Consider the following 144,179-nt stretch of genomic DNA (forward strand, 5'->3'; position numbering starts at 1 on the left):
CGGGCGTAGAAGTCGTTCAGCGCATCTGGAAGGGAGGCGTCACGGTCACAAGCAGGTGATGTGGTCTTGTAATCGCCTGGATGCCATGCCACATGCGCCGGGTGTCTCCGCTGTCCTGGAAGTGGCCATGGATTCTCTTGGCGTGTGCGCCCTTCGCCTCTCTGATGGCACGGGACAGTTTGGCCCTTGCTGTTTTTAAGGCCGTCTTGTCCCCTGCTCTGAAGGCAGAGTCTCTTGTTTTTAGCAGTGCACGCACCTTGGCGGTCATCCATGGCTTCTGGTTGGAGCGTATAGTGATGGTCTTGGAGATAGTCACGTCATCAATGCACTTGCCGATGTAGCTGGTCACTGTTGACGTGTACTCCTCCAGGTTGATGAAATCGCCATTGGTTGCAGCTTCCCTGAACATGTCCCAGTCAGTGCATTCAAAACAGTCCTGGAGAGCAGACATGGATCCTGCTGGCCAGGTTCTCATTTGTTTTTGAGCTGGTCTTGAACGCCTGCTGAGCATACAGACCACTCAGCAGGCGTTCAAGACCAGCTCAAAAACAAATGAGAACCTGGCCAGCAGGACAAAATGGGACATGGGGTATATCGGTAGGAGAATGCTGAGGATGGAACCACCAGGAAGGAAAAAAAGAGGAAGGCCAAGAAGGAGGTTTATGAATGTGGTGAGGGAAGACATGCAGGTAGTTTAAACAAATTCTACACCAACAGCTTTTAAGACAAAAATTTAACTTTTTAGCCATAATTAAGAAGGTAAATAAAAGTTAACCAAACTAAACAGTATGTTTGAGGCAAATCAAATACAGAGCATCTTTCAAAGAACACCATACTGACAGTGAAGCATGGTGCGGTAGCATTGTAAAGATAAAAAAAAAAAACTATTTTGGTTTTGCCCTCTGTCAAAAAGCTGAAAATGAAGGTGAATTTCATATTTAACTTGGTAATGACCCAAAGCAGACATCACAATTAACAAAGACATGGCTTTGGTACAGATCCCAGACCTCAATCCTACTGAAAACCCATGGAATGACCTAAAAAGAGCTGTACACAAGAGATCACCCTCACAATCTGAAGGAAATTATACTTTATTGAAAAGAATAGTGGAATAAAATTCCAAAGTTGTAAAACAGGCAAAAGGTGCTTCCACAGAGTATTAATTGGGAGGGGCATGCAGACTTTTACAACCAGGCGTTTGTTGTTTTTTGTATTTAAAATATTTCCAATTATTATATTATTTTTTTTCTCTGGATTTCTGATTGTTGGAAAATCACATTAAAGATGCAACATCAGACACTGATGTTATTTTGTCTTTATATTTTTAAAAACTGCAGTTTCATAAGATTGTGTAGACTTTTTGTATTTATTGTATGACTGAGAGAGAGAGAGAGAGAGAGAGAGAGAGAGATTTACATTAGGCACTAACCAGATCCAGATAACACACACTACACAACTACTACCTGGGTTTGAAAATTACTTCTACAGGAAATTTTAACCATGTTGTGAATGAAGTGAGAGATAAAAACACGCAGCGCCTTCTATGCCATAAAAAGTCATTGTCCTATAGTGATCCCAATTAGAATTTGTATTATTGCCCTCTATAGCAGTGAGTTTTGGGGTCCACTGACAAATCCAAATCAAGAATTCACCAAATGGGAGCACGCAACAAATAATGCATGCAGGTCAGAATCAGGCCAATATCCATAAAGATACAAAAAGAGGCAATCAAATTCTGGAAACATCTCAAACTCAGTCATACTCTCAATCATGTCATACTAAAGCATTGAAATACCAAGAGATGAGAAAGAAACCAATCCCGTTCTCTTATCTGAACCAGAGCTTCAGTCCTGATGTTTTACTACCATCTACTTACATTCATCCCACTAATGCTCTGAATCACAACACTAACAAAATCAATCAATTCAATCAAATTACAATACAAATCAAACAAAATGACATCACTCACTGCCAAACTGAAGCAAAACAACAAAGAACAATGCAATGCTATGTGGCCCTAAAGAGAGAATACAGTACAGTAGATTATCTGTACACAGTTTCAGATAAAAAAAAAACTGAGAGCCACATCGTGCAGCTACAGACTCATTGCACACAAGCTGACTGTAGAGATGAAGACACTGCAGGCTGCTGCAGGACAAGATCATGTCCACACTGTGAGTTGAACCAGATAGAGACAGAACTGCACTTCCTAACAAAATGCACTAAATACACTGATATGGGGACTGTGTTTTTATGGAAAAATCAAGTGCATCCACCACACGGTGAAGCTCTAACAAACTATGAGAAACTGCCTTATCTGTTAGAACACAAGGACTCCTGTGTGATAGCAGCACAATATTTATTTTCTTAAAGAGAAAACATTGAATCTGGCCTGAATTGATGTTTTTAATAAATGTAGATAAACTCATATAACTATATATTACAGTGTAATACTACATTATTCTCATAGTACAAGTACAAAGTACAAGTATATTTAGTTTGATTTTTTTTTGTTATTTAATTCTCAACTAAATGCATTTTACTTTTTCTTTTTAATTTGTAAACATTTTTTGTGATATTTGCATGCAGTTTTGCTTTGCCAAAACAAGTGTACAATTTTTGTCATGCCAATAAAGCACAATTAAATTGAAATTAAAAAATTCAGTGTGTGTGCGTGCGTGCGTGTGTTTATGTGAAAGAGAGAGTGCGCGTGTGTGTATATGTAAAAGAGAGAGACTGTGCGTGCGTATGTGAAAGAGAGAGAGAGAGAGCGTGCGTGCGTGCGTGCGCGCGTGCTCATGGGCGTAAATCCCAGGGAAAATTATTTAAAAAATATCGCACTCTCTATTGTGAAAAATATGTATGTATGCCTAAATAATTGTGTAAGTAAAAAAAACCCGCATTTAGAAAAAATTCATTTAGAAACAGTCCCCCCTCCTTCCTCACAGTGGTTTGACCCACTGCCTGCGTTCCCAGTTCATCTCACCTTCTCTACACACGTGTGTGTCTGCGGCTCAATAAACGTTCCATTAACTAGGGTATTTTATTCACTTTAAATAAAGCGATTCTCTTTAATGTAATTGATGCAGACTCATTCATAAATTAGTTGCGGCAAAAATGCTGATTAATGATGTAATTTTCCATGAATCTGCTCTATTAGTGATTAAAATATCACTTATCTAGTGAACGTTAGCTTGTTTACAATAGCTTGTAGCATAGTGCACTGACACTAACACACCAAAGCCGTTTCCCATGCAATGTTTTATTTAGGACGACTTGGTATAATGTTAATTTAACATTAACACACAATTGTTTATAGCATATAGTTTATCTGTGCATTTAATAAATGATCACTGTGCTACATCCGAACTGACCCCACTGTATTTGTATAATCAGTTTCTATTCTGTTCTTAAGTGTCTTAATTAATTTTGAATAAAATGTTAAACCTTTTTTAAATTCCTTGTTTTGCTTTGTCATTGAACCTGAGAAAAACTTTGAAAATAACCATAATGATGCAGTCTCCATGCTACAATAATAATAATAAAAGCAAAGTTGTTCACTGTGGGGACACTTTGTCTTTATAAGTACAATTTGACTGTATTATTTGTGTCCCCTTCAAAAATTGCTCATGAGAAATTTTATATTTATTGTCCCCCCTACTGTTAAATAAAAAATGCGTGCGTGTGTATGTGAGAGAGAGAGAGATAGTGTGTGTGTGTGTGTGTGTGTGTGTGTGTGTGAGAGAGAGAGAGAGAGAGAGAGAGAAATAGTGTGTGTGTGTGTGTGTGTGTGTGAGAAAGAGAGAGAGATTGCAAAATCTTAAATGAAAGGTTGGATTTTTCTCTTTTTTTGCATTTGGGTTCTATGTTGTTTTAAAAAAAAGGAGAATTTTTAGAAGTCCACGACCACATCTTAAAGAGGGGTGCAAATAAATGATCTTGGGGTCAGTCACAGAGTCTCCAAAACAAACATCAGACGCTCTCTACATGCCAACAAGCTGTTTGGGAGGCATGCAAGGAAAAAGCCTTTTCTCACTAACACTCGCAAACGTAAACGTCTGGAGTTTGCTAAGCGGTACTGGGACTTCAACTGGGATCGTGTGCTTTGGTCAGATGAGACTAAGATTGAGTTTTTTGGCAACAAACACTCTAAGTGGGTCTGGCGTAAAACAAAAGATGACTATGCCGAAAAGCACCTCATGCCCACCGTGAAGTATGGTGGAGGATCTGTGATGCTGTGGGCCTGTTTCTCTTCCAAAGGCCCTGGGAACCTTGTTAGGGTGCATGGCATTATGAACGCTTTGAAGTACCAGGATATTTTAAATAAAAACCTGATGGCCTCTGCCAGAAAGCTGAAGATGGGTCGTCATTGGGTCTTTCAGCAGGATAATGATCCAAAACATGTGGCAAAATCTACACAAAAGTGGTTCAGCAGTCACAAACTCAAGGTCCTCCCATGGCCATCTCAGTCCCCAGACCTCAACCCAATCGAAAACCTGTGGGGCGAGCTAAAGAGAAGAGTGCATAAGAGAGGACCCAGGACACTGGATGATCTAGAAAGATTGTGCAAAGAAGAATGGTCAAAATCCTCTCTCTGTGTTCTCCAATCTTGTGAAATGTTATAGGAGGAGATTAAGTGCTGTCTTGTTGGCAAAAGGAGGTTGTACAAAGTATTAACATCAGGGTGCCAATAATTGTGGCACACATGATTTCAAGTTTTTTTCTATAAATGTGTGATTTTTACCACCAAAGTAATGTACTTAAATAAAAGGTTGGATTTTCTCTTTTTGCATTTGGGTTCTATGTTGTTTTTAAAAAAAGGAGAATTTTTTGAAGTCCACGACCACTTCTTAACAGGGGTGCCAATAATTGTGGAGGGCACTGTATATATATATATATATATATATATATATATATATATATATATATATATATATATATATATACAGTGAGGAAAATAAGTATTTGAACACCCTGCTATTTTGCAAGTTCTTCAACTTAGAAATCATGGAGGGGTCTGAAATTGTCATAGTAGGTGCATGTCCACTGTGAGAGACATAATCTAAAAAAAAATCCAGAAATCACAATATATGATTTTTAAACTATTTATTTGTATGATACAGCTGCAAATAAGTATTTGAACACCTGTCTATCAGGTAGAATTTTGACCCTCAAAGACCTGTTAGTCTGCCTTTAAAATGTCCACCTCCACTACATTTATTATCCTAAATTAGATGCACCTGTTTGAGGTCGTTAGCTGCATAAAGACACCTGTCCACCCCATACAATCAGTAAGAATCCAACTACTAACATGGCCAATACCAAAGAGCTGTCCAAAGACACTAGAGACAAAATTGTACACCTCCACAAGGCTGGAAAGGGCTACGGGGAAATTGCCAAGCAGCTTGGTGAAAAAAGGTCCACTGTTGGAGCAATCATTAGAAAATGGAAGAAGCTAAACATGATTGTCAATCTCCTCGGACTGGGGCTCCATGCAAGATCTCACCTCGTGGGGTCTCAATGATCCTAAGAAAGAATCAGCCCAGAACTACACAGGAGGAGCTGTTCAATGACCTGAAAAGTGCTGGGACCACCGTTTCCAAGGTTACTGTTGGTAATACACTAAGACGTCATGGTTTGAAATCATGCATGGCACGGAAGGTTCCCCTGCTTAAACCAGCTTGTCTTAAGTTTGCCAATGACCATTTGGATGATCCAGAGGAGTCATGGGAGAAAGTCATGTGGTCAGATGAGACCAAAATAGAACTTTTGGGTCATAATTTCATTAAACGTGTTTGGAGAAGAAGAATGATGAGTACCATCCCAAGAACACCATCCCTACTGTGAAGCATGGGGTGGTAGCATCATGCTTTGGGGTGTTTTTCTGCACATGGGACAGGCGACTGCACTGTATTAAGGAGAGGATGACCGGGGCCATGTATTGTGAGATTTTGGGGAACAACCTCCTTCCCTCAGTTAGAGCATTTAAGATGGGTCGAGGCTGGGTCTTCCAACATGACAATGACCCGAAGCACACAGCCAGGATAACCAAGGAGTGGGTCTGTAAGAAGCATATCAAGGTTCTGGCGTGGCCTAGCCAGTCTCCAGACCTAAACCCAATAGAGAATCTTTGGAGGGAGCTCAAACTCCGTGTTTCTCAGCGACAGGCCAGAAACCTGACTGATTTAGAGAAGATCTGTGTGGAGGAGTGGGCCAAAATCCCTCCTGCAGTGTGTGCAAACCTGGTGAAAAACTACAGGAAATGTTTAACCTCTGTAATTACAAACAAAGGCTACTGTACCAAATATTAATATTGACTTTCTCAGGTGTTCAAATACTTATTTGCAGCTGTATCATACAAATAAATAGTTAAAAAATCATACATTGTGATTTCTGGATATTTTTTTTAGATTATGTCTCTCACAGTGGACATGCACCTACGATGACAATTTCAGACCCCTCCATGATTTCTAAGTGGGAGAATTTGCAAAATAGCAGGGTGTTCAAATACTTATTTTCCTCACTGTATATATATATATATATATATATATATATATATATATATATATATATATATATATATATATATATATAAAAGAGGCTAAATAAAAACTTTCAGCACAACATTTACAATTCATGTTTATTCACGTCGTCCTTACTTTACTCAGATATTTAAAAAAACTCCACCGAAAGATCAATAAACTCAGTAAAATCAGTAAACATTTGTTTTACTAATGCGCAAAAAGTCTCAAATCAGTACCAAAATCCGCCATGTTGCATAATTAATCCTCTGGGATCGATGCACACACCAGCACGTTTTATGGCATTTTTTTCCTCATAAACCGAAAGGAACTTAAATTACTCTGTCTTTTTAAATTGTACAGATAATAGAAATACATCATTCGAATCTGTAAAGGGTCTATTTTTTATTTGTATACACTTATAATAACAAAACACTGTGCTTTTGTAAAGAAAAAAGTTCTGCTGTTTCTATCTGTCATCACTCTTCACAGACACATAATTTAAACTAAATTAATTTCAGTAAATATTTGCCTCACAGACATAATAAATATATGAATAGAAAGCTTGTAATGTCTATTATCAATAAACCATTTCACACTTCGAAAACAAAGCTTCTGATTATGTAATCTGTATAAAAGTTAGAAGAGGTAAGGTTTCTTCACTTCATCACTTCATTAACCGTCCGTGTGGAAACAGCAATAGCAAAGGTTCTGTTTGTTGTCCTGATGATTTACATAATTTAAAACACCATCATTATTTAAAAACATTTACAAGAATACTTTGTTTTCATGCTCCATGTTGAGTTTGGTTTTACTAATAATAAACATACATTTCCATAGAGCATTCATATTTGTCCATGTCTATTTTGATTACAGTATTAAAAAGTGAAAAGTATTCATTTAAGGTACATTTAGAACAGAAAATGTGCGATTATGTTACGATTAATCGTGAGTTAACTCACTACAACCATTAATCACAATTAAATATTTTAAATCGAGTCCCAGCCTGAATATTAATATGACGTGATGTTCAATAAAACAGGTGTAGTAACACCTTTACCTGAGTATTTTAAAACATAATTATCTTCTACTTAAGTAAAGAATGTGTGTACTTTTAAAAGCTCTTGTCAGAAGTATGTGCACATCTAACCGTAACATTCACACTTCTCCCCTTTCCAATTACCCTGCTCTATACATTAGCTATGATACTTTATATGATGAAACCCAACAGTGTCCTGATTAGCCTTGCTTCGATAAAATAATTCATTTATTTATCCTGAATTAGAGACATAATAAAAATTATACTGTGACTTACACTAAACCTCCCTCCTCAGTCAGAAAAATGCTGCTGATATATAAACTGTGTTGTATTGGTTTTGCTGCACTCTTCTCCACCGTGCAAATGAATCCTACTGCCTCGACTACCGCATCAGTACAATCATAGAATTCACAAAATAAACAGTAATCAATGTTGGGCTATATCAAACATTGTACTGACTAGTAAATTTTAAGTTGAGATAATAATAAACAGTTAAGACTTGACAACATCCAGCACACAAGTTACAAGAGGTGGAAAGTATTACATTTACTCGTGTTACTGTAATTTAGTGGTTTATTTGTGTACTTCTACTTTTTAAAGTAGTTTTTTTATTTGTAGTTTTACTTTTAATTAAGTATATTTTGTTTGTAGTATTGTACTTGTACATTTTAAATCATGTCTGTTCTGAGTAAATAAACAAAGAAGTAGGGCATATAATGCAAGGAGGGCAAAAATCGCGCCACAGAAACTACTGCACGATGCTGTACAGACCGGCTCAAAAGTCTGAAGGTCTGTACAGCATTAACGGTCGCTCATCAGGTAGATGGGAAACACAAGAATGGCGCAGAGAAAATCAGGATGTCAAATGGGGAGATGAAAAACTTGGGGAAAAAAATTGGAAAAGAGGAGAGAGCAACACGGGGAAGCTAGTCACCTGGTTTTATTTGAAAGGTTTTGTGTTAGATTTTTATCATGCTCGAACAAAAACTTAATTCTTGGGAGAGGTTTCCCATGTGATCTAAGTAGTGTCTTTTCTGATCAGTGAAGAATCACACAGACAGTTTAATGCAGATAACAGAAAAGTATTTATACACATTTGGAAAAAACCTGAGCTAAAACTGTTGTAAAGAGACATAACGTGAACAGTAGCCAAAATGTAAACAAAATGTTGTGCAAAAGAGCAATAGCAGCAATCCAGAAAAGATGTGCAAAAACGGCATGTAAACAGTTCATGGTAATTAAGTGATGTAATGTGAGTGGTACTGAAGACAGGGGTGTGTGAAGTGAGTATGAGTGTGTGTTGAGTCCAGGTTGTACAGATCAGTCTCACAGTGTGTGTGTGTGTGTGTGTGTGTGTGTGTGTGTGTGTGTGTGAGTTCAGTTCAGTTCAGTTCTGTGTTGAGGAGCCTGATGGGTTGAGGGAAGAAACTGTTACACAGTCTGGATGTTAGGCCTGAATGCTTCAGAACCGCTTCCTTAAGGCAGGAGGGTGAAAAGGGTGTGTGAGGGGTGTGTGGGGTCGTCCACAATGCTGTTGGCTTTGCAGATGCAGTGTGTGGTGTAAATGTCCATGAAAGAGGGGAGAGAGACTCCGATGATCTTCTCAGCTGTCCTCAATATTCTCTGTTGGGTCTTGCGATCCGAGATGGTGTAGTTCCCAAACCAGGCAGTGATATGCAGCTGCTCAAGATGCTCTCAGTGGTCCCTCTGTAGAACGTGGTCAGGATGGTGGGAGGGAAATGATCTTCCCTCACCCTTCTCAGGATGTAGAGACGCTGCTGGGCTTTCTTGGTGATGGAGCTGGTGTTGATGGAGCTGGTGTTGAGTGACCAGGTGAGGTTATCCGCCAAATGAACACCAAGGAATTTGGTGCTCTTGACGAGCTCCACGGAGGATCCATCGATGATCAGTGGAGAATGGTCACTCTCCTGAAGTCAACAAACATTTCTTTAGTTTTGTCAACTTTAAGAGACAGGTTGTTGGCTCCACACCAGGCTGTTAACCGTTGCCCTTCCTCTCTGTATGCTGACTCGTCGTTCTTGCTGAACACATAACATTCTGTTTCTGTTACTCAAGTTGAAACAGTATTTCCAAGAATCTATCAAGCCTTGGAACAGCTTTCTGTATGAAATCAATCAAAACATATGCTGCAGGATTATGAATAAGTGTTGTAGTAAAACTAATTAGATTGTTGTAACAATTAATCATTCAAGTCGGTCAATTTCAAATAATTGGAGAAACTCGCCGCTAAAACCAGCCTGAATGATTCACTATGTAACGGATTCAGTTCTAAAGTTCAAATCACTGATTAATTGATTGTCACTGTTTAGAATATTCTCAGGTCTGATAATGATAATCCACACAGCGTTTCAGTTTCTGTGTATGAGAGACCATACAATGGTGTCAATTGTAAACAATATATATTACAGTTAATTTAATAAACTGTTCACATTAATTATTTATTCTCTTACTGAATACACAATAATTGTTATGCTTCTTAACAATGATTGTTGTTGCATGCAGCAAAAAGATCAGATAATTGGGGGCCTTGGGGCTCAGTGTACAAATTAGACAGGTATCAGACACCCTAGCGGCACCCCTGGACACCAGTGATGCAGACCCAGCTGAAAGTGACATGCCATTTAATTCTTATGAAACAAAATTTGACTTCAAGTGTAAGAAAGGCAACAGCTTAATTATGCAGTGTAAGATGTGTTTGTCTGAGGCGACTAAATTTCTAGTTATTTTTTGTGTTTTCTTTCAAACACCCTTATGTACACATAATCTGCAGGAACTTCCTCTTGGTTCTGCTCTGTCTGCTTCTGTCCTGTGTGTAGCATCACATACATGCGAACACAAGGTTCTATATATTTGGGTTAGATGTTTTACATAACTTGACATTTCACTTTCAAGTTGCTCTAGTGCATCTCATCTGCTAGCACATTCCCCTTTGTAACCCTGGAACCTGTTTTGTGCACTCTACATTTGAAAATGGCTAATTTGGTTGTTAGCTTTATTGCTCCCAACAGATATTGCTGGCCTGTGATTAATAGTTGATTCATCTGCTATTTGAAAACCTAAAGAGCTAAAAAAAAAAGAAAAAGAAAAAGAAAAGTTATTTAAAAAAAACATTCAGGTGTACTGTTTTCCACCATACATGAATGCAAATAATGCAATAATTGAGATTCTGGATGCAAAGGCACACAGAAGAAGGCTGAGCAGAGGGCTATTAAAGTATACCATTTGGTATTTTCGAGAATGTTGGAAAGTAGAGTGTAACACACGCACATACTTACTCAACTGTGTTACTGAACTGTACAACCTGAACTCAACACACACTCATTACTCATCTCAATCCATTCCAACATCCATATCATATTTATATTTAATCATATTATACTGTAACATACTGTTTTTCACCTCTTAACTGCTGCTTCTGCTGTTTTTGCACTACATTGTGTTTGTTTACAAATACACTCTTTTTATAGTCCTCTTTTGCACATTAATGTATAATCACATTATACAGTAGGTTTACTAGTTGGCGCTATTATGTGTTTTGTGTATCTGCCCCACACTGTCTTGTGTTGTCTGTCTGCACTGTTTGCACTCAGTTGCACACAATGCACTTTATGTAACGAGAACACTTACTTTAGCCCCTGCTCTGCGTTCTGTTATGTAACTTTATGTTGTGTGATGTATCTCTATGTTGTTGCACCAGGGTTCTGGAAGACTGTGTACTTCAGCTTTAAATGTTAGAAATGACAATAAAAGCTTCTGGACTTGACGTAAAATTTTAGTTTAAACGGGTACTGTTTTTATCTTTCTCTATGCTGGTAAATGTAGCACCTGTGTCAATCAGAAACGGTGATTTTAACTCATTCCCAATTGCCACTTGGATTGTCGGTTCTTGTGCAGGGTGCAGTGAGGTGGTACACTGCACCAACTGGAGCCTTGGGTGTGCCCTGGAAATAGGCCACATCCACATCCAACCTTAACCCTAACCCAGACCCCGGGAAGAATTATTTCTTAAAAGGAATAATGGGTATCACAACCAGTTATGAATGAAGACTTTATGAAGATGAAGCAGACTTTATGAAGATGAAGCAGAAACAGTAGTGGGCAATATTTAGCTCTGTTTTTTAAATGCAGTATTTTACTTAGATTAGACTATCGGTAGGAGAATGCTGAGGATGGAGCCACCAGGAAGGAGGAAAAGAGAAAGGCAAAGGAGGAGGTTTATGGATGTGGTGAGGGAAGACATTCAGGTAGTTGGTTTGAAAAAGGCAGATGTAGAGGACAGGGGGGTTGTCAGGCAAAAGAACATGCCGGGAAACCGAAGTGCAATCCACAAAGGTTTTTAATGGAAGAAATATAGAGCAAGGCAGAAAACGGCAAAACCACAACGAAACTGCAGGTTCAACAATCCTGGTGAAAACTATGGCCAAACAAAACACACAGAGTCCTGTAACCAATAATTATCAGCAACACAGTTTTAGGATAGTCCGACAGTGTTCTTAAGCCTAAGCTGTGGAACGGACAAAGAACTGGTGGGAGATGGGGTTTTAATAGAGTGCAAACTGATAAGGGCCAGGTGTAGCTGATTAGTATGTGGGAAAGCTGCTTGGAGTGATAGGTGGAGGTGTGGCTGGTGGATCCCTGACAGGGGTATGGAGATGAATGATCTGCTGTGGCAACCCCTAATGGGAACAGCTAAAAGAAGAAGAAAAAGAAGAAGATTTTACCTAGATTGCACTACTGTAACACTTTACTGTCTGGAAGTTCTAGTAAGTGCATAAGCTTCAGTTTGTCCAGAATGCAGCAGCAAGAGTTCTTACTAGATGTAGAAAATATGACCACATCACTCCAGTTGTAATCAGTCAACGCTAAACTTTCTTTCGGCTTCTCCCATTAGGGGTCGCCACAGCGGATCATCCGCATGTTTGATTTGGCATGTTTTTACGCTGGATGCCCTTCCTAACGCAACCCTCCCCATTTATCCGGGCTTGGGATCAGCACTAAGGCTTGTGCAACCCTAATGGCTGGGGTTGGTTACCTGACTGGGGATTGAACCCGGGCCGCAGCGGTGAGAGCGCCGCATCCTAACCACTAGACCACCATGGAATTTAATCAAATCTTGCATTAATTATAAAATTACTACTGACATATAAAGCACTTAAAACAGTCTCGTGCCGCAGTATTTAAGTGAAATTCTATACCATTATGATCCCCTACGACTACTTAGATCAAAGGTTGCAGGCTATTTGTTGGTACCTCGAATAATGAAGACTACAGCAGGGGGCAGATCTTTCTCTTATGAAGCCCCACATTTATGGAACAGCCTTCCAATCAGTGTTCGGGACTCAGTGTTCAAGTTGAGGCAAAAAAAATATTTATTTAGTCAAGTCTTTGATCGGTAGGTTTTTCTTAGTTAAAGGAGCAGATCTCGAGGGATCATGGATATAGAGTGTTTGTTGAACTGGGATATTTGCATGCTGTTGTCTCCTCACTCTCACATGTTCACTTAGGTTTGTTGACAGTGGTGTGGCTGTAGTTAATGTCAACAGTCTGCTACACTCAGGACTCAGGACTACAGTTTGCATCTTATCACCATCACTGCACACCTCACCTCAACGTTGTTTAACTGTACTAAATAGATATTTGGTGCCACTCGGTGAGGATGGGTTCCTCTTGTGTTTGGTTCTTCTCAATGTTTCTTCTTTATGCCTTCTCAGGGAGTTTTTCCTTCACCACAGTTGCTACTACTTGCTCATTAGGGAGAAACGTACACTTATAAAGAACAATCTTATTCATTCTTTATTGACGCATTATCAGTGCATTATGTAAAGCTGCTTTAACACAATGTCTATTGTTAAAAGCACTATACAAATAAAAATGTATTGAATTTAATTATTATTCATGCTTGCCATCTTATCAATTTTACAGCATGTATTTGTATATATGGATGTTGTGATTGGAGGCGAGGCAATCGGGCAAATGCTGTTTGAGGTGAGGGGACTTTTATTTATTTCTTGAAATATCTAAACAGTGCTTCATAAGAAGACGTTTATGTTTTTCCCCTTCTCAGCTCTTCTCAGATCTGTGTCCAAAGACATGTGAAAACTTTAAAGCCCTGTGTACTGGGGAGGCAGGCACCTCTCAAAGCCAAGTCATGCTTTGCTATAAAAACACCCTATTTAGCAGAGTAGTGCCTAATGTCTGGGTGCAGGGAGGAGGTACTATACCACACACACATACATATAGGTTGGTGAACCCAGCCTACATATTATTCATAACCACATTACCCTTTTCTTCAGTGGCAAAACAACCAACAAAAATAGTAGGTCAGTTGGATGTAATGTTTTTGTCTGTATTACAGAAATTACAAAACAAAGCAAAGGGAATCGTGGAGAGTCCATTTATGGTCCAACATTTGCAGGTACATGATTATGGACCGTGCCGCATTTGGCCACAAATATTTAAAAAAAAATAACCAGTCCCTATATTAACTTGGGTTGCATATAAGAAAACACAAATAATAACGCATATGTTTGTAGACTTGTAAATATATGTAGATTTGTATAAAAACTTGCAGATCATATAATCAGCACTGATGTCCTGTTCCCAGATGAGAATTTCTCTGTGTCTCACAACAAGCGAGGAATCCTGGGCATGGCCAACCAGGGTCCCCACACTAACAGCTCTCAGTTCTACATTACACTACAGCCAGCCCTGTGGATGGACAGAAAATATGTGGCCTTTGGGTAGGTGTAATAGCAGCAATGCTATCTTAGACATACGTCATCTTATAGACCACAGATGAACTCTGAGTGCTATTTGTTTTAGATTTCAAGGCTTAAAAAACATACAATGGTTATGCATATATGCGTATAATCTGTCAGCATTTTTAATGAGAACATAACTCGCCACAATTATTACTATCTAATTAACATGATTGGCTCATCTTGAAAGTGTCGTTTGATCTTAGATATACAAACCCGATTCCAAAAAAGTTGGGACACTGTACAAATTGTGAATAAAAAAGGAATGCAATAATTCACAAATCTCATAAACATATTTTATTCACAATAGAATATAGATAACATATGAAATGTTGAAAGTGAGACATTTTGAAATGTCATGCCAAATATTGGCTCATTTTGGATTTCATGAGAGCTACACATGCCAAAAAAGTTTGGACAGGTAGCAATAAGAGGCCGCAAAAAAAGTTAAATGTACATATAAGTAACAGCTGGAGGACCAATTTGCAACTTATTAGGTCAATTGGCGACATGATTGGGTATATAAAGAGCCTCTCAGAGTGGCAGTGTCTCTCAGAAGTCAAGATGGGCAGAGGATCACCAATTCCCCCAATGCTGTGGCCAAAAATAGTGGAGCAATATCGGAAAGGAGTTTCTCAGAGAAAAATTGCAAGAGTTTGAAGTTATCATCATCTACAGTGCACAATATCATCCAAAATTTGAAGTTCTTTTTGGAAAACTGGGACGCCATGTCATCCGGATTAAAGAGGATGAGGACAACCCAAGTTGTTATCAGCGCTCAGTTCAGAAGCCTGCATCTCTGATGGTATGGGGTTGCATGAGTGCGTGTGGCATGGGCAGCTTACACATCTGGAAAGGCACCATCAATGCTGAAAGGTATATCCAATTTCTAGAACAACATATGCTCCCATCCAGACATCGTCTCTTTCAGGGAAGACCTTGCATTTGCAGACCACATACTGCATCAATTACAACATCATGGCTGTGTAGAAGAAGGATCCGGGTACTGAAATGGCCAGTCTGCAGTCCAGATCTTTCACCCATAGGAAACATTTGCCGCATCATAAAGAGGAAGATGTGACAAAGAAGACCTAAGACAGTTGAGCAACTAGAAGCCTGTATGAGACAAGAATGGGACAACATTCCTATTCCTAAACTTGAGCAACTTGTCTCCAGATGTTTGCAGACTGTTATAAAAAGAAGAGGGAATGCCACACAGTGGTAAACATGGCCTTGTCCCAACTTTTTTGAGATGTATTAATGTCATGAAATTTTACATCAACTTATTTTCCCCTTAAAATTATACATTTTCTCTGTTTAAATATTTGATATGTCATCTATGTTGTATTCTGAATAAAATATTAAAATTTGAAACTTCCACATCATTGCATTCTGTTTTTATTCACAATTAGTACAGTGTCCCAACTTTTTTGGAATAGGGTTTGTACTTAGCGATGTATAAAGATTGGGCCCCGGGTGGGGAACAAATAGGAACACCCTTTGTATTTCCGAATAAAAAGGAATGCAATAATTCACAAATCTCATAAACATATTTTATTCACAATAGAATATAGATAACATATGAAATGTTGAAAGTGAGACATTTTGAAATGTCATGCCAAATATTGGCTCATTTTGGATTTCATGAGAGCTACACATGCCAAAAAAGTTTGGACACTGTACAAATTGTGAATAAAAAAGGAATGCAATAATTCACAAATCTCATAAACATATTTTATTCACAATAGAATATAGATAACATATGAAATGTTGAAAGTGAGACATTTTGAAATGTCATGCCAAATATTGGCTCATTTTGATTTCATGAGAGCTACACATTCCAAAAAGTTGGGACACTGTACAAATTGTGAATAAAAAGGAATGCAATAATTCACAAATCTCATAAACATATTTTATTCACAATAGAATATAGATAACATATGAAATGTTGAAAGTGAGACATTTTGAAATGTCATGCCAAATATTGGCTCATTTTGGATTTCATGAGAGCTACACATGCCAAAAAGTTTGGACAGGTAGCAATAAGAGGCCGCAAAAAAAGTTAAATGTACATATAAGTAACAGCTGGAGGACCAATTTGCAACTTATTAGGTCAATTGGCGACATGATTGGGTATATAAAGAGCCTCTCAGAGTGGCAGTGTCTCTCAGAAGTCAAGATGGGCAGAGGATCACCAATTCCCCCAATGCTGTGGCCAAAAATAGTGGAGCAATATCGGAAAGGAGTTTCTCAGAGAAAAATTGCAAGAGTTTGAAGTTATCATCATCTACAGTGCACAATATCATCCAAAATTTGAAGTTCTTTTTGGAAAACTGGGACGCCATGTCATCCGGATTAAAGAGGATGAGGACAACCCAAGTTGTTATCAGCGCTCAGTTCAGAAGCCTGCATCTCTGATGGTATGGGGTTGCTATTTATCTGTTGTTGTTGGCATTTGCATTTTCCAACATGACAATGCCAGACCACATACTGCATCAATTACAACATCATGGCTGTGTAGAAGAAGGATCCGGGTACTGAAATGGCCAGTCTGCAGTCCAGATCTTTCACCCATAGGAAACATTTGCCGCATCATAAAGAGGAAGATGTGACAAAGAAGACCTAAGACAGTTGAGCAACTAGAAGCCTGTATGAGACAAGAATGGGACAACATTCCTATTCCTAAACTTGAGCAACTTGTCTCCAGACGTTTGCAGACTGTTATAAAAAGAAGAGGGAATGCCACACAGTGGTAAACATGGCCTTGTCCCAACTTTTTGAGATGTGTTGATGCCATGAAATTTTAAATCAACTTATTTTCCCCTTAAAATTATACATTTTCTCTGTTTAAATATTTGATATGTCATCTATGTTGTATTCTGAATAAAATATTAAAATTTGAAACTTCCACATCATTGCATTCTGTTTTTATTCACAATTAGTACAGTGTCCCAACTTTTTTGGAATAGGGTTTGTACTTAGCGATGTATAAAGATTGGGCCCCGGGTGGGGAACAAATAGGAACACCCTTTGTATTTCCCGAATCATTAGCAGTCGGGTTTCTAATAAATAACATATTATATATAGAAGATACAAGTTCTTAATATTTGCATCTAAAGTAGTCACATTTAGACAAAATTTACTGAATTGCAACAACACTCTATAGTTCAGTTTTATTCATATCTCTCAGAAAAATATGGAAATTACAGAAAGCAAAAGCACCTGTGCTTTTTTCAGTGGTTAAAATGTATGGTTTTCAACACTATTTATACACTAAGTGTAGGCCATGTCTTAGATGTAACATTAATGAACTGTGGAGATTCAAAACCAGGGAATTAAAATATATTTAATACCAACTTCTTTAAAAAAATAGAAATTAAATACAGCCTTCATATTTTTCTTCATGTTGCATTTCCCACTTTTTCTTTCTTTCTCTCTCTCTTTCCAAGGCAAGTGGTTGAAGGCACCGATGTTCTCAGGAGACTAGAAGAGGTGCCCACTTATAATGAAAGGCCTAAGGAAGACTGCAAGATAGTCACATGTGGATTGTTTAATCCTTGATTGACTGCGATGGTCTAAGACTAAAAAATGTTTCACCTGTGTCATCTGTAGTCCACACTCCATTTTTAGCGGTTTCCTGTACTCATAACCTTTTGATCAGAAACTTTTAGCCATATCATTGCACATAACCGTATCATTGGCATGCACATACTTTTCAACACTCAACATGAGGTTTGATGTTTGGTTCTGTTGTGTTCCAAGTTCAGACATTTTTCCTGGACCTCTTTCATCAACAAGGTGTTTTCGCTGACCTGTCCTTTATGCAACATTTTTTGTTTTCTGCGCCAAACTTATATTTGATGTGAACGTTAAACAGAGATCTTTACTAGTACATGCATTTGATTGGCAACATTTGCAGCATTTGGTAGACACCCTTATCCAGAGCGATTTACAATGATCTTATTCATACAGTTGACCAGTTGAGGATTAAGGGCCCAGCAGTGGCATTTTAGCGATGGTGGGATTTGAACTCATGACCTTTTGATCAGAAGTCCGTCATAACTTCTTTAACCACTGAGCTACCCCTTATCACAAGTGACTGAGTCAATATACTAATAGTCAATATTCCTTTTGAATAATAACTAATCAAGTAATAAGAAACTGTCCACACTGTGGCGTCCGAACAACAGCACTTTCTGCTCACTTGTATTCTAGGATTTGGTGGGCGTGGTTAGTGCTTCGGTGCGTCTCCTACGTATTGTACGTAGCACCGCCCCAATCCCCTTTCTCCAAAAAAAAAGCCTTGCGTCAGGACCGGAGGCGCGCGAGGGGGCAGTCCAGCGGCGTCTCGCCGCCGCTTTTCGTGGCATTGATCCTTACAATAAAAGCAACATTAAACCCCACTCCCACGTTATCGGAGTTAATACACTCGGGCTGCTCTGATATTCATTTATATGTCATGTAGATCGGTGTGGGGTTTTGATGAGTTTTCTTTAATTTTTTGGTTGCACTCTCGCGTCTCATTGATTCTCTCGGACCAGTCCAAGTGCGAACTTCTCCCAAACTCGCGACGGAAAAATCACGCCGCGACTCTGACTTGGTGAACATCTACAGGATCAGCAGAGGAGACCATCAGCATGAGGTAAGGAGAAAGCACGTGCAGCTGAGCGGCTGTCAGTCCCCAAGTGTGGGATTTAACGGAGGCAGGAACGGAGTGTGATTCAGCTTTGCGCGTTTACTTACTTACTTACTTACTTACTTACTTACTTACTTACTTACACACACACACACACACGTATTGACGCGCTGAGCTGTTATCTGCTGCTGTAGTGGTGGTGGTTCTGATATGGTGTTGGTTAGATGATGGTGGAGATTGTGTTAATGGTGGAGATGTTGGTGGAGATGGTGGTGGTGATCTGCTGATGATGGTGTCGCTACAGTAATCATGCACTGAAATTTCACACTTAACCTACCCGTTCACTTCATCCTAGCGTTACGTTGTGACCTGAGTGTGTGTGCTGTGAAAGTGCCAGTGTGTTGGTTTGTATGAGACTGTAGTGGTCTGTTTGGATTTTTTTACTACACAAACATGTTCCAGGTCACACACAGTGGAACAATGGGCTAACACAAAGAGCAGAGTGTGTAGAGGAACACACACACACACACCATCACATTTATGTAGAGTTTCAGGATATAAGTTGTTGTTGAGCCTTTTGTCAGCATTGCCAAATGGTGTGGCCCTGACCCAGTGGGAAAGCTTACACACAAAAGGAGGAGTTCAACAGATACATTAAAACACACACACACACACACACACACACACACACACACACACACACACACACAGCTAGCACAGCTGTTACTCAGCAATACTCAAGCAGACCAGTCCGACCCGAGATTAAAGATGAGGCAAGTGTGTCCCATTTTAATGTCTTGATAATGCTGTATGTCTGTGTGAAGTGTAACAGATGTAATGTTTGTGACTGTATATGTTTGTGCTGGAATTAGTACACACAGAAACACCAGCTCACCTGCTGTAACACCAGAGATACAGTTTGCCATTTTGTTGAGTTGAATGTTAAGTCTGACTCATGATTCAGACTTGAGGACAGAGTTTCACAGAGAAGTGTTTAGGAGTAAAGTGTAACACGTAGCAGTGTTGGGTAACATCATAAACCCCATTTATGAGTGAAAAGTTTTGAGTTCAGCATATTTTGTTCTCCTGGTAATGCAGTGTAATTATTTGATGTTAGCGTATGTTTCTCGCTTCCTGTTGTGATGTTGCTGTTACTGGTCATAAAGAAATGGACAGAAGTCTCCATGTTGTTTAGATTTTCAGTGTTTTCACACTTTGACAATGGAAACAAATGCTTATTTTAAAGATGGGCCAGATTACAGTTAATAAGACACCCTTTGTTGGGCAAACATTATAAACAGAAAAAGGTTAACGAGTGCAAAATGCAGTCAGACTGGTTCAGCAAAAACCCGTTCTCATTATCTTACATTCTCAACAAATCCTCTGAAGACCGATCGCATGGCGCTCGCTTTGATCAGTTAGAATACATGCGTGTGTTGACTGTTGGTGAGAAATAGTTGTGTTTTGAGAAACCTACCCAAAGACATGTTAATTCTCAGTGTTCACTGGGTTAAATCTGCATCAGTGTGTTTTAATGATAAATAAAAAAACTTTATATGAAGACTATTTTGGCAGCAACAAGACTTTTTTCTTTTGTCGTCCAGTAGGATACGACTTGGTTATTGAAGCGGTCTGTGGTGTTCCTTATTGCTTTGTGGCAGCATTTTTCAAGATACAACTCCAATTCCAAAAAAAGTTTTAAATGTAAACAATAGAGAATGAAATGATTTGCAAACCCATCTAAACCCATTAAGTATTAACAGGAGAATATATAAAATGTTTAAACTGAGGAAATGTAGAATTTGTTAAGGAAAAATGAGAGAATTTGGATTTGAAGGCTACAAGACATCTTAAAAGTGGGGACGGAGCAACAAAGGGCTGGAAAAGAAAGTGTTACTAAAAAGAAACAGCTCAAAGGACATTTTGCAGCTGATGAGGTTAATTGGCAACAATCAATAACATGATTGGATATAAAAAGAGTATTTTAGAGAGTCTCTCAGAAGTAAACACAGGTGGAGATTCACCAATCTGCATCTACAAATTGTCAAACTATTTCAGAATAATGTTTCTCAACATTAAATTGTAAAGACTTCGAATGTCATTTACAGTACATAATATCATCAGAAGGTTCTGGAAATCTGGAGAAATCCAGTGCCCATCCAATACTGGATGCTTTGTGATCCTCATGCCCTTTTACTGAACTGTTAAAAACAGGCATGATTATATGATGGAAAATCCTGCATGGGTTTAATCACCTCCAGAAATCATCGTCTGTGAACACAGTTTGTCGTGTCAATCACAAATTAAATTAAATGTTAAATCTCTATTATTCAATGAAGCAGCCATGTAAACATGATCTACAAACGCTGCCGTCTTCTTTGGACCAAAGCTCATTTAAAATGGAATGAGGCAACGTGGAAAACTGTTCTATTGCCCATATTTTCTGGCTTTGACAGGCAGAGACACCGACTGACTGACTGAAGTTCGGAATCACTGACTGGTTCATTGACTCACTGACTGACTTACTGACCAAACTGTAGGTTCAGTGCTATTGACCTGTTTGCCTGTTGTGCTTTGAATGTTTTCGTCTGAAGGTTGTTACTGCTTTCTAAATAAGGTAAATATTGGATTCTGCTTTCTGATTGGTTTATTTTTTTTGGCTTGGTTTATAATAAATGCTTTATAATTGAGAAAAGTAGGTCAGAAGTATACCTCAATATTTTCTTCCTATTCATATTTGTGTCTTCTCTTTGTAATAGTATATTCAATGATCACTCCACCCTTCCACCTACACACAATCCACTGTACACAAGAGGCAACTGAACACTAAATGATTTGTAAAGCATGACTGGATGCAGCCCAGACACCACTGACCTGAATGATAAGAAAACACCAGAGAGTCATGAAAGTTCGACCCCCTCACCGTCATCGCCAAAAGTGCGTAATAACGGACTTTCCTGTGTCGTGGTTCTTATATCTTCAAAGCTATTGACTCCTACATACAATTATATAATTGTACATACACATACCACTAGCAATAAAGTGACTTTTTAGTTAAAATGTTCATAAGCTGTTAAGAAGTGACAAAAAAAAAGTAAAGTCACTCCTCAATGTTATAATCAAGGTAAAATTAATCGATAGCAAGACAGTGTTGTATACAAGTGTGTTTGTAAATCGACAGAAAATCTAAGCGTAGTGTTCTAGAGGCTATAAGATTAAACACAATAGGGTTAATAACTTCTATGGGATTCTTGAACGTCCTCACACTTCACACCAGGAAGATTTTCCTCAGCCATGCTTTCATCACATTGTACAATGTGGGTCATGTCTTTTAAGTTTCATCACCTATTAAAATTTGATCATATTCGTTTTCAGTTTGAAACTCTGACCCCAGGCTTCTTGTGCAAGTGTTAAATGGTGAGGATTTGTTTGCAGCATTTTGATTTTCAGCAGATATGAAATATATTTTTTTTCTCCTTTTAATGTTTGTTTCTAGCTGCTGTTTGTGTAAAAGACTGGATAAATACTGCATGGAACATTTCTTCAGCTCTGTGGTTAGCTGTTGGGGCCAGATTATTTTCCGATGGCCAGCCAATGTTTCTTAAACTCTGAGACTCCTTTATGAAAGTCATGGTGAGAAAGATGCCTTTATGTAAGAAGGAATTGAATGTCTGTGAAGCGAAAAAGGTGATTACCTTACAGTGTTGTTACAGCTTGACTGACAACCAGGTCTGTGCTGGCCGAGTCTAATTTTCTTTATAGCTGTTAGTGTCTTCTGATAACATCACTCTCTATTTCTCTCTCTTGCTGCAGTTTAGCTCCTCATTTCTGATGACATAGACACACAAACATTTTTTTTTTTTTTAACTATTTCAGTAGTTTCTAAATACACAGTGCATTCGAAAAGTATTCACGCCCCTCCATTTCTTTTCATGTTCTGTTATGCTGCAGCTTTGTTATATGCTATATATTAATTAATTTAAATGTTATATATTAATTTTCCCAAATTAGTCTACACTCCATACCTGACACTCCATCATGATAAAGCAAAACAATTACATTCACACCCTTGGATGTGAATTTTGAGTGATCGTTGAAATTTTAAAATCGTTGCAAAATTCCCCATTTGACAAATTAAACTAACGTCTTCCAATGAGGAATTTTGGAAGCCACTAAGCCTTTTAGGAGAAAAATTTATATTTTTGTTCCATTGATTTAATTGTTTGATTTTCAGCTTTTTGACCTCCTATAGACAGCTAAACCAGTTTGCATATAAAATGCAAATTTAAAAGCAGAAAGTGTTAAAAAGACTAAGGATTAATGTACTGTTAAATATGAACCTGCTGATGATGTTGGTCTTTATTCTTAATTTTCTTTTGTGCAGCTCCATTCTGCTAGTGAGAAATGGTAACATTTTAACTGTAACTGACCGAAGGTTCTAAAAGACGTGTGAGGTCACCTTAAATTCACTAAACACCCATCTGACGACATCACAACGGCTTTAAGGCATACAGAAGATAAGATAAAATAAGATTTCTGGATGAAGCTTTATTGGAATTCTGTTGCTATGTTCTGTGAGAAGTAAATGCTTCACTTCAGAAACAGAGCACATGTACCTGCCCTGTGTTGAGTTAATTCCACTTCCAGACCACTGTCTTGAGCAAAAGTGTATAGGCTTTAAGGAAAGTGCAGCTGATTGCTGTGAGTCCACAGAGGGATTTATTTATTCAGTATATCAGGAGTTGATTAGGCAAGAACATAGTACTGTTTATTACAAACTTTATTATAGGAAAATCGTTTAACCGTGTCCTTGTTCAGTTCCCTTAATCTCTATTATTGCTTTAAAATAGCAAACTAGCTCACCATATGTTGGGTCACGTTACTACCACTCTGTGCTGGAACATAGAAACATGGGAACAGAGAGCACACAAGTGAATTTATTCATCTGTTTATTAGCAAGCCCAAGGTCAGCATCCGCAACCCTGTAAAAGAAACCACCTCAACCTGGGATCCTGCCGAGTCAGCTAGTGAGCTTCCTCTAGCCATGATTCATCAGATCATCAGTTCTCTTTAGCTCAGCTTCTTGCAGCTGATGCCGTGTGGGCCATCATTACAGAACTTGTTCTGGAGTCATTACGGGTTATTGTTGTGTTTCACCTGCCATGGCTGAGAGAAAGTTTAGTGGAATCATCTCTAAATATATACTGTATAACGTGCGTCAGTGAAGCTCTGGTCTTCTTTCTCTAGGTGGGGTACACAGCAGCGGATGTGAAAGCGGTGCATATGTCACTGTCACCCTGCATCTTTTCCTGCAAGTGCGCAGAGCTGCTCGTGCTTCCTTATACATCACCCAACCTCCTTTCACGCTGTACAGGAATACGCTTTCTTTTCTCACGTGCACGTTGCTAGGGAGCTGAAGGGCAGTGCGTGGGGTTGCATGAAGGAGGATATGGATCGTTATGCCCCCATGTGCCAATATGGCTCTGTGTATACCGTTACAAAAGATTGCCTTTCAACAATTTTTAATAGGCAGAGACAAGAATTCTTTGCAGAGTTAGAGGAAAGGAACATTCTTCAGTTTTCTAATTCCATGGAATGATTGAAGGATGAAGCCACCGAGGCCCATGGCTTATTTGTTTCTCTGGGCTAGTTTGCGGTGGCAACACAGTATTTTTTTGTTTGTTTGTTTGTTTGTTTGTTTATTTGATGCTATAGATTTTTGTTTCCCTCTCCATAATGATATATAAAAGTGTATCTAACAGTCCAAATCTGAGGTCGGGAAGCCATCAAGGTCACATTAGTTCATCACAGATCAAGTCTAGGAAAAGGTCACAGAAATCGTGGAAACTAGAACAGATGCTCGAAATGGTGTGAAAGGGTTACGAGTGAATAAATTAACGCTGGTCAGGACTTATCTGTCACATCTATGCACTGGAGCAAGTGTTGGACTTTAAAATTGAGATGAAGACTAAGAGATACCGGAAAAATCCATAAAGACAGGAAGATTTATTGTAGGTGCTGCATTTGTCACACAGACGAATACTTTTTGCAGCTTGTGTAACATGGCAGGTTTTATTGAAGTCACAGTGAGCATGGAGAGAGCTTTGTTTTTGTTGCATATGCGTGATGTTAACATAAATGCAGCATGCCACCTAAAGCATGTATTACACTAATGTGTTTCTCTATGAGAAGATAACAAAGGCTCATGGAAACAATTCTCTGTTGCTCGTCATGCCACACTGCCTGTGATCTAAAACAAGCCTCAAAAGGTTTCAGCTGTGGAAACTTGCCTTTTGTCTCTGCTGGTGTTTTTCACCATTTTTTTTCTTTCATGCAGCTTATTCAGGAGAACCAAGCAGCTGTTTGTCTTCATGGAGTGTACAAGATGCCTTAGAAAGGACCCTTTTACCACACTACATTGATTTTTATACCTGAAACGTTCAGTGACCTTTGTGGCAGTTCAGATAATCTCCCTGTTGGAATGTATGGAATGGGCTTTCTGGAAACATCACCGGCCACCAGATTGTGCGCCACTTTTGGGCTAGAGTGTCTGTTAATGCCTTGTTGATGCCTCGCAGAGCTGCACGTCTCTGAGTTTATGCCCTGGTTTAGAATCTCAGCCAAGACCCTGATCTGCCTTCACCAGTGTCTAAAACAGCATTGGGCCTTTTCAGTCTTTTTCAGATTTTCACTTGTGTTCCTTTCTCGTACTTTTCTTCTGCCTGCCAAACACCCCGGTCTCCTCCCCCTCTTTTATTTCTGCTCCCTTTTGGCTCATCCAGCTCCATCTCTTACCAGTGCAAGTCTAGAACAGGTGGTCTCTGTGATCCCATCTGTGATGAACAGCTGCCCTGCGTTCACGGCCCCCAACACACACACACACACACACACACACACGTCTTTATTCTACACTCTGGTTTATGTTTTGTTTCGGTTAAACACGGCTTTCTGGCCCTTCTCTAGAAGTGTGTTGGTTAGTGCACTATAAAAAAAATAGTAGTGGGGCTTTTGTTATGCACCAGTCATCTGGTTAAACCTTTACAAGTCTATACACTATATAGACAAAAGTATTGGGACACCTGGCTTTTCCAGCCATATGTGTTTTTCCCTGAACCGTTGTTTTTGTATGTGCTAGCATTACAGATTTTCTTCACTTGATCTTAAGTAGCCTGCTGCAGAGCTAAACCCTACTGAACCCTACTAAACCCTCTGAATGAGCACAAATCTCTACAAAATACATTGGAAATACAGTGGAACATTTTCCCAGAAGAGTGGAGGTTATTATAATAGCAAATAGGGACTAAATGTGGAATGGGATGTGCCAAAAGCACATACCAATCTCACGCTTAGGTGTCCACAAACATTTGTATATATTATGTATCTGAACTATAGGTAGAATATAATTTATAGAATAGATTTTGTTCTATTCTAGTTCTTTAGACTGCTTAAATGCTGGGTGGAGAACTCTTATCTTCAGATTTAATTGAATTAGATTGTAATTGGATTTTAATGGTTGAGGAAGTGATGTAACAAATCGTACATAAAATTGATTTGATTGTTGACCTTTATCTTAAGACATCAGCAAAGGAGTGTAATGTACCATATGTTGGTTACTTTTCAGTACGGACCTGAAACAAACGGTCATTTGATATTTCAGCTGTCCTTGTCCTGTCAAGCCTAAATGCACACTTGTTCATTTTAGGTGTGTGTGTGTGTGGGGGGGGGGTGAGTGTTGAACCGGTGAGTGTCAGTAAACACTATCAGCGTCTCCAGTGTCCAAACAAGGACACACACACACTTGTTCACACCTAGCAGCAATTTTGTGAGCCCTGTCTATCTACTAGCACGGTTTTTGGGAGGTGAAAGAACCCAGACACACTAACAGGGAGAAACACTAAATATTAATATATAAATAGAGTCAATACACTGGTTATGTGATCACATTCTTTTGTGATATCTTTGGAAACAACATCCTAATGTTTTTATTTAATCAAAATATTAATCTAATTGCTGTGATATTGGGTTTTAATAATTTTTTTTAATGTGTAAAATGTAAATGAAAACAATACACTGATTTGCAAATCTAAACACATTTTATTTGTAATACAACATAGAAAACATAATTGTTGAATCTGAGGACATTTTTAAGGGAAAAAATATGGTAATTTTCTATTTGATGGCTGCAACAGGTCTCAAAAAAATGTGGAACATGACAATGTTTACCACTGTGTAGCATCTCCTCTAGTTTTAACTACAGTCTGTATGTGTCTGGGGGACTAAAGAGGTTTGGGATAACATCCCTATTGTCTGGACTGCAGGCAGGACCTAGACTCTTTAAAGACTAGACCTAGACTACAAAGCCATGCTGTTGTAATAGATGAGGTATGTGGTATTTGCAAAATGTTGTTGTTTCAATGGAGGTACATGTTGCTTTAAAACATGAATAAACTTTTATATATACTGATTATGCTGAAAATACTTTACAGCATTGATGGGGCTTTTCCAGATGTGCAAGCGGGACATTTCATAGACACTAATGCACCCCATCAGAGGTGTAGGATATTGATGGTCCCTCACTTCTTTAGACAGGACGATGTGGTGTTCATGGTTTCCAAAATTATTTAAAAATTTTCCGCTTTGGCCCAGGAAAGGAGATGGTGTTTTTAGATCATTTTCTCATATGGCTTCTTTGCATGTTGGAGATTAAACTAGCATTTGTGGATGAAACGGTGAATTATGTTTACAGACAATGATTTCTAAGCCCATGCAGTGATTCCATCACAGAATCATGGTTTTAATGCACTACAATCTGAGAGGCTGATGATCACAAGCATCCAGTATTGTTTTTTACCTTGTCCCTTGCACACAGCGATTTCTCCAGATTCCCAGAACCTTTTTGATGATATTATGTACTGTAGATGATGAGATATTCAAAGACTTTACAATATGATGTTGAGGAACATTATTCTAAAATTGTTCTACAATTTGTAGGTGCAGATTGGTGAAGCTCTGGCCATCTGACTCTGCATCTCTAAGATTCTCTTTTTATACCCAATCATGTTACTAACTTTTGCCAATTTACCTCACCAGCTGCAAAATGTTCCTCCAGCTTCTTTTTTTTGTTGACTCATCCATACTTGACCTGTTGCAACCAATGAATAGGAAATGACCTTATTCTTTCTCAAAATTTCCTCAATTTAAACATATGATATGTTTTCTATGTTCTATTATGAAAAAAATATTGATTTATGAAATGTGCAATTCATTGCATTGTTTTATTTACAATTTACACAGTGTCCCAACTTTTTAGGAATACAGGTTCTGTTGTGCACATGCAGCAGTGCAGTAAACTCCTTTTCACCTCCCTGCTCAGTTGATTGCATACTAAACACTTCTGCTCACCACATACTGCATGATTCCTGCACCTTCAGAATGTCAACAAAGCTCCTGCTCCTCCTGTGTGTGTGTGTGTGTGTGTGTGTGTGTGTGTGTGAGTGTCTCTCTCTCTCTCTAAGTAGTTTTCTTTATATATGAGAGTACAAAAGCTTTACAAAACCTATTTTGCAACTGCCTCAAAAGTGCCATAATAATAAAAAATCTACCTTTATAAACCACTGTACACCAAGCGATCATTGGAAAATCAGGGACTCTGACAGTCTCTGATCATATCTTGTTTTTTTTTTGTTAGCTGTCATTGTTAAGTAGAAAAATCCAAAGACATTCAAAACATTTTTAAAAAATCCTGTTCCTTCCCAATCAGGGCCATAAAAATACCAGGAATAGGCATCATGATCATTCTGTGCATTCTACACACTGACAGATTCTTAGAATTGTTCTTTTTTTTTGCATAAAACACCACAGTGTTTGGAAGCCGTTTGGTGAGTGCTACCAGGCACTGGTTTTGTGGCACTGTTGTGTGATAATGTTTAGAATCCACAATACTGCCAGGGAATCCAAAAAAAGGAGCACAGTGTTTGTTGGTTTATCTGAAATACCCGTGCAGAGATTATAGCCCTACGATTAAGGGACTTACCGTGGTGACCTACATTGATGGCTGTAGCAGAGCCAAAGTGTAAAATCTCCTTTCATAAATACTGAGCTCTTTACTCCAGGAACTTATTAAAATGAACCAGAACTACTTAAGGTAAATGCCCCTCAGGTTTAGCCTTTTTGGTGGCTTTGTGTGTTAAAGACGTGCCCAATACTGTTTGTCCTGCAGAACCTGACTAACATCACTAGGTCATACTGCAGGTCTCCTTTAGAGTGCATTGAGTTATGTAGAGCTGATCTGCTTCCAATGAACCTATTACACCATTATATTTTAAGTTTATTTGCTGTCAGGCGACTTTGGTTCTTCACTTTGATTGCGGCTCTGCCTCCTTGCCCCTCAAGACCTATAGGATGCCCTTAATGCTGCATGCACCTTCTGTCCCTCAAGCCCTTAAACCAATGTGAAACTAGAACTGATGCAAGCTGCCCCATTTTTTTATTCTTAAAGGTGGTCTTCCGTCTACTTTTGGCAATATCCAAATTTCCCCAGTCTCCATTTCATCTTTGACATCTCCAACACAATCAAAACTCCGCTGCTAGAGTCTTCTTTCACACAATGCTTTCAGCTCCCACTATACCTCAGCTTGAACTTTTGGGTCCGGTTTTATGCGAGTTCCTGGGACGAGGCGGAAATCCATTTCATTTCCAAGGCCTCAGACTCAGATTTAGAATGTTTTTCATACTTCTAACATTTTCAGAGGCAGTGTTGATAATAACAGGTTCACACCTGGATTTTACATGTGTCCTGGGAGATCTGATTGCAGGTGTAATAAAATGGAGCAGTTGAGAAGTTTGTCCCTTACCCCCTCTAACTCCGGGGAATACTGCAGTGTGTTCCAGACACAGTCGCTCTCAGGCCACATGGCCTCTGCTGGCTACTGTTTTGTAACAAAGGCTCCATGGCTGCCAGCTGGGTCAGTGGTGCTGTATCCCTGAGCTGATGGCACTTTGCCTCCTTGTGGTCATCTCTAATGGTGCATTTTAACCTTAAACGGAGCAGGTTGGAGTGAAGCGCGTCTAACATACCACTCCATGTTTTCCAGGGGCGGTTTAAAAATGTGTGTTCCAGAGAGTTAAGAGGTGCTGATTTAAACCCAAATCCACCTTGGGAAGTAGACTAGCCGTGTGTGTGTGTGTGTGTGTGTGTGTGTGTGTGTTTATTGTACAAGTCTTCCTGGATGGTAATCTTTCCTGCATGCTTGTATGTTGTTCAATCAGTGAAACTTTTAAATGCCAGAACTCCACCACATTGGTGTCATTGTTTCTTCAGTTACAGGGTCTATGTAAGAACTTACAGTTGATCAAAAAATGCATGTGAATCAAATGACATTTTTTAATGACCAGCTTAAAACTACAGTGATCTACACTATACGGACAAAAGATTGAGGTCACATGAGCAGAAGACTGGCATGTGCTTTTTGAAAATATTCAATTCAAATGTGCTGTTATGATAACCTTCACTCATCTGGGAAGATGTTCCACTAGATTTTGAAGTGTGCTTGTGAAAAGTTTATTCCTTTGGACGCAAAAGTGTTTTCAGATATCGATGCACTTTGAGGGGGACTAAGGTGCATTGAGCTTTCCAGTTCATCATAAGGGTGTTCAAGGCTATATAGCAGGCCACTCAAGATCTTCCACTCCAACCCATGTAAAACATATCTTCATTGTGCACAGGGGACCTGTCATGCTGGAACAGGTTTGGGTCTCCTAGTTTAAGTATGGGGAAAATGTAATAATCCAAAGATGCCTTATACAATTGTGTGCCTCCAACTTTGTGCTTTGAGGAAAAACCACATATGTCCCCCAATACTTTCGGCCATATATATAGTATGTTCTTCTTCTTTGTGTGTTATTGTATGTTGAATAATATTTGTATGCCTGGTTTTGAGACCAATAAGTAAAAGAAATAATATATTTAAAAAAAAAAACCTGGTTCTCACTGAGGCTGATGAAGGGTGAAAGAATGCAGCTTTTCCTGAGCTCTAATATGGAAAGCGGCTTGTTCAATTCATGGCTGCGGTGAACCGAAGTCTCTCCTCAGGAGGGGCTGCGATGGAATGTGGAGACATGAGAACATCCACGATTGTGCATAGAGTGAGAGTCTGCAGTGCCAAGTTACTTAAAACACTGAGGGGGAAAAGGGGAGAGAGAAAGAGATAGAGTGAGAAAGACAGACAGGGGAGAAAAAGAGAAGGGAATAGAGAAAGGGAGTAAGAAAGGGGGAGAGAGAGAGGAGAAGATGATTATAGAAAATAGAGAAAAGGAAGAGAGAAAGGGTGAGAAAGATGAAAGAAGGAGAGAGTGATGAAATGGGTAGATAGAGAGAAGGAGAGCAAGAGAAGAGTATATAGACAGAATGGGATATATATATATATGAGAGAGAGAGAGAGAGAGAGAGAGAGAGAGAGAGAGAGAAAGAAAATAAAAGGGAAGGAAAAGAATATAGAGAGAGGAATATAGAAATACAGATAGGGGATAAGGAAAAAAGAAGGGGATATGGAGAGAAAAAGAAGGGGGGAGAGAGAGTGAAGGGAAAAGGGAAAGTGGGAACATCTGAGGGGTTGAAGCAGCTTAACTTGGGAGCATGACTCATCACACTGTTATTGCCATGTTTGGTACTAAAGCTTCATTTCACCTCCATGTGGACCTGATTAGTTTAGAAAAGAGAATGGGACCATCACTGGAGTTTGAAATGGAGGTGTAAGAATGTGCAAAAGTATCCCTCTGTTTTTTTTTTTTTGGCTAGCTTGAGTGTAACAGTGAAATCACTGTCATTAAAATGCACACGTGTTAATGAGCTACTGTGATCTATAGAATGAAAAAGTGATTAATGTTCTAGTGCTGCTGCATTTGTCTATTATGAACTTCCAGCTGTGTTTCAGTCTTCCCTCCCATCTGCGTTTCATTGCACATGTGATCAGGAGAGCTAACACGATGTGAATGGGCGTGACGTCGCTCAGGCAGTGCCATAAAACACGCTGGCTTTATTTAAATCCACACAAAAGAAGGAATTTGAATAATAAAGCACATGTTTTACGTCTTTGGCCCATGTTCGTTGGAATGAAGTTAATTACGTTCCTAAAAAGATGTCCAAAACAATCCTGCCCTGGAATTCTCCATCAGATCCGATCTGACCTTTTCTAGACTGACGTTTTTTATATGCGCTATAAATACATACAGTGTTCATGTCCCTAAACAATGCTAACTGCATACTGCATTTATGACAATAGCATGACTTTGTAGTAGAAGAAGGTGCTGAACTGGCCTGCCTGCAGTCTAGACATTCCACCTTTTTGAAAAAAGTTTGCCGCATCATGAAACCAAAAACACAACAAAAGACACTCAGAACTGTTAAGCAGCTACAATCCAGTACATATAGGACAACATTCTTATCCCTAAACTTCAGCAACTGGTCTCTTCAGTTCCCAGATGTATACGGACAGAAGGCATGATGCTACACAGTCGTAAACATGGCCCTGTCTCAACTTTTTAAAAACCTGTTACAGTCATCAAATTTAAAATTCCTTTTTGAAATGGTATATTTAGGATAAATGAATCCTAAATAAGGGGAGCCCAAGAGGGGGAGGGGGATGAGATCCCCAACAGGATGGCCTCGATTAATGCTAATGGAAATTCGAAGAAGAGAGAAAAATGCATCTGTGGAAAAGTATGTAAGAATCAGCATGGCCTAAAGATACATAAAGTGAGGATGAAATGCACGTACTGCAGCGTACAAGTCTTGATTCTGGTGAGACACAGGAGGGGACCTGCCAGGTTTTACCCCACAGAGCTCAATCCCTCCATGCAGTTGAGTCCCACAATCCCTGCAGAATAGTCCTAAAGAAGCAGATCGAATGGCCTTTAGGCAAAAGCCTAACCTTGTGTTTGCAGTTCGACACTGATGTGAGTGAGATCCTTAAACATACAGCTAAAGGTTGACTGGACAGCCGGCCTGAGGCCATGATGGTGGAAATTGTTAGCTATGCAGCCGAGAGTTTTGGCAATATTAGGTATAATATTGAGGTAATATTGAGAGTGGAAACATCAAGCCCATTCACACTAGTAAGATTTCTGAGCTTCGCAACATAAGGAAAAAGCTCTTGTCCATGGGTATGGCAGAGGGGCACTGGAGGCGGGATAAGGAAAGAGCATGCTCAGTTTATTTCTAACCCATTCTCCTTGACTAAGAAGCTATTAGGTGACAAGCGCAGTGGTAAACGTTTGTGCTCATATGAGGAAGTAAACACGTTTTTTCTGCAACACTTTAGGCAATGCAAATAGAAACCTGGGACTGGAGCCACACACAGCCCTCATAAGCCCAGAATCACTTACATTTGAGTTTACTATGAGGGAGTTTCCTATGATACACAGCTGGACAGAGGTTTAGGAGGTGGTGAAAAGAGCCAGTTCACCCTCTACTCAAGGGCCTAGTGGAGTTCCATACATTGTGTATAAGCGATGCCAGCAACTCCGATGCCAACAACCTCCGAGCGATCGGGTCACAATGACTAATCGAGTTCCTTCTAAAGAACAACTATACTGATACCTCTGTGCAGAAGGGTGGTATTCCTGGGAGTTCCTGGCTGTTTGGAGCACACAGTAGTGATTACACAACTCGTAGGGATGCTTGTAAAGGTAGAGGAGCCCTTACTGTGTTATGGTTGGACCGTTCTATTGCGTATGGAGCCATACCTCCAGTGTTGGGGGTAACGCGTTACAAGTAACGTGCGTTACGTAATAATAATACTTTTCTGGAGTAACGAGTAAAGTAGCGCGTTACTTTATAAATTTACACATTAATATCTGAGTTACTTTTTTAAAAAAGTAATGAGTTAATTTCCAGTTAAATTATTTTGCATAAAAAAATAAATACTGAATTAAAATGAACGAAGTCACGTAGAATCGCGCACTCATACGTGCGAGCAGTGGGAACAGAAGCTGGTCAGATGCGGAGATGGCAAACCAGGGAGCGGAGATGGCAAACATTACTGTGATGGAAGTATTCTTATTATTTTGAAATAGTCGAGGAAAAGGAGAAAGGACCGCATCACCGGTGTGCAGCCCACACCCTTAACCTTATATACACGAACGATAGTTACATTCCTGACGGCGAAGGCAGATTGAAAAGCAGTGTACAGAAGTGCGACTGGAAATTGTTCAGCCATGTGGTCAAAATTTAGTCGATCATCTTATTGTTCTCAGAAGTTATTAATCATTTTAAATGTTTAAGACATGTCTTTTGCCCTAATATAACTGATTTCTTAATGGCAGTTATCTATATTACACCTGTTACACCTGTAAGGCGAAAGTAAAAGTAATATAACGCATTACTTTCCATAAAAAGTAACTAAGTAACGTAATTAGTTACTTTTTTGGGGAGTAACTCTATATTGTAATGCAACACTTTTAAAAGTAATGTTGCCCAACACTGCATACCTCACAATCTCATTGTGCTCACCCTCATGACATCATGTTCCCAGCAAAATCGTGGACCTCATCCTGGACTTATACAGCAACTTAAGGATAAGAGATTTTTATTTTAGATTTTGGTTGTCTGGCTGCACATTATCAACATGCCATTAAAGGATTAGGATTATGGAGTTGGATTATGGAGGAGGTAACAGATTGGTGTTTATTTATTTATTTATTTATTTTATTCATTTATTTTTCCTGGCCCTGGTTCTGGCCTCAAGCCATGCATACATATCCCATGTACTAACCCCAAATCGAACTGGGGCAAGCTGTATGACCTGTGGATTGGTTGATTTGTCAAAACATATACAAGCTCACCAATGACTCCTGAGCTTCAGTCCTGTTGGAAGAAAAGCCGATTGTTGCTTAAATGTTGCTCTTGGTGCTAGAACAATTCTGGTTTGAGTCCATCGAATTGTCATTTTTTGCTCACTCTTATGTAATTCTTTCTGATCGTAGTGTAGCTTTTCAGAGGATGCTTTGTGAGTGTTTCGGTGTTTCTTTGAGGGCCGTAAATTTGAGTGTCGTGTCATTTTAATGGAAGAGTTGAACTGGTTTAGCTGCATGCACAAAATGCCAGTTTCTTTATTTCAATTTATTTTTAAATGCTGCATTATTGTAGCAACACTGCGTAACTAACAAATGCAAACTTTGGAAAATCAGACACTTTGTGTTGAACTATATGCCGTAAAGCATATGAGGGGATTTATTTCTTGAGTCAGTGTCACTGCTTTGTTACCTTGTGGTTCATCCCAGATGGCTTAATCCCACAGTGATACAAAGTAAATCCTTCAGACAGCATGTGTTTTCTGGAGTAAAGCACTGCCCAGTGAAAACACGGGTAAAAAGCAGAGTTTAATGTGTAACGGTGTGTGTGTGTGTGTGTGTGTGTGTGTGTGTGTGTGTGTGTGTGTGTGTGTGTGTGTGAACTGCATGACTCTTCCCCATTTGGGAAGTGGACGAGCTACACTGACAGGCTTTCTGAGAGCCATGAAACATGAAGTGAGCTCATGAAGCTTTTTGGTCAGCAGGTTTATTCTGGGGATGAGAGGACATACTTTAGGGGCTGGACAAGTGGTCAGATTTAGCTTGGAAGGGTGGGGTTAACCCAGGAAGCCTAGAGACCGCTGTAGGAGCCTCACAGAGCATTTTGACTGTTGAGGAACACAGCTCGCTTACAGACTCAAGAAGACTTTCAGGAGCCAGGAAGACGTTCTCTCCACAGGTGGAGGTTCAGAGGAATGCAGTGATGACACGTGATGCGTAAGTCGACAGCAGTCAAAGAACCAGCTGTTCTGTTACATGATCAGTCTGTCAATCAATTAATCTGAAGGGATTAATAGCATGATGAAACAGAAAACTCTGACTTTAAATAAAGTTGGCTACATGAAATTGAGGACCTCCTGTGAGCACACTTTCAGCAGAAGTTTTATTGTTAAATCAAATGATAAAGCTGATTTCATGAAAAGTCTAAATGTAATTTATTCATTCTGTATGGATGCATCGTTTCTGCTTGGACTGGATTAGTTTCTCATGAGTAGCTCTGAAAATTAACTTTTTTCCCAATCCTTTGCATCAGTCATTTTTTTCAGACAGTTTTTTTTTTCCTTCATGTCTAACAAGATGCTGTCTTAAAAAACCTGCTGAACCCCAAAGTAATAACTTACTGGGGACTATTAGGGAAGTGCCTAGCACATGAATAGCCTCCACATCTACATGCTACAATCATGTGACCTACTAATGATGATGAGCAACTTGCACATGACCACAAGTCCTACAAAATAATTATCTTTAGATAACTTTCTGCGCTGCATAGTGACGAGGTCATGCATACATTTTCACTTAAACTAATGTGTGGTGTCTAATGTCAGTTTCTTTAAAAAAAAGAAAAGAATTCTTAAGTATTAAATGTTCACAGTTCTGCAATTCCAGGCTGAAAGTTAACAAGAAAACGTTTGTGATAGTCTAATAAAACCGTAGCACCGTGTTTTAAACTCTACTGCTACGTTCAGCTGCTAGAGCCTATTTGTAGCACACAGTACTATATGAAGCACTTTAAAAATATCCCAATCTCTGAAGAGAAACACATCTGTTCGGTGTAGCAGTTCGCCACTGCCACAGCCGAATTTGCCAAAACACTAAATACTTATGCTTGGTAGCAAATCAGGTTTTTCTCTCTGTCTCGCATCCTGTTACATATCACATACTGACAGACCAAAAGCTTAGGAGGAATAGATAAAACACACACACACACACACACCTGCAGGACAGTATTCTTCTATACATCTTTAGTTTTTTGCCTCGCTTTGTAGAGTTAAGTTTTCACCTGATAAAAAAAAATAATAATGCTTTCTAATGTATTTGTTTTTTAAATTGACCCATTTGTATAACATTTTAACAATGGAAAATGTACTAAAGCAGCTTTACAGAAATAAATAATTATAAATATACATTTTAAATTTATAAAATAGTTTCTTTAAGTTTATTTTATTATATTAATCAAGCAAAACAATGGTGAAATTGGCCCTGAAAAACTCCCTGAAATGGTATGAGGAAGAAACCTTAAAGTTGAACCAGACTTAAGTGTGACTGTGTCTGAGTCTCGAACACTGATTAGAAGTCTGTTCCATAACTGTGAGGCTTTATAAGAGGAAAACCTGCCCCCTGCTGTAGTTTTCATTATTTGAGGTACCAACAAATAACCTGCACTTTTGTAAAGTGAAAGTGTAATGTGAAAAAAACTCGCGACTGGGTCATAGAACATATCGAGGTTGCTGTGTGTGTGTTTTAAATAAATACATATATATATATATATATATATATATATATATATATATATATATATATATATATATATATATATATTACACACACAGTGAGGAAAATAAGTATTTGAACACTCTGCTATTTTGCAAATTCTCCCACTTAGAAATCATGGAGGGGTCTGAAATTGTCATCATAGGTGCATGTCCACTGTGAGAGACATAATCTAAAATAAAATATCCAGAAATCACAATGTATGATTTTTTTAACTATTTATTTGTATGATACAGCTGCAAATAAGTATTTGAACACCTGAGAAAGTCAATGTTCATATTTGGTAGAGTAGCCTTTGTTTGCAATTACAGAGGTCAAAGCGTTTCCTGTAGTTTTTCACCAGGTTTGCACACACTGCAGGAGGGATTTTGGCCCACTCCTCCACACAGATCTTCTCTAGATCAATCAGGTTTCTGGCCTGTCGCTGAGAAACACGGAGTTTGAGCTCCCTCCAAAGATTCTCTATTGGGTTTAGGTCTGGAGACTGGCTAGGCCACGCCAGAACCTTGATATGCTTCTTACAGAGCCACTCCTTGGTTATCCTGGCTGTGTGCTTCAGGTCATTGTCATGTTGGAAGACCCAGCCTCGACCCATCTTCAATGCTCTAACTGAGGGAAGGAGGTTGTTCCCCAAAATCTCGCAATACATGGCCCCGGTCATCCTCTCCTTAATACAGTGCAGTCGCCCTGTCCCATGTGCAGAAAAACACCCCAAAGCATGATGCTACCACCCCATGCTTCACAGTAGGGATGGTGTTCTTGGGATGGTACTCATCATTCTTCTTCCTCCAAACACGTTTAGTGGAATTATGACCCAAAAGTTCTATTTTGGTCTCATCTGACCACATGACTTTCTCCCATGACTCCTCTGGATCATCCAAATGGTCATTGGCAAACTTAAGACGTGCCTGGACATGTGCTGGTTTAAGCAGGGGAACCTTCCGTGCCATGCATGATTTCAAACCATGGCGTCTTAGTGTATTACCAACAGTAACCTTGGAAGCGGTGGTCCCAGCTCTTTTCAGGTCATTGACCAGCTCCTCCCGTGTAGTTCTGGGCTGATTTCTCACCTTCCTTAGGATCATTGAGACCCAACGAGGTGAGATCTTGCATGGAGCCCCAGTCCGAGGGAGATTGACAGTCATGTTTAGCTTCTTCCATTTTCTAATGATTGCTCCAACAGTGGACCTTTTTTCACCAAGCTGCTTGGCAATTTCCCGTAGCCCTTTCCAGCCTTGTGGAGGTGTACAATTTTGTCTCTAGTGTCTTTGGACAGCTCTTTGGTCTTGGCCATGTTAGTAGTTGGATTCTTACTGATTGTATGGGGTGGACAGGTGTCTTTATGCAGCTAACGACCTCAAACAGGTGCATCTAATTTAGGATAATAAATGTAGTGGAGGTGGACATTTTAAAGGCAGACTAACAGGTCTTAGAGGGTCAGAATTCTAGCTGATAGACAAGTGTTTAAATACTTATTTGCAGCTGTATCATACAAATAAATAGTTTAAAAATCATATATTGTGATTTTTTAGATTATGTCTCTCACAGTGGACATGCACCTACGATGACAATTTCAGACCCCTCCATGATTTTTAAGTGGGAGAACTTGCAAAAAAGCAGGGTGTTCAAATACTTATTTTCCTCACTGTGTATGTATATATACAGTGGAACCCACTTATCTCGACCTCGGTTTACTCAACATTTTTAAGGTCGACGTTTTTAAAGTGGAACCGCCAAATTCTCGCTTTGTCTAAGCATTTTTTATCGGTTATGTCGACTTTTTTATGTCGCCGAACCCTAATATCTCGAGCACAAGGGGAGCAAATTTGCCATTTTAACATCAGTTATCTTGATCGGCACTGTGCAGCCGCAGAAGAACTCGCGAAAGTGGCGGAAAAATCAAGCCTTACAGATGCTACAAGTGTTGTATTGTATACTGGTGAATCTCTGCTGTTAGTTAGTGCACATATGCCTTTTGTTGTTAAATGTCATTCGATGAACGGGAGGCGAAAGCCGCGCTTGGTAGGAGTGCGGCGCGGAACGTGGGATGAGCAGCAAAAGCATAAAATTAACACCGGCAGGATCGTGGGGGAATCTGCGATGCGCTTTGGGAAGAAAAGCGCAGCCGTTGAGAGAGTGCCGGTGAGAAGGCACGTACCGGGATACACATGAGCGATAACAACGACCGCCGTGAACCAACATATACCAACAATAACGGACAGTGAGAGTGTGGAAGTTTAAATAGGAGCTGGTGATGATGCTAAACGAGCACCATATGTGCGCTATTGAAGCCGGGAGCTTCAGAGAAAGCGGCCGAGAAAGCACCTGACACGCTGAAGGGGGCCGAAGGGGGCGTGGCAGGTGGATTCCTGACAGATAAACATGTACTGTATGTATTTTTATAGCATGCCTTCATCAAACAAATCGCGGCAACGCTGTTGTGTAAAAACCCTTCAAAACACGCATGCACATTCTCATTTATTAACGCACATCATGTACATAAAGAAATTTCAAGCACGTTAATATATTGCCGCCATTTTGATTTTCGTTTATCTCGATCATCGGTTATCTTGATGCTTTTTGGCAACCCCCTAGGACATTGACATACCGGGTTCCACTGTGTGTGTGTGTGTGTATGTGTGTGTGTATATATATATTTATATTATATATATTTATATATATTTATTAGAATATCATTAAAAGGTTGATTTATTTTAGTAATTAAATACATTTGCATTTACATTTGTGGCATTTAGCAGATACCCTTTTCCATTATTTAAATCAGCACTGCTGGTTTCTGTCTATTCACCTTACTTGTCCTCATGGATAAAAAACCCATAGTTATGTTTGACTTTTTACTATTAGTTAGCATGTACTTGGTGCTGCTCCTTACTTTCTTTGTGCCAAGACCTTAATTTATAAGGGAGGAAACCTGAGCTGGTCATGATGCCACTGCGATTTAGAGTTTGGAGTAGAGGAGATACTGCCATCATCCACCTTTGTACCATGTGGGCTGCTCACCATGATCTCCCACACTTCCTATTATCTGCCTATCATTAAGCAATAGGTTCTTTAAGGATCACTAGCAAGGTCTGTCAGAGCTTGGTTTGGACCAGTCTGCAGATGGCTCTTATGTTGGGTCCTTTATAATTTGTTTGTCTACAACTTAGTGATGTTACTGTAAATCTTCTCTTGTGGTTCACCCATTGCTACATTTGGTTTTAGTCATATTTAGGGCTGTCCACATTATGTAATACTGTACAGCATGCTCAATAACCTAACCCTGGAGCGCATCAATCACCGGAAGAATGTAAATATGCAGGTCAGCCAAAGGCAGTTTTTCACTCTGGAGCTTAAACTAACCAGCAGGGAAATCCACTGATCACTGCACAGGTGTAGGTGAAAGCAAAACGGCAGTGTGCAGTTTGTCTCTGCTCATTCTCTCATTCTCTCAGCTATGCTGTTTAGAGGCTGCTGATGAGTAGCTCCCGGTCTAAGGCACTTCATAACTCATAAGCTCAAATGTTTATAGATTTATCATTATTATTATTATTATTATTATTATTATTTGAGTGATCAGTATATTCCTGATGGACTGGATGCTGTACTCCAGTGACTGTAAAGGAGAATGCATTGCTGTGGAGATCATTCACTGCTCATGCAAGAGGGACTGCTGAGGAGAGCGGGGGTGGAGGAAAAACAGCAACGGAAGGAGAAAGAGAGGGAGGCGGGGAGGGGTGGAGATTTGTTTTATTTGCATTTTTTTCTAGATTAAAATGCAACCTGCTTAGTTGAGTAGCTCTAACAAGGTGTAACGTTTTTTCATCTCTCCCGACGTGATCGTCCTTAACAACTGCGAGCGCTCAAATGCCTGTTGCCAGGTTACCATCCGACACACTGAAATGTGGCACTGTGTACGCGAGCGGCATGGAGAAGCACCATTGACTCGCGCCTGTCTCTAAATAATGAATCAGCGAGGCGTTGTGAGCAGGCGAAGGCGATGAATAGGCGAGTGTGATTAGGACTGAATCCGCATCGCTGGGGCTTCTGAGGGGGGGTGAGACCATGCAGCTCCAACCTCCGACACACTGCAAGTTGTCTGGCTTCATCCTGAATGAAAGATGCACCGCATCTTCAAAAATGGAAGTGCACCGGTACGTAGGTGTTGGCTTTTTCTCTGCTTGGCCTTTTTTTTGCCTGTGGGTGTGTGAGCGGTGCAAAACAGTTGTCGATTTTATTCTGAACAGGATCATCTGGTTTTTTTTACGCTCGAAGATTTAACATGGCATAACGCGCTCGTAAAGAAAAACGTAAAACGTGAGCACTGAGGAGCAACAGCATTAGCAGCGTTCTTACTCATGTTATCGTTGTAGAGATTCCGTGCAACAGATTTGATGACAGAATGAAGAGAAGGTTCCTGCTCTTCTCAGGAAGATTGCTGTTACATTTCTTTTTTCCCTGATGAGCGATTTGTCTCTAAAGCAGAAGGTCCAGGAAGTGGCACGGATCGTTTGCATATTGGACGATTCAGTCACCAGATTTCAAGCAGGAACCTCCATCTGCTAACATCTGCACACTGCAGTCACATCATTGTGTTTCATATAGATTTTGAATCTCCTCTGTATACCATCTCGCTTTATTCTCTTCACTGTAATTGAAGCACCTGCATGTTCATTCATGTACTTATCACATCTGTTTGCAGCAGTGCAATGGCTAATCGTACAGATGCAGGCCAAGAGCTTCATTAAATGGTGGTTTTCGATATTTTAGGCACTTCTGATTTCACAGAATAGTGAGGGGGAAAAACAAAAAACATTCAGTGAGCAGCAGAACAGGCAATGGAAACTTAACCACTCTTTGCAACTGTGGTGAGCAGAAAAGCAGCTCTGAACTCACAACACACTGAATTGTGGGTTTTTATAGTGTGTGTGTTTGTGTGTGTGTGTGTGTGTGTGTGTGATGATGCTTCTGAGCCGTGTGCTTCCTCTGTGTTTGCTGGAGTTTTACTAGTCAAACATGCACATGATCAGCACAACTTTCATGTGTGTACTTTAGCTTTTATAAACTACAGCCGGCTGAGAAAGCTGTGTAATCAACCCACAAAAAACTGTGCAACCACATAATCTAAATAAAGATGAAGTGGTGTAGAGAAGCTTGGGATCTGAATCGGAATGTTGCTCTGTAGTTTTATTTTATCTGCAGGAAACTTCTCTGAAACTAATCCTTATGTTTCCCTGTGATACTATGATCTGCTATGATTTCCAGATGTATGTGGTTCTTCAAACTGTTACTGAAATGTGCACCTGAAGATATGCTTCGCTTGAAGTGGAAGATCTCTTGCTATAGAGCTCTGAATCTTAACTCTACATCTCTGACTGCACCCCAGGCCTCCTCACCTCACCTACAACAGTAGCTGATTTTACTAACACTCATGTGACTGAATGAATCTCACACAAATCTCCACAAGCGAATGCTAAACTCTAGTGGAACATCTTCTCAGAAGAGTGGAGGTTATTATAACCACAAATGGGGACTAAATCTGGAATGTGATGTTCAAAAAAGCATTATTATTATTATTATTATTATTATTATTATTATTTGTTTTTCTGCTTGTGTTGGAGAATGGAAGGTGTGTGTGTGTGTGTGTGTGTGTGTGTGTGTGTGTGTGTGTGTGTTTGAACTGAATGTTGCTCCACTGCTTCACTCAACACTGAAGAATCAGATTAATGGAAGGACAGGAAGCACTTGGTTTTACACTCACAGTGCTGAGTTCAGCCTCAGCTTATATTACACACACTTATTTATCTCTGTTATATTAGCCTCTGCAGGGTCGTCTCAGTCATGCTTATTGTCACCAATTCCATTACAAAAACTTCATACTGTTTAAAATAAATGTCACAGATCAGATGTTTATGGGTGACTCCAACAAAATATCTATACACTTGGATCTGACTAGGGGCATCACTCTAAGAACACAATGTTCAGGTCATAGCCTGTCTGTGTGTGTAAATAATTCAGGGATTTTCCTGAAATGCTGAGAGTAGTGCTGGAGAATGTCTCGCCTTTTTTCCCTAGCTTGTAATACATCTTGCAAATTTTAAATTTCGAAATGGGATCGATTTATTCAGTAAAAAACAAGAGGAAATTCCTTAGTGCTTTGATGTGCATGTTTTTGCGTTCGTTCGAAGTTACAGAGACCAATTAATGAGACCAAATTAACATTATGTAACATTGTCGCGTGCGCGCGCACACTATCAGGAGTGTGTGTAATTCTGTAATTACTGAAGTATGAAGGGTATAAAACAGTCAGGAAAGTCTTAAGATAAAAAAATTTTATTCTCTCAAATAAACATGTCTCTGAGCACTTTATAATCAGCATTAAAAGGCCGATATGCTGCATGATGTCCACCGATGCTTTGTGTGTTTTACTATCTAGCAGTGTGTGTGTGTGTGTGTGTGTAGAAGATGGATGGATAGTGATTTTAGTTTCTTCTTCTTCTTCTTCCTCTTCTTCCTCTTCTTCCTACTCTTGCTCTTCCACAAGATCTTTCTCGCAGTATCACGGATTGAACTACACACAAAACCCGCCCACGTGTGCATTGTTGCTAAGGTGATGGCTGTAATTCCTCAGCCTATAAAAAGCACAGAGGAGTGAGCGGGAAGTCGCTGGAGAAGAGTCGCGCGAAGGGACGTCTCGTGGCATCCACACTGCGCTCACGCTCGAATCCTTCTGGTGTGATTAGAGTGCGCTTTTAAAACCTGCCATTGATTTGAAAATCTAAAAAAAATATCAGAAGCCCGTTTTTGCGTACGTGATGCTGCTGCTGCAGTCTTATGCAATATTGACCATGAGAGACTCTCTCTCTCTCTCTCTCTCTCTCTCTCTCTTTCTCTCTGTCTCTCAGGAATGCTTACATGTTCAGTTTTTTAAATGCCTCTGCTGGAATCAGCCCCCCCTTCCTCTGCAGAGCTGCGAGTGGTAGATTGGCGTGTAGAATGGGTGAGGATCGGTAGTGTAGGTCGGTTCCTTTGAATTTTTTATATATATTTATATGTACTGTATATATAGAGAGTAAGCTGGCAGTTGTACATTCGCTTCCCGGTGGGAGTCGGAGCCTATTTCCAGCTCCCTGTAACACCTACACCACAGCCTGGACCCTCCCTGTGAGCACTATTCCTCCTGCTACAGCCAGCTCTGTGCCACTGTGTGTGTGTGTGTGTGTGTGTGTGTGTGTGTGTGTGTGTGTGCGAGTGTGCCTTTTAAATAGCTGCCGTGTTTCTCACGCTCCTGTAGCTTGTAGAGTAGGTGAAAAACTCTCATTCAGGAGCTTCGAATCTTCATTTGAAGCAGCTACTGAGTCCCCATTGAGGATGGAGAGGTTTTAACTCCATCTAGCAATTGTTTATGAAAATGCTGTTGTGCTATCTGTCAGTACACACACAAACACACACACTGATATAATGGTGATTGTATACACAAACTTATAAGGTTGAGGTGCTCCACTTTTCTGGGAAGGTGTTCTACTAGATTTTGTGGAGATTTCTGTGAGATTAATTCAGACTCAAGGATGTTAAAGTCTGGTACTGATGTAGGTGAGTTGAGGAGGCCTGGGGTGCAGTCAGTGTTCACATTCACCCCACAGTCCACTCAATAGCTTTCACTCCAAACCATGTAAAGTATATCTTTATAGATCTGGCTTTGTGCACAGGGGCTTTGTCATGCTGGAACAGGTTTGGGAAAATGTTCATGCCAAAACATCCAAAGACGTCCCATTGTGTGCCTCCAACTTTGTGCTAACAGTTTGGGGACGAACCACACAAGACTGTAAAAGTTTTATTAAACCACCACAGTATTATAAAACCACTGTATACCCAAAGAATTTAGTTTGCAATGCTTTCTTTTAAAACTGCATCACACAGGAAATCCGGTACGGAGCAGAACAGTTTGCTTAAACATTCGAAAAACTTCTTACCCTACAACAGTACCTGATTTTACACCCTTGTGGCTGAATGAGCACAAATCTCCACAAACACAATCCAAATTTTAGAGGAAAATCTACCCAGAAGAGTGGAGGTTATTATAACAGCAAGTGGGGGACTAACTGGTCATATATATAAGATAAATATTGTATTAGACATGTAGAAATGGAAATTGAGAAAGAAGTATACATATATAATCATTATATTTAGTTGTGAAGTGGGAGAGGAGATTTGGAGGAAAGCAGAACACAGTTATATTGTGAAATCCTCAATCATGTCTGGTCCTGTAGCCTGGACCTCGCCTGTGTGTAGCGACACTGGGCGATGACGTGTAATCGCTTCACTGTGTCACTCTAAATCAGACGACAGATGGTTGAGATTTTTCAGTGTGCTCGAGTCTGACTCACTCTTTGTATTAGACAGCAGCGAGACACCAAACAGTAATTATATTATGACAGATTTGTCAGAATGGGTCAAGGTGAAACACAACTGTAAATCCTTTTTATTTTACCCCTTTTCTTAATTAATGATATTCACCTCTTTACTTCTTTGTTTTTCTTAACCCTGTGGTCAAGAATTTTGTAAGTCAAGTTCTCTTTATGAACTGATGAAATCGGTGTTAGTGCCAATCAGCAGGACGCGAATCGGGGACGCTGTTCAGATCACGTTCTTTAATGTTGCTCTGTTTGTTCTTGTTGTGCAGTGAGCAGAGTATCTGTCAGGCCCGGGCCGCTGTCATGGTGTATGACGACACCAACAAGAAGTGGGTCCCAGCCGGAGGTTCCACGGGTTTCAGCAGAGTCCACATTTATCACCACACGGGGAACAATGCCTTTCGGGTGGTGGGCCGCAAAATCCAGGACCACCAAGTAAGCAAGTATTACATTCATTCACTAACTAACAATGAAACGAAATATGAGTATTGGCATCTTTTCTTTAAAGACGTGTGTTGAGCAGGAAGTGGAATTGGACATGCTGCAGATAAGCAAATTATAAGCACACGTGGAACAATCAGATTAGTGCACCAAAGCTACCTGTAGTACAAGATTATATATTGCTCCACCTGACTAATTCATATGAACTTTCATATGAAGTACACTTCAAATACAAATACGATGACGGTCACAGGAGACACACAGGAAGCTTTCGGATTAGTATTATGTTCTAACCCAGGGGTGGCCAACCCACGGCTCAGGAGCTGCATGCGGCTCTTACGCTCATATCGAAGTTTGTGTTTTTGTTTTTTAATGTGCGTGTTCGCTTCGCTTGAGTTCAATACGGTATTTTTAAGACTTAAATGAGCTTGCCCCTACTGGGAAACTTTGCAGTATATCAGACCTGGGCAAACTACGGCCCGCAGGCCACATCCGGCCCTTTGTACATCCCTGTCCAGCCTGCGTTAGGCCAATCATAAATTACAGGGATGCACCAAAAATCTTCGGCTGAAATACCTAAATCACCGAAACAACACGGCAGAAACACAATTGTAATGACGCAATAAAAAAGCGCAGCAGCACACGGTTATCTGGATAAGAGCAACATGTCTGCGGTGTGTGGATAGTGATGTGCAAAACATGCAATGCTGAAATTTCAAGAGGGGGTGTATCTGCAAAGAGTTTCTCCAAGTCGGGTTTAATTTATCACCTGAAATCCAAACATCCCGATTGCCATTCTAAATATGAGAAAAATGCGGCGCAGAAAAGTAAAGTCAATCCGAGCATGCGCACTCAGTCTGTAGAGGACGTTTTTGAAATGGCAGGAAAGTTTTCCAGTGATGGTGCCAAGGCAAAAGGCATAATATGGATTTTATTGCCTTTTGAATTGAATTTTCATTTCGGTGCATCCTTAAAATATTATCGTTGGTGTGGCCCTCTGACACAAATCAGGTTTCTCATGTGGCCCCTTGTAAAAATTAATTGCCCACCCCTGCGGTATATTCATCTCACGCACATGTGCATTTGACGAAAATACCGTATTGAACTCAAGCGAAGTGAACACGCACATAAAAAAAACACAAACAAAGTCCTTGTTTTCTACCCTGAAACACATAAAATCAAAGCATCGATCTGTTCTGACTGACACCCATGTAAAAGAATTACAATAAATCTGGCTGAGAAGAGGTGTGTGTGTGTGTGTGTGTGTGTGTGTGTGTGAGGAAGGGATGGGTGATGTTCATGTGTGCCCATGTGTATGATGTGGCTCTTTGCGTTAACACAGTAAAAAATGTGGCTCTCGGTCTCTGACTGGTTGGTCACCCCTGTTCTAACCTCTTCAACCCTGGTGTCCTCTTCAGTGCAAAACTCCAGGAAAAAAGACCCGTTTCAGTGTCCCATACACACAGGTGAATCATCATGTACCATCATGTAACATCATGCGTGTGAGAGTGAGTGTAGAATGATCTTTGTGTTGCGTTGCTTCGGCCGGTCTTGTGTGTTGAGGAGAGACGCAGATAAACTTTGCACCTATGTGAGATCCTCTGGTTTGTTTGCTGCTCCTGGCTGGATGTACATGTATGTGTAGTTTGTAAGATTTCTTGACGCTGAGAAAGACAGAAGAAGCTCAGTTTTAGTTTGTGTAGCAATTTTTAACAATAGCTCTTGTCTTAAAGCAGCATTACAGACATGAACAGCTTCATTGAGAGATTTGGGATAAAAGTAAGGGCTTCAGGGGATTTTATAAATAAAGCCATGAAAATGCGTCCACTTGTCTGCTGCTTTAGTGTCTCAACAGTGTTTTGGAAGAGACGCATGAAGGAATTTGCATGGCTTGTATGATTTGACTAGTCGTTAACTGTCCTACCTGCCCAGTCTCTGCCTTTTACACATGTTCAGGAAATGACAGTATTGCAAGAAACAAACAAAAGTATACATTGTGAGAAAAGAAAAAAATATTCTGAAACCGAAACAATGAGCTGTTTAAGTTTTAGTTGTGGGGCAGGGTTTAGTGGTACTTTAATCTTATTGGATACAGAGGTTTAGACGGACAGGTCCAAAGATGCAAAGACGTAAGTGATTTTTTTAGACCGAGTTCTGGATGCCCATCTCTATAGATTTCTAGCTTTTGTAATGATTTAATTTCTACACTATTTGGCCTAAAGTATTGGGACACCCAACTTCTATGTGGTTTTGCACCAAATAAAGTTGGAGGCACACAATTGTGTATGATGAAATTTTCTCTTTACTTGAACTAGAAGACCCAAACCTGTTCCAGCATGATGATGCCCCTGTGCACAAAGCCAGCTCCATGAAGATCTGATTTTCATGGGTTGGAGTGGAAGACCTTGATTGTCAGCTTGAACAGCTTTGGGATGAATGTGGGTGCTGACTGTACCCCAGGCCTCCTCACCTCACCTACAGTAAATCATTGTCGTTTGTTACGGATTATAAGCCGCTAATTTTTTCCCACGTTTTGAACCCCGCGGCTTAAACAATGAAAAATTTATGAATTTTTTCTGGGTTTTTCCCGGTTTCACAAACTTCAAGCCAAAAAACTGAGCGACATAACATTAGACCAATGAAATTTCCGAACAGAAACGAAAAAACGCACCTCACCTGTGTTCTGAGCTGCACGGCATCAGGAGAAAAAAAGTTTTTTTAAACACACGACGATGCCAAAAGATAAACTCCCGAGAGAAATAGTTGTGAAAGAAATGAGGAAGACAGTGAACAATGACTTTCTTGGTCGGCTACTGTTTAGATACAAGCCGTTGTAACACGTTGAGTCTGGGTCATGGGAGAGCTCGCTAACTCCTGTTGCAACAGAAATCATATAAGCACAGACAGATTTCCAAAACTCGTGCTTTTTTATTTTTCTTGGCAACAGCGTTAAGGGGTTAGTCAAAGAAACTTAGAAATGAGCATCAGAAAATATCATATTCCTCGGTCTTGCACACATGCAGTAATACCGGAAATGCAGTGGCATGCTATTCCCAAAATGCCGCTTTGCTCTTAAAGGAGCCACAGCATATTTCACTCGTTACATCGTGTAACAGACACTGTCTTTCGTTAAAGCCTGCGGCTTATAGACAGGTGCGGCTTATTTATGTTTAAAATAAAAATCTTTGTCAAATTCAGTGGGTGCAGCTTATATGTGGGTGCGCTTAATAGTCCGGAAATTATGGTACCTGACTTTACTAACACTCTTGTAGCTGAATGAATCTCAAACTAATCTCCACAAAATCTAGTGAAACATCTTCCCAGAAGAGTGGAGCAGTTGGGGTGTAAATGTGGAATAGGATGTTCAAAAAGCACGTTCCAATCATATGCTTTGGTGTCCACAATTCTTTATCTATATAATAGGGTTTTGTTCATCCAGTAATGGGTAATGGGTAAATTATTAATTACTAGCTAATATACTAACTTGCTAAGTGAGTCCTTTCTATTTCAAGTTCCATTCAATACTGTTGGCACAAATGTGATTCCACAGAAGTGGAACAGCTGCAGTGTGAAGGTCAGGGTTGAGTTCTGGACACAGATGCTTTATGCTCTGAGTTTGTGCTTTTTCTGGAGAATAAAGGCCCAGTGTTGATTTAAATGAGCCGTAAAACAGCAGGAGGTATATGTAGTGGAGATGTTAATATAGCTCTCGACGCAATGCGTTAATTGAGTTAGTTGAACGGTGGTGGTGATTAGCGTGTTGGACTCCTGTCATGTGTTGGAGTGAGAAGATTGTACTTGCCACTGGCAGAATAGTGAATGTGTGAGGGAGTGAGGAAGTGATGAGCAGCAGTGCGTAGCATGCACTTTATCTGCTGTTGTCCGGTTCTCTCGGTTGTTTATACACACACTCCTTTTTGTAGAGGAGGTGAATTCATGAGTGCATCCCATTTTTTTTTTTTTTTTGCACCTCGTAACACATTCGTGAACCTACAGTCAGCTGTAGGTCCTACAGTCAGGAGTTTAGTGCAATGATCAAATAATTTCCCAGCAGCACTTTGTGTGTGTGTGTGTTTCCAGCTAGTCAAGCTTTCTGAGACCTAAACTCAAACTAGTTTCAGTTTGTGAAATAAAAGTTGAAGGATGAGTGGTTCAGTACAGACCACGCTCACTCTAAATGCTAAAACACACCAATAGGACAATCTAACGTCTCCTGTTTATTCAATGTATCTTCGTGTAATCCCACTGGTTTGCTCAAATGCCCATTGTAAAGCCATTTTAGATGTAGTGTAGTAGTCTTCTATTAGCTGATGCTCTACTTTTTCTTTTTAAAACTGTCAGGTGATCCTCGCAAAACAATACAGTGATTGATGACATCAAATAGTGATAATAGAATTAGGGTTCATTTCCCATCAGTCATATAGACATAGTGTTTGATAGAAGGTCTGTAAGCTGTCAGAAAACAGAAATGTTATTGAAGGTGCTGATTGTATTTACAGTGAATGCTAATGATATCTTTAGGGAGTTTCTCCCTCACCACCATCACCTCTGGCTTACTCATTAAGAATAAGCTTCTATTTTTAAAAATGAATATCCTGAATCCAAGTATTTCTGTGAAGCTGCTTTGCGTCTATATTCATTGTCATTCATTGAGTTGAACTGAGGAATGTTGGTGGTGGTGGTGGAAAAGAATTTCAGCCATGTTGATGATGGCTATCTGCTCAACCAGGTAATATATCACAGTATCATCCAAGCATGTTCAGTATGCACTTGTTTTCCCATTAGAAGCGCCTTTGACTCTGCCTTTGAGCTGGTTTTGACCCTACATCAGAAAACAGCTTGGGGTGCCATGTATCCTTCTCTCTATCTAATCTGGCATTCCAGATCAGTGACACCTTTTAATGCAATTAGATGAAATAAGGCCAAATAATTGTGGGCACCGGGGCTCATTTGTTGTTATAATAACCTTCACTCTTCTGGGAAGCTGTTCCACTAGATTTAGAGTGTGTTAGTAAAATCTTGTCCTTGGGTGTAGCCAACATTCGCTTTCATGCCAAAGGTGTTCAATAAAGTTGGAGCTCTATAGCAGATGACGTTCCACTCCATCCCATGTAAAAGATATGTTCATGGTGAACAAGTGCATTGTCATACTGGAATACCATACTTAATGGTAACAATATAGGTTAAGAACCGCACATCTCTGGAATAATGTTGTCCATATAGTTTATGAAAAGAAAGTCACTATGAATATCACTGAAATAGTTTTGTTGTTATAAAGAAACATTCATTACATGTTAGACAATAAATTGGGACGACTTGGTTAACATTGAGAAGCACAAACCTGGTAGGCTTAATCAAGTCATTATAAATAGGCTGTATGGCATATTTTACACCATTCAGTGATTGAAGCTGCTTTACAACATTAATACATACATTGATGATCTATATGCTGCCTGCTATGTCCAGAGCCAGAAGCGAATTTATTGCTGTAACATTGTTGTAATGAAAAGAATACAACAGCAGGGTGATTAGGAAAAAAAATGACAAATATTTGTAAAACAGTTTGATCAAATTATAGAGAAGCTGGAAAAGAACTGCTGAGTCGATAGCTTGACCGGCTCACACTGTGTTCTGGCCAGCTGCTCAGTTCGGACTGGACGCTGCTGCTTTTGAGAACAGATTTTCTTTGAAAACCATGAATATTTAATGATAGTGGCTCGAGTTAATAATAATAATCAAGTCAGTGCATTTTGTCTGCATTGCACACACACATACGTAACCATGTAAATGTTTAACACCTATATATCATAGTCTCAAGACTGACATTATTACTGCTCTGTGTGCTATAAGGTTTATTGTAGGACCGCAGTAGTTTTACAGCTGTATGTGCAGATTTTTGTGTAATGTAGTACAAGAAAAAAAATGCATTCATAACCATATATTACCAATTAGTGGTCTTTAGGGAGTGCTTCTGAGGAGAGGTGTATAGAAAGTTTCTCTCGATGAAATGCAGAGTCACCGTTCATTTGCTCGACTTTCTACAGTTACAATCACAAATGTGCACTTCCCCTCCAGTACCCCGTTTGTTCTTACAGCACTGTCAGCAGATAGCAGAGCTTTGATGAAAGCAGAGGAGTTTTCTTGCCCGGTTTGACCACCACTAAGCACAGGCCTGTCAAGAATCTTACAGTTGTACAAAATATGTAGAGGGGGCAGGGAACGTCAGATTCACCCAAACCAAATTTCTTATGTTTATTTGAGTGTTTGTTTGTTTGCACAAATTCCAGCCAATACACTGCAGCAAGTTAGCAATGCAGCGAGTATATTCCTGCAGCTATCTGTTGGCCCTTTAAGATCAAATACATGCTTTTCACAACGATGTTCATGTCACTCGTGTTTCTTAAAGTCTTTTGGATTCTCTTTTGGAGTTTCTTGACTGATGGTTCAGAACAAGCTGAAATCTCCCACATATACACACCTTTTGTGCTTGTGGTCAATGAGGATTTTGTCCCAGAATGCCTCTGGATAGTCTAGATGGCATTTTGCAAATGTATCTGACTCTTCCATGCAGATCATGTGCATGCAGCACTGCACAGTAGGATGGTGCACTGGTTTTCCAATACATTTTATTTCTAAAATGGTTTTAACAGTGGAGACTGTTACAAAGCATATTTAAAGAAATCTGAACATAAATTGTAAGTTAATACCCCCAGTCCTGTAGGTTCTTGCTGTCATTTGGCAATGTGCTCGGTCTTCCAGATCTTGCTATGATTTCCCCAGCACGCCCTAACTATCATCTCTTAATAACATTTTTAACAGGGGAAATTGTGAGCTAGAGGCTTTTTTCCCCCATCTTTTTATAGTCGTCCTCTGCTTTTTAGGCATCACATATTTTCATTTTCGGATCTGCAGCCAGCTGCTTAGATGAATCCATTGGTGTCTAGTGCTAGCAAAAGTGAAGTGTGTGTGTATTACGCTCTGGAATTGTTTTACCCTTTATGATTTTTGACCTGAGTAACAAGTCCGAAGTCATTTTAAGGACTTTACACCTCCATACTTTTGCACATGCAATTTCTTTATATTTAATCAAATATAAAGTAACTATGCAGCAACATTTGTTATTTTTTTCACACTGATGCTCCACAAAGGTGCATGTTTAACTGCATAGCTTCTTATGAACCAGTCATTTTTATTTCATTTAGTGTAGAAACCCTCTCTTCAGTCTAATGTGTTTCTCGTGTTGTTCCCAGGTGGTGATAAACTGCGCCATTCCCAAGGGACTGAAATATAACCAGGCGACTTTGACGTTCCATCAGTGGCGTGACGCACGCCAGGTGTATGGCCTTAACTTTGGCAGCAAAGAGGATGCTAACGTGTTTGCCAGTGCCATGATGCATGCTCTGGAGGTGCTCAACTCTCAGGATGCGGGTGAGTCGGACATTATTGTTGTGTACAGTGTTTTCACAGTAATGATTCCGCTAATGGCCGAGTAAAGAAAAAAATAATCCCAGAATTATGGTGTTGTGTTATCGCTGGATCAGAAACATGGGCCTCTTTATTCTTTGATATTTGAGCGTTCACACAAAAGGGAACTGGTATACATACCTTTTCTTTTTTTCTCCTCTTCTCCTTCATCTTTTGTTGGATGTGAATGTGCCATTGTTCACTTTGTGAGCCTGTGTGTCCGACCCGTATCTTGTTTTTTTTTAAATATAAATTTCATGTAGTTCTGTACCATTTAGGCTGTATTCAAATCTCTATCTATCCAACCGTGCTGATATTTACAGTATGTAGGTTTGCAGAATGCATCTGCAGACCATTGTGTTCTGTGTGTAGAGTGAGTGGTGCTGGACTCCTGTTATCACCCCAGGAAGCTGTGCATTCACACTCTTTATCGCCATCTATTAATTACCTTATAGTCATGCGCTTAATTATGCAAAGTGATGTTAATTATGCCTTCCTCACTGACACGCCAGTTAGCACGCTATCAAGGCCCGGAGAAATACGACATCTCGGCTGCTGTATGAATAAAACCAGGTGCTTGATTACGCTTTTTAACTTTATAGTGTTTTCAACCTCGCTTTTTACATCACGTATCTCTCTTTTTCTTCTTTGGTCTACTTCTCTCTGCTTAGCTCATGCTTTCATTATAAAAACATATATTCCAGTATATCCACAATGTTTTCTCCTGGAGCCGAGTGCGATCCATTCTCAGAAGGAACGTCTGTACAATGGAGCATTGATGACAAAATAAATAAAGATGCAAATAACAACAATAAGTCTCACCTGGTTGATGGGGACAGGAAGAGCTTGTGATCCCTGAGGTGAAACTCCCAAATAGTTTGATGACACACAGGTTACCACCCAAACCTTTTCTGCCTTTGTTTACGGCTTCTGTTTGATAGCTTGCGCTATTTTAGTCGCCAGCTCGTGGTCATTTGCTGGCTAACTGCACGCTCCAGCACTTCAGCACTGGGATTTAATGTAGAGGTGAAAGAGTGCCATGTTTACTTATTGAACTTATCAATTTGTTTGACACCCGAAACTGGCAGTACGCTGGGGGTTTTAATGGGATTTGATATTTATTTTTAAAAGTATAGTATTTGAAGCAAGACAAACAAGGAGATTGGGCTGTCAGTCATGTGCAGGGATGATGATGATGAACTTTAAAAAAAAATAAATAAATAAAAAAAATTATATTGAAAGTTATTTGCAAAAAAAGAGCACTCTGTCCATAAGGAGTGTCTCTAAATCGTCTCTAGCTCTCTTTACCACCAAGCTAAAGACTAGCTAGCTTTACTCATACCCTGTTACTTCTAAATTCACCAGTAGTATCTTGCAGGAGATCATGTAGATAGCGGTGGACGTGTGAAGTTCCTGCAGACATATAATAATGATGACCTGCTGATGCCTAAACTTTTTTAGTACTTTAGAATATCTGAAATATCTCCTACTCCTCTCAACACATACACATGCTTAGGAGATATGCAGAAAGAAAATTCTTTATCTCCACTCTCTTTGCTAGTCACACTCGGACTCTAGAGCTGCCAGGAGAAGACCTGATGATCTCCTCCTCAGATCTCAGTACCAGACATCCGGCTGGTCACTGGGCTCCTCACGGAGACTTTTATTTTAGGATCTCGTCACTGGCTTGCTTATAGCTTTCTGCCTCAAGCGGTGGAGAGTATCATGTGTCACGTCAGATGTTAGTTTGTTGTTCTGCCTTTTATTCACAGTATAAATACTTTGTAGTGATGATCTGTTGACAGATAAAAACACAGGTCAAGTACATGGGATTATCTCATGTGCCTGGACGAGGTGGACTGTCGCACTGGCTGTGTTGATTTAAGGCCCTGATGTGTCTGCCTGTATGAGGTCCTGCTTTAAGATTGGATTCTGATGGTATCTGGGGAAATTCTGCCCTGGGGGGGTTAGTCAGGGGGTGAGTAAGCGAATGGGTTTGGGAGACCTGTGTCTGGTATGTCTTTGCTTATAACAGCACATGACTTTGATTGCATCATGAGACCTTTTGGAAACGATGATGGGACAAGTGACGTTATGTGGCTCGCTTTTTAATGATGAACTCTGGCTCCTTGGTCTCACAGTCTCTCAGTCTCTTGGTCCCTCAGGCCTCATTCTCTCGATCTTGTTCATGTGCGTCAGTGAATAGACTTAATGTTTGAGCTACTCTCTGAAGCTCATCAGCTGCTGACTTGGAGCTTGTAGTTTTTATTTCCAGTCGGTGTTTTTTTTTTTTAATAAAAAAACAACAAAAACAGTTCTGCCACATCAGAGAGGACGTAAGAACCCAGATCATCATGCCTGCTCCACGGGTGCGCTGTTTGCAAGAACACAAGATCAGCAACGTTAAGATCATCCTAAGGAGTAAGTCCACTATCTTCGTGTAACCTGTTGAAAGCCGTGTTAACAGGTTCTGAGTGCTGAAAATGTTCAGTGTTCGCACTGATTGTGTCGGAATCTGTGCTGTCGTGGAGCAGGAAGATGTGTCTGCTTACAAACCTTTACAAGCCTAGTTTCACATTCATCAAAATGTACATGTTTACATGTGACTTATATCTATCTGTTGTTTAAAACCATGAGAGGATCCAGATATTAAGATATACCTTTATTCGTCCCACAGCGGGGAAATTTCTCAAATTATTCTGCTCTTCGTGAACTTTTGAAGAATATTTGTCTGGAATGTTTTTTGAACCGCTTTGCTCAGCCTTCACTTTTTCAACCACAAAATGATTAGGAACCCGACCCCCCCCCCCTTTGCAGTGTTTTTTGGCACTGGTATCTCTAAGCAGAGCGTCTTTTATTAGGTGACTTTGCATCAACATCTCTTTCCCCCTTCTCCTGTTCATCTCAACGCTCCCTGGGAGGATCAGATGGTGTGTTTATGTAATGTCTTGGTGGTAAGGCTAAAAAAAAGAGCACATGGCCACCTTACACCCCAACAGATGACTAGGGACTAGTTTTATTCGTACTGACTGGTTAAAGGCTCATGTGCAAGGAATAAACTGGTACCTTTAAAATGGAAACTGGAACCTCCACACTTGTGTTTTTTTTTTTTTTTGTTTTTGTTTTTAAAAGTAGACATAAATCCTGGTGTTTGCCAGGCTCTCTCATCCAGAAAAACACAAGATGCTTATACGGGATCTTGAGGCTTAGAATGCGTGTCTCGTAACGTACATGTCGAGCGTAACCCAGAGGGGTCATCTATGTCATCCAACTGGAGAAATGCAGCTTGTTGCATTTAATACATGCAGTGTTATTTATTATACTGATGCAGGTCTTACGTTCTAATCGACTCACAGGTTTTAAACTTTACTATTTATTTTTTTATTTTTTTCTAGACAATAATTGTTTTAAAATTGAATTAAAAACAAATCAGAAGTTATGTCGTTCTGTCACTGAAAGAAATGACAAGTCACTATGACTTGTTGCTGAAACACGTTTAACAGTTTGCCGTTATCAGTAGGTTTATTTCTTTTCAAGTGACCATTATTTGTAACCAATATTTAATATGTAGATTGATTTCTCCTCACTAAACTGTTTCTCGAGCGTGTTTTATCAGCACCACGAATATGACGCATCACAACACCTACGGAGAATGAGACATGTCCTGAGAGTCACATAGAATACAAATTAACATGGCAGAGGTAGAGCTGTAACTTCCTGGAGACACAACAGGAAAAGGTTTGATATCATCTTTTTTTTTTTTGTTTTGTTTATTTTTGTTTGTTTTTTTGTTTTTGTTTTTTTTGCACTACAAAGGCATGTGTGTGGAAAAGGGCCATGCGTTAGAAGTCAGAAGGAACTTAAGTAAATTGATAATTTGTTGTCTGTCTGAACCAAAGAAATAAAAGTAAAATGTCTGCATTATATTGAATTGCAGAGCATCATATTTTTTCCATTTCATCGTACTGCTTTGTGTTGAATCGACTCAAAATCAGATCACACTGCATCATAATACTGGTGAATCATGTCATGTTGGTAGCTGCTTCATATGTATCTTTAATATATTGTTTTGTTGGCTATGCATCAAGATGGGAATTGCGTTGGCCTCAGTAATGGAGATGCACATCCCTACTACATAGGACATTTCATTTTTTTCATGAATGTAGTAGTAGGTAGATGTGGTAGGGTTTGACACATACATACAGTCACCATGAAACAGAAGTCTGTTGTGATGGACCAGTTGGTCTGTTTCACTGGAATTACATTTTTGGCTTCCTATGTAGAAAATGAGCCCGTAGCATGAGCTGTTATATTTCCTGGAAGTTAAGGTGGAACAAAACTAAACAGAAATATATTCTATTTCCTCAGTGTCAAAAAATTGCCAAATGTATAATTTATTGTATTATTATTATTATAATTATTATTATTATAATTATTATTATTATAATAATGCAACCTTATTCGGAAGATAAAGATACTGTGCAGAAATAAACAAAGGCTCAGTGTATTTCATTTTCAGTATATTTCCTTTGAATACACTTTGCAGCATATCCATTGTTTTGTGCTCTGAGGTGAGGACAGTACTGATGTATATAAATTATACAAATGGTGATACTGGGATCTCTAATAAATTCCCTTCTGGGTTCTTCTCTTTCTGGATTCTGCTTCTTTCTCCTGCATTCTCCCTTTTGAATTATTTACTGGATTAAAATTTGGTCTTGAGTTTATCCAGTTCTGGATTCTCTCCTGGATTATTTAACTCGTTTCTCTCCTGGATGTATTACTGGGTTCTCTTCTGAAATCTTCACTGGGCTATTTACTGGGTTTTCTGATTAGTTATTTAATTGGTTTATTATTGGTTTTCTGGTGTCTTCTACTGGATTGTCTACTACTTTTAATTTGGTTGTTCCTGGGCTGTCTAGAGTTTGTTGTGTGTTGTTGGCTAGAAGATAGAGATGTTTTTTTTGTTAACTTTGTTAGTGCTTGAATCTACAATGATGCTTTTCAAAAACGGGAAATGATTATTGTGTGTGATGTGAATTTTTATTTTTTTCCCCATACCCTCTGCTTGAGCTGTATGCAAGTTTGGTTGTAAAAGGTTTATCCTCTTTGGCACATGCCTTAGCCCTAACCTAATGCACTGAGGCTGATCTGATCTGATTGAAGGGCAGCAGGATCGTACTCCTCACTCTCGCAGCGATGAATAATTCATCAGTGTATGATGGACAGGTTGCTTTTTTCTGCATAAACGTCAGGGCAGGGCGGCACTGCCCATAGCCTTCTTGCTTCCAGTCTCGTCTTGTTTTACCACAGCACAGCTGTTTGGACACCATGCTTCTCTCACTGTGGTCCCGGGATGCCGGTGACTCCGGTGTTTGCGGTGTCGGAGATGCAAGCGCACTCGTCCTCATGAATGACCCTCCCAAAGACTGCAAGAATGGACTGATACGGTACATCTGCTGCCAGAAGAGTCCTGCCTTTCCCCTGCGCTTGTGTAGGTTCCTGTTTTTGTGCTTCGTCATATTCTGACTTGTGCCTTTTTGTCGTTTTTATGCTTATGTTACTGTATCAGTATTTAAAGATTCATAGGCACAAGGTATCAAGGTTGTAATTTGATGCTTGTGGAGTCAATTAGCAGTAGATTACCACATTGCTGTAAAAGAGTTGAAGTAGAAGTTCCCATCAGAGTTGATTCTGAGTGCTTTTGGATGTGGTCCATGCGCCGAGTGCTGTGTAGATGAGCAGGTCAGTATGAAAGCACAGCAGTCTGGCAGTTTAAGGCCACATTACAACCTCATAAAGCCATGTTTTTATTATTATTATTAGTCCACGGCATGCATTGGGAGAGATTGATTGGCCTTCTGCTGACTCATTAGGAACTGGCCTCAGTTGTAATTAGTGGGAAGCAAGTGACATTGTTACTGTGGTGCTCTTTTTGTTTTTCCTGGGTGGAATTTGCTAATATGATCAAATGATTGAGAGTTTATGGATAGGAACTGTGTTACAGAGAGCAATTAATAAAAACAAAGAAGCCATGCCTGGATTGAATCTGACCAAAGATCTATACAGTGTGACATAATATTCTTTTGGTGCCTTGGTTTTGAAGAAACTGTTCATCCAGCATTCAGAGGTTTGATGTATTTTTTTAAAGCAATAGTCCATATTGGCCATTCCATTCACATTTTTCCCCAAGTTAAAATGCAGATTATTACCTTTAATTTCATTGTTTTAGAGATACAGTTCACTTCTTTCATCCCAGAGGGAAATTAAAGAATTTGCATTAGGGATTAGTCATTAATGCATCGTCTCGCAGCTAGCAAGTCTCTGTGCTGTTTTTTTAGGCCATTGTTACAGTAAATGTGCACAGTGTCTCAGTGCTGCTTTGGTCCAGTCCACACTGCTGGCTTTTACCACATTTCATGCAGTGCTTCATATTAGTGACCAAGTTTTTAATGAGCATATGGGGATTTGGCTTCCTAATAAATTCTCAAAACTCATTGGTCAAAATTGCAACAATGCAGAATAGTAAACGAATTTCTGCCGTGTGCACAAAGATACCAAAAGACGCATCTGCACAAGGAAAACACAAACCTGGTGTTAAATGAATGAGTAAGCGATTGTACAGTCACCTGAAAAAGGAAGTATGCGTTTGTGTACAACTTCTATAAACAAACCTAATATGACAACAAAACCACACAACAGATTTAAATATGTAGTAATTTTTTCATCCTATAACCAACATTCAGAAACCAGGTTGGGGAAAATAAAATCGTCTTTTCTTTGTATAATTGCTTCAGTTCATTAGTGTTTAGGAAATACACAGATTTGTGAAGATCCTTTCCCAGCATCTCACTGGGGTTGAGGTCTGGACTTTGTCTTGGACATTCAAACACAGTCTATTCTTCTTTATCTATTTAGATGTTGATTGTTCATGTTATGGATCATTTATGGGTAGTGTAGAAATGAAGCATTCAAGAATTATCACGTTCCCAGTGAAGCATTGGATTCAGACACATCTGCTCAATACTGCATTGATTCTACCTCGCTGTGAGAAAGCCAGGCTTTGGAATAGTTACACGTTCTGTGATGCTTAGTGTCTGTCTGCTCTTTCAGTGTGGATCATACTATGGCCCTTCTGTAAGGCCTAAACAAGCCCAGGTAGAAAAGCTGACCCACTCCATTCCCCTAAAGCAGCGGTGAAATGTTGCTCTCAGAAATCTATAACTTTTGTATGCTCTGTGTAAATAATCAATTCAGTGTTCTAGTTTTTTAACATGGGGATCAATTAAGGTTTTTTCTTCTTCTCCCCTTGTCCCTCTTTACAGGCCCCACATTGCCAAGACAGACCCCTCAGGTGCAGAATGGCCCCTCACCAGAGGAGCTGGAAACGCAGAGACGGTGAGTGTCAAAGTGTTTTTTATTTATTTTGTTTTTGACGAGTATAGCCTGAGTTGCACAAGTACTAGTCCAAGTGGTTGTTCAAAAAATAAAATGAGGCATCATTATCAAACATTTCAAAACATCATTATTTTATTAAGAGGTTGGTGGTTCATAAATCACATGAAGTGGGCATGTATGATGTGGGTTAAGTATAAAGGTTTGCAGACAAAAACAAGCCAGGCTTACACAGGATCATTGTGTACCCATTGCCTTGGATTTCCTTTGCTCTTGATTGATGTTACTATATAAACTCTTTATAGCCCATGGACCTTTCAGTCAGATGTTTCAAAAATAGCAAGAAACATCAGTATTTAGAATGACTATACGTTTCTTCTTTTTCTTCTTCTTTTTTCGGCTTCTCCCATTAGGGGTCGCATCATCTATCTCCACAACCCCCTGTCCTCTACATCTGCCTCTGTCACACCAACTACCTGCATATCTTCCTTTACCACATCCATGAACCTCCTTCTTGGCCTTCCTCTTTTCCTCCTTCCTGGTGGCTCCATCCTCAGCATTCTCCTACCGATATACCCCATGTCCCTCCTCTGCACATGTCCAAACCATCTCAACCTCGCCTCCCTCACCTTGTCTACAAAACATCCTACATGCACTGTCCCTCCTAATAAACTAATTTCTAATCCTGTCCATCGTCGTCACTCCTAACGAAAACCTCAACGTCTTCAGCTCTGCTACCTCCAGCTCCACCTCCTGTCTTTTACTCAATGCCACTGTCTCTAAACCATACAACATCTCAGGTCTCACCACAGTCCTATAAACTTTCCCTTTCACTCTTGCAGATACCCTTCTATCACAAATCACTCCTGCCACTCTTCTCCACCCTGCCTGCACTCTTTTCTTTACTTCTCTAACACACTCTCCATTACTCTGCACTGTTGACCCCAGGTACCTGAACTCCTTCACCTCTTCTCCCTGCAACTGCACCACTCCACTGCCCTCCCTCTTATTCACACACATGTACTTTGTCTTACTCCTACTGACTTTCATTCCCCTTCTCTCCAGCATGTATCTCCACCTCTCCAGGCTCTTCTCAACCTGCTCACTACTATCACCACAAATGTCAATATCATCCGCAAACATCATAGTCCACAGAGACTCCTGTCTGACCTGGTCTGTCAACCTGTCCATCACCACTGCAAACAGAAAAGGTTTTAGAGCCGATCCTTGATGCAGTCCAACCGCCACCTTAAACCAGTCTGTTGTTCCTACTGCACATTTAACTGCTGTCACACTGTCCTCATACATGTCCTGCACCACCCTCACATACTTCTCTGACACACCTGACTTCCTCATAGAATACCACAACTTCTCTCTCGGTACGCTTTCTCTAACAAACACACAATACAACCCTTCTGACCTTTTTATACTTCTCCATCAACATTCTCAAAGCAAATAAGGCGTCTGTAGTGCTCTTCCTCAGCATAAAACCATACTGCTGCTCACAGATGGTCACCTCTTCTCTCAGCCTGGCTTCCACTACTCTTTCCCATAACTTCATGGTGTGACTGATTAACTTTATTCCCCTGTAGTTACTGCAGGTCTGCACATCTCCCTTATGCTTAAAGATCGGTACCAGCACACTCCTTCTCCATTCCTCAGGCATCACATTTCAGAATCTTGTTAAACAATCTGGTTAAAAACTCCACTGCCATCTCTCCTAAACATCTCCATGCTTCTACCGGTATGTCATCTGGTCCTACCGACTTTCCACTCTTCATCCTCTTAATCGCTGCTCTCACTTCCTCCTTACTAATCCTATCCACTTCCTGCTTCCCCATCTCCACATCATCCAACCTTCTTTCTCCCTCATTTCCCTCCTTCATCAGCTGCTCAAAATACTCCCTCCAAGATGGAACACACTCAACACACTCTCCTCACTAGTCAAAACATTTCCGTCTCCATTCTTTATTGCTCTAACTTACAGAACATCCTTCCCAGCTCAGAGAGAAATTCTTTTCTCCTTCCTTAGTGTCCAACTTCTTAATTATACAAGAGAGTGCATACTAGTGTAACCCTCTTCCTCAATTATACTTTTTCGGGATTTATCATGTGCATGGGGAAATTAATTGATGAGAGGTTACTAAAATTTATAATTAGGATGCATACACAAAACTGAACTAAACTTCGGACATGCAACTTTAGCTAGAGTGCGGAGAGGCCTGGTTAGCTTGAATATAACTATACTGTGTTCATTTGTTTTTTTCTTGTGAGCATAATACTCCCATGCACATGTACTTAAACACCATAACCCTTATTTGGGAAACAAAGTAAATAAAAGAAAACACACCAAATCACACACTCTTAAATATCAGACCACAAATATTGAATGTTAAACAATTTGTATTATTTTTTTAGAACTAGATGAGTTACATTCTCAACATGTCATCGTAATTCGCATGAAATGACTGAACAATACCCCGGGGTTTATTCCTACTTATAAGTTTCAGTTTTCTGGTACTACAACGTTGGCGTGCTTGTTGGAGCTCAGTTGAAATTTTTCCAAAGAATATTGTCTGTACTCACGGTTCCTTGGTAACAGAAAGATTATAGTAACCATCTATCCAAACCGTTCTGTCCCATGGTGAAATACGCAATGAAGAAACCCTACCTGAAGCTCCGTCTTGTCCACGTGCAAAAGACAGACACCTCACGGCCTACAGCGCGAATCCTGAGCACACATACAGTAGCAACAGCTACAGCAGCATCCGATGCACACTAGCCAAAAGTTCACAAAATCGAATGAGCTTAACTATTTCTTGTCCAAAAATGTCAATTTCATTTTAGTTTATAATGTCCATACCCACTCAGAAACTCGGTGGCAAAGTGGGTTTCTAGCTATGTAGTAGCATTTCGCACATGGCTATAGGGTAGCAGTTCGCACATGGCTTTGGCGTTAGCTCCACTTCAGTAGAATTTCCGTGGCCGATTTAACCAGCTCCAAATAAAATGCTCACACTCCCGTTTTATCAAAGTTACACACTGACAAAAGAAAAAACCCTGAAACAAATAATCCCTCGCTCTTAACTTTGATAACCAGTAATGTAATCGATCATACAAAACTTACAGCTCTCTCACAGCCATCTCTGTGTGTGGTTTTTTCCCACCCCCTCTATAATCCGATCCGTTACCATACTGCTCTCTGGATCAGAATATACAGTATATCTGTTAACAGAACACAAAATAAACAATATATACATTTAGCAAGGTGCCACACTAGCATGCTGGATGTTGGACATTTTCACCCTTTAAATCCCTGAAAACATTTCTGGTTGTCACTTTATTTTTATATGTTGCAATTTTGCAATACAGGGGATAAAATTCTGAATTGGATTTAATCTTGAAATCATGCTCTTTCTGGAGTACTGTGCAAACTCTGACTTGTAGCATAGAACTGAGCGTGGGAAGCACCGCTGGAGAACAGCGATGGCTAGAACCCAAACCACCTGAACTGATTCACTTATAAGTGTTGCATGTGACAGAGAAATTCATAGACTTTGGCTCACATTCAGCAGTACTATTTTTTGTAGCCAACAGCTTCTCATTTCAATTCAGTTTAGATTGAATAGCACTTTTCAAATTGTCCCAAAGCATAAGCAATTGTAAATTGGAGCACCAGAAATGAGTCCCTATAAGTTTCTCTTTAATGAGCGAGCCAGTGGTGACTCCCTAAGATGGTTTAAGGAAGAAACCTTAAGCCACTGTAGCAGTTTTTATTAGTTTATTAGTTACTTCTATTCATTAAAGTCCAGATCCATGTTTATGGTTTTTGGGATTAACCCACAGTATAGATCTTTAGATTGTTCGCAGCACCGAGTGGTCAACAAATCCAATTTCCAAGTTCAATGGAAATATAATAACATTTATTATCTGAAGTCCTCTTCAGATTCCATTAAACACCCAAATTTTACCATTGGTCTAGAAGTTGCATGAGCATGGGTTCACCTTGAATGTTGATAAGGACACGTACAAGGCAGTGCACCCTGAACCAATATATAGTGAGGAAAATAAGTATTTGAACACCCTGCTATTTTGCAAGTTCTCCCACGTAGAAATCATGGAGGGGTCTGAAATTGTCATCGTAGGTGCATGTCCACTGTGAGAGACATAATCTAAAAAAAATAAATCCATAAATCACAATATATGACTTTTAAACTATTTATTTGTATGATACAGCTGCAAATAAGTATTTAAACACCTGTCTATCAGCTATAATTCTGACCCTCAAAGACCTGTTAGTCTGCCTTTAAAATGTCCACCTCCACTACATTTATTATCCTAAATTAGATCCACCTGTTTGAGGTCGTTAGCTGCATAAAGACACCTGTCCACCCCATACAATCAGTAAGAATCCAACTTCTAACATGGCCAAGACCAAAGAGCTGTCCAAAGACACTAGAAACAAAATTGTACACCTCCACAAGGCTGGAAAGGGCTACGGGGAAATTGCCAAGCAGCTTGGTGAAAAAAGGTCCACTGTTGGAGCAATCATTAGAAAATGGAAGAAGCTAAACATGACTGTCAATCTCCCTCGGACTGGGGCTCCATGCAAGTTCTCACCTCGTGGGATCTCAATGATCCTAAGGAAGGTGAGAAATCAGCCCAGAACTACACGGGAGGAGCTGGTCAATGACCTGAAAAGAGCTGGGACCACCGTTTCCAAGGTTACTGTTGGTAATACACTAAGACGTCATGGTTTGAAATCATGCACGGCACGGAAGGTTCCCCTGCTTAAACCAGCACATGTCCAGGCACGTCTTAAGTTTGCCGATGACCATTTGGATGATCCAGAGGAGTCATGGGAGAAAGTCATGTGGTCAGATGAGACCAAAATAGAACTTTTGGGTCATAATTCCACTAAACGTGTTTGGAGGAAGAAGAATGATGAGTACCATCCCAAGAACACCATCCCTACTGTGAAGCATGGGGGTGGTAGCATCATGCTTTGGGGGTGTTTTACTGCACATAGGACAGGGCGACTGCACTGTATTAAGGAGAGGATGACCGGGGCCATGTATTGCAAGATTTTGGGGAACAACCTCCTTCCCTCAGTTAGAGCATTAAAGATGGGTCGAGGCTGGGTCTTCCAACATGACAATGACCCGAAGCACACAGCCAGGATAACCAAGAAGTGGCTCTGTAAGAAGCATATCACGGTTCTTTCGTGGCCTAGCCAGTCTCCAGACCTAAACCCAATAGAGAATCTTTGGAGGGAGCTCAAACTCCGTGTTTCTCAGCGACAGGCCAGAAACTCGACTGATCTAGAGAAGATCTGTGTGGAGGAGTGGGCCAAAATCCCTCCTGCAGTGTGTGCAAACCTGGTGAAAAACTACACGAAACCTTTGACCTCTGTAATTGCAAACAAAGGCTACAGTACCAAATATTAACATTGACTTTCTCAGGTGTTCAAATATTTATTTGCAGCTGTATCATACAAATAAATGGTTAAAAATCATACATTGTGATTTCTGGATTTTTTTTTTTTAGATTATGTCTCTCACAGTGGACATGCACCTACGATGACAATTTCAGACCCCTCCATGATTTCTAAGTGGGAGAACTTGCAAAATAGCAGGGTGTTCAAATACTTATTTTCCTCACTGTATAAAAACAAATACCTTAAACACTGAAAGATCATGTGAATAAAGTTGATTATCTTGTACCATGGTACCTGTCAGGATTTGGGATAGATTAGGTTTGAAAAGAACGGGCAAGTGTAAGATTCTGAGGCACTTTGACAAGTATGAAATTGCGAGTATAGTATGGAGTCCGAGTATCTCCATCAGGTCAGGTTTTGCTTTTCATGAACTGAAATGCTGCTCATTTGGGTTGATTGTCTATTCCAAAATCTTCCACTTTTTCTTATCATGACTTTTGATTGTTACTGGTGATACAGTTACATTTGGTAATAAGGCCTCTACATTACTAGTCTGAGTCTGTGATGGATTGTGGTACCTTTACTTGTTGTTGTTATGCTGGGTTTATTTTTCAGCACATTCTAAATTGTATGCAGACACTTTGATTTTCCCTTTTTTCTTAGTTTTAACATTGCCTTCTTTTCTCCCATAGACCTCTATCTGGTCTTCATGTTGGTTTATCTTTTTAGGCAAAACCCAGAGGTTAAAACTATGAATAAACAATCTAACATGACTCACCTGTGTAACAGGAAACACCGGTTAGTCACATGTTCCAGTATTTTGATCACTTGAAAAAGATGAGTGGGTTTAATATAAGGTGGATGTGGTAGCTCAGTGGCTCATATGTTGGATTTTTTTTTTCCCCTTATTCCATTATTATACCTCTATAACCACATTCTAAGCAGGTTCTCCAGGGTCCCTGCAGCTGTGAACAGGAAGTAAGTGAGTGCCGTGTTACAGAAGCAAAGAAAGTCTTTTTGCAAACCTTAGTAACAGGTTGTGCACATCAGCCTTGACGGATTGTGTAAATGTGCCATATAAGGATCCCCCACAGAATCAGCAAAGACTCTATTAAAAAGTGTCAGGCTCACGTTCTCTGATGGAATGTCTTTGAGCATGTGTAATGGAGCCTGGTGTTCAGTCGCACTCCGAGCCTACTGCCATATTTAGCTATTGCAGTCAATGGAACAGTTTAAATGCTTCGAGCCTGAGGTCATTCCGTGATGCAAACCCCATACAATGCTGGCCATTGGAGACCGCTGTGAAGGAATGCAGAGCAGGTTGCTCGCACATGTTTATAAATGGCCGTCAGTGGCCTCGCTTACTATAAGCGCACGGCCGAGTCAAGCTGCCGGCCCTGAGCACTCGGCAGTAACGACTCGTCAGAGGACCATAATTAGATGACGGCTTGTCATGGAATGTCAGCTCCATTTCTAAAATGTTCTTGAAGGTCATTGCCAGTATTTGTGGATTTATGCATATACAGTGGAACCCCGTTGTACAAGCAACCTATTGTACGAGCAAACGGAGATACGAGCAACCTCGCTCGCAAAATTTTACCCTGTTTCACGAGCAAATTTCGAAGGCACGAGCAAACTCACGCTGCCGGTTCCCCGAAGTTAATGTGACCTAATGATTGTTCTCTCTTTCCAAGTGATCGGAGGGTGCATTTAAGGAGGAGAGCGTGTGTGTGTGTGTGTGTGTGTGTGTGTGTGTGTGTGTGCGTGCGTGCGCGCGCGCGCCAGAGACGTGCTGCGTGGGGCACTAAGCAGACCGACACAAAAAAAACAAATAAAAGTGGATGTGAAGCCTTTGCACCTGAACTGTTGTGGCGTTCTTTATACCCGTATTCATACGCTCTCCCACAGTAACTTTTTTTAGTTTTATATTTTTATTTCACTAGAAATCTTGAAAAATGTCTCCCAAGAAAATCAGTGATGGTGCTGTGAAAACGAAAGTGAATAGAATTACCATGGAAACCGAGGAGTTTACGAGCGTGGTGCGCGTCTCACACCCGCAATCAACCACTACCACATGAGTAAGTGTTAAATTGTGTTTATATTACGGTCATTTGCGGTGTATTTGTTTTTAAAAATAGGCTACAAATACTTTTTAAGTGCAGAAATAAGCGATCGAATGAGATCTCGGAACGGATTAAATCACTTTTACATTCATTCCTATAGGAAAAATCAGTTCGAACATACGAGCAAATGGACACACGAGCAATTTTCAAGAATGAATTATGCTCGTACAACGGGGTTCCACTGTATATTGACCTTTTCAGGTTGGACACTGTAATGTGAATACTGACTTTGACCCTTTTGGTTCCAAAAGTTGTTTTGGAGTTTGCATGAATGCAGTATGGTATTGCAGACAATAATGAATTGCATAGTGCAAAATCTTGGCCCAGTACCAATTGGTTTATCTACAGCTTGCCTTGTACCCTGTCTGGATCTCATCTGTTTCTCAGTCACGTTTATTTTTTAGAACCGAGACTCTGAAGAGATTGGAGAGAGTTTTTACACTCCTCAGATATCAAGACTGTGAAGTGACTCATGGCCCGAGCCCCTGCAGCCAAACTGTATTCTCACAGTTCCTCTACAGCCAGCCTGCATGTTGGAATGACTTTGCATTTCTTTGCAGAAAAAACACACAAGAAAATGAAATGTTTACATTCTGACTATTCGTGTTGTACAACTGGAACTACAGAGCTACAGGATGATTTAGGAGTTTCGGCTTAGTGACATGAACAACATTGTGACCTAGTTTTCAGTACACAATATTTATGCAATGTGGAACCCGTCACAATTATACAAGGCTTGACATGGCTCCGTATACCTCTATTGTGCGCATCAGTGTTCACTTACTTCACAGAGTAAAATGTCTTATGCTGATACGAATCATTAGTAACACCTGATAAAAAGAAAAGCACTGAAAGTAAACAGTAAGTGCACTGTCATTAAGCCAAAAATAAAAGCACTCTTTAAATAGTGCATAAGGTTGCTGGGAGTAGAGGTGTCCTAGCTTTGCATGCGTCATGAATCAGAGTGTTTTTGTGCATCTGCAATTTTAGGATAGGTCACAGTTACTTATTAATTTGTTGTGAATACAATGCTGTAGGCTTCATTAGTTACTGCACAGGAGAGAAGATTCATCATACACCTGAGGTGAACTCTCCTGTAACACCTATAACTAGCTAACCCGCCCAGTATAACAGGATTTCAATGCTTGTCAGACAGGTTTCTTGTGAATGTTGTTTGTGTTGGCTGCTTTCATCAGCATGTGATGCAACAAGCATTCCACAAATCAGGAGGTTTGCTCTACTGTCTTCACTCATATTGGTAGATGCTTTAATGAGTTGCTCAGTGTTTTCATAAAGTAATTTTTTTTACTCTACTGTGATTTAGAGTTTGTTCGACAATCATTCATCGAAACTGTTACCCCAAGCTAACCATCTGTGTAAACAATGCAAGGCTATGACTGGAGACTAGCTAACATGGTATTTCTTCACACTTTATCGCCATTTTCTTCTACCGTAATTTCCGGACTATAAAGTGCACCCATATATAAGCCGCACCCACTGAATTTAACAAATATTTTTTTTGAACATAAATAAGCCGCACCTGTCTACACTGAAACTAATCAACTTTACACAGGCTTTAACGAAAGACAGTGTCTGTAACACGGTGTAATGGGTGAAATATGTTGTGGCTCCTTTAAGAGCAGAGCGGTATTTTGGAAATGCCTGCTGCTGCATTTTACCGGTATTACTGCATGTGTGCAAGGCCGAGGAATATGTCCTTATTATTTTCTGATGCTCATTTCTAAGTTTCTTTGACTAACCTGTAACGCTGTTGCCAAGAAAAATTTTTGGTAAAAAGAGTTTTGGAAATCTGTCTGTGCTTATATGATTTCTGTTGCAACTGGAGTTAGCGAGCTCTCCCATGACCCAGACTCAACGTGTTACAACGGCTTGTATCTAAACAGTAGCCTACCAAGAAAGTCATTATTCACTGTCTTCCTCCTTCCTTTCACAACAATTTCTTTGAGAGTTTATCTTTTGGCATCGTCGTGCGTTTAAAAATCACCACCGGTGGAAGTTTTTTTCTCCCGATGCCGTGCAGCTCAGAACACAGGTGAGGTGCGTATTTTTCGTTTCCGTTCTAAAATTTCATTGGTCTAATGTTATTTCGCTCAGTTTTTTGGCTTGAAGTTTGTGAAACCGGGAAAAACCCAGGAAAAATCTATAAATAAGCCGCTTCGTTGTTTAAGCCGCGGGGTCCAAAACGTGGGAAAAAAGTAGTGGCTTATAGTCCGAAAAATACGGTAATTTATTGTATATTACTGGACATTCCTTAACCTCTCAATAGCTTAGCCCAAAATGTAAGTCTTTCATTCTCACCTGTTTACGCTCATTAAACAATAAAAGTGTGTCTGGTCTCTAGCTTTTGTCTGTGACACTGAAGCTGGACCTCTTGTAGACTCCTATCTGAGTCATCTATACTTGCTAAATTACTATCAAAGCATCCTTGGGTGACTCGCATCAGCATCACAAACTCAAACACGCAGTATATATAAGTATCATAAACACGAGTATCAAAGCATCCTAAAGCTTCTCATACCATATGAAACTTCTGGAATATTTGGAGTCCAGTATGATGCTTAGATTGTGTGTTCTTCCTGTTCATTCTGTCTGGCTCTGCTCTCAGGCTTTTCTGTTCCCCAAAATCCATCCCTTTCTCTACAGGACAGGACAGGCTAAGCTGAGAGAGAGAGAGAGAGAGAGAGTTAATGGAGTTTGTTTTTTTTCCTTTTTCATTGCACCAAAAATAGTGTAATAGTGTGTTTAAAAAGACATGAGGAGCTTTAATGGTAGGGTAAAAATAGCTGGTTGTATGCTGATATACCGGTTTCCTGTTATGTTTGCCTTCAGCACATCTGCCAGGTGGGTTTGCTGGAGCTCATTTTCGAGATTGCACAGACATTGCTAATGGAACAGGGCCCCAAAACGCACTGGTGCTGAGTTTGGAAGTAATTCTGCATGCTTCATGTACTTCACTGCATGAGGTTTTATGGCACAGATTTTGTTGTCAGTTTACTCTTTGGTGTAGATTTAGCTATTGCCACTCATTTACTAGCCCACTGACTCCTGCCCTGTCACAGGTCAACTGGCAACCGTACAAGGTGCGTGGAAGACGTTCTTCCATTGAGACGCTTCATGTTTTCACAGGGCAGCAGAGAAAGCAAGTACACAAACACCAGTGACTGTACCCATGATCACTGACTGCAGAGGGAGAATAATAAAATCTCCAGTTTTTGTTAAATGGAAAGTGAAATCCACCAGGCAGAAAAGTCAAGAAGGCTCCATATGGGTGATCCTGGCAGGCTTCCACAGCGACCCAAACCCCCGGGTCTTTAATGCCAAGAGAAATGAGGCACAGACCAAATGGGCCCTAAATCAGCACTCAGCATGTGCCAGTGTTGCCTCGTCTGTTTTGCCTTCATACCAGAGTGGAGTTTGTTCCCTTTATTAGATTTCAGAAAATAAAGATTTTATATACCTGATGTGCCGTCTAGAAGCTGACTATAACTGTATCCAGTGGATCAAGCATTGAACTGCTTACGTTGTGTTTGCATATATTTTTATTTCTCTAACTCAGACTACGGTCACTTGCTGCATGATGATGCATGATGATAGATGGCAGGGAGTGTAAGGATAGAAAGCAGATCTGAAAAGGAAGAACATTCCTGATTATCTGTTTTTTTTTGTATAAGTGTTTAGGATACTGTATCTGTGTGCTGTTTATGAATATCTCTGGGTAGGAGGTGATGGGTGAGTGTGATTGGACTGTTCTGCTGCTTTTGCGAATCCAGAGCAGGCTGAATGCAGTGCAATTCCCAGGTTTACACCAGGACAGCATGTTCTAATAATGTTACCATCATGAGACAAAGGTATTTAAGTGCTTGTCCCGATGCCCTGTAACACCTCCCACCTACCCACTTTCCTGCTCAGGTGTTTGTGCTCGTAGAAATGTTCTGATCTCATGTGTTAAGCAGTGTGTCTCAGCATAGTGTATTTAGGCTCAGTAATTCTTCTTTGTTAGAAACTTTTTATTTCATTTTTTTTTTTTTTTACATTCGGACCTATGGAGACCGAGGACTCGAATAAGTGTACCGTGGAACACGATCACAGCATAAACCGTCAGTGCAAATGCCATGTAGGATTGAATTGTGAAATCGAAATTGAATATCTGGTAGAAAATCTTTAATATATTTAATTAAAAAAAAACACGTTTGTTTATTTTTGTTACTTTCTATACTTGTGTTGTCGTTTTGTCTGTGATGATTTCAATAAATCAGGATAAAACGATACATTTGAATTCAAACACAGTCAGTTGTTGTGAAAACCCTGCCTTAATTTAAGTGCTTTCATATAAAGCTTCACATGACACAAGTGTCTTATTTCCTGTAAGGTGGCTCTCATTTCTGTAACAAGCAGGCTGTAATATGGGATGAAGTATCTTGTCTATTTTGCTGTACTGTGGTCCATGTGAAGCTCTGAAGCACATTCTCGGCTGTATTATTCCTTTCTTCTCAGTGCGGTGTGTGTTATTTTAGAGCACAAAAAGCATAGGGAGGTCCTGGGGAAGCCTTAGATACAGGGACAGCCAAAAAAACCTGTTGTGAATGTGGAGAACTGGGGCAGCTGACTGGGTCGATGGGAATCCTGTTACAGACGATTGGAGGAGTAAAACATTCTGTCTGTTCCAGATTAATGTCAGGGTTGCACTTCATATCATTAATCACCAAATCATTTGAATGAAGGGCGTATATAACAATAGAGAGATCATCTGTGATCCTTGATGTCATAGTGGCTAGTTGTAGTAGGTGGAGCTGGGGAATGTCTGGGTTTCTGATTAGCTAATTAAAGCAGGATCTATCTGGAGGAAGATGAGACAGAGGAAGGAGCTAATGTTCTACAGCAGGTGTATTGCTGACTGTTACAGCCTGAGGCAATGTGAGTCAGCCTCCTTTAGGAGACTATGATGAAGGTTTTTTTTGAGCATGTGGAGGCATGTTGGTGACTATCACCTGGGAAAGGAGCTGTTGGATGAGTGTACGATCCCACAGATATGAGATCATTCACTTTTTTGTCTTTCTGAAAGATTCATTTAGGGCAATTTATAGGGCAATAGATTAAGGTACATTTAATTTAATAATAATAAAACAGGCCTCTTAGTCAAAATCTAAATGACTTATGCAAAAGTTTGTGGACACCTGAACATCAGATGTGTTATGTGAGATATATATATATATATATATATATATATATATATATATATATATATATATATATATTTCTAAGGTGAAAGAAGGCGATCCTGCTGATATTATTCACGTGAGACTCAAAGTAAAGATTAGGGTCAAAAATCACACCAAGGTCTTTGACAGCCGTACATGCTGAAACAGAAACACCATCCAGAGATGCTACGTAATCTGAAAGTTTACTTCTAGCTGCATGTGGTCCTAGTAAAAGTACTTCCGTCTTATCTGAGTTGAGCAGAAGAAAGTTATTAAGCATCCACTGTCTAAGAAGATGGTGGGCCGTTCTAAAGTGACTGAAAGCCTCCGGCAGCAGGTTGTCCAAATGAAGGCCAAAGGGATGACCCTATCAGCCATAGCAAGACAAGTTGGTCGTTCCAAATCTGTGATTTCAAGAATATTGAATCTTTAGAATATCACAAACTCATTCAAGTCCGCCAAGAAGGCTGGTCGTCCACGGAAGACAAATACAAGAGAGGACAGAATACTGAGGAGGATCTCAATGGGCAATCCTTTTCACACTGCAGCTGGAATTGCTCACCAGTTCATCACTGAACAGGGTAAGGATCTGTTTCGTCATACAGTGTCTCGATGTTTAAGAGCATTTGGACTGAAAGCCAACTCTGCAGTGACCAAACCTCTCATTAGCAGAAAGAATGGAGTGTGGACAGAGGACAACTGGTCAAAGTTCACTTCAGTGATGAAAGCAAGTTTAATTTATTTGGGTCCGATGGGAAACATTATGTTCGGCGACAAACTGGAAAAAGACTGAACCCAAAGTGTGTAAAGAAGTCAGTGAAAAGTGGAGGAGGGAGTGTCATGGTTTGGGGCATGTTTTCTGTAGCCTCTTATACAGCTACATGGCAGAGTGAATGCAAATGTTTATCAGAACCTTCTTCAACAACATATGGTTCCTTCCCTGCATTCATCACCCAATCAGCCCACAGTGTTCATGCAGGACAACACTCCATGTCACACAGCAAAACGAGTAAAGCAGTTCCTTGAAACAGAAAACATTGAAATAATGACATGGCCTGCCCAGAGTCCTGATCTCAACCCAATAGAGAACCTCTGGAAAATCCTTGGCGACAAAGTTATGGCCAAGAAACCCACTACAGTCACCGAACTGTGGAGGAGACTGGAAGAAGAGTGGACCAAAATAACACCAGAACAGTGTGAGAGACCAGTGCTGTCCTGTGGCCGCAGATGTGCTGAAGTAATTCAGAGCAGAGGCCTGTACACGTTCTATTTCCTATAAATCCTATAATTGCTGACTGTTGTAACCTTCAGAAAATTTTGTTGTAATCTTTTTCCACGCTACAGTCATTGTTGTTCTCTCATTTTGATCAGTGTGTTTTCTGCCTCTCTTTTAAATGCCTTAGTTATTTTGTGGAAAAGGTGTGACAGGACAAAAACTCCTTCAACTGTTGAGCAGTGAAGAATTGTTGAGTTCAGAATTGTTCAATTGTTTATAAATTGTGCCACTTTATTTTGAAATGTGCTTATGGATATTTGTGCTCATTTAGTCGCAAGGGGTTAGTAAATCATTTACTAATGTAGGGACTCCTGGGGTGCAGTCAGCATTCATCTCAAAGTTGTTCAAAAGGGTTGGGAGCTCTATAGCAGGCCACAAGATCTTCCACTTCAACCCATGTAAAGCATGTCAGCTTTGTGCATGGACACATTGTCATGTTGGAACAGGTTTGGGTCTCAAGTTTAAGTGATGGGAAAATTTTCTGTTTTGTAAATTTGAAGACTTATACAGTATAGACCAAAAGTTTGGACACACCTTCTCATTCAAAGAGTTTTCATTATTTTCATGACTATGAAAATTGTAGAGTCACACTGAAGGCATCAAAACTATGAATTAACACGTGGAATTATATACATAACAAAAAAGTGTGAAACAACTGAAAATATGTCATATTCTAGGTTCTTCAATGTAGCCACCTTTTGCTTTGATTACTGCTTTGCACACTCTTGGCATTCTCTTGATGAGCTTCAAGAGGTAGTCACCTGAAATGGTTTTCACTTCACAGGTGTGCCCTGTCAGGTTTAATAAGTGTGATTTCTTGCCTTATAAATGGGGTTGGGACCATCAGTTGTGTTGTGCAGAAGTCAGGTGGATACACAGCTGATAGTCCTACTGAATAGACTGTTAGAATTTGTATTATGGCAAGAAAAAAGCAGCTAAGTACAGAAAAACGAGTGGCCATCATTACTTTAAGAAATGAAGGTCAGTTAGTCCGAAAAATTTGGAAAACTTTGAAAGTGTCCCCAAGTGCAGTCACAAAAACCATCAAGTGCTACAAAGAAACTGGCTCACATGCGGGCCGCCCCAGGAAAGAAAGACTAAGAGTCACCTCTGCTGCGGAGGATAAGTTCATCCGAGTCACCAGCCTCAGAAATCGCAGGTTAACAGCAGGTCTGATTAGAGACCAGGTCAATGGCACACAGAGTTCTAGCAGTAGACACATCTCTACAACAACTGTTAAGAGGAGACTGTGTGAATCAGGCCTTCATGGTAGAATATCTGCTAGGAAACCACTGCTAAAGAAAGGCAACAAGCAGAAGAGACTTGTTTGGGCTAAAGAACACAAGGAATGGACATTAGACCAGTGGAAATCTGTGCTTTGGTCTGATGAGTCCAAATTTGAGATCTTTGGTTCCAACCACCGTGTCTTTGTGCGACGCAGAAAAGGTGAACGTATGGAGTCTACATGCCTGGTTCCCACCGTGAAGCATGGAGGAGGAGGTGTGATGGTGTGGGGGTTCTTTGCTGGTGACACTGTTGGGGATTTATTCAAAATTGAAGGCATACTGAACCAGCATGGCTACCACAGCATCTTGCAGTGGCATGCTATTCCATCCGGTTTGCGTTTAGTTGGACTATCATTTATTTTTCAACAGGACAATGACCCCAAACACACCTCCAGGCTGTGTAAAGGGCTATTTGACCAAGAAGGAGAGTGATGGGGTGCTGCGCCAGATGACCTGGCCTCCACAGTCACCGGACCTGAACCCAATCGAGATGGTTTAGGGGTGAGCTGGACCGCAGAGTGAAGGCAAAAGGGCCAACAAGTGCTAAGCATCTCTGGGAACTCCTTCAAGACTGTTGGAAGACCATTTCAGGTGACTACCTCTTGAAGCTCATCAAGAGAATGCCAAGAGTGTGCAAAGCAGTAATCAAAGCAAAAGGTGGCTACTTTGAAGAACCTAGAATATGACATTTTTCAGTTGTTTCACACTTTTTTGTTATGTATATAATTCCACGTGTTAATTCATAGTTTTGATGCCTTTAGTGTGAATCTACAATTTTCATAGTCATGAAAATAAAGAAAACTCTTTGAATGAGAAGGTGTGTCCAAACATTTGGTCTGTACTGTACATCTAGTTGTTCAATTAAATTATATGGATGAATGTTGAACTAGTTATTTTGCATCCAGTTTTGTGTGTGCAAATAAAAACCTAATGTCCAGGACCTTTATGAAATTCACTTTAGGTAGCAAAATACATAACTACCTATCTGTTTTTGGTTTTGTAGTGTAAGAATGTGTAGATTCTTCTGAGCTAATGCTGCTAATCGTTAGTAGTTAGTATGCAGTGTGTGTTGAGGTAGACATATTTTGTCAAGCAAACTAAAGAGAACTTAATCAAGCAAGATCATCACTACTGATGTCACTTATGAAATAACACTTTGTGTTTTTGTGAAATTATGAACATAATCTGCTGACACGGCTTTAAAAGAAAGTAAAGAAATCTATTTAGGAATTATACATATATAAATTGGGGTGCATCGTGATAAATCCTAGGATTAAAGCTAGGGTGTCCTCTTCAGTCCTCCTCCCCACCTTACAGCTGAGATCTATGCTGCTGTGTTATTTACAGTCCTTCTCATGCTTCACACAGTACTACACCAGACAGACATAACTCAGGCCCTCTTCATCATTTTACCATACAGATGGTCTTATGTGACTCACAGCTTTTCTGAGCTCTTTTATTGGCCTTTAGCCTGAGGCCAAGACAAAGCTGCCTTTATCTACATAATAACTGAATATGCTGAAGTGGAAAGTATTCATCCTGCTGGGTTTCACATGAGTGTGCTGCTCTCTAGTGTATGTGCTGATTCACTGCTGCTTTTTTCATTCTTCTCAGCAAATATACACGTATAAAGTAATTTATTTGACACACTGTATCAGATGTTTTGTGATGCAGTAGCATGAAAATGTTTCCTTTGCTTGAACTAGAAGACCTAAACCTGTTCCAATAGTGCACAAAGCCAGGTCAATGAAGATCTGCTTTACATTGGTTGGCGTGAAGATCTCTTACTATAGCACTCCAACCTTATTGAACATGAACTGATCACGTCACCTCCTTCAGTACCTGACTTTACTAACACAAATTTGGCTGTATGAATCTCCACAAATTTCCACAACTCTCCACAAACACGCTCCAAAATCTAGAGGAACATCTTCCCAGAAAAGTGATGTCGACAAACTTTTAAACCCCAGGACTCCTCACCTGACATCAGTTCTTGACTTTAAGTGTAAGGTTCTGTAGAAGCACTACCATGGAGTAAACCATAATATCACAAAGACGTTTGTCAGTTTTGGAGAGCAACCACATGAGACCCAACTAATCTTTTGGTATCTCGTTATAACGTTCTGAAATCTAATTGCATTGACTTGCGTGTGTTAAAACAAGACCAAATGTGCAAAAAAAATCCCCAAAAAAACCCTTACTAATGAAAGCATTAAGCTTTAAGGTGATCCATATCCTAAGATAATATTTTCAAAGCTGAGAATTTTGAGTGTTTTGTTGTTAAATTGTGGTTGATATTAAACCCAGTCACAGTCCATCCTGTAAGCCATCCTGTAAACCAAGCTCAGCTTATACAGAGTTAGCTGTAATATCACTATCTTTGTGTGTGTGTGTTTGGCACACGTTTGTACTTGTTACTCTGTAGTCGTTATGTACAGCTCAGTGATTAATCTTTAGAACATGCAGCACAACTGATGTTACATGCAGGTTGTAATGTGGTCCCCATCACCCAGGCTGGAAACCAGTCATTTCACTGTGTGTCTGATCTTAAAGTTCTTACTGTAGCAAGTGGTACAGGCTGCTTGCAAAACACACAGCGCCATACTCTGTGCAGATAATGAGTAGGTGCGCTGATTATATGGGGACGCTGCCTGTTATTATATAATCAGCTTGTTATGTAATGAGTGGTCATGCATCCATCTGCTTTAAGTTTTATGCCGTGTTTGGCTTAATGCAATCTTCTCCACTTTGGGTTTTCAGGCAGCTGCAGGAGCTGCAGCGGCAGAAGGAGCTGGAGCGAGAACGCCTGGAGCGGGAACGCCTGGAGCAGGAACGTCTGGAGCAGGAACGTCTGGCGCGTGAGCGACTAGAACGTGAGATGCTGGAGCGGGAGCTTCAGGAGCGGGAGCGCCAGGAGCGGGAGCGCATGGAGAGAGAGAGAGCGGAGCAGGAGCGTCTGGAGAGGATGGAGCGGGAGCGGCAGGAGCAGCTGGAGAGCGAGCGTGCTGAAATGGAGCGGCTGGAACGTGAGCGAGCCGACAGGGAGAGGCAGGAGCGTGAGCAGATGGACAGAGAGGAGTCGGACCGAGGACGGCGCGTTTCTAACACTGGTGAGCATCTCTGCATTTTCTCTACACCTTCTTAAACAGAACAACAGCACAGTCCCCAGCTGCATACACTCTGTTCATATGAGAAATAGCCAGGACTGGGCTTAAATTTACTGCTGAGTGTTTCAACTATTATTGATTAAAATGAATAAACTGCACTCTTATTGAAACAAAAATGTTTAGCTTTTTACAAAATGTCATTTAGACATGAGCAGAAGAACAGCTTAGCCTGAGCATGAGGAATAAGCAGAGAATAAAAAGGAATACAAATATATCTGAGTATTTTTAAACAAATAAATCCTCTTATTAAAGTCTTTTATACAAAATTATTCTTTTCATTTACACATTTTAAGCATGTGTGCTCTACTAAAAAAGAGAAGAGCCTTTATCACGTGTACATTACAGCACAGTGAAATTCTTTTTTTCACATATCCCAGCGATGTTAGGAAGCTGGGGTCAGAGCGCAGGGTCTGCCATGATGCAGCACCACTGGAGCAAAGGGGGTTAAAGGCCTTGCTTGTTGGCCCAACAGTGGCAGTTTGGCAATATCAGGGCTTAAACCCCTCAACCTTCCAATCAGTATCTCAGAGCCTTAAACACTGAGCTCCCACTTCCCAAAATTGGAATATCTTTTGGATAAGTGTATGTGATAATTATTAGTATATATCGCTATCAGTTTAACAATAGTATATTGTATATAGTATATTTTTGGGCATATTGGGCATGGATATTTTCAAAGATTTTCTGTGTTTGCTGTCCACCCAGACATTGTAAATCTCCCCAGTACTGCTTAGTTACTTCACTCTTCACTAGGGAGCAATTGCTGCTAAAGGAAAATGCAGGCTGTAATTATGTTGTAATTATAAAATAATTAATTATTGCACCAGTTGAGAGTATATGTTTAACCTTATATTGTATGAATATGTTCAGGAAGTTTGACTTCCTTGGGACATTGCAGAGATCTAGATATCTGAGTAAAAGGAGTAACTGATCTAAGGATGTGCAGGAATCTATTAAACAGTCGAACCTGTGCTGTCCAATGTAAATAATTGAACTTTTTCTATTGATTCCACCTACACCTAGTAGATGTGTGGATCTAGTTGTTTTCTGGTGTCCATCTAATATTACACCTTAGATGCTCCTTGATTTAAACATGAGAGGGCCTCATAGAAATGATCTCGATTTCACCCACTCTAAGAGATCCTGAGATCAGAGTCTAACAGACACCATGTGATTTCTTTTCCTTTTACTGCTCATGATTGACACATGTTTCTTTAATCTCTTATCTCTTATGATTGTCAATTTCATTCTCTGTTGGAACAAATGAGACTTGATTTCCTTGTTTAGGGAGCTTTTTAAAGATTTGTTCACTAGTAGAGGGCTGTAGGTGCTTCTTCCTCCAATACAGAGTCTAGTAAAGCCTTGTTTCTGACAGCAGGGTTGCATGGCCTAGGAGATTGTAAGGCTCTCTCCCAGTCTAGATACCACATGGTGCAGAGTTAAGCTGACAAACTCCACATAGCCAGAAGCAACAAGTAAACCTGGGAAGTCTGCCTGTGTTGTTCTGGGCTGCTCTTTTAACTTTGTAGCAATGTTTGTAGACATTGTTGATTTTATGCCCCCATGGGACTGGTTTAGGGCTGCAACTAACCATTATTTTGATTAATCGATTACCATCAACCAAAAACTCTAGTTCAGGGTATTTATATGTAAAAGTGTACTTTTATACATAAAGCCACATATTGAGTTTAACTGACTTTAATTTAGACCTTTTAAAGCTTATAGTGCTGCTTGTTGAGGAGTGTATGGGGGAATTTCTTCTTTGAACAAATTCACTCATGCTGGGGGTTTTCTTTTTGTAAATAATAAAATAAAGAAAAAAGAATTCGAGCATACAAGGTGTAAGTTGTGTAAATTGTTTTTAATGATAATTGCAGATGGCAAGTTAAAATACATACATCTTTAGTTGTGACGATATCAGCATCTAGAATATAATTCATTGAATTTTGTATAATAATTAAATCATATATGCATTAATTAAATATACAAACATGGTAAAAAAGCATTTAAATGTAGTAATACTGCATGACTCACGTTTGAAAACAGAAAAATTAACTGTTGTAGACAAATGCTATAAAAAGTGAATGGAACGGAGAAAACACACTGTTCAATGTATCTACTAATTAGTAGTAGGTAACATTTACTGAATATTGTTGACCTTGTAGACTATTACTTTCCAATTTTTTCTATGCATTAAGATGAAATATATATATATATATATATATATATATATATATATATATATATATATATATATATATATATATATATATACACAGTGGAACCCGCTTATCTCGACCTCGGTTATCTCGACAACCCTATTAATTTGATGTTTTTGAAGTGGAACCGCCAAATTCTCGCTTTGTCTAAGCATTTTTTATCGGTTATGTCGATTCTTTTATGTCGCCGAACCCTGATATCTCGAGCACAAGGGGGGAAAAATTTGCCATTTAACATCGGTTATCTCGGTGCAGCCGCAGAAGAACTCGCGGAAGTGGCGGAAAAATCAAGTCTTACAGATGCTACAAGTGTTGTATTGTATACTGGTGAATCTCTGCTGTTAGTTAGTGCACATATGCCTTTTGTTGTTAAATGTTATGCGATGAACGGGAGGCGAAAGCCGCGCTTGGCGGCGCGGAACGTGGGATGAGCAGCAAAAGCATAGAATGAACAACGGCAGGATCGTGGGGGAATCCGCGGTGCGCTTTGGGAAGAAAAGAGCAGCCGTTGAGAGAGTGCCGGTGAGAAGGCACGTACCGGGATACACATGAGCGATAACAACGACCGCCGTGAACCAACATATACCAACAATAACGGACAGTGAGAGTGTGGAAGTTTAAATTGGAGCTGGTGATGATGATAAACGAGCACCATATGTGCGCGATTGAAGCACAAGAGAAGCTTCAGAGAAAGCGGCCGAGAAAGAACCTGACACGCCGAAGGGGGCGAAGGGGGCGTGGCAGGTGAATTCCTGACAGATAAACATGTACTGTATGTATTTTTATAGCATGCCTTAATCAAACAAATCGCGGCAACGCTGTTGTGAAAAAAAAAACCTTCAAAAACCCGTGCATGCACATTCTCATTTATTAACGCACATCATGTACATAAAGAAATTTCAAGCACGTTAATATATTGCCGCCATTTTGATTTTCGTTTATCTCGATCATCGGTTATCTCGATATCTTTTTGGCAACCCCCTAGGACATCGACATAACTGGGTTCCACTGTGTGTGTATATATATATATATATATATATATATATATATATATATATATATTATAATATAATATATATATATATATATATATATATATATATATATATATATATATATATATATATACATCTTAAATATATCTCATCTTATAGATATATATGCGCAGAGCCGACACACAATCCAATCCAATCCCCCCCTCCGTGTAAAATCATGGGCAACATAGTATCATTATGAATTTCCAAAATGTGATATTTGTAGATGTTACTATTTAGGAATACCCTGAAATGTTTGTTTTTGATAGGTTGGTAGATGGCATGGAGTGAATGGTTAACCGATACATAACTCACATGCATTGATTAGCTCCACTAATCTACAATGAGGCGTGCTTTTAGGAGTTAGACCAGTGATCCTTTCAGGTCCTGGCTCCAGAAAGTGCTGAATGAGAGGCCCCACATCTTTTCATCTACTTGACTTGCCTTGTATGTTCAGACTGATCCATAGTTTGAAGATGTTGATGAGTTTATCTAACAGATTGTACTAATTTTAACGTGTTCTAGACATAAATAAAATAATTAATGGAGATCTGGAGTTCTGTGCTGGTTTTCCTGCTTCATTTGCTCCCTTTCTCTCTTCTTTCTTTTTTCTTCCTTTCCTTTCTCTATCTTGTTTCTCACTGCACGGCTTCCTCTCCTGGTGTGTTCAGCCTTTGAAAGTACCCTCCATACCCCTCCACCTCCAGACTGCAGCAAGAGCTCTGCCTCTTCTTCACCTGTATCCCCTTCCACCCCCAACTATCCTCCTCCTACGTCCTCACCCTCTGTAGTACCACCCCCACCCCTCCCCTGCGCCACTCTGCTTCTCGTTTTGCCACTTCAAAAGGCTCCGCCTTCCACCCAGTCCTACCTCATTATGCCACCATCCCCCGGCGGCATCCAACTCAGCCCACACCCACAGCTCTGCCTCCTGCCCCAACTTCCAAAACAGTGATCTGCCAGTCCACTAATTTCACCCCATTGCCGCCATCGCCTCCAGTCATGATCAGCAGCCCCCCTGGCAAAGCCACCGGTCCGCGGCCTGTCATCGCTGTTCCAGTCTCCAGCCCTCTTTTCTCCTCATCACCCACAGCGCCCAATGGGCCTCCAGTCAACACTCAGTATCATGCTTCTTCTCCAATCTTGAGCCATCCCCTTCCACCACCCCAACTCCACCCCTTTCGTCACATTGCTTGCCCCATTTCACCACCCCCATTACCCCCTATGTGTCGTGTTCATCCACCCAGCCTCCTGTTGTCCCCTCTCCTTCTACAGCCTGCCCTGCCAATGCTGATTGCTCTGTAAACTCGGTGCTGGGAGACTCCTCTGCTCCAGAACCGGGTAAGGCCTCTTCTCTCTGTCTCTCTGCCTCCACTAACCCACTAAACCAAGAAGGGGGTTCCAAGCGCTTGAGTAAAAGGCTGCATTGAGGCTGCTGTTTGGTGCTTTTCCTGGATCAGAATGGTTGTTGTCTGGGTAGCTTGGTTGTCTCACACGCCTCTCAATTGGTCAGATCATCAGTTTAACCTGATGCTAAATGATTAAATGATAACCATCTATTTGCTAGATGTCTGTGTGTGGATTAGAATGGCATTGGGTTTTTTGTCTCTCATAAGGGTTGTCAGTGTCTAACATTTCTGAATAGTCTCAGAAGCCATTAGTAACTTTTTTTCGTTTATTTTCACTATTAAATGTGATGGATGTCAGTTGTCATGCTTTGTTGATAAGCCTGTTGGACCTGGTAGACATGTACATCATGTATGTTTTGCTGCCATTGCCGTTTAAATCAGAACACCTAAAAACATAAGAATCGCGCAGCATTTTCATCGAGCTAATGTAGCTGTTTCATGTATCTGTTGCTGTGAATAGTGTTTTATCCTTTTGTATAAAGTTTGCAGTGCTTAAACGGATTTAAATATTTTTAAGGAATTAGAATGCATATGCACACGCATTCTGAATTGAGCTTTATTTATCATAATAATGTGTAACGCTTGCATGTTTAATCAAATTAATTACGACCACTTGCAACAGATTAATATGTAAGCATAGCGCCAGTGTTTTGACATGAACACAAACAATAATGTGTTTACAAGGACTGATTGATTTCATAAAGCCTTTGTAAACTAATGATCATCGATCGATTTTTGCATTTCATCACCATGAGTCCAATTTCAGCTGTCTGTACTGAGTATTAAATCAAGCTTTCATTCCACAAAAAAAATTCGCTGTTAAGTTGTACCAGACCCATCATTTAAAATGTAGAATTTTTAGTGACCATTTGAAGCTAACTTGTTTGTGTTTTTATGAAAACTTTATGAAAACATTACTTGCAGAAATAAATAACTCATGCTGGGTCGCAGTAGAGCATTTTCCCTGCCCCATCAGGTATGCCAACTTGACTCAGGACTGTTTAACTATCTGATTTGTAGAATAAGGTGGATTAAAGCAGGAGAGACACTTGACCACAGGGCTGGGGTATGTGCTTAAAGCCATTAGGAGTTTTAAAAAAAAGCTGTTTGTGTGAAAATCAAGTAGCTGTAAATCATTCTTTGCTGATTCTAATCGCTCTTTCTCCCCCTTTCCACAGACTCATTGCAGGCCGTCCCCACCCTGCCTCCTCCACCCCCTCTCCCACCTGGCTCCACTGTGACCTCAACTTCTGTTGGAGCCCCTTTCCCCCCAGGTCCACCTCCACCTCCTCCCCTCCCAACTACACTTACATCCACAGGTCCGCCTCCTCCCCCTGGACCACCTCCACCTCCCTCAGGACAGGCTCCACACCCTGCTCCTCCCCCACCTCCAGCACCACCTTTGCCCTCTGGTCTTTTTACTCCTTCACCTACTGGTGATGACAACAAACCCTTATCTGGGCTGGCAGCTGCCCTAGCAGGAGCCAAGTTACGGAAAGTGTCCAGGGTAATACTTATCACATAATTCTAAACAATCATTCAAGTATAATAACACTAAGTCTGTGCATGGAAGTTTCATCATCCTTTACTTCTATTCACCTCAGATATATTAGTAACATGGTGTATAGTTACAGTGACATTAGTCACATGCTGTGTGTCCTGTCGTAGAGTGAAGAGTCCTGTAATGCAGCAGTTGCAGGTGTGGCGGCCTCCAGTGCTGCCAAGACTGAGGCCACTCGTGGCAACAATCCTCTGCCTGGAGGAGGAGGAGGCCTCATGGAGGAGATGAGTGCCCTTCTGGCCAGAAGGTACATAAATGTTCTTGCATAGTGGAATTTGAAGTGTGGTTAAAAAGTAAATGTGTCAGTGGTAGTAGTGCAGCGGCTTGTATGCCGGACTCCATTACTGAATATTAGAGAGCATTGCTGGAGCTAGTACAGGTTACTGAGCTATACATCATGATGAGTGGATTTTAGATGTCTGTACTTTTCTTCATTAGAGGAGAATAAAAGTGGATCGGGTAATTGAGATGGCACCATGGAAAACTTGCATTATTGCTATGAATATGGGGTCCTTTGAAATTTTTTTAATAGAAAAATTTGTCCTTTATTTATTTATTTATTTTTACTAACAATTTCCTAGGTTTTTCCCCCTTTAAGTGTCATTGGATTTGTAAAAACTACAATATGGTATATGATTTAGTTTTTTTGCTTATGATGCAGAAGAAGAATTGCGGAGAAAGGATCATCACCAGAGCCTGAGCAAAAAACGGTGAGTCTACACACTGTAAAGTGCATATAAAAACAAGGGTTTTCTTGGTACTAAACTTGACTCCTGCTTCTTTGTCCAACAGGAAGAAATAGAAGCAACCGTTACTCCGAAACTGTCGGCTTGTAACACACCAGGTAAGAAGTGCAACAGTGTGAATTTGGTTACTGGAGTCATGAAATTGGTTGGTGGTTGCATGTTTACAATGGATCTTAAAAAAAGTGTTCCTGAAAAGTCTGTGTATATTCTTTTTCTTTCTTCTTCTTTTTTTATTTTCTCTCCAGACATGCCCAGAAAACCATGGGAAAGGACAAACACTATCAACGGTAGCAAATCACCAGTTATTGGAAGGTAGGACCCAACACACATGCCTTCATGACCAAGTTGTGTGACTGCACATGACCTCTCTAGAGGGGTTTCATTTAAATTTCCACACATTACTATGGGCTGTAAGATTAGAATGCAGCCCAGGCATGTTTGTCTGACTGCATCTGCTTTCTCTTGTGCTGTCACAAGGCCGCATAGCAGAACATGGGGCTAGGCTTGGACGTGCTTTTAAAACGGTGTTGTTGTATTATTAACCATGCTTGTTGTTTGTCTATGCACATACACATTACCGTCAAACACCCATGTGGCGACCGAGTCTCAAAATGATTATTGTACAGCTCAGTAGGATTTTTACCAGAACTGAAAACTTCATAGTCGATACGTGCTTGTAATTTTAAACCTTATGTAACCCGTCTGTCCTGCTCTGTACAGAACACACACCCTTGGTGATGCCGGGATTTGAGCTCATGACCTTCCTTTTAGATGTCTAACAGCTTAACCTCTTTACCACTGACCCACCACTTCCCTTTACTGAACAGCTATTGAATGTTTCGTGTGGATAAAGTATGGCTAAGAATCCACTATTTCTACACTCGTGTTTTGTACCTAATATATCTTTGATTGTTCTGTGTCGTGTAGGTTAAGGTATTCAGGATAAGCTGTTTAGAACAGGTATTCAGAACACTAAGCTGTTCAGGGAGGTGGTAGCGCAGTGGTTAAGACATTGGCCTTTGGATCGGATGGTCACAGGTTCAAATCCCACAACCACCGAGCTGCGACTGCTGGGCCCTTGGGCAAGGCCCTTAACCCTCCCCTGCTCAGTTGTGAGTCGCTCTGTATAAGGGTGTCTGCCAAATGCTATAAATGTAAATGTATTGCGATACATAATAGCAGTATAGGTATTATCTAGGGTTATGCAACAGGAACAGATTGACCTGCAACTTCATGATTCATAACTAAATCTGTTTAGAAAATCATAATGAAGACAGATTTGCATACTAGTCTGTAGTTGTATTTGTACTTCCTGGTTTAAACAGGATGCTCCAGGAAGCTATTTGCAGCCGTATTAAAGTTTCATTTCTTGAATTCTGCAGCAAGGCAGACACAGAAACTGCTGTAAATACAAATAAAAAGTGGTGTATTAATTCACCTCCTTACACTGAAACACTGTACATGGTGTCTCACTCGCACTGTCCTGACCAGCTAGTCTCTTTATTCTCGCAGACGGGATGCACCATGGGGAAATCAGATGAGCACTGAAAAGTTCTGTGATTCCTTAAACAGGTAGACAAGCCGAGCCAGTTTGGGATCTCTTTGTTGTTTTTTGTGCTGCTCCTGCTCTCTGTAGTTTGAGAGATGGTTCCGCGGGTGTCTTCACTTTACTTTCAGGCGCACACACCTGCTAGATCTACAACAAAGTAATCACCACCCCTATATGCTGTATTCTCCCAGCACACTTAGTATTTATACTTAGTAGTATAACAAGGATTATACAAGTTATGATTCTATAAATATTGGTATTGCCTTGGGAAATGTTGAATATAAAAATCTACACCTTGTTTTTAGTGTGAAATTTCCTCTAGAGCAGGGGTGTCAAACTCAGGCCTGCGGGCCAAATCCCACGAGATCATAACAAATGTGTATTAGAGCTACCTGCCAGTGTATAGCACATATAACGCTAATACTTCAAATCCCAGAATACTTTGTTAGTGCGTTGGCACATCAGTCAAGACCGCTGAGAAAGTCAGCGTACTCAGCGCCGAGTTTACCCGGGAAATTGCCGACTTTGAAGCCCAGAAATGCAGATCTGAACTGCTCAGTAATCCGTTTGTGGTTGACGTGGAAAGTGCATCAACCAACCTCCAAATGTAGCTGATTGAACTCCAGTGTAAAGACACGCTAAATTTAAAGTACGACTCTGTGTGTGCTGCACAGTTTCAATGTTTCCTCCACGACACACTGCTCCAACTCCCTGCCCAAGCTGCTCAAATGCTCTCTATGATCGGCAGCACATATCTATGTGAGCAACTGTTCTCTTTAATAAAGATAAACAAAACACCACTCAGGAGTCTCACTGATGAACACCTTCACTCAATCCTGAGGATTTCCTCAGCTCAGAGCCTAAACCCAGAAGAGATGCCAGGGATCTGGCTTAAACCAATGTGCATCAGAGTAAATCAGAGTGTAGCAAACTGAGCTTGAATGAATATTGTCTTTATGCACTTTTTCTACTCCAAGGCATGAACTGTTAATAGTTGAAAGATTGCCTTTTTTTTAATTGAACTAAATTATTATTATTTTTGGTTGTTTTGTTGTTTGGTGGCTTGTGAAAAAAGATTTTCATTAAAAAGGTTCTGGAAAGGCTACAAATAGAGAGAGACATAAAAAACGAATAACACTGATGTGTGTTTTATTTCAAATTTAATTTCTCATGTGTTTATAATATTAAACTTTGGTTGCTCCAGATTCAATGTTTATGCAAAACTAAAGTTTGTTTTCATATGAAAAGGTTCATTACATATCTAGAAAGAAGGAAAAGCATGCAGAATTGCAGTCAATTTTTATAATAAAAATAATAAATATTGAGTTTGGCCTGCAACTTTGTCCCAGTTTTTAATTTTGGCTCACTGTGAATTTGAGTTTGACACCCCTGCTCTAGAGCATCTCAGTCCAGATAAATAAGCAGCAGCAGCAGTATACTGTCAAATGCTACATTTTCTACTTAAGGCAGTGAGCAGGGAGGCAGTGCCAAACCCTCCCAGCCGGCTTCAGAGATAAGACCCCGTGCCCTCGACACTCGCCTATATGGGCGTTTCATTTTAACTTTTCAAGTAATATTTAATATCACTCTCACAGGAGAGCTTTTTCTTTCCAAAGTCCAGACAAACTACACTGATATCTTACCATATGACTCCTAATGCAATTTTGAATAAAAAAGCAGCATGAACGTAAGTGAAATGCTGCCTGTATTTGTTCGCCTGTGTAAGCAGCATTCTTTGCATGGAATTCACTTCTCTGGGTCAATAAAGACCTTCACTGGTCTCGCCATTCATTTATCTTCCTGTTAGATGATCAGGCCATGTTGTCCCTAATCTCTGGTGATTACCTTGTTGGCATTGTGTGTATCTGGGTTTGAGAGGGCTGCTGTGTATGTGTGGGTGTGGGTGTGTGCATGCCTACACAGTACTTGCAGCAGTACTACAGCTTGGAGTGCTTTCACCCTTTTAAACATATGAATGTGAGCTGGTACTATGATATGTATCTGAGGAAGAAGCCAGTATATGAACCATATTCACTAGTTGCGTTCCAATGACACATTCTTACTTGACTGATTTGATCAACAGATCAACTTTGAAGTGCGTTACCTGCCATTTAAACCAGTTATTGTATGTACTTGTAGATGTTTAACATACAGGTGGTAGGTTTTCTTACTACATGTATTAAGTACATTTATTAATTAGCCATGGGTAGCTTGTGTCACAACCTCAGAAAGGTTAAATTATGCAAAGTTAAATTATGCTTATATGAAATTAATTAACTGATAATAACTTTTGCTGTCATGAAGAAAAGTGGATGAGTTAATTTTCCTAAGGAGAGTCCAGGGTGATAAAATCAGCAAGGAAATACAAAATTTGGAAGAACTCTTTAAGTTCTCAGCCAAACTAACTTCTCTCAGGGTAAGAAGTAAGTAAGCTTCAAGGCTCTTCTCTGTTCTTGCACTGAGGTGGTGGAATTATCTTCTCCTAGAAGTCTGAACAGCAGCGTCACTGGCCTGCGACGGGTGAAGACCTTCCTCTCCATAAAACACTTAAACTTGCACTTTTCCAGGTTTGCTTTCTCTTTTACAAGAAGAAATAAATCTTTCAACAGAGTTGAGGCTGATTGTATCCTAAGTTTGTAATCTAGAACTTTGGTACGTCTCTCTGGATACGGCCATATGCCACAAATATAAATGTAAACTCTGAGCTCCTTACTTCTGCACTGGATGATTGCTGCCAGTGGGTCTCCCATCTCCATTTTGGACTATTTTTCTCTGTGCAAATTGCATTTATTGAGATTATTTTTGCTGATGCCTTGTTTCCATTTAGATTTTTCTACGATGGATGTTTTACTATGTTTTGAATTGAACACTTGGCTTTCCACTTTTTTCAGCACAGCTAAAGTTATCATCAGTTAGTGTTCAAATTATTATGGGTTTTTTAATTTTATTTATTTTCTTCTGTGGGGGGGGGGAGTCGGACGCCCCAAATTGTGGTTACTATTAGTGTTAGCAAGAAAACCTACAGCCAGTATGATACATTTAGGGTCGCTTTAAAAACCTGGAAATTGAAATCATGAATTTAGAGGCAATTCCTCTTCTATGTACCAGGTTTATTATTTAACCAGGCAGAAGTTTTTTTAATTGGCCTCGTTCAGTGTAAGTGCACACATTAAGGATTTTAATTATGATATTTGACAATTGGGGTGCATGCAAACATTATTTTTATTTTTTGGTCATGCTAAAATAAACAGCATGCCTTAAAGAGGGTGTCTTTTTTTTAATGTAATTAAAAAAAAGAAACAATTATGTTATTGGCCCATTGCTTTAGTTCTGTGAATTACACCTGAGTTATGGTTATAGTTTGCAAATGGATATATTTATTAATACATAATCAGTAGCTCAGGCCAATCTAATATTTTCTAAAATAACCATTTAGAATAAACAAATATGTGAACGGAAAAGACTTGTGTAGTTTGTATTTAAGGTCTGTTACCTGCATGCTGCATGTCATTCCTGAAATCTCAGCCCCAGCAGATTGGTGGGATTCCAACGTATGTTCTCTGAGTGTTCCAGCTAAATCATGTTGTGGAAAATGTTTAAACTTTCCACTATTAACATACTGCTGATTAGAATTGATTTTATGTTTCTGTGGCTTTCGTTCAACCGACATGCTGTTAATTTGTTTTCTCAGGCCAAGGTCTACACCCACTCCTACTGGATCCCTAAGTGCCAACGGAGTGCCAACAGAAACGCTGGACTACGACAGATTGAAACAGGTCATTCATCTGTTATTAACCAGTAACAAAATCTTACATATGTTTTTAAGGTACAGGGCTTTAAGTAGAGTTACTCTGTTCCTCAATGACCATAAAAAAAGATTTATTTATATTTCAGGACATTTTGGATGAAATGAGAAAGGAACTGTCAAAGCTGAAAGAAGAACTTATTGATGGTAATTTTTTCTGTGTGTAGTATCAACATATCAGTAGTTTAGTTTTATTTAAGAATAATGTTTCTGACATACATTTAATTTCCACATGTCCTTTCATAAAACATGCACAAATGTGAATACACTCGATTGAAAGTATACCAAACAGTTGATTTAATATATATTAAATCATTCAAAATAAATTATTTACACCACTTCTAGCGTAATACTTGATGAGGTTGCTCATTGATTAAGATGTTGGACTTTTAATCAGAAACTCATGGGTTTAAATCTCAGTGCTGCCCAGGCTGCCCCGCTGTGCCCTTGAGCAAAGCCCTCAACCTTCACCTGCTCAGTTATATTCTGAACGATGAAATTCACAATTTAAATCTTTCTAAATTATAAACTGAGAAATCAGTTAATTTTTCAGACATGGAATATGAAACTTGGTAATAATAATAATAATGTCGATGATGATGAGTCCTCTATTTTGTCTGTGTTCCAGCGATCAGGGAGGAGTTGGGCAAGTCCAACTCTGCATAGGAGACCATGACTCCCCAGTTCTTTCCCAACCATGGTCCATCACTCAAGGCCAGCTTCAGTTCTGACACTTTCTAAATATAAAAAAAGCAGTGGGAATGGACATTTTTACATTTTAAACTGGTGGTGATAACAGTAACCATGTTAATTCTGAAGAAGCGTTTGATGGCGATGCCATTTTAGGGCTACAAGTACCGAGGTGATATGCCATAGGTGTGATTTCGGGCGGTGTGATTTTCCCTCCATGTTCCAGCTATGGTGCAGGGACGCAGCTTTTTTTTTTTTTTTTTTTTAAAGAAGTGACTGTCAATATGCAAAAGATTACTTATAGATTATAGAAAGATGAGCAATCACTATTGAGGAGGTGAAAAACACAACCTATTTCTGAACTCTATACTGTATTAATCATCAAAGAGTGACTGTATTTTTCAGCAGATGGAGGTCAAAAGTTGGCACGTTTTCTTAGTAAAGTAAAGGCCAGACCTGTTTGTTCAGATTAGCAACAGGTAGCGCGTAGCTTAGCCTAGCTTAGCTTTGCACTATTGAGGAAAGCATTTAAAGTCAGGCCAAACAAGCAACTGAAGGACTGGGTGTAGTTTCTTGTTGCAGGACTTTGTAAAGCTCGTCTTCCTGATATCATTATAATCCAAGTATGTACTTTCACAACAAAACTAGCTATTCTTCAGCTCATTTAATGACGTCTATTCTAATATATTCAATGGCCATACGAAGTAGCTTAGTCATGCAATTTTGGGATAGTCCACAATGGTTTCGGGAATTACCCACAGATGTACCCAGAGAGTACATTCATAGATGAATGTTCTAAAGTTTCTCATACACCACTGTACTACATTGGTCACCTGTGTCTTGTATGTGAGGGATAATGGTTCGGAATGATCGGGTGAAATAATGCCTCTCTACTGTAAATCATTGTAGCTTTTTACCAAATCCTCTCAGTCAAAGTGATGGGTGTATGCCAATATCAACAAGACGGCATCTGTAGATAGTGCTAAGAACAGCTAGCAACTTTTTTTTTTCTCCTTTCTTCTTTTTCCTGGTCCACTGCAGGCTCTTCTCTTTTTTCGTTTGATTTTAGTGCATGTCTTGTTCTGAATGCTATGGGAAATCTTGCTGCCACGAAACAGAAATCGTTTATTGTTTTCAATTTATAAGCAATAAGTGTAGCACTGACACTCCTCTCCTCCCCATGTCCTTCTTTACAGTCATCATTTATTACCCCAGTTGTGAATGAGTGAGGGAGAGTTTTTAATCTGCACACATGGTTTTTGTCTAATAAACTGTAAACATGGACAACCTGTTTATAGCTATAATTCATTTACGCAGGTAAACGTCTCTCCTCAGACTCCCTGGAACTGTCTTTATTTTTTTAAGTTCTGGTCCTGTGGGGCTTTACTGCCTAGTGTGGATTTGGTATTTGAAGTATAAAAGCTCCATGTACAAACAGAGGTGGGAAATGAATTGACAGCATAAGACCAGTGTGACGAGACTGATCACAATTTTATTTTTATTTTTAGCTTGTAAATGTACTATTTTTTTCCCCATCACTGTAGCATTTTGTCACCATTATTGCGGTTATTTGTCCCTCTTAAATCAGTCCCCTGAACAAAACATCACTTTACCCTCCATTACTGATCATTAAACATAATTTATCAAAGAAGAAGAAAGTTTGTATAGAGACAGCATTGATTGCACTTTAATAACCTGTAAGATCAAATCATGCTACAGCTGATGATGTCATCACCTGTGTGTGTGTGTGTGTGTGTGTGTGTGTGTGTGTGTGTGTGTGTGTGTGTGAGAGTGTGTGAGAGAGAGAGAGAGAGAGACAGTCACACCAAAGTTCACCAGTAACAATCTCCAGAACACCACATTGTCCTGAGCTGCCTTTTGTTTTATGGAAGGCTGTGGACGAGGAAAGTTGCAATCGAGATTGATTTCATAAATGGATTAACCTGTTCGTGATCTTCATGGTTTGTGCCTTGTTCTGGAATCGCATTTAATATTTCGAATATTTTTTAAAAATGACTAGTAATAATGATACGACTAATCATAACCTCATTCATGTTTTACATCCTGCTTTAGTAGAAGTACAAAAGGGAGACTTTTAAGTTCTTTTAAAAGAAAATGTGCATTTATTCTTCATGCCATTTTTATTGTTACAGTATGGATTGTGTAACGTGTTTATGTTCTATGAGGTTTGGAAATGTAAAGTTTGCTGCAGTGGGGGTCGTTTGAATGATGATCTTGATGAAGGTGATGAATTGTTGACTGCATTGGCCTCAAAAAGCTGACTTCTCCATCTTCAGGAGTGGCTGAGACCAAGTCGACTTTTCAGAAGTCTGTTGGACATGATCCAACTGAATGTCCACAAAATGCATTTTATTGGTCTTTTTTCTATATTATCATTCACGTTGTACCAAACTGTTCTCATATTAATTAGACATTTCTTACATGCTAACATTGATTTGTTGTTTAAGCTAATGAAATAAAAATTGCAATACATCTGGTGGGTTTTTTTTCCTAAACAACTTTCACAAAGATGTTCAGATGACTTCTCCAGTACAGCAGGCACTGTGGGGTGTTCTGGGATGCTGTGGTTAGTATTAACCAAAAGTGCTTCAAGGAAAGACAACTGATGAATGAGTGAGGGTGATGGATGCTGAAGGCTAGATCGTCACATAACTACTGTAGCACACAACAATAAGTTGCTCAGATGCTGACAGGAATCAATCAGAAGTGGAAGCGCACAGAGTAAATGTTATGCTGGATGTGGAGCAGTCAGAGAACCCATGCTGATGCCTGCACACCACTTGGTGCTCCTGCAATAGACACATGAGCATCAGAACCTGTACCAGTGAGAAAAAAAAGAATGTGGCCTGATCTGATGAATCACGTTTTAGCGTAGACATGTCTTACCTGGGAAAGAAGGCGCCTCAGTGGAGGCAGATTAATATTCTGGGTGATGTTCTGCTGGAAAACCTGGCTTCTGGCACCTATCTATGCCTGTTACGGCTGATCTGTGGGTATTCATCTTCACGGTTCACAAATAAACACGTCTAACATTGTGTGCACTAAGACAAGACAGCAAAGTGATTAGGAGAAGGCAAGAAGGGCTATAAGTTCATCCTGATCACCTTGATCCTGTGATGGAAGCATTCTATCCTGACGGAAGTCCTCTCTTCCAGCATGAGAACGCTTCCGTCTACAGGGTACCAGTGTTTCGCTGTGGATTTCTGATATCTGCATCACGACAGCTGCGCCGCACTGCACTTTTCCTGCAAATCCGCTGTTGCATTACATCACCCGGTTTCCTTCGCTCATTTGCTGCTGCTTTGCTTGTGGCCATGGTTCATTCGCAGTAAACAGGAAGGAGGAGGGACTTCGCTGCAGAAACTTTGCAGAGCTCACAGTCAGATTCAAGCTAACATCCTGCTGAACTTCTGTCAGCGCTGATGACGTGCACGGTGTAAAGCGATCTCATGCTGTTTTGAGGGGGAACCGTGCAGGGACATGGTGTGTATAATATATATATATATATATATATATATATATATATATATATATATATATATATATATATGTATATGTGTGTGTGTGTGTATGTATGTATGTATGTATGTATATATATATATGTATATATATATATATATATATATATATATATATATATATATATATATATATATATATATATACATATATATATATAATATGTATATATATGTATGTGTATATATATAAATATATGAATATGTTCTGGATAAAGTAAAACATGGTGTGTGAAGGTCACTTGAGATCAGATGAGTAGTAAAGGTGAAACTAAAGGAATAAGTCACACTTTGCTGTTGCATTATATCCTAATGTAGATGGTGTGAATAATGTAAAGTTTCATTCAATCTGACAACAATACTGTAAAACCTTAACCACTTTAATGCTTGACTGAGGAAATGTATAATTTCTAAGCTCTGGATGAATCTAACAGTATTACAATATCTGCACACAAATGATGATGAATACATTGTACATGAAATGACTGAAATCAGATGAGGATGCAATTAATGATAAAGTAAATTATAACTGCAACACAAGTATAATGTCCTTACAACTTTCTACATCTCACTCCATTCAAGAAAAGCAAACTTATATAAATATTAACAACAGCTAGAGTTTATTAAACACATAAAACGCTGTCGGGTTTGTGAAAAAGCGCAGACGGACAGAAACAGGTTTATCTGCAGTCTTCTTGATCCTTCGGAGTTCCGCGGTTGTGTGTTCAATACTCCAAACAAGTCTGACCTCCATTTTATAAACAGAACAACGGAAACTTTACTCTGGCTCCTGATTAGTCCAGCGCGTTTAAAAATCCCCTGTCGTCCAATAAGTAAACAGTTCTTGTTTAAAACAGAATCGCGCCAGCCAATCACCGAGCTTCGCGCCTTCCTCGGCTTTGGTAGGCTGAGTGGTCGGAGAGGGAGAGCAGAGCACCAGTTTCTCTTTTACATATTCATTTATTTATTTTGGTCTGTGAATTTAAAGGGGAAATATCCAGTTTTTTGGTATTCTCGGTGAATTTTCTGCAGAAAAAAAGGTAGGAGTGATTTTCTTTCTCTCTCTCTCTCTCTCTCTCTCTCTCTCTCTCTCTCTCTCTCTCTCTCACACACACACACACACACACACACACATACACTTATTGTAGGGAAGTTGCTGAAGCGGTGTTGCGCGCGCTCGCCCGTTATCTTAAGCTCGCGTAGCGAATACATTTAAAGAGATAATTAATAACGATTTAACTTTAAACTCGGGTATGTGATTATATTATTATTAAATTTTATGTAATTAAAGTGTATTATTACCGACACTGAACTGTGACTCTCTAACCGGGATGATGAACAAGATTCAAACAATGCGCGCGCTGCTGTGTGTCAACTCGGAAATATGTTAACCGACTTGTAATAAGAAAAGAGCTTCACTGTCCCACTGCTATGTCTCACTGTCTATTTCCCTGTCTCCCTGTCCTGTCTCCTGTCTCACTTCACTTTCTCTCTGCCCGTCTCCCTGTCTCACTTTCTCTCTGCCCTGTCTCACTTCACTGTCTCTCTGCCCTATCACTTTCTCTCTGCCCTGTCTCTCTGCCCTGACACTCTCTCTCTGCCCTGTCTTACTTTCTCTCTGCCCTGTCTCACTTCCCTGTCTCAATTTCTTTCTGCCCTGTCTTACTGCCTCTCTTCACAGTCTCACTTTCTCTCTGCCCTGTCTCACTGCCTCTTCTCTGTCTCACTTTCTCTTACCTGTCTCTCTTCTCTGTCTCACTGTCTTTCTTTTATGTGTCACTGTGTCTCTTTATGTGTCACTGTCTCTTTATGTGTCACTGTCTCTCTGCCTTGACTCACTGTCTCTCTTCCCTGTCTCACTTTCTCTCTGCCCTGTCTCACTGCCCTGTCACTTTCTCTCTGCCCTGTTTCACTGTCTTTCTTCCCTGTCTCACTTTCTCTTATCCCCTGTCTCCTTTTCTTTCTGCCCGTCTCACTGTCTCTCTTCCTCTGTCTCCTTTTCTCTCTGTCCTGTCTCACTGTCTCTCTTTCCCTTGTCTCCTTTTCTCTCTGTCCTGTCTCACTGTCTCTCTTCCCCTGTCTCCTTTTCTCTCTGCCCTGTCTCACTGTCTCTCTTCCCCCTCTCCTTTTCTCTCTGCTTTGTCTCACTGTCTCTCTTTCCTGTCTCACTGCCCTGTCACTTTCTCTCTGCCCTGCTTCTCTGCTCTGTCTCACTCTTTTACTGACCCTTCTCTCTGACTCTCTCTGTCTCACTGATCTCTCTCTTTCACTTAGATCATTTCCCTCAGTGTTAAACAGAGATAAATCATGCTTAGCCCTTCTGCGTGTTTGTGTATGTGTTTTGAATAGATGACGTTTTCCCTCCTTCCAGCCAATTGGCTAAAGGAGCATCTGCTGTGTTTGGTCTTTTTCTGTTGTCTTCTGTATGAATAAGACTTCATACACACATTCTCACAGTTTGTCACATGAACCTGGTTTGGAGTAATTGTAAAATATATTCTTAAAACTTAGTTGTGTGTTTTATATTACCATCAGCTGCTGCATTATATGAGATAATAGGATCTTAAAGGAATTTGTGTTCACACATATCTTGGGATTATCACATGTGACTGTGGAAGCGTGGGTGTGTCTCACTTCAGGAGAATATATAGATAGGCGCTTTTTGAAAGTGTTTCTAGCACAAATGTTCATGAAGCGTGGAAGTCTTGGTACCATGAAGACTTAAGTACTTGATGTGAATCCATGGGGACTACTACTCCTGCAGAGACATTTGCTGACCTGGTGTTTCTTTTAATGAACTGTGCTATAGGTAGAGATGCCAATTGTGCGGTTTCAGGCCGGAGACACTGTGATGGGCCGCTGGCCCGGCAGTAACCTCTACTATGAGGTCAAAGTTCTGAGTTACTCTGCCAAGTCTCAGCTCTACACCGTCATCTACAAAGATGGCACAGAACTGGAACTGAAGGATGCAGATATTAAGGTATGTCTTCCTAGAACCTAGCACTTTTTACAAGAAAAGCTGTCTACTTCATGTGGCTGTGGAAAAATGGGTACTTGTACTTCACATCCTGTGTTTCTGTAGAGCATGACCGGATTCAGGCAGGGGTCTGGCCGCTCTCGTTCCCGCTCCCGCTCTCCTGCTCGTACTCGCCGAAGTCGTTCACGCTCTCCAGCGAGAACACCTCGCCGCTCTTCAGCGCACACCGCTGAGAGACGCAAAGACAAACTTAAAGATGTGCTGGAGGTGTGTCTCTCGCCTGTGGTAAGAACGTTCACTGCATCTAAATATATACTCTGGGTTGATTCTCTTAAAATATTTCTTCTGTTATGACAATATAAGCTCGTCAAAAATCATGTAGAATGTTTAAAAAATAGCAGTAAAGCTACTTCATCCAGGTTCCTCATATTATTATATAATACTAATCAGTACTTGGATATTAAATAAAATAATATTTATTTATTTGTATTAACTCATCTTTATAAACTGTGTTGTCTTGCTTAGGCCCAGTGTGGATCTTTATTCATTGTTTTCTTCAGTTGCACCTACAATATATTCCTCATGTTTGACTTGTTTTAGACAATGCCGCTGGTGAACAATAGCAACAATGAGCACGAAAAGAAAGAAGAGAATGACAGAGCCAGCAAAGAGGTTGAGGTGAGGATTCAGCATGTTTGTGAAGCTAGGTTTCTTTGTGAATAAAATACACATAGTTTGCAAAACGTTCTGCCTTTTCAGTGCAAAAAAAGGAAAAAGGTGTGTGTGTGTGTGTGTGTGTGTGTGTGTGTGTGTGTGTGTGTGTGTGTGTGTGTGTGTCTGTCAACTGCTGAAAAACCATCTGGGCCAGTGTTTAATACATTCTATAACAATCGGTTTAATTTAATCTCAATAGTATTCTGGTGTTTTCGTACATAGATCTATATTATATGAAAGGCAGATATATACTGTCATCTGTGTTCACCATTTAGAGGCGTAATATGCACAAAATATGGGTTTTTAAATATTTGTAACATATCAACAAATGTAACACACTTGTAATAAATAGCAAATAACACTCATTATTATGCACTTTGTTGGACATGGTGTTCACGTTCAAATCAAGAGCCTTTAACTGAATTATATGGCAAGTCACGTTATTACACACTTTAAGCTACCATTTAATTCACTATGTTTGTTTCTTTCTTTAAGTTCTACTGAAAGAGATCTTAAAAGTATTTTGGAGAAACATGTATTGATCATGTGATACAAGTGCACACCTTGTGGTTGAAATGTTTCTTACAGAGGGTAAAGGAGGAAGGCGAGAACCAGGTAAGTAGCCGCTACAATCTACGCCGCAGGAAGGACCAGGGGGAGGAGCCAACGATAGAGCAAAAGAATGCAGAGCCAGTCGTGTTGCTGGCTGCACCACAGCAGACCAGCAAGACCATCGAGCTGGAGTTTGGAGGAAGAATCGGTAAGAGGCTCGTCTTAATGTTCTAGTTACAGTGTCTCACACATACAAAGTCCACTGATGCTCACCTCTGATGTTCTTCTGATAGACGGTTAAAATAGAAGCCTGATAAAAGTGTCTTAGTAAGATCCTGGGCCATAGTCAGCTGTCAGAGCTGGAAATCAGTTGAGTAGGAAGTCTGTAGTGTAGCACATTATACAGGGACATCTTTACTATTTGCCATCTTAGATACAAAACTCTTTTTATACATGTATAAAAATGTAATTATGACTACAAAATAAACTGATCATGATCAATTCTATGATATGGAGAATATTTATTTTTCATTATCAGTAAGATGATTAATTGCAGCTCTCATATTAACTGCTGAATTGTACCATGCTTTACACCTGTCAAAAGCACATTCCCCCCCAACTGATTTATTCAAGGTACTTTTTATTCTATAACTTGTCAAGCGAAATGGGCTTCTGCTGAATTTTGAGGATTTATTTAATCGGTTATGGTTCACTCCCCTGTTCTGCTTCAGGTGCATTCTTTTTGCTGCTGCTGCTTCCTGTGGTGGTTCTGGCACTGCTTATTCTCTGTGGCCAGAAGGATTCTAGTCTCCTCAGCTTTCCTCGCATGCTTCCCCCACTTGACTCTCTGTGGGACTGGCAGGTTTTTGGCATCACACTCCTTTGGCTGCTCTTCCAGGCTGTCCTCTTCCTGCTCCCTATTGGCAAGGTATTTCCACACATCACAAGAACAGTGTGACGTGGGTCCCAGTCACGTGACCAAGAACACGGCACACCCATCTTCCCTTTCCAGCACCCTCCACCCCTCCACCTTCTCACAATTAAGGAGTGATTGTTAGCAATCCGTTATATGAAATGAGGTTTTGTCCAGTGGCTTTTGATTCATTTGCTGTTTTAAATGTTACAAGTTAAACAAGTTGAGTTACACACACATACATATACAGACACACACATACACATACCTTCATCATACATACATACAGAGAGTGAAAGGTCAGACTTGTTTTTTTGCTCCCTAAGGTTGTTAACGGAATGCCTCTGAAGAATGGAGAAACACTGACGTACAGAATTAATGGTAGGACTGTTAGGATGCAACACTTATTTTTATGGTGGAACCTTGGTGTTGCATTTTAACACACACTGGTCCTATGCTCTGTTAGGATTTTATGCACTGATCATCAGTGGTGTAGCAGTAGGCACCAGCGTATATAATGACGTGGATCTTGGCTATATCCACAATCATTTCCTCCAGTTCTACACCTCAGCCCTGCTCATCTCCATCCTCCTCAGCATCTACCTGTTTGTCCGTTCTCGCTGGACCACTGACGATGAGCGTGCTCCAGCTGGCAACTCTGGTAAATGTGTTCCGTGAAGTATAATGCTAATGTTAATATAAATTAATTTGTAAGCAATTTACAGCATATTTACAACCTTTTTAACTGTTCTTTTAAACTGTCCTGCTTAGGTTATGTGATCTATGATTTCTTCATGGGACGTGAGCTGAATCCACGAATCAAAGGTTTTGATATCAAATTCTTCTGTGAAATGCGTCCAGGACTTATTGGTTGGGTAGGCCAAAGTCTAATCATTTATATTTTATATAATAAATGGCAAACACTTAACCCTTAATTTTTGTTATGTTCATTTTATTTTTCTTGTTTTTCTACCATAATGCAAATAATGATGTGGTTTTTTTAGCTTGTGATTAACTTTGCCATGTTGCATACTGAGATGAAACTCCAGAATCTTGACACCCCGTCCTCAGCCATGCTGCTTGTGAATATCTTCCAGTTGCTCTGGGTTGCTGATGGCCTTTGGCATGAGGTAAAATTTATCTGATAGAATTATCATTTATTTACTGTCGTCGAGTCATTCTCAGTCTTACCTACACACACACACACTCACACACACCCTGTGACCCTGTAACCTATCAAATACATTGTCAGTGTTTGGGAGGTAGCAAAAATTAAGGTCTGGAGTTTGAATCCTGACCATGCCAAAGCCGTTAATGACCAGAATTTCAGGAGTTAAAAATCACAATTTAAGTGGGTGAGAAGGATTTAATCTCTTTCCACTTTAATCAGTTATGAGCCTCTGTGTGTGCAGAAGAGGGTTAGGGAGCTCTTTCTTCCTAGTGTGTTATTCTGCATAGTCAAATGAAGTGTGTATTAGACTTCACTCTCCTGCCTGGTAGTTGTTGTATGACTTGACTTTTTGGTATGAACTGGTTAAGGACGAAATGTTCTCTCTGCACAGCCATGGACAGATAACCAAATTTATCTGTATTTTAGGAGAAACTTCTAACCATGATGGACATAGTGTATGATGGCTTTGGGTTCATGTTGGCGTTTGGAGATCTGGCCTGGGTTCCATTTACTTTCACTTGTCAGTCATATTACCTTGCCAGTCACTCCAGTGACCTCTCTGTGTTTTGGATTCTGTCCATCATCTTAATGAACAGTACGTTTGTTTTCTTTAATTACTTGTAAATATGAACAAATAAAACGTTAAAATAGCTAAATACATTGTTTTAAATCATTAACACTTTTTTATAATTCTTACAGCAGTCGGCTACTACATATTCCGGAAAGCCAACTCACAGAAATTTGCTTTCAGAAGAAATCCAGACGATCCCACCGTGTCTCGTACGTATTTCCCTTATTTTCATTCATTTGCCAAAACTCTCACCATGTATGATGCATGTTACTGTTTAATCGTTCCTTATTCAATCAGATCTGAAAACGATTCCAACTGCAACTGAAAAGAGCCTTATCGCATCTGGTCTCTGGGGTTTTGTTCGCCATCCGAATTACCTCGGTGACCTCCTCATGGCTTTGGCCTGGTCCCTGACGTGTGGTGAGCGGATGGATTTGGATTCCTGCAGTTAATTGAAATGCTTTTTAACTCTCTGGTTATTTTCTATATTTTAAAGGTTTTTTGTTTTTTTACTCTTGCAGGTTTTAATCACATAATTCCTTATTTTTATGTGATTTACCTGCTCGTCCTGCTGGTCCACCGGGAGGCGCGAGATGAGCATCAGTGTAGGAAGAAGTACAGTGTGGCATGGGATCAGTATTGCAAAGCAGTGCCTTACCGTGTTTTCCCTTGGATCTACTGAGAACTCTCTCTCTCTCTCTCTCTCTCTCTCTCTCTCTCTCTCTCTCTCTCTCTCTCTCTCTCTCTCTCTCTCTCTCTCTCTCTCTCTCTCACACACACACACACACACACACACACACACACACACACACTTCCAGAGAGACATTTGGTCCATACAGAATTTCCTGTAGAGCATCTGAATGAAAATCTTAATCCTGAGAGCAAGAACACAACTGACGTGGTCTCTGGGCAGATATTTGGGTCCAAGGATAAAAAAGTAATCAGAATTTTTTGTAAAAAAGATATTAGAATCTCACCCCAGTTCAATGCTCTTCTCTGTACATAGATGTACATAAATGTTTTTTACTTAAGCAATTTTTAATCACCTTCTATAACCAATTTGTTTTGCCTTTAATTTCTTGGTGTAATTCTCTTAAACGTACACTTTAATTCATTTTGTATATTATGTTTGATGGGATATTGATTTAATGATTGTTTTTTTTTTATTATTCTTCATTTTTGTCCCTGTATAGTAAAAACAGTTATGCTCAGGACCATTGCTTTTATGAGAATTTGTTTTTGTTTGAATTATTTTTGATTGAAGTTCTTATTTAAGGCAGATTGTTTTAAAATAATTTTTAACTGATCTGTGCAAAGATGTTTGTTTAAGCCAAATGCTTTTAAAGAATTTTCATATTCTTTATTTTATTTTACATTTTGTTCTGTGACAGTAACTAGTGCTTTGTTTTCTGTAACATATAACGCATGGCAGGAGAGATCACATCACTGTTCATTTGTACTTTAAAACTTTGTTCTTCAGTACAAATACTCTGAGTATTTCAGTGTCCAAAGTCTACTTGATAAAGAGAGTAAATCAGGCTGATTAAATGTGAAATAAATTGCCATGATGTTTGAAATATAGATTGTAATGACTTGGCAAAAAGGTTTAAAATGTAAGAAACAATTTGCACAGAAGAGTTTTATTACTTAACCTGTAGTTTCTTAATAAAATGGGTTGATCAGAATACTGGGTTGTGTTTAACAGCTCAATGTTTCATTAACTGCAAATTATTTTCATTCATGCACATTTGAACCTTTTTATTCTTATTTGATGATCTTTAATTATTGCTGTTGCTTTCTTTTCCTTAACCATTGTCTTTTGGCGAGTTGAAAAGCGCTTGTGAAATGTTCTGTTTGTTCTTTGGGTAAATGTCACAAGGAGTTTTTTAGACAGTAAAAAGCAGATGTTGCATTGGATTTTTTTGCCAAAAAATAAAATATTTTGTGTAGCCTACTTGTTTTATTTTATTCTCAGGAAATTAAACATTTCCAGAGGTTTTTTTTTATATTGCTACAAATCTTTTCACAGAGAGATTTATGAACATAGTCACCTTAAGTGCACCTTAAATGCCTATTTGTCTCCTGATTTAGACCAAACGCTAGCACACTGCTCTGGCCGCCAGGCGTCAGTAGTGCGCTGCGGCTGACTTTACCACACACACACACACACACACACACACACACACACACACACACACACACAGAAAGTGGCAGGGGTTGGTTCTTATCAATAACATTGATAAGAAGAAATGGTTTTATTCTTATCGATAACAAAATTGTAAGTAAATAAACAAATGGGTTCAAAACCTAATCAATATTTACTGTGAGTACCCTGTGCCTGCAAAACAGCTAAGTTCTAGGTACATTTGCATTTTTTGAAGGAAGCAGGTGGATTGTTTCAAACATCGAGGAGAACTAAGCACAGGTCTTCTGTGGATGTAGGCTGCCTCAGATCCTTCTGTCACTTCATGTAATCTCAGACAGACTTTATGGTGTTGAGATCAGGACACTGTCTGGGCCAAATCTATTACTTTCTGGACTCCTTGTTCTTCTCTATGCTGAAGATAGTTCTTAATAACATTAGCTTTATGTTTCGGGTCTATCAGATTCCTCCCTGATGGAATGATGAATAATTATTACTCAGCATTGAGGACAACATTAATCCTGACCAAATCTCTAAATCTTTGGCAGAAATGCAGCCCCATACTTGCAAGGAGCCTCCACCATGCTTTACTGTTGCCTGCAGAGACTCATTATTGCATCGCTCCCCAGTCCTTCTGTGTTCTGCTACCCCAGTTGCTGTTTTTAAACACTGCCATAAACATTTTCTGTGTATGTGTATATATATGTATATATGTATATGTATGTATATATACATATATATTTAGATATCCTTATATCTTTATTTATCTGCCTTCTTTTTCTTACTATATTTTTATTTAAATGTTGTTATTATATTTATATTTTTATTCCCCTTTTTACCCTATTTTATTCCCTCATGCCGGACCGTCGTTAAAAGCATTTCACTGCATGTTGTACCCTGTATGTATGTGTATGTGACAAATAAAATTTGATTTAGATTTTTTTTTTTTTTTTTTTATGCATAATTAAATCACGTATCCTTATTTCCAGTAGACAGTAGATTGGTATATCAGGATCCAACTGGTTTCCTCCAAGTTCTTTGCTAATGGGCTGCTCTACATCTTCTGGTGTTGAAGGGAAGTAAGCAGTCTTTCATCTGCAGAATTAAGTTTCCAACCACTGCATCATAAACCCTTATATATATTTTCTCATTAATTTACACACAGTACCCCATTGTGACAAAGTTAAAACAGAATTTTTACTCAGAACTTAGTAGAGGCAGTTGAGTAGGGTTTTTTTGGGGGTATGATGCAACAAGCAATGCACACCTTTGGTTGGATGGGAAGCATCAGTGTACAGCCACTTTCAGGTCTCCCCAGAAATGTTTAATAGGGTTCATGTCAGGGCTCTGGCTGGGCCACTCTAGAACATTCACAGAGTTGTTTCTAAGCCAATCCAGTTTTGTCTTGGCTGTAGGGTTGTTGTTATGTAGGCCCAGTCTGAAGTTCTAAACAAGATATCTCTGAAATTTGCTCCGTTCATCTTTCTCTCAACCCTGACTAGTCTCCATATCCCGCCACCATCATACTTCACTGTTGAGATGGTTTTGTGCAGGTGATGAGAGGTGCCTGATTTCCGCCAGACATGATGGCAAAAGTTCAATCTCTGTTTTATCAGAGCAAAGAATTTTGTTCCACACAGTCTGAAAGTCCAGTTGGCAAACCCCAGTAGGCTTCCATGTGCTTTGTAGTGAGGAGAGGCTTCCATCTAATCAAATCAAATGAAATTTTATTTATAGAGCACCTTACAGCAACCAAAAGGATCACAAGGCACTTTCCAAAAAACAACAATAGACAATAAAATATAAGAACACAATGTACATTAAATAGCAGTTGAATCAGGGGCTACGTGTTAAAAGCTTGTAAGAATAAATGAGTTTTCAACTGCGATTTAAAAACACTCAGCACAGTGACGCATTGTATGTGTGCTGGAAGTGCGTTCCACAGCTTTGGTCCCTGGACAGCAAATGACCGGCCTCCAAACTTTTTAGATTTGTATTTGAGAATGACCAGAGAGGTATGTCCAGAGGAGCGGAGAGTTCTGGCTGGTTGGTGGACCATTATTAATTCGGCGAGGTAGGCCGGGGCCAGACCATTAATGGCCTTGAACACAAACAGCAGGACCTTATACTCCACCCTGAACCGCACCAGAAGCCAGTGAAGCGAGCGGAGGACAGGGGTGATGTGTGAGCGTTTAGAGTTGTTAGAGAGAAGACGTGCTGCCGCATTTTGTACCATTTGGAGCCGATTGAGAAGTGATTGATTAAGTCCAGTGTAGAGAGCATTACAGTAGTCAATCCTCGAGCTGATGAAGGCATGTATAGCTTTTTCAAGGTCAGCTTGGGACAAAAATTATTTGACCTTGCTGAGTAGTCTTAGCTGGTAAAAGCTCGCCTTCACTACTTCACTGATCTGTTTATCGAAGTACATACTTTTGTCAAAAATAACAGCCAGGTTACGCACGGTAGGTGCAAACTGAGGTGTTATTATTCAGATGAAGGAAGTTCTGGGAAAGCCACTGTTTGATATCCTGAAGGCAATTATGGAAAGGGTCCAATGCAGAACGATTACTCAGAATCACAGGAAGATAGATCTGGAGGTTGTCAGCATAGAAATGAAATTGAACTTTGTGATTGGAGATGAGTTGACCAAGTGGCAGCATATAGAGTGAAATCAGAATGGGACCAAGAATAGATCCTTGAGGCACACCAAATGACAGAGGAGCAACCGAGGAAGAATAATCATTAAGCATTACTGAAAAAGTTCTGTTAGCACCGCAATTTAGCACCGCACCTGCAGACCAACATGTTGAAGACGAGAGATGAGGATGGCATGATCCACGGTGTCAAATGCAGCGGTTAGGTCCAGTAACACCAAAACCACAGAGCTTTTACCATCCAGGCCTTCAAGAATGTCATTATAGACCCTCAATAACGCTGATTCAGTGCTATGTCTCGACCTGAAACCAGACTGAAATGTATCACCAATGCTGTGCAGTTGAAGGTGAGGCTGGAGCAGGGGGAACAGTACCCACTCTAAAACAGCTGTTTATGAAGGAGACAAAGATGGGACCTATCATCTCAATAGCCTCTCTCAAAATCCTGGCAGGAACAGTGTCTAGAGGGTAGGTGGTGGGCTTCAACTTGTGGACAGCTTTTTTGAGGTCCACAAGAGTAACTGCATCAAAGTTCTCTAGCACACATTGCGCTGCACAAGTAGACATGGCAACAGCTTGTGTAATGGTTGTGTAACGACTTGTGTAATGGTTTGCCTAACAGACAAAAAACTTGTCCAAAAAATGCTGCATGTGTTGCATTGCATGTGCTTACAGAAACGTTATTCAAGGCAACGGACACCGGATTTATGACAGAATTGATAGTGCTGAATAAAATTCCAGGGCGGTGGCTATTGCTATTAATGAGAGCAGAAAGGTACTGTCCTTTAGCTTCCTTCAGTGCACTCTGATAGGTCTCTAAACATCTCCAGTGACACCTGCAGCCTATCCTTCTTCCATTTTCGCTCAGCCTGTCTAAACCGGCGCCTGAGGGCCTGAGTTGTATCACTGAGCCAGGGGTCCAAAGGACCGTTGGTCGACTTTACCTTGTAGGGCGCAACAGAGTCCATAATCTGGGAGCAGATGGTATGGAAGGAGGTGAGGAAACGGTCCGGACAAAGAGGCACAATGCCAATTCAGCAGTAGAGGTGAGATCAGAAACAGGGAAGGCAGCAATAAAATCATCTACTGTAGATGAGGTAATAATGTGACAGCGATGAAGGGCAGTAGACGTTGGTGCAGGTGAAACAGCACAAATGTCAAACCGTATGAGAGAATGTTCAGAGATAGGAAAATCCATGACCTCACAAGTCGACACAATCACCCCACAAGAGATAATAAGGTCAAGAGTGTGACCTAACCTATGGGTGGGACAGGAAATGGACTGAGCCAGATCTAATGAGTCTAAAAGTGCCTTAAAATTATTAGCAGGTTTATCAGAGGGGCAGCAAACATGAATGTTAAAGTCACCATAGATTAGAACATTGTCAAACTTTACTAGAAATTCTGACAAAATCTCTTCTGACAATTTTTTAATTGGGAACTCAATTAAAAAATACTTGTTTAATTTGGGCAGCCGGTAGATTACTGCACATAAAATCGGACAGGGTAGTGTAAGCACAAATACTTGTAACTAAAAGCTGGAATACCCTCTAGTGGACAGCTGGCGGCACTTCAGGGACTGTCTATGTACGGTGGCTATTCCCCCGCCCCCACCCGTTTGCTGCTGCGTGTTTAGGTAAAGGTAACCAGAGGGGAGGATTTCCGAAAAGGCACTGACGTCACCTGGGGGAAGCCAGGTTTCGGTGAGGATAAACAGATCCAGATTGTGAGAGGAGATGACATCATTGAGGACAAATGTTTTGTTATTAAGCCATCTGGTGTTACAAAGTGCCATGCGGAACGTGTACAAATTGGCAGGAGATGATGTCACACGAGAAATTGGACGGAGGTTTCCTTGGACACAACCCCGGGTGCTTGTTTCAACGTGGCGGGGACACAGACATGGAACGCCAGTGTTGGAGCCAACCAGCCGAGGCCATAGGTAGCATTCTCGCGATCTTCTAGCATTGCCAAATCCTGGTTGATCTTTACACCTTGGAGACAGAGAATCCAGGTGAGTCCTCAGTCTGGCATGTACCCCGCCTCTCCGACCGCGTCTTCTGCGGTGCTTCCTGCCTGGTAGCTGACAGACAGGGCATCTCAGGAAAGGAGGAATTAATGTCAACAGTGGCGGTGGTGGTTTAAAGGACTGGGTATTTAAGAGGCGATTAGTTGTAAAATGCAGTTCCAGCAGCATGGTGCGATCATACACAATAAACGACGAGACAGTAGCAAAAACAAACATGAAAAAACAGAGGAGCAGGTGGCAGGCCAAACACAGCGGCGCATCTTGGAAAATCTAGCCACTCCACTATAAAGCCCAGCTCGGTGAAGAACTGCAGTGATGGTTGTCCTTTTGGAACGTTGTTTAATCTCCACACATGATCTCCGGAGCATTGGGTTCTTGGTCACCTCTCTTAGTCTGGCCCTTCTCCTCTGATTGCTTACTTAGTCTGGGCTCACTCTTCTCTACAGTGTTGCTTCAGTTTATTGAGGTTTATGCAATGAGGTTTATGCACAGCTATCTTAAGGTCCTGCCGCAGCATTTCAGTCGGGTTGAGGTCTGGACTTTGACTGGGCCATTGCCACAGCTTGATACTCTTCTTTTGCATCTATTTTGTTATAAATTTGCTGGTGTACTTGGGATCATTATCCTGTTTCATGACCCAATTTCAGCCTAGCTTTAGCTGTCAGACAGATGGCCTCACATTTCACTCTAGGATACTTTGGTATACAACTCATTGAGTGCAAGGTGTCAAGGTTCTGTGGCTGCAAAACAAGCAAAAACCATTACCCCATTCAACATCCGTGCTTGACAGTCGGTATGTGTTAGCTTAAATGCTCCAGGCCAATGAACTGATAAAACTTGGGCTTTTATAGAAGTGGTAACACTTGCTGATGGTCAGTTGATCAGGGGACATTTAATTAGCAGCACCTGGCTGCTAATAAAATTTTCCTTTACAATAAGCCATAGACTCTCTATGGAGTTCAGTTCTGGTGAGTTTGCTGGCCAGTCACCACACCAACACCATGGTCATTTAACCAACTTTCGGTGCTTTTGGCAGTGTGGGCAGGTGCCAAATCCTGCTGGAAAATGAAATTAGCATCTCCATAATGCTGGTCAGCAGATGGAAGCATGAAGTGCTCTAAAACGTCCTGGTAGACGGCTGTGCTGACCTTGGACTTGATAAAACACAGTGGACCAACACCAGCAGCTGACACGACTCCCCAAACCACCACTGACTGTGCAAACTTTACACTGGACCTCAAGCACCTTGGATTCTGTGCCTCTCCTCTCTTCTTCCAGACCTTGATTTCCAAATGAAATGCAAAATTTACTTTTCTTTCATCTGAAAAGACGACTTTAACCCACTGAGCAACAGTCCAGTCCTTTTTGTCCTTTGCCCAGGTAAGACACCTCTGACTTTGTCTCTGGTTCAGGAGTGGCTCGACACAAGGAATGCGTCAGTTGTAGCCCATGGATATGTCTGTGTGCGGAGGCTCATGAAGCACTGACTCCAGCTGCAGTCCCCTCTTTGTGAATCTCTCCATTAATCCCTAATGCAATCCCTAATTAATTTTGATGATTTTGCCAAAATCATTAAAATTAAAAGAAATAAACACTTGAAATATATCAGTCTGTGTGTGATAAATCTATATAATATACAGGTTTCACATTTTGTATTGAATTACTAAAATAAATCAACTTTTTAATGATATTCTAATTTATTGAGATGCACCTGTATAGTACTGTGCAAACGTTTTAGACAAGTGTGAAGAAATGCTAAAAAAGTAAGACTGCTTTCAAATAATTTTTGTTTTGTCAATTCTTATAAATTAAAAAAATGCAATGTGAGCGAAAACATAAGAAAAAATCTAAACAAAATCAGTATTTGGTGTGGCCACCTTTTGGCATAATTACACTTGCACACTTTATTTACTTTCACAATCTCATGGATTTTGTAAGATCAGATTCAGGTGATCTGAAATCAGACTTGAGTTTCAAAATGTGCTGTTCAAGAAGCACAAAGAAACAGCCAAGGACTGTAGACGTAGACCTTTTAGGACCATAGACGTAGTGGCCGGCATAGGACACTTGGGCAGAAGATAAAAGACACATCATGCACCAACTGGAGAAGTGCAGCCCAAAATGATCTTCATGAAGAATTGCCGCCAAAATGCCATAACTCTGACAGGAAAACAAGGATAATTGACTCAACTATGCACAATTCTTGGGGTGCAAAAAAAATGGCAGCAGGTTCTCTGGGCTGATAAGTCAAAATATTAAATATTTAGCTATAGCCAAGAAAAGTGTGGAGAGCAGTACAATAATGAGTGTCTGTGGCAACAGTGAAGCATGGTGCAGGTTTCTTGAATTCTTGAATTTTAGCTTTCATTTGAGGGTCAGCAAAGCCTTCTCTGCTGGCCTAAACACTATCAGAAACACTGCCTTACATTTACAACCTAAATTCTAATATTTGTTCCATGAAATTGTATTAATTTATTCCCAACAGTTTATTCTCTTCATTTCGTAGTGTTTCTCTCTACAGGTTGCACTGCTTCCAGTACGTGTATGTGGATGTTTGATTTTTTGCCCAATCAGATTTCAGCCTCTATGTGCTGCCATGTCAATCTAATCTGCCCAGGGCCTTCAGAATCAGTGCTGCTGGCTTTTTTTTACCTTAGTCTTTATTAGCAATGTGTCTGTTTCTTTAAGTCTCTTTCTGATTGGTTTGTCAGAGGGAAACTGTTACAGCCAAGTTCGACTAGCAAAACAAGTCTGTAGCTCTGCACACATTAATACAGCTGAGTTAGACTTTTTTATGCCTACGAAGGAAGAGAAATTGATTTGGTCTCGGACATACTTAAAAATTTATTTTCAAGAAAAGCTTGACATTGTGAGAAGAGATCGGCCAACCCTCGAAGCTAGCTAGCTTGTCTCAGCTCAGGAAAGGATTTGTTCAACACTTCCAGACCAGTGAATACAAGAGGTACCACTGGATTACAGCCTCTGAGGAGCGGTGCAAATTATGACTATGCATCTCTGGTGAGTAGGTTGTATTTTATTTAAATTTTTTATGTTTTTTTAACAAATAGTGATTCTGAACTGCTCCAGATGATGTAGGTGCACAGTTGCGGTTGTAGTGTAGAGGTTTTGGGCTTGCTTTAGTAAAAGGGTATTCACCCTCCATATGTGATACTGCTATTATTGCGACATGATAGTGGTGCTATTAAGAGGTGGATTAAATCGGGTAAGTCCTTACTGAAGGCCAAATTCACGGCCCGCCACAGCATAGTATGCTTTATTATTAATGTGTTTACTGAGTTTGTTTATTTTTAAAAGCTGTCTTATCGCATTAAGTGACGTTAAGCATGTTTCACGTTAAGCATTTTTCAATGTCCCAAATATTGCATTCTCTGTTTTTATATTACAGACTTTGTTTTACACTCTTCCTATATTTTCACACTTTTAAAAGTAATTGTTTGACAAAAATAATTGTTTTTGATATTTGGATGAATTTTTTTTGCAGTTAAAGATTTTCTAAAGTCTGGAATTCTGGTTTTAGTCTGTGCTAAACCACCACATTGCTTTAAATATAGACAGTGCAGTCAAAAGTATTGGGGCATGTGCCTTTTCCAGCCACTGTGTCACAGTTAGACCAGTCATCAGAAACCGGGAGTAAAACAGAATGTCTTTATTTTGTTTAAACGTACAAACACATAAGTGACTGGAGCAGATGTTACACTTAACTGAGTGTTCCCTTAGAAGCTTAGCCAGGAGCATGGAAGTATGGAAGAACAGGGAACAAGAGAGGTCGGAAGTCCGGGTGGTCTATGGTTGTAACTGGTAGATCGGACTGTGAGTGAAGGGGGATAGGGACCTTATAAAAGGGATGGGTAAATGGAGGACAGGTGTAGGTGATTAGTAGGAGAAGGACAGGTGTAGGTGATTTATAGGAGGGAGAGGCTGAGTGAGTGTGAGCACTGGAGGGAGGCATGACTGGTGGCTCCCTGACAATATGTTTTTTCCTCAAATTGTTGGCACAATGTTGGAGACACACAGTTGTATAGGATGTCTTTAAAGGTGTCCACAAATTCTGGTACATTAAGTGTATGTAACCGGGTGGTAGTTTAAGGTGCGTTTATTTCTTTATGCTACAGATTATGCCTGCCCTGTGAGAATAAACATAGGGGCTCTTTAAGAGATGCTTGGTGACATCATCGCGTGTGCGTGTGGCACGGTGCACCTGAGAGTGGAAATCAGGAAGGGATATAGGCCTCACTTGTACTGTTTACTAGGTAAAGGATCCAGTATCATCCATTTTAAAGTAAATTTAAAAAAAAGAATCACAAATGTCTTAGCTGTGTTGTTTTATTAGGGTGATGTATGTCTGCAGTAATTTCTGCAGATGCACAAATTTCGAGGTGTGACGGTTAGCATAGCGTGAGCTAACGCATCAGGTCAGTGTTTCAGATGTATATTAGTTTAAAAATTTATTAAATATGTGATGTATATTTCTAAGAAAGATCTCTGAATTCTAAGAGTTCAGGAAATGTGTTGTTTTATGTAGCACGTGCAAGCCATACAAGTTCTGTTGGTGTGTTCGCCTATCGAGCATAAATAGCACTGAAGGCTAAGTTTGGAAAGTAAGTAAACCATGCCATTGGATTCTAGAGGAGTAATTTACTTTTCCTTAGTTTGGTCAATGATATAATTTGAGTCATTTGTTTCTTTTTTTTTAGAATTGCCACTGCCGTATTTTTGTTTACTGGATAAAATTTTGGGTTTATTGTTTTATATATTGCACACCAAAAAGACAGATTCTGTACATCAGGCAGTACTTTATTTTAATTTTATGATATTTAATTTTTGTGTTTAAAAATATTTGTCCTGTAATTTTGTTTTATTTAGCTCCTTATTTATCTTCTTCCACATAAAAAATTAACAAGCAGGATATATATATATTGTTAATTGGAATAAAGAACCCCAGTGGAATTTGTTGGTCTTCTGCGTATCATTGCAACGGCCACAAATTTTGGTACCAGGAGTGGGGTATTCCAAGTGGTTAGGGGATTAAATTTTTTTTTTTGAAGGTGTGCAATATAAGGTATAGTAAATAATACGGTGGTGGTGAAGAGGCTGGGAGTTCAAGTGAAGTAGAGAGACACCAAGTGTTGTGAAAGGACATCAGTGGATCGTCAAGGACTGTAACCAAGGCCCAGCCAGAGTTCAGCAAGAACCAGCCCAAAGGGAGACTGTGCAGGAACTGCTACGTCGGATTAAAAGGGCATCGAGTCTTTAACCTTTTCAGAGCTTTTCTTAAATTGTTTCAAGAACATTTATCTCACTATGTCGGAACAAGATGATAACCATAGTGAAACGAGTTTGCCAGAACAGATAAGGGAATTACAGAATAGGCATGATGAAGCCATGGCTGCAATTTCTGCACTGAACCAGAGGTCTTATGTTTATGTCCCAAGAGAAAGGCACATTTCACCCTATTGTGGTGACATTGAGAAAGATGGCAGGTCAGTCGATGATTTTATAGAAGAGGTCGAGCGTCCTGCGTGCTAGACATCAGTCTGGTAATGACCAGTATGATTTTGTCATGTCCCTGTTAAGAGGAGCAGCCCTTGAAGAGGTACGTTTACGCAGTGTTGATGATGATGGAGTTAGTGAACTGTTTGTATATCTCAGAGAAGCCTTTGGAGACAAGCGTAGTGCACCTCAGCTCCTACACAGTTTCTATAGTCGCAAGCAGTTAGAAAGGGAAAGCATCAGAGAGTTTTCACATGCGTTGTCGCAAGCACTCAATTTGATACTGAAATGTTCCTCGGACGCTGTAGCTGATGTGAAGGTAGCATTGAGGGATCAGTTTGTAGAAGGGGTCTGGGATCCTTCTCTTAAGCGGGAACTTTGCAAATTTGTTCGCAATCACCCTGATTGTACTATGATTGATGTCCGAGATGAAGCACAGATGTGGTTCTTAGAGGAACCCTCAACTAGTACCACAGCAAATAAGTCACGACATAGTAGTAGTTTAGCAAATTGTTCAGCACTTCAGGTGCATGAACGTAAAGATGCTACCTTAGAGGATGTACTTAAGGTCATAGCCGAGCAAGGCAGGGCAATTAGTGAGTTGACTCAAGCAGTGAAAGATCTAACTGCACAAGGCGGTAGCACAAGAGTAAACATTAGTAGGCCCAAGTCTCAACCAAGATTCACTGAGGAAGGGCTACCAATATGTTTTAGGTGTCAAGTAGCTGGACATGTTGCAAAGAATTGTACTCAGAAGCCGAGTACTCCGTTCGCTCAGCCTGTTCCCCCTGACTCTCAGGGAAGTGAGACCCCCCCAATCATCACAAGTCGGGCAATTCGGGGAAGGCAAACTGACTTAGAGGATGCTCCTCCCTCTTGTGACCAGTTGATGCAACGCGCTGTAGGTACATGCCCTGTAGTTGAGCTTTTGGTTGGTGGTGTTGCCACCCAGTGCCTGCTGGACACTGGTAGTCAAGTGAGCACAATAACTGAGCAGTATTTTCGGAACCATCTGTGTGGGGAAGATGGTGACATGCTCTCCACCACTGGCTGGCTAAAACTCACAGCTGCCAATGGGCTTGACATACCCTATCTTGGCTACCTGGAGTTAGAGGTTGAGGCCATGGGAATTAAGATGCCGCACTGTGGCTTCTTAGTGGTTAAAGACATTGTTAGCCCTGATAAATCACTGCCCTGTATTATAGGCATGAACATAATCAGTCATTGTAGGCAGCTAGTCAATGCAGAATTCGATACTACCTTGGATGCAAAAGTGGATTCCGATTGGAGGGATGCTTTCCAGAAGGCACAGACATGTACTATTGAAAGGACCTGTGTTGCAGTGGTCGCTGGGAAACGGACAGAGCGAATACCTGCTGGGTCAGTAGTGACTATCTTGGCAAGGGCGTCTAATAGAGATCTGGGAACTGGACAGCTTAGAATGTTAGAACCTTTGAGTACTCCATTGTCAGGGGGTCTGGTAGTCATTCCCACACTTGTTGATGCAAATAATATTTGTATACCTGTTGAGATTTTAAATCTTTCTCCGGAGGATGTGTTCTTGTCCCCTAGGACACGGCTGGGTATTCTGTCAAAAGTAGGGGGTGTAGAGGGTTCACAGCATTGTGAAGTGAAATTTCAGCGAATCTCAGCTGACACTGAACAAGTGACTGTAGATGTAAAGGGTGAGCCTAATAGAAACTGTTTACAGGCTATCTTGGATAAGATTGACGTGGCTGGCACTGAGGACGAGCAAGCTCAGTTTAGGTCTATATTAACAAAGTATGTTGATGTATTTGCTGTAGAGGATGAGGACCTGGGGTATACCGATAAGGTTAAGCACGAGATTCGCTTGACAGATGATGATCCTGTTACACAGCCATATCGTAGGATTCCACCAAATCAGTACCGTGAAGTGAGGGAACATATCTCCAACTTGTTACGGAAGGGAGTCATACAGGAGAGTAACAGTGCCTATGCATCACCTATAGTTCTAGTGTGTAAGGCAGATGGAAGTATCAGGTTATGTGTAGATTACCGGAAACTAAATCAAAAGACCAAAAGGGATGCATTTCCTTTACCCCGCATAGATGAGAGCTTTGATGCCCTGCGGGAAGCACGATATTTCTCTACAATTGATCTAGCAAGTGGCTACCATCAGGTGGCGGTGGAGGAAGGAGATCGGCACAAAACAGCATTTTCAACCCCTTTTGGGTTATATGAGTTCTTACGGATGCCGTTTGGCGTCTGCAATGGGCCTGCGACCTTTCAGAGGTTGATGCAAGCCACCATGAATGACCTAGTCTTTCAGATTCTGCTGGTCTACCTAGATGATATTTTAGTGTATTCCTCAACGTTTCAAGAGCACTTGGCTAGACTGGATATTGTGCTGATGCGGCTGCAAGAGACTGGTCTGAAGGTAAAGCTGGAGAAATGTCATTTTCTTCAGTCAGAGGTTGCGTTTTTAGGACACCAGATATCTGCGGATGGTATCAGCACAGACCCCCTGAAGGTAGCTGTTGTGAAGCAGTGGCCGGTTCCAACTACGTTAAAGAATTTAAGATCATTCCTTGGGTTCTGCAGTTACTACAGGCGATTCATTCAGGGGTTCTCTAAAATAGCTGGTCCCTTGCATGATGTGGTAAATTCATGTTTGAATAGCGGAAGTGTAAACAAAACTAATCACTTACTGCGTTGTCTGTGGACTGAAGGATGCCAAGCTGCTTTTGACAGTCTCAAGGATAAGCTCACGTGTGCACCTATACTAGGTTTTGCAGACTTTACAAAACCGCTTATTGTGGAGACGGACGCCAGCAGTCAAGGGCTCGGTGCTGTTCTGTACCAGCAGCAAGGAGACACCAAGCGGGTGATTGCCTTTGCAAGTAGACGACTAAGGGATGCCGAAAAGAATGATAGAAACTACAGCAGCATGAAGCTTGAACTTCTTGCTCTTAAGTGGGCGGTTGCTGAAAAATTTCGAGGATATTTATTGGGTTCCAAGTTCACTGTGATTACAGACAATAACCCTTTGTGCCACCTGAAAACAGCCAAGCTTGGGGCAATTGAGCAGAGGTGGGTTTCACAGCTGTCCGTCTTTGATTTTGATGTCCAGTACCGTCCAGGATATCGAAATGTAGTAGCTGATGCACTCTCTAGGCAGCCATTTGCAGGGGAGCCAGAGCCAGTCTCATTTGATTCTGAGTATGATGGTTGTGTGGCAATTTGTAGTTTGATTAGACGTGGTACAGCCCTAGACCACGCACTTGTTTCTGCTGGGCTACACAGCTGTAAAGTAAGGCAGATGCGGGTGGTGGAATCCAAATATGATGATCCTAATGGACTGAGGCAAGAAAATACACCCACTTTTCCAGGTTATACTACTGATGAGCTTTGCCTTCCAACAGCAGGATTCTGTGATTAGCGTATTTAAGAGGTTGTGGGAGCAAAAGAAGAGACCATATGGCAAGGAGCGCATTGCTCTGCCTAAACCTGTTCAGTCCATGTTGAAGCATTGGGATAGGATCAGGGAGCGTCAGGGTTTACTGTATCGAGTGATTAGGGATGTGGTAGATGGGAATGTTATCAGCTCCTGTTGCCTTCTAGCCTGAAGAAACCAGTTCTGGAGAGTGTGCACAACTCTATGGGCCATCAAGGCATTGAGCGTACCTTGCACTTGCTGAGAAGCAGATGCTTTTGGGTGGGTATGCACAATGATGTTGCCCAGTGGATTAAAGATTGTCAGCGTTGTGTGTTAACTAAAATGCCGCAACCAAAGGTCCATCCACCGATTAAATCATTCTTGGCTTCTAGGCCACTGGAAGTAGTTGCTGTAGACTTCACTGTGCTGGAACCAACCTTAGATGGACGTGAGAATGTTCTTGTTGTCACAGATGTCTTTACAAAATTCACCCAGGCCTTTCCTACTCGTGACCAAAAGGCAGACACCACAGCTAAGGTATTGCTTAAGGAATGGTTTATGAAGTACGGGGTCCCAGAGCGTTTGCATTCAGACCAGGGTCGTAACCTCGAAAGCGAAGTTGTAACTGAACTCTGTAAGCTTTATGGTGTGAAGAAGAGCCGCACCACACCTTATCATCCCACTGGTAACGCTCAATGTGAGCGGTTCAACAGGACGTTGCATGATCTGTTACGCACTTTACCACCGGAAAAGAAGCGCCGTTGGCCAGAATATCTGCCAGAATTAGTTTACGCTTACAATGCAACACCGCATGCAACGACAGGCTACTCCCCACATTATCTATTGTTTGGTGTTAACCCTCACTTGCCAGTGGATGCGCTGTTGGGGCGAGAGCAGACATTTGACAAAAAGCATGACTGGTTAGCAGTCCATCAAAAACGTTTAAGTGATGTGCACGCCAGGGCAAGGGAATATTCTGAACAGAAAGCTGCTGAGCGTATTGAATTGCAGAAAGACAGAATTTATTGTCCAAGAATTGAAGTAGGTTCACTGGTGTACTTAAGAAACAGGCCAATAGGTCGCAACAAAATTCAGGATGCTTGGGGACCAACAGTCTTTAGAGTATTAGACATTCTTGGAAATACCTATACGGTAGAGCCTCTGGAGGGAGGGCCAACAAAAAGGGTACACAGAGTTGATGTAAGGATGTGCGTAAATCTTCCTGTGCCGGCACCCAGAAAAAGATCCAAAGCTCCAAAAGTTAAGTCTGGCCTCTTCGAAGAAGGGGAGTCAGAGGATTCAGATGAAGACATGGTTTTGATGGAGATGAGTAATGGTAACACAGTGCTGGGACTAGGTATTCAGTCGGTCTGCCCTCAAGGCGTTGAGTCGGTGGCTGATGCTGACCATGCCAGTTTAAGTGTGTCTGATTTTGCTAGGACCTCGGAAACAGAGGAAATGTCTGACACCACTAGTGAGACAAAGGGTCCTGTGGCTGCACCACGTAGGAGCAAGAGACCAAATGCAGGTCAGCACTCAAATATGTACCATGAGCCCAGGTCTGTGTTATACACCGCTACTGTAACCCAATCAACTAGTTCTACTGTGTTCCATAAAGCCGGAAAGGAGGTTGAGAGGAACCTGGTCCTGAAGGAGTAATCGAGGGCGCTTACTTTGGTGCAGGGGAGAATGTAACCGGGTGGTAGTTTAAGGTGCGTTTATTTCTTTATGCTACAGATTATGCCTGCCCTGTGAGAATAAACATAGGGGCTCTTTAAGAGATGCTTGGTGACATCATCGCGTGTGCGTGTGGCACGGTGCACCTGAGAGTGGAAATCAGGAAGGGATATAGGCCTCACTTGTACTGTTTACTAGGTAAAGGATCCAGTATCATCCATTTTAAAGTAAATTTAAAAAAAAGGATCACAAATGTCTTAGCTGTGTTGTTTTATTAGGGTGATGTATGTCTGCAGTAATTTCTGCAGATGCACAAATTTCGAGGTGTGACGGTTAGCATAGCGTGAGCTAACGCATCAGGTCAGTGTTTCAGATGTATATTAGTTTAAAAATTTATTAAATATGTGATGTATATTTCTAAGAAAGATCTCTGAATTCTAAGAGTTCAGGAAATGTGTTGTTTTATGTAGCACGTGCAAGCCATACAAGTTCTGTTGGTGTGTTCGGCCTATCGGAGCATAAATAGCACTGAAGGCTAAGTTTGGAAAGTAAGTAAACCATGCCATTGGATTCTAGAGGAGTAATTTACTTTTCCTTAGTTTGGTCAATGATATAATTTGAGTCATTTGTTTCTTTTTTTTTAGAATTGCCACTGCCGTATTTTTGTTTACTGGATAAAATTTTGGGTTTATTGTTTTGGGTTTATGGTTTATTGTTCAATTCTGAAAAAGGCCCAGCAGAGGATGTACTTAAGGCAATTAAGGAAGTACAGTTGTTACAGGAGCTGTTGATATATAGTTTTACACTGTAGTCATTGAATCTGTCCTGTGCTCATCAATCACCATCTGGTTTGGAGCAGCAACAAAACAGGACAGAAACAGACTGCAGAAAACTGTTAAAACAGCTGAAAAAATCATTGGTGCCCCCCTGCCCACTCTCCAGGACTTGTACAATACAAGAACCAGAAACCGGGCAAAAAAAATCATTAATGACCCTTCACACCCTGGACACAACATCTTTCAGCTCCTCCCTTCTGGCAGGCGCTACAGAACTTTGTTCACTAAGACTGCCAGACACAGGAACAGTTTCTTTCCCCAAGCAATCACCCTCACTAACAACTGACCATAATTATATTCCCTGCTCATATCTATGATTACTGCACAGAACTGTCACTCATCACATTATCTGTATTGTAGATACTTTTCTAAGGGCTGCTTGTGACCACAGTTTAAAAGGTCTATTAATATTTATAAAGGTAAAGTTATTTGTATTCAGTGTAAGGTTAAGGACTTCTTGCCAGCTATTTATCCAAATACTGGATGTATTTCATGTTGCTGAAGTTGCCAGATTTTGAACTTGCTGTCATTTTTTTGTATGTATGGTGAAATCACACTAATTACAAAAAAATAACAATATGGCTATGCAATATACTCTCATAAAATGTGTGAGATGTGAACTTATAATACATTTTTCATGTTTTACATTTAATTCAGCAATATTTCTAAGATAATAAATATTATCCTGTAAAGGTCATTAATGTGACTTTCTAAGAGCTACAAATCTGACTGGAATCAATAATCATACCGAGGGCTTTTACTGCTTGCATTTGATTTTAATGATGTACCTTCAGAATTACTACAAACATTATAAGAAGTTTGCTAAGTTTGCTAAGTTTTTAGTTTTCTCAGAATGAAGTAGAAGTAGCACTTTAGACAGTGCAGTAATCTCAGTACCTTGGCTGGGCCTACACCTGGACTGCAAGTGTTTGTACTTGCATGATTGTGTTCACTAGACATTTATACTAAGAGTGTAAGAGGTGTAGGTTGTCTTGAGCATAGCTGATGCGAGGATGTGACTTCACTGAGTTGCAGTTGCAGTTGTAGCTGGAGGAGAGAAAAAGACCCTGACCTGAGCCTTGTGGTGACCCTGCATGGAGCAGATATGGATTCCGTCCATATGACTATCCTTCCAGTTAAGAAGTAAACAACTTGCATTCTCTGCCTTTAATTTAATCAAATTAGTGTGAAAGCAACAACAACTACAACAGCAAACTCACCACTACTTCACAATTAATCAATAAATATGCAAAATCTGCTTCAAAACCACTGACATGGACACCCAGGGAAGTGGAAAGAGCTATTCTTATTACTGAGCTGAGATGATTGCTCATTATACCAATCACTTGGCTGGGGGATGAGGGCATGAGTGTAACAAGGGCTTGCTGTTTCTTTTGTTATCTGTAATGCTTCATCACCCCCATTCTTTATAGTTAATATGACCAGAGAATTCATGCAGATCCTCCCTACAGTTTTAATATAGCCATTAACACATCTTTAAAGCCTAAACGCCCCTGAGCTGAAATGAATCATGTCTGTTTTTCTTTCGTGTATGCTCCAGTGACACTAGAGTGCCACTTTTCTCTCCTTTTCCATCTAAAGTTGGAACTCTGCCATCATGGACCGGTGTTATTTTTCTCCAGACACTGTGAGATTACAGATGTTCTGTCTCGGAATAAAACAGCCGTGTAGCACATTACTGCTGGGGAGACAGCACAGCTAAATCACTGAATGTCCTAGTGGAGCCAGTCGCAAGGCAGAAACAGAGGAGGAAAAAGGCAGTCAGATCCAGAAAGAGTGCATTTAAAACTTCCAATCTTTAAGGTAAACTTGTGAAGCCATACAGAATAAGAGCATATCTAGAAGTACATAACAATCCTTAAATTTTTCTCTTTTAAGTTGTGAATAGGATCGATCTTTTTTAATTTCTATATTTCCAGGAATATGAAGCGTCTTGGAGGATTTGCAATTCTGTGCCTATGGATGGTAGAGGCCTTGGAAAATTGCCCCGATTCTTGCAGATGCTTCCAGAAAAAGAATCTGGAGGCAACCGATGTTAACTGTTATAAACGTGGACTTCGCCATTTTCCATTAACGTTTCCTCTGGACTCGTGGATCTTAAAAATGGGTGAGAAAAATCTACTTAGTTCAACATTTTGAAATTTCCAGAAAAGAGCTCCTGAATCCAACTAAGAAAAAATTACGAGCTCTCATTGAAATCGGATTGTGAATCTTGACAAAATGCTTGTAAAACAAGCATTAATGATTCACTTCTACTTGCCACTAAATTATTCATTTATGTTCTATCCTTTATCTCCTTTATTCACAAGGTGAAAACATAATTCAGGAACTTCCAGCAAACATCTTAAGCTCTCTCCCCAAACTCGAGAGTGTAAACTTGGAACGCAATTCAATTAAATCTATAAACCCCCAGGCTTTTTCTGGTGCCAGCAAACTGATGCTTCTGAACCTGAATGGAAACCGGATAACCAATCTCCCCACAAAGGGATTCAAAGACCTTCTCAACCTCCGTTTTCTCATGCTGGGCCAAAATCAGATTGCCAATGTCAAATCTGACATGTTTATTGGCATGAGAAACCTGTCAGATTTAGACCTGCCCATGAACTCTCTTAGCAGCCTTCCACCTAATGCCTTCAGACCCCTGATCGCTCTCAAAGTATTGGATCTTGCCCTAAACCACATTGAAAAAATCTCTCCAAAAGCCTTCTCTGGCCTCGAAGAGTTGCTTTTTCTTAATCTAGATAACAATCGGCTAAAGGACATCCCGGGTGGGATTTTCAAGACTGTTAGCAACCTGGAGATGCTGGTGCTGGATAATAATCTTCTCTCCACCCTAAGTTCGTCCATGTTAGAGGGACTGTCAAACCTCCAGGAGCTCTATGTGAGAAAAAACATGATCACAATCCTGCCAGCTGATGTTTTCCGCCATACCCCCAAACTTGCCCAGGTGGCCCTAAGCGGGAATCAGCTTCACACAATTGATGGGAATATGTTGGCCAACATACAGGGTAAGCATTTGACTGATGATTACTGTAGTATTCTTAAGCTATAACATCGTTCATAGGACCATTGTCAAGCTTTCTATAATTTCCAAATGCCCAAGGACTTTTAGATAGCAAGCTGAAACAATTTACAGTAATAATGTATGTGGTGTAGCAGTTCAAATCATTTAATGTAATCTAATCACATCATCTTCATAACTGTATTGATCATTCCATAATTTTAGGACTAAAGCATGTCTATTTGCATGACAACCCATGGAAATGTGACTGCGACATCAACTCTCTGCTGCAATACATCAATCAAACCCAGGGGAATCGTGCTCCTCTGGAAAAGCTGTGGTGTGTAAGTCCAGAGGAACATCGTGGCAAACCTATGCACAAACTCAAATCAGAGGGTCTTCTCTGTGACGGCTAGTTAGACTCTGTCTCATCTGATATCATGACAGTTTAAATGCATGAGACTTTATGTAACTGAAAGGTAAAACTTTATGTAAATGACTTTGACAAAACAATCATAGGGGAGCTGTTGATGCAGATAATCGCTATTATTTCCTTCTCACATGACTCTGTTATTTTTAGACCACCTGGAGCAGCATATTACTACACCATATGCTCACTTGTGGTAGTGCAATTATTTTTTATCTTCTTTACTGATATGGATTTTTTTTTTTGCTGAAGAAGTTAATGTACTAATTGTTAAAGAGGTCAGTTTTTTCTTAAAGTCTTATCTAATTTTTATATATTGATAAATGAATTGATAAAAGTTATTTTTTATTAAATATATTTTTAAGCCTAATAAAATATTGTTAGATTACTAACATTTACAGTATGTAATCATCCTGTTTATTAGAAAATTCACATCATGGAAATATTAAATCATGTACAGCAATTTCACAATTCTGTCATCGCTATGGGTGAACATATAAGTAGCACTGAGACTGCAGGTGCTCTTGCAAAATTGATGTACACTTTTTTTTTTTACAAGGAAGGGAAGCTTAGAAAAATAAAGAATCCCCTGTGCTTGCAAGCAAGCTAAAAACTCCCACCACCACATGAGAAAGAATTCCTCATCAAATTGTTACAGCAAAAAAAGCCCCAATTGAAATCGTCATCCTACAACCAAATTCCACCTGGTTGCTGAGGCAGCAGATTCTGACTGTGTGATGGGATTTTGAGTGCTGGGGAACTTCTACAGCTTTAAACTTTTTCTGAAGACACATCTGTGCTTTTCGCAATAAAAATACACCTCACATGCCTTACAAAACAAATGAAATGGTTTCTATGGATTAATGGTAGAATAAATAATTAACAGTAAGTAATAAAACAATACCACAACATTGTTACTGTGTCAACATTTGGAACACATGCAGTCATAACATACAGAAAATATACAAACAGAAAAAAAAGCTGTTTCAATTCGGGGTTTTTTTGTTTGTTTTGTTATTGTCAAGGCCCTCATATAACAGTTGTGTGGTCTTTACCACCCAAATAAGGACACAACAGATTTAAATTTGTAGAACTTCTGTTTCAAAAAGTAATCCAACATTTAAAAATGAAGGGAAGAAATATCTATACATCTTTCTACCGACACTATATGATAGTAATTAGCATCCAAGTGTTAGGAGTGCAACTATTTCTATAAAATCTAAAGTTTCAGCAGTTTAGTCTTCAAAACCAAGATGAAATAACATCTGCTATGACCTCAAATTGCTGCTTTTCAATCTGAGATGGTTATAATGCCATCTCCAAACAATTAGAAATTCACCATTTACATTGAGAAGGATTGTTTACAAATTCAGACTTACAGGCCTCTGTACGGAAGTCAAATTTCTATGCTCATGAAAACACAATAAAACAAATACTGAACATGTATGGCTTTCATGGTGGCTGGGGAAATGCTGCATCTTACTATGTGCACAGAGCAGTAAAGTAAGCAAAGCAGCGCTACAGGAGGTAACTAGAGTCACAGTTTCAACATGGTCGCTCTAGGAACCTGTGACAGGGACTAAGAACTATCACAGAATGCGGACGCTTCTCTGGCAGACAAGCTAAACACCTTTTATGATTGCTTCAAGGCTGCAGCTAACCGCTCTAGCGTGCACAAACAGCATGCACGCAGAGAGAGCCGGAGAGGTAAACACATTCACCATCTTGGAGCATGACGTAAGGAGGGCATTCAGGAAAGTGAATACTAGGAAGGCAGCAGGACCAGATGGCATCACAGGTCGGGTTCTGAAAGCCTGCGCTGACCAGCTAACACCAATGTTCACCGGTATTCAACCTCTCCCTGGAACAGTCTGTAGTCCCATCGTACTTCAAACAGTCCACCATTGTTCCTGTCCCAAAGAAAACCCCTCAACAACTACCACCCTGTAGCCATGCAAGAAGACAATGAGCCCAAGCACTCAGACTAATTAACATTTGAAGAGATAAAGGAATAGAAAAGAAATAGAAAATAAAGAAGAAGAAGTTAGAATATATATATATATATATATATATATATATATATATATATATATATATATATATATATATATATATATATATATATATATATATAAGTGGCCTACCAACAAAGTGGGCCAAACATTCTTTAAACATTAATTACATTTATATATTAAATATTACATTAATATTACAGCGTTTTGAAGCTTTCACAGTTCCTGTGACAGTTAAACAAACCAAAGGTATACTAACACCACACTTCACTGCTGCTATGAGATTTTTGTGGCTGCATTTGATACCTTGTGCATGGTGAACAAACATCTTCTGCATCCATAGGAAATGGTTCTGTGTGGATAACTTTTGCTGCCTTTTTATTTTTGAAAAGAAGGGGCATTTTCCCAGTGAAAGCCATACATGTTCCCTCTTTGTCTGATTGTGATGTCATGAACATACAAAAATTTTACCTTCTTACAAAGGCCTGTAGGTCTTTATTCAATTTCTAATTGTTTGGAGATAACCCATCCCAGATTGAGAAGCAGCAACAGGTTCTGCAATGAGGGTCATGACTGATGTTATTTCTTCTCGGCATGAACAATGCCTCCTCCCTTGTGGAAACAAAGGACTACCATATGTAATCTGTTGTGGGTTTTTTGTCATCATGAGTTGAGTTGGTAATCATAATCATAAACAGAACTGCAATTACTCACTCATTGCATTGCATTGCTTACTCATTGCGTTGAGTCCCAGTGAAAATTACTTTCAGAGTAATCAGATTTTATTATCTTGCTTTAACACAACTGTCATTTATGCTCTAATAAAACCATAAAGTTGAAAGAGTGTGTATTTTCTTTTTCCCATTACTTTATAGCACAAGTATTATTAAGAAACAGCAACCAACAAACAGCAACCATTTAATGCAAAAATAGACATTAGAGAGATAGACATTAGAGAGATAGTTTCATAATGTACACATTTCAAGTGGAAGTATGTGGTGACTGTGATATAAAACATGATGCACCACACCATTCTATGAAAATAAACCACACTGGGGGAAATGTTGAACAGCATGGTTCCACAGTGACTGTTTACAATTACAGATGTGAATTTATTAATAAACAACAAAACAGCTGATTGAACACCACATTTTTTTGCTTTGGCCATAGGCATCTTCTGCTATACAGATAAATGTATAGCCATCAGCATTATTTAAAATCCCCAGACATGGTCACACCTTCATTAGTCAGTTTTAGTTTTTAAATAAAGTTTTTTGTTAATTCTGTGTGCTTTCTTGTAAAGCAAACCTGCTCACAGACTGAAGGAGAAGCTGACTGAGCAATTGAATCCCTTCAAGCAATTGTAGGTATAATTTTTCTTTATCACTTTTAGCCTTAAAGATACAAATCAATTCATCAGAGCCTTTAAATGTTCATTAATGGAGAAACAGCCTATATGTAAAATGTTATATATACAAAAATCATATGTACAATGCTATTTAAAGTTATTAAGAGGTTGTTTATATTACATTTCCAATGTCCAAAACTTTCATTAAGTGGGATCCAAATGGAGCTGGTGCAACCTCTAGATAGCTCAGGATCCATGCAGGGTTGACATCTTCGCTTTAAAATGTCAAAATATACATTTACGGCATTTGGCAGATGCCCTTATCCAGAGCGATTTACAACTGAGCAAGGAAAGAGTTAAGGGCCTTGCTCAAGAGCTCAGCAGTGGCAGCTCTGTGTTGGTGGGACTTTTCAATCCAAAATCCAATGCCTTAAGCACTGAGCTACGAAGCAACTATCTTGAATATTGCCTTCTACAGTTTTATGCTAAAATAGCAATGTAAAACATTACATTTAGCATTGATTTTCACCCTGAATGCATAACGCACACCAACACAGCTAACCCACACATATCACGTGGCTTTGTATCCTGTTTCTGAGCCTCTATTACACATAATGGAGCTGAATTGCAGCTGAAAATAAAATATAAGGACAAAATGATATCATTACATTGAATGCCCAGATGCCATAAGTTTCAATTATGTAAAATTATTTTGACCTGCAGAGAGCACACAATGAAGCGGAGCTGATGATGTGGCTGGTCAAAGCAATAATAAGATTTCTTTTTTTATTCTAGAGTTCAAGAATTTTACAGTGGAGTAGCAACTTCCACATGCTTATTCATGCAGCTTTCCCTCTGTACACACCATTAGGTTACACTAATGAATATTGTTCCATTTAAAGCCCATAGATCACAATTTGTGCACAGAATACAGTTAATACACATTCATGTCATTTTGTGTGAAATACTATAATCTATGTACAATGTCAGTAGTTTTTATGCCTAGGTAAAAAAAAACCTTGAAAATTAAATCATAAATTGATCTGAGAGTGCGTTTTTTATGCCTCCATAAAGCAAACAGAAGTTCGGTAAAAACAAGCTATTAAAACTATAGTAAAAAAAAAACACCAGTGATACAATCCAGACAATTCAGAATACACATTTATTTCAATTTGCAAGTCCCACAGCTAATTATTCATCATTCTGCAGCCATTTGTTTTGCAATAAGTGCATTCTGGGATTCTGGAGTGATGACACTGAATTTTTGTGATTCTCTGGCAGGGTTTGGTACAGGGTCAGGGTGTGGGACTGGGGATCCTGTCTGGAGAAGGGTTTGGGGAGGGGTTTGGGACTGGGTCTGGTTACAGGTTTGGGACAAGGTATGGGGAAAGGTTTGGGACAAGGTCTGGGACATTGTTTGAGACAAGGTTTGGGTCAGGGTTTTGGGGAGGGTTTTAGTCAGGGTTTGGGACAAGGTTTGGTACAGGGTTGTGGAGACTTTGAGGCAGGGTTTGGGACAGAGTTTGACAAGGGTTTGGGGCAGGGTTTGGAGTTTAGAGTTGGTTAGATGGTTTCGAGTTGAGATTTAGCTAGTTATAGAGTTATGAGAAAGTAAGGGCATTTTTAAGCAGTAAGACATTTCAGGCTGATGTTTAATCATGAATGGCAGCTCAATACCAACTATATCCTAGCAGGACTGAGCTGCAATGCCCCAAGTAAAGATATAATGATGTCCCTAGAGAACTCTCAGATCACACCTACAACACAAATTGTTAATTTTGGTCATGTGCACAGACTATTTTTTTTGTTTTCAAAATGGTATGGTAAGAATTTTACTACAGGTTGGACTGTATGTTAGCTCAAATTGCATACAGTTAGCTCATACTGGACAGTAAAGATTGTAAAAACATTGGTAGTTCTATTTTTCTGATCTACATTACTGTAGCTTTATAGAACAGCATCCATGTCAGCTTGAACCAGTCTGGTTTCTGCACAATTCTGTGTGGACTTTACAGTTTTTGAATTAGTCAGACCAGCTATTTTGGCAACTACATGGATCCTTTCCATGTTTAATTTGACGGAAGCGGACAGAAACTACAATAGGGGATTTTGTCCTTATTTCCATCTATTCATATACCTGAACATGATGTTATTGTGCCTTTTGCAGATTTCTACTTCTCTGCACAGAGCACAGGGCAAAATCACCCACTGCTATTCTATTCTATTCTATTCTATTCTATTCTATTCTATTCTATTCTATTCTATTCTATTCTATTCTATTCATCAGGTCAATAATGTGGTAATGTGGTAAACCTCACGATCAGTGACTTAACTGCAGTGCCTTGCTTGGGGCTACACACATGTTTCACAAAGAGAGCGATCAGGCCTGGCTAAGGTCCATGAAAAATGTCATTAGTGTGGCTAATTAGCAACTTGCTCTTATCCTGACTCAGTGAGAGATAATTAGTAAGGAGTTGAAAGCACATTGGGAGCATGCTGCTAATAAAATGGGATACCAAATGTCTTCAGGGAGGTTTTAATGGGGATTGTTTAAAAAGATGTTTCTAAAAATCTTTAATAATAATACACGACTGTGCAGCGAGAAAATTGTGAGCTTTGTCATGAATCCATCCGCTGTATAGCTATATTGATTTATGTTATAACATAACATAACAGGTGGTATTTGTCTTCCCTCCTCTCTTATTCTTTTTTTAAACTGAAAGGGGCATGAGAATGGCAAGTTTAAAGATAAATGAAAAAAGAGAAGTATTAAACCAAGGACATCACACAATTCTAAAAGAATAAATACTGTTATAATACATACTGTATGTAAAGTGATGGCTAGTGCAGCAATGGAGAACATGGACATTTTCCAGTAATGTCTCAAATTTACTGACAAAGAATGCATGAACCAAAAGATCACATTCCCAATCTTGCTGTTGTTTTAAATGTCAGCAAAGCAATTTTATTTTAATACATTTACTGAAACAATTTCTGGGGATATTTTTTACATTTGTTTTTACTCTTGGTAACTGATACAGTCTCAAAATAGTGGAACCTGGGTGATGAAGGTTCAGCCTGTTTGTCTTATACTTTGTTGCACCTTCCAGACAGGGACAGTACTATCCCACCCCCAAGACCAGACTTGCCTTTAAGCTGCATTAAGGTATATAAAATATAAATAAAAAACACTGTAAATGGAGCAGTGTGTGGGTGAATTGTTTCTTGCATCAATGCAGAAGACACTGATACAAGAGACATCAATATATACTCAATGTCAATGTCTTGAGGACATCAATGTCTTAAAAACATTTTTAAGACATGTTTTTTGGGTTGGCCTTCTATAAAATATTAAATCATGGTGAATCTGAAGGTGCCTTCTAATAAAAAGAAACACTCAAAAATGTCAGACTTCATTTATTTAAGATAAAAAATTAAACCAAAGAAACTTTGTGGTTAAACATGAATTAACAAGGCAAGAAAACAAGTGAACAAGTTTTTTCTAGGAGTGGTTTTGTGTGGTTTTCCTCTTGGTGGCAAGATAACAGTGTCTTTTCCCCCTGTAGTGTCTCCTAGAAAGCTGTGGGCTTTCTACACTGTGGCTACTCACAGGGAGCATAATTGCCTAGTTTGGAGATATCACTTATGGCCTAGGATTAAAATCAGATTGGTTTAAATTGGCGAGAATAGTGGAGAAGACCATCAGGACTTCTCTTCCCTGCATCACTGACATCTTCCCCCAGAGATGCGGGACTAGGAGTCATCAAAGATCTCAGTTATCCATTTGTTGTTGGATTGTGGGATGAGGAAGCGTACATTTGACAACATTACATCACAAGAATATAATATATATATATATATATATATATATATATATATATATATATATATATATATATATATATATATATAAATGTGAGAAACAAACAAGATTTAACTTTGAACCTTATGTAACAATGACCATTTAAGAAAATGGTGTTTTAAGGGGTGACTTAAACACTAGTGCTTATTAACAGAAACCACAAGTATATCAAATGTACAAATGGAAAAAAAACCTTTTTGTCAAAAATTAAAAGTTTCCACAAGCTCATTCACAAACCAAAAATCTAGTGGAACATCTTCTCCAAAGGGTGGAGGATATTAAAACAGCAAATTTGGACTAAATATGGAATGGGAGGTGTTTGGTCCATGTAGTGGATGGATGATCTCATGACCACCTGCTGGCAAATTTTATAGTAAAGCTTCTAATAGCTTTTAGGCAGAATAAAGCAAGTAAAAAAAATAGCATGGAAATATACAAAATGGTAAGAAGTGCATGTGTTTTTCTCAGTTGCTTTGAGGCCTTTCTCGAATCATCCTTAATATTTGCAAACCAGTAAGTGCATTTCTCAAAACAATTTGTACAACCAGCACAATGCATTGGATTTTTTGCACAAGCCTGAACTTTTATCAAAATTTTACATTTACATTTACATTTGCGGCATTTAGCTGACGCCCTTATCCAGGGCGACGTACAAAAGTGCTTTGAGTCTCTAGTAATTAATAAATCTACACTGGTATGCAAGATTACAAACTTAATATAAATATAACCCTTGAATTCTACAAGCTTGGAAGTGCTAATTTAAGTATTTCAGGAAGAGGTAGGTCTTCAGTCGTCGCTTGAAGATAGTCAGGGATCCTCAGTTCATCTCTCAAAAGTAAGTATTTCTGTCAATGAACATGTCATTCCCATCAGAATGAAAAGTCCCTTTGTCAATGTTTACAAACAAAATCATTAAAATGTTGTCAGTATGATGGTTTGGATCACAGTAACTGAAAATGCACAAAATTAGAATTTCTTCTGTTTGGCATCTATGAATTTCAGCTGCACAAATTAATTTATTTGTTACCCATTTGTTACTCCTGCCACTCTTCTCCACCCACTCCACCCTGCCTGCACTTTTTTCTTCACTTTTCTAACACACTCTCAATTACTTTGCACTGTTGACCACAGGTAACTAAACTCCTCCACTTTCACCACCTCTTCTCCTTGCAACCACACCACTCTACTGCCCTCCCTCTCATTCACACACATGTACTTGTGTGTACATGCACATGTACCTCCACCTCTTCAGGCTCTTCTCCACCTGCTCCCTACTCTCACTACAAACCACAATTTCATCCACAAACATATAGTTCGGTCTGACTTCGTCCGTCAACCTGTCCATCACCACTACAAACAGGAAAGGGCTCAGAGCCGGTCCTTGATGCAGTCCAACCTCCACCGTAACCCAGTCTGTTGTTCCTACTGCACACTTCATTGCTGTCACACTGTCTTTATACATGTCCTGAGGTTGAACAAGTAGTTTTGAGAATTTCATTTATGATCTAAGAAACGTTCCAAAGCAACTGAGAAAAACTGTAAAGCCTTACATACAGAGTAAACATCTAGCCATTTAGCCAGTGACAAAATGACTCAGACATGCGACAATGACAAGATTTTCAAACTTGAAGATCAGATCAATATGGGAACTGATAGATTCACTGCTAAAATTTAAACAAAACAGATATTTTTCTGAAACTGAATTTAGCTTTTTTAATAGTTTCAGTTGCAGTAACTCCCACACACTTGTTCATTTGTTTTGCCCTGGACAAGGTTTTGAGCAGGATGATCTTTTCGTAATGAATTCTTGGCATTCTATTTTTGAAAATTAACTGCAACACAACAGTGGGGATTTGTTTGTTTCAGCCACTTAATGCTTACACTGTGTGGCCAAACATATTGAAACACCTGACTTTTCCAGCTATGTGTGGTTCCTCCACAATGTTAGAAACACAACTGTAAAGAATGCTGGAGCCTCTCTATAGTCAGTATAATATACACTGGCATTGAAGATTTCTTCAAAGAGTAAATCAAAAACAGCAAAGATGTCTGTAATTAAATCCTATTTAAAAGCGAACTGGAGCTGCTCATTTTGTCAAGCTAAAAGCTTTTGATTACGCATATCCTATTTTTCATGTCACTCCTTCATCCATCCCCAAGCCACCACACCTATCAACCCCCCTCCCCATCTACTCCCATATTTGCTGATTGTTACCCCTGATAAAAGAGGTATAATGGGTGACAATCAGCAAATATTACTCTCCTTCTGGGGTAGGTATATTCTAACGACTCCCCTTACTACCGACACTTCCCTCCCCACTCTCACCTCCCACTTGCCCCTTAAATTAGCTGTCTGTGGGGGGTGGACCCTTGACAGAAGTTCAGTGGACATGATTCAACGTCATAACCCAGATCACATATATTGTTAAGAGGTGTTTATAATAAACTGATTTGGCTTGTTTACTCATTCATATTTGATACAAAAAAGTCTCTTTCAGTGTATAAATGCTGAAACATTATGTTCCGTGTGAATAATTAAAAAAGGGCTTTAACAGCACCCAGAGCAACATTGCAGCAAGTGCCTTATCAAGGCAATTACGTATTTGCTGTCTTTGACTTAATATACTGTATCTGCACTGTTTCCTGTGCTTTGTCGTTTCTGCAGTAATCATCCAAGGACAGTCTGTTCTCTCGACACACAAGTTTAAGATTGACGAGCACAAGGATGTGTTTTGACAGCTTGTGAATCTGTCAAAGCGTGCCTAGTGTGTGTAAACAAAGTGTACACACTTTTTTATTTATGAAATACACAGCAGGACTTTACATTTGTTTAAAGTCAGAAATGAATGATATTCAACTGAGATGATCAGCATACTGTAGACGGATGAGTGTTGACATTCAATTCAATTCAATTCAATTCATTTTTATTTGTATAGCGCTTTTAACAATGAACATTGTCTCAAAGCAGCTTTACACAGATAATGTGGTGATTAAAAGTGAATATGTTCTTTATGAGTTTGTCCCTGATGAGTGAGCCGGTGGCGACTGTGGCAAGGAAAAACTCCCCGAGATGGCATAAGGAAGAAACGTTGAGAGGAACTAGACTCAAGAGGGAACCCGTCCTCATCTGGGTTAAACAAAATGTCCATTTGTAGCAGATATACAATGTTTGCAGTGATGGTGATCAGAAGCGAACTGTATTCCTGAGTCAGTGTAGCAGACTGTTGACATTAACTACAGTCCAATCCATCCTCAAAACTCCCGTTCTTACTTTGGATTCAAGTCTGTGTATAAATAATAATAACAATAATAACAATAATAATAAATGTACCACTGTGGTGGTACATAAAATAAATCACTTTTCCAATCTTTAACTTAATTATCATATATTAATTATGATTTTGTATTAATGTAGTTTGTAAAAAAAAATAATAATTAAAAGATATGGGCGGTTGCTTTTTAGTTTTTCTCACCAATTTAGAGATTTTACAATTGTTCTCAAATATAAAAAATAAGGTGTATACCTCAACATATTTGTTCTATTAGGCAGACTTGTTGGAAAGCTGAGTATAAAGGAAAGAATTATCATCAATGTACATCTCCAGTGTACATTGTCACAGATGTTCATGAAATATCCACTCACAGCTGTTAGAGAGTTTTTCATTGAAAACATTATTTTGCAGTTTGTTGTCCAATACTATATGGACAAAAGTATTGGGACACCTGCCTTTTCCAGCCACATGTGGTTCTTCCCCAAAATGTTAGCACAAAGTTGGATTTTTCCCTTCATCTTTCCCTCTCACCTAAACCCTACTGAACATCTTTGGAATGAATGTGAACGCTGACTGCACCCCAGGCTTCCTCACCTCACCTACATCAGTACCTAAGTGAGCACAAATCTCCACAACCACACTCCAAAATCTTTTGTCCATGTGGTGTGATTTGAAATCTTTCAGTTAGGACACAAATCCACTGATAAAAGCCATTTTTACTGATAAAATGTGATTTTATTGGACCTCGGTGTTGTCTTTGATACGCTTGCTCATAACATCTATTCAACACACTTCAAACAGTGGCTTGGCAGTACTGGCACACCACTATTTGGTATCTTATTGTTAGATTTTTATTATGCCCAAACGAAACTTAATTCATGAAAAGGTTTTTCATACGATCTGCTATGCCCGTGGTGCCTTTCTGATATCAGGGAAGAAGAAATACACAGCACACAGAATGCATGTTCTTTCTCTTCTTCTTTATTGCAGGTAGCAGAACGTATATATACACATAAAGAGAAAAGGCTGTCCTAAACTTGTTTCCTGTTTAGACAAGAGGATATACTAGCCCGAGATGTGTGAGCCCAGATAAGACTCCCTGTTTACCTTACAGACTAACATCGTAAATATTCTATAGACACTGAACAGACAAAGTGATGTGTGTGAGATAGTGTGAAAACCATCTTAACACTAACATTTATCATTTACCTCTGTGGTTGCTCCATCTGGGGACATATTCACTTCTGTTTTATATGCTCTGCCTTGGTAACATTACAAAGAAATATAACATTGTTTTTTTATTTTTACTTCTATGCTGATGACTCAGAGCTGTATCTCCCATTAAAATCTCTCCTACACTGTCTTACAAACATTAAAGCCTGGATGTCAAATAATTTTCTTCAGCAGGAGTGTAGTAGTTGCTTTTACTTTCTCTACAGCAAGTTAGGTCACCTCACTCCCATATTTAAAGTTACTTACAACAAAACATGGGTGTTATATTTGATTCTGAAGTCAGTTCTGCTGTTAAAAATCACTGCAGTGAGCGATGGCCAAGCTCAGTCCTACGTGACTTAATCCTTCTTCTTTTTCTTCTTTGGGCTTCTCCCATTAAGGGTAATCCTGCACTTCCTCATTCCACCACCACGTCTCTTTGTCTTCCCTTCTATTTCCTGATGTTACACCAAGTACCTTTCTAGTTGTCTTCCTTATCACTTCTGCACTAGTCGCCCAACCATCCAGCACCTCTTCACCACCACGAGTTCCTGTCTAACCTCTTCCCTGAATCTCACACTACAGTCTTCCGCCTTAAGTTTCCACCATCTTATTCTTCTTTTAGTCTTCGCTCTCCTTCTCTTCTTCTTTACCTCCAAAACCATCCTACAGACCACCATCTGATGCTGTCTAGCAACACTGTCCCCTGTCAACACCTTACAGTCTCCAATCTTTTTCAGGTTGCATCTCCTACATAGTCATAGTCCACCTGTGCCACCTTCCTCCACTTTTATATGTCACCCTATGATCCTCCTTCTTCTTAAAATAAATGTTCACCACTGCCATTTCCATCCTTTTAGCAAAATCTACCACCATCTGCCCTTCCACATTCCTCTCCTTAAAGCCATACCTATCAATCACCTCCTCATCCCCTCTGTTCCCTTTACCTACATGCCCATTGAAATCTGCCCCAATCACCAATCTTTCATTCCTAGGTACACCTTCTACCACTTTATCCAACTCACTCCAGAATTTTTCCTTCTCCTCTCCTCATCTTACAACCCACTTATGGAGCATAAGCACTGATGACATTTATAATCGCCCCTTCAACTTTCAGCTTCACGATCATCACCATATCAGAAAATCTCTTCACCTCCACTACACTCTTACTGTACTCTTCCTTCAGGATCACCACTCCCCTCCACTTCTCCTTTCCCTGCCGTCTCTGTAGACGTCTTCCTCCTCTCCTTCTCCTCCTTCAGCCATTAGTAGCCCAATTTCCACCAGTACCCTGTTGGCCAACGATACCTGTGGCGGTCGTTGGTAACCCGGGCCTCGACCGATCTGGAATGAATTTCCCTTTTGTGATCTGCATATTTGATTTGGCACGTTTTATGCTGGATGCCCTTCCTAACGCAACCCTCCCCATTTACCCGGGCTTGGAACCGGCACTAAGAGTGCACTGGCTTGTACAACCCTAATGGCTGGGTTCCTATGTGACTTTATTACAGGACTGGATTAATGAAGAATTCAATTAAGTAATGTTTTTTTTTATAGTAGACTGTTGATATTAATTACAGTCAAATTCCATCGCTTCCAAAGTTCTTCCAAAGTTTCTTCTAATTGTCTTCCCCAGTCCTTCTTAACATGCTTACAGAAGGTCCCAAATGCAGCTGCTAAGAAGACTTGTAAGACACAACTACTTTACTGGCTCCCTGTATATTTTGGATTTAAAATCCTGCTGATTACACAGAACCTTTTATCCATTTGCATTCAGCTTTGGTCTTAAATCTATTTTATCTCACACTGCAAAAAAATACTGTAAAATTTACAGTACAAAACTGGCAACTGTGTTTGCCAGAAATCTACCGTAAAAAATATGGTTTACATTGTAAATAATTTGTCCTGTAAATTAACGGTAAAATACTGTCAGCTCTAGTTAACTCATTTTGTTTGCAGAAACTGACTGCACTTAAATTGGCCAATGGCCATTTGTATATAAATTAATATTTATAATAGTTAAATAACTTGAGCATATTAGTATTTAGAATGTATTTTATTTAAGTCCATGACAAAAAACTTACTCAAATCTTTTAATAGCAGCACACCTTCTTGTGCAATAGAAAGTAGTGACGACATTCTCACTGTTTTAATCTTGCACAGTTAATGCATTTATATTTATATAACTGTCTTTATAGAAATGATGTTATGCAACATACAGCATAATATCAATAGGTCTCTGTGACTTAAACACAGGCTCGACTCTCCTACATAATGGTAACACACAAAACACAAATCAGTAATTTGACTGTTGGGTTTTCAGTATTTTGCTGTTTTTTTCTTGATTTTACAGTAAACTACTGACAGCAGGGTTGCCAGTTATCTACTGTTTTTTTACAGTTTGCTTCTGTAAATTAAACTTTTAAAATACATTCCATAGCATGTTTTTTTTAAACATGCTCCTGAGGTTCCAGTGACCACTGTTTCTGCCCCTCTCCCCTCCGTGGATCTTCACACTTCTGTGCAGCTTGGGACGGTATCTCATCAACACCTTGGGTGGTTCCATGTAATTCCAGAGTAGAACGGGTGCTTTGAGGATGGATTGGACTGTAGTTGGTGTCGGCGGTCTGCTGCACTGACTCGGGGGTGCAGTTTGCTTCTGATCGTCATCACTGTAACCCGCAACATTGTATATCTGCTTCAAATGGACATTTGGTGCAACCCAGATGAGGATGGGTTCCCTCTTGAGTCTGGTTCCTCTCAAGGTTTCTTCCTTATGCCATCTCGGGAGTTTTTCCTTGCCACAGTTGCTCATCAGGGACAAACATACTTACAAAGAACATATTTACGTTTAATCACCACATTATCTGTGTAAAGCTGCTTTGAGACAATGTTAATTGTTAAAAGCGCTATACAAATAAAAATGAATTGAATTGAATATAATTTTTTCATTTCACATTTAAATGCTTCAAGCTCACAGCAAAATCCTGAGGTTTAAAGGAGCATTATGTGTCCACACCACAGAGTGTTGAAGTAACACTGAAGCAGTGATGAAGTTAATGAGATAATGAAGTGATTATTTAAATGAGGATTGACTTATAATGAACACCTGTGAAAAAGCAGGATCACTGAAGGGGAAGAGAATCAAGAGCAGAGAAACACAATTTACAGCCAAAACCAAAGATGAAATCAACTGAATATAAAACACATTTAATCTCTCAAGATTTCAGCAGAGGATGATAAACAACGTCCAAAACATCATTACCAGCTTCACTTATGAAAAGCTCTAATTGAGATTTTAGGTTTTTAAGTGTACTTTCATTTGACATCACCATAATGGAGATTAGTGTTTGCTTTAGTGTTTTTGGAAAAAACAAACAAGCAAAAAAAAGAATAATAATGATCACATAACATCAGATCACGTTGCATCACATCAGAACACCATAAAGCTGTTTAGGTAGCAGTCATAACTCAAAAACCATCAAAATAAAATAAAAATATTAAGAATATTTTGCTGGGTAATTTATTAATGCTGCAAAGCATTTTGGGAGTTTTGTACTATTCTGGCACCCACAATGCATTGCGGCAGAAAAGTTTCTTAATCACCATTCTTGAGTTTCTTGTGCTGATTCTTGATGTCTGTGTGTCTAAATGGTGCTACAGCTCTAAACGTTTTGTGTAAATAAACTTAATAGTTTGTCAGTTTAACTTAAAATTATATTACTATGTAAAAGTATAAGAAATTAATTATAAATTAGAAAAGATAAGTTCATTAGGTGATGAGTATACCTGAATGTTCTATTAAGTGTTCAATAAGCTAGGTCTAATAAGCTATAGAATGCAGCAAAAGCGGTTACCAGAACCAGAAATATGACCACATCACCCCTGTTGAGGGTTTACCATAATCCATCCCTACGGGATCAATAAAGTATTCTAATTCCAATTCTGATTCTGAAATAATCATACCTAATTATCACTGTTTCTCTGTCAAGCTACATATGCTAATTTGCTTTGACAGAACATGGCAGACATGCTTACCTAGAACAATGTACAATAATCTCATTTATATAACTGAGTAGTTGAGGGTAATTGAATGTTGACTGGCCCAGCAGTAATAGCCAGCGTTGCTGGGATTTGAACTCACAACCTTCGAATCAGAAGTCAAACATCTTTACCACAAAGGTGCCACTTCCACTGATTCTGAGCAGCTGAGCTCCTAATTTCATTGATCCCTTCTGCTCAGAAGATCCATGAGGCTACTGTGGAAAGCTAAACTCAAGCACCATGAAGATGGATTGGGACTATAATTAATGCAGCTGTTTGTTATGATGGCCTAAGACTAAAGACTAAATCAAGAAATTAATGTCCCATCTGTTTCTGGTTCCACTCAAGGTTTCTTCCTTATATCATCCCAGGGAGTTTTTGCCTCAGCCTTGACTCTCTCATTAGGAATGGACTCTTTTAATAATTACAAATTTATATTGAATTAAACCTTAAATCTATTTGTTTAAAGCCACTTAGGGACAATGTCATTGTTTAAAGTGCTATACAAATAAAATAAAAGAGAATGTAATTGTTTTGGGGTCTAGTTCTCCTGCAATATTTCGAGGGGGAATTGTATGTTTAATATGTGATATTAATGCAATTATCCGAATGCCCATTGTGTAAGCTGCATGGTCATGCAGATTGTACAGAGCTGTACAGGTACTGAGCTTCTGGGAATGTTCTCATTTAACATCTCAATGTGATCACAGTGACTTGGCATGGATGCTGGTGCCAGATAAGCTGGTATTTCAGAAACCGATCATCAAACTGTAAGTCATTAGAGTTTGACTGGGACATACCCAGTTGATGCCAAACTTCACCATATGCGTGTATTGCTCCTGTAATTAATGAATAGCTGTAGTTATGTTTAAGGACTGAATACCAATACGTAGCAAGAGTTGCATTTAAACCTTAATATGGTCCAACATGTGCAAATTTTATGCATACAGGATCAGTGAAATAGATATAAATCCAACAAGTGTTTTTTTAATCCTGGAATAAGCATAAATTAAAACAATCCAGATAATTTATAATCAGAAACAGGAAAACTTGGAATAAACATATTTTATATTCGAAACATGTTTTAACTTTCATATATTCATATATATATATATATATATATATATATATATATATATATATATATATATATATATATATATATATATATATATATATATATATATATATTATATATATATATATATATATATATATATATATATATATATATATATATATATATATATATATATATATATATATATATATATATATATATATATATATATATATATATATATATATATATAAATATATACACTGTATTTTTCGGACTACAAGCCACTACTTTTTTCTCACATTTTGAACCCCGAGGCTTAAACAACGAAGCGGCTAATTTATTGCTAATAAATTGTTTTTCCCGGTTTCACAAACTTCAAGCCAAAAAACTGAACCCCATAACATTAGACCAATTAAATTTCCGAACGGAAACGAAAAAACGCACTTCACCTGTGTTCTGAGCTGCACGGCTTCGGGAGAAAAAACTTCCATCGGGTGATTTTTAAAGGCACGATGATGCCAAAAGATAAACTCCCGAGAGAAATAGTTGTGAAAGGAAGGAGGAAGACAGTGAACAATGACTTTCTTGGTGGGCTACTGTTTAGATACAAGCCGTTGTAACGCGTTGAGTCTGGGTCATGGGATAGCTCACTAACTCCAGTTGCAACAGAAATCATATAAGCACAGACAGATTTCCAAAACTCGTGCTTTTTTATTTTTCTTGGCAACAGCATTAAGGGTTAGTCAAAGAAACTTAGAACTGAGCATCAGAAAACAATAAGGACATAATCTTGAACACACGCAGTAATACTGGAAGAATGCAGTGACATGCTATTCCCAAAATACCGCCATGGTCCTAAAGGAAGCGCAACATATTTCACCCGTTAAATATGTCTTTCGTTAAAGCCTGTGTAAAGTACATTAGTGTAGACACCTGCGGCTTCTAGACAGGTGCGGCTTATGGGTGCGCTTTATAGTCCCAAAATTACGGTATATACATACACATATATATATATATATATATATATATATATATATATATATATATATATATATATATATACAGTTGTGTTCAAAATTATTCAACCCCCACTGAAATTGATTGTTTTGGTCGGTTTGACATTGATTCTGATCATTCAGTCATCCTGCTTACAATTAAATCAAAGAGGCACGTGTAGGTCAGACAAATATAACATAACATTTATAATGAAATAACCACAAGTGTCTTTTCTGAGCTCACATCATTATCAGTTTTATTCAACCCCAAGTGACATTCAATCTTAGTACTTAGTACAACATCCTTTTACAGTTATAACAGCTTTTAAGCGTGAAGCATAGCTTGACACAAGTGTCTTGCAGCGATCTCTGGTATCTTCGCCCATTCATCATGGGCAAAAGCCTCCAGTTCAGTCACATTCTTAGGCTTGCGCACTGCAACTGCTTTCTTTAAGTCCCACCAGAGGTTCTCAATCGGATTTAAGTCTGGTGACTGCGATGGCCACTTCAAAATGTTCCAGCCTTTAATCTGCAACCATGCTCTAGTGGACTTGGAGGTATGCTTGGGATCATTGTCCTGTTGAAAGGTCCAACGTCTTCCAAGCCTCAGGTTTGTGACGGACTGCATCACATTGTCATCCAATATCTCCTGGTACTGAAGAGAATTCATGGTACCTTGCACACGCTGAAGCTTCCCAGTACCTGCAGAAGCAAAACAGCCCCAAAGCATGATTGACCCCCCGCCATGCTTCACAGTAGGCAAGGTGTTCTTTTCTTCATAGGCCTTGTTCTTCCTCCTCCAAACATAGCGTTGATCCATGGGCCCAAACAGTTCTAATTTTGTTTCATCAGTCCACAGAACACTATCCCAAAACTTCTGTGGTTTGTCCACATGACTTTTGGCATACTGCAGTCGACTCTTCTTATTCTTTGGGGACAGCAAGGGGGTGCGCCTGGGAGTTCTGGCATGGAGGCCTTCATTACGCAGGGTGCGCCGTATTGTCTGAGCAGAAACTTCAGTACCCACATCTGACAAATCTTTTCTCAGTTCCTCAGCAGTCACACGGGACTTTTCTCCACTCTACGCTTCAGGTAGCGCACAGCAGTCGAAGTCAGCATCTTCTTTCTGCCACGACCAGGTAGCGTTTCAACAGTGCCCTTTGCCTTGAATTTGCGAATGATGCTTCCTATGGTGTCTCTTGGTATGTTTAACATCTTTGCAATCTTCTTATAGCCATTGCCCTTCCTGTGAAGAGTAATCACCTGTTCTCTTGTCTTCCTGGACCATTCTCTTGACCTCACCATGTTTGTAACCACACCAGTAAATGTCTAGAAGGAGCTGAGTATCACAGTCATTTTAAAGCTGCCTAATTGGTGCTTATTAGGCTTTATTGCTGCTCCCTGATATCCACAGGTGTTTTCAATACCTGATTGAAAACACTTTATTGAACCTCTATTCTTCAGAGTGGTAGTCTTTAAGGGGTTGAATAATTATGTCAATGAAGAATTCACAAAAGAAACATTTACTACTGTATTACAAAACTAATTGGTGTCATTTTAGTTGCATATGGTTCTTTAAGAAGTCCGTGTAGGATTTTATTCTGAATACAATTACAAATGTACACTAAATTCCCTAAAACCATTTATAGCATTGGGGGTTGAATAATT

At 39.8% G+C, this 144,179-nt stretch overlaps 4 protein-coding genes and 1 long non-coding RNA gene across 9 annotated transcripts; 4 read left to right on the forward strand and 1 right to left on the reverse strand.

The window, feature by feature from the left end:
* Window positions 1–13,476: 13,476 nt before the first annotated feature.
* On the forward strand, window positions 13,477–18,976 carry ppil6 (peptidylprolyl isomerase (cyclophilin)-like 6). Its single transcript, XM_046835900.1, has 5 exons — window positions 13,477–13,566; window positions 13,646–13,793; window positions 13,937–13,996; window positions 14,186–14,321; window positions 17,789–18,976. The coding sequence occupies exons 1-5, from the start codon at window positions 13,477–13,479 to the stop codon at window positions 17,898–17,900; spliced, it is 546 nt and encodes a 181-aa protein (XP_046691856.1). The 3' UTR covers window positions 17,901–18,976.
* Window positions 18,977–41,057: 22,081 nt separating this feature from the next.
* Window positions 41,058–95,042, forward strand: enah (ENAH actin regulator). The gene is given in 16 exon segments (XM_046836182.1): window positions 41,058–41,468; window positions 45,998–46,163; window positions 53,420–53,597; window positions 60,959–61,031; window positions 79,130–79,479; window positions 83,461–83,574; window positions 83,577–83,942; window positions 83,945–84,130; window positions 85,377–85,705; window positions 85,867–86,006; window positions 86,421–86,469; window positions 86,552–86,603; window positions 86,751–86,817; window positions 91,746–91,830; window positions 91,949–92,006; window positions 92,488–95,042. Coding segments are annotated over 16 exon segments (2,340 nt in total). The 5' UTR covers window positions 41,058–41,379; the 3' UTR covers window positions 92,526–95,042.
* Window positions 94,650–96,043, reverse strand: LOC124376958. Its single transcript, XR_006924031.1, has 2 exons — window positions 95,457–96,043; window positions 94,650–95,359 (listed from the first exon to the last, which is right to left on the reverse strand). It is a non-coding gene; the product is annotated as an uncharacterized LOC124376958 (long non-coding RNA).
* A 919-nt stretch (window positions 96,044–96,962) lies between these two features.
* On the forward strand, window positions 96,963–104,940 carry lbr (lamin B receptor). 2 transcript variants are annotated; one of them, XM_046836875.1, is made up of 14 exons: window positions 96,963–97,128; window positions 98,898–99,068; window positions 99,171–99,350; window positions 99,666–99,743; window positions 100,368–100,539; window positions 101,063–101,259; window positions 101,571–101,625; window positions 101,711–101,905; window positions 102,016–102,119; window positions 102,249–102,374; window positions 102,842–103,010; window positions 103,115–103,195; window positions 103,284–103,406; window positions 103,508–104,940. In XM_046836875.1, exons 2-14 carry the CDS (start codon window positions 98,904–98,906, stop codon window positions 103,666–103,668), a joined length of 1,806 nt encoding a protein of 601 aa, XP_046692831.1. In that variant the 5' UTR covers window positions 96,963–97,128; window positions 98,898–98,903; the 3' UTR covers window positions 103,669–104,940. The 2 variants fall into 2 exon arrangements, with proteins under 2 accessions (XP_046692831.1, XP_046692832.1); XM_046836876.1 differs by lacking the exon at window positions 96,963–97,128 and adding an exon at window positions 97,243–97,339.
* Window positions 104,941–118,811: 13,871 nt separating this feature from the next.
* Window positions 118,812–125,991, forward strand: si:dkey-1j5.4 (leucine-rich repeat-containing protein 15). 4 transcript variants are annotated; one of them, XM_046836617.1, is made up of 8 exons: window positions 118,812–120,616; window positions 120,697–120,778; window positions 120,889–120,966; window positions 122,290–122,397; window positions 122,898–123,078; window positions 123,195–123,382; window positions 123,585–124,283; window positions 124,502–125,991. In XM_046836617.1, the coding sequence occupies exons 6-8, from the start codon at window positions 123,199–123,201 to the stop codon at window positions 124,690–124,692; spliced, it is 1,074 nt and encodes a 357-aa protein (XP_046692573.1). In that variant the 5' UTR covers window positions 118,812–120,616; window positions 120,697–120,778; window positions 120,889–120,966; window positions 122,290–122,397; window positions 122,898–123,078; window positions 123,195–123,198; the 3' UTR covers window positions 124,693–125,991. The 4 variants fall into 3 exon arrangements, 2 of the variants coding, with proteins under 2 accessions (XP_046692573.1, XP_046692574.1); XR_006924076.1 differs by lacking the exons at window positions 122,290–122,397; window positions 122,898–123,078; window positions 123,195–123,382; window positions 123,585–124,283; window positions 124,502–125,991 and adding an exon at window positions 121,063–121,113; XM_046836618.1 differs by lacking the exons at window positions 118,812–120,616; window positions 120,697–120,778; window positions 120,889–120,966; window positions 122,290–122,397 and having other exon boundaries at window positions 122,722–123,078.
* Window positions 125,992–144,179: the final 18,188 nt, after the last annotated feature.

Source organism: Silurus meridionalis, chromosome 23, assembly GCF_014805685.1.
Source record: "Silurus meridionalis isolate SWU-2019-XX chromosome 23, ASM1480568v1, whole genome shotgun sequence".
Lineage (NCBI taxonomy): Eukaryota > Metazoa > Chordata > Actinopteri > Siluriformes > Siluridae > Silurus > Silurus meridionalis.

Bases quoted from the DNA above. Each gene is read 5' to 3' on its own strand.
- ppil6 (XM_046835900.1), top strand. From the start codon at position 13,477: ATGCTTGCCATCTTATCAATTTTACAGCATGTATTTGTATATATGGAT. The intron at 13,794-13,936 runs GTACTATACCAC...TCTGTATTACAG, and splicing joins TGTCTGGGTGCAGGGAGGAG to AAATTACAAAACAAAGCAAA. The intron at 13,997-14,185 runs GTACATGATTAT...TCCTGTTCCCAG, and splicing joins TTATGGTCCAACATTTGCAG to ATGAGAATTTCTCTGTGTCT.
- lbr (XM_046836875.1), top strand. From the start codon at position 98,904: ATGCCAATTGTGCGGTTTCAGGCCGGAGACACTGTGATGGGCCGCTGG. The intron at 101,260-101,570 runs GTATTTCCACAC...TTGCTCCCTAAG, and splicing joins TCCTGCTCCCTATTGGCAAG to GTTGTTAACGGAATGCCTCT. The intron at 103,407-103,507 runs GTGAGCGGATGG...TTACTCTTGCAG, and splicing joins GGCCTGGTCCCTGACGTGTG to GTTTTAATCACATAATTCCT.
- si:dkey-1j5.4 (XM_046836617.1), top strand. From the start codon at position 123,199: ATGAAGCGTCTTGGAGGATTTGCAATTCTGTGCCTATGGATGGTAGAG. The intron at 123,383-123,584 runs GTGAGAAAAATC...TTTATTCACAAG, and splicing joins CTCGTGGATCTTAAAAATGG to GTGAAAACATAATTCAGGAA. The intron at 124,284-124,501 runs GTAAGCATTTGA...CCATAATTTTAG, and splicing joins TATGTTGGCCAACATACAGG to GACTAAAGCATGTCTATTTG.